General features: G+C 40.3%; 2 protein-coding genes across 2 annotated transcripts; both read left to right on the top strand.

Moving 5' to 3' along the window:
• Positions 1-49,903: 49,903 nt before the first annotated feature.
• EPB41L3 (erythrocyte membrane protein band 4.1 like 3) lies at positions 49,904-109,227 on the top strand (the record flags this gene model as incomplete). Its single annotated transcript, XM_079533012.1, has 20 exons — positions 49,904-49,990; positions 54,964-55,161; positions 71,251-71,355; positions 73,498-73,540; positions 76,892-76,967; positions 78,203-78,421; positions 78,509-78,596; positions 82,124-82,276; positions 84,319-84,416; positions 85,370-85,545; positions 88,098-88,318; positions 96,858-96,911; positions 98,815-98,850; positions 99,563-99,754; positions 102,659-102,733; positions 105,810-106,187; positions 107,035-107,166; positions 107,575-107,673; positions 108,772-108,852; positions 109,117-109,227. The coding sequence occupies exons 2-20, from the start codon at positions 55,108-55,110 to the stop codon at positions 109,225-109,227; spliced, it is 2,391 nt and encodes a 796-aa protein (XP_079389138.1). The 5' UTR covers positions 49,904-49,990; positions 54,964-55,107.
• Positions 109,228-137,035: 27,808 nt separating this feature from the next.
• Positions 137,036-141,405, top strand: ZBTB14 (zinc finger and BTB domain containing 14; the record flags this gene model as incomplete). The annotated part of the gene is made up of 3 exons (XM_079533877.1): positions 137,036-137,292; positions 137,407-137,830; positions 140,062-141,405. The coding sequence occupies 3 exons, from the start codon at positions 137,036-137,038 to the stop codon at positions 141,403-141,405; spliced, it is 2,025 nt and encodes a 674-aa protein (XP_079390003.1).
• Positions 141,406-144,179: the final 2,774 nt, after the last annotated feature.

Below are 144,179 nucleotides of genomic sequence, written 5' to 3'. Positions count from 1 at the left end.
CTTGTGAACTATATGCATTGCATCCCCAGTGATGTGTGTTCTGGAAAGGGAAGTGGGGAAGTTAAAAGAAGAAATTGTGGTGAAGTGTGAGGATGTAAGTGAGCAGCATACTTCAAAAATAGTAACATAGGTTATGGAGAGGTCCTCTTCTGTAGACTGTGTTAAGAGTCAAGTTGTTCTTGTTTGTCAGGTTTATACATATCTCAAATTAGTGATGAACTAAAACAGAAAAGTGCATTTTACTGAAAGGCTCCTATTGAGATTTAGAAAAGAGGTTATGAAGGAGCTCTGCTGCCGGCCATGGTTATCGAATGTTCTTTTCAAAGCACCTTTTATAAGCAACTTGTTTTATTAAATACTAATATTTTCGCCCCAGTTCATAACACAGTGTATGACAAATTAGATAAGACATTGCACTTCTGACTTATTCACACCTTGCTAATAGATTTTTCCTAGGCTTTGCTATTTTGTACAATATGTGTGATATCAAGCATATAAAGAGGAAAGCCGTGAGTTTCTAATTACAGTGTAAAAAGTGCTTTGACACAAATGCCACTAATGAGGGTTATTTTCCATTCTTAGCAATTGCGGAGCTTGTTGCCTGTTTGGTTTTGCATAGACAAGGAATAAATCATGCTCATGATATTAAAAGGTACTGTATTTTACAGACTGTGTGGGTTAAGAAGTACTCAGCAAAACAAAGATAGGTTTGGTGAAGTGAATAATCCTGCAGTCTCCTATTCAGAAGGCTTGGGCTTAATTTCTAGGCTACGCTACTTCCAAATAACCCTTTTCCTGCCCTCAATTAGTGCTGATTACTAGCCAGCAGTGTTTTGGCGGCACAGGAAGGCTTCCCTGCCATGAACTGGAGGAGTGATCTGTGTGCAGTAACTGCCGATAAAACACATATGATGAAGAGCGGCCATTCAGCACCTTGAAGGTGTATGGGAGAAGTATGTAACAGATAAGTTGCAGCAAGGGGAATCCCTGCTAGCTGTGTGCTCCAGATGTTCACTTTGCTTGTCCAACAGCTGCTTCTGAATGGGTCCCAAGAGTGCTGGAGCCTGTGCTGCAAATGGGTACTCAGTTTGTGGGAGGAATGTGTTTGCAGGATTATAAATGGATTGAAGATGGCAGGGCTTTCTGGGTCCCTTTGGCCCACCTCTCACTGCAGTAGGGTCACCCAGGGCAGGGTGCCCAGGCCCGCATCCAAGCAGCTTCTGGAGACCTCCAGGGAGGAGACCCCACAGCCTATGAGCAGCTTGTGCCAGTGCTCCATCACCTGCACAGCACAAAAGTGCTGCCTGCAGTTCAGAGGGAACCTCTTGGCATTTCTGTGGTTGAAATCTGAGTGACATCTCTGTGCATCAGAAGCATTAACTTGATTAAAATACACTGGATCTGGCTTGATTATATGGTTTCATCTGATGTGGGATGCAGAAGGTGCCACTTGTACATCAACATCAAAGCGTTCTTCGTTCAGATCAGATATGGGCCACGTCTTGTGTGGCTATAGCACCTGTGAGAAATTCAAATTGGTAAAAGTGGCAAAATCACTTCTCCTGTGACTACCAGTATGGGGTCAGACCACCATCTGGTTTCCTCTGCTTCCTGGCCCGTAGTGATATTTAGGCATAACGTCCTCCCAGACTCCAGCAACGGGTTGCCCCAGAACTCCCTGAAAGCAGGTGAGCTATCTGGCATTTATAGACATTTCTCAATTAAACCATTAATTTCAGTCATTGGACAGGGCCTTACTTTGTTGTGGACTGTACAAATTTCAAGAGAGAGGGGGAGTTTTTTTTCTGTACAAAGGGAGAGGCTATATTCTACTCAGAGGTGGCATACCTTCATACCTTCTTTGATTTTCCTGGGGATTTCAACTGGAGTACACTGTACAATCATAATTGACATAGATCACCATCCCAGAACAGCTCCTGTGTCCTCAGCAGCCTGCTCTGAGCACCCCTCACAGCTCTGGAGCTTCAGCACCTTTTCTGGCTTCATGGGTGTGTGACATAGGATGGGAAGAACTCTTAGTAAGACAGTCCTTAAAAATGCTGCTTTGGGCAGTTAAAGCTATTATCCCAAATAATTCTCAGAAGCTATCCAGTGACTAACACGAGTCTCTTATCTTTGGTGGTAAAAAGCAAGATTTGAATCTCCATATGATAATTGGATGTTGCCTTTTGTTCCTGAAAACAAGCTACTGCTGTGCTCAGAACGTGACGTGATCCTCTAGTCTTGAAGTTCATCAGCTAGTCTAGATGCCTGCATTGTGAATCTATCATAGGGGCTGCTGTTTGCAAGTGCAGCTCTGGAAGCAGAAAATGATCATGTATGGGAGTACGCAGAATTACTGTAGGAAATTAATAAGCAGGGTTTTTAATGTTTTCAAAGAGTTACTTTGGTCAACTTCCATGCTCTTTATGTTGCCTAAAAATATTATTTTGAAATTTTTTATGTGAGTCTGGTTTTTATTTTAGATTACTTTCATTTCTTGCTGTTTAAGATTTCTCAAGTGGTATGCTCGGCTTCTGTGGAAAAAGGTAATACAGGCTCCAGATGTGATTTCCAACTCTTTGGAAGTACATTTAAACCTAATGACTCTTTCCAGGCTTAAGTCAGCTATTCTTCACTCATTTTTTCTTACTTCCCTTCCTCCCCCTTCTCTTAGTACATAACTGAAGTATTGTCAAAGTACTTCAAACTTTGTTTTCCTGGTCTCTTCCTCATTTGCTGGCAGATAGCCATTTTTTTGTGTGTGATGCATGCCAAATTACAGCTTACCAAAGCTCCTCAAAGATAGGTGTACAAAGCTCTTGTGTTATGATGATCCTGTGGCTTTGGACAGAGTACTTGAGCTGTTTGGATATTAAATCATTAAGGGCTATGGGCTGAGAAGCTTTGGGAAGTTTCAATTTCATCTAAAACTTGAAAAATTAACCCCACACCCCAGCCTCCAACTCTGATCGCTTGCAATATCATTACTCTATTACTGCTTTTTATGCCCTTTGAACAACCTTTTAGAATCATTTGCTTTAGAAAACTGAATGATGAGACAGTCTTGAAAAAATCAAATTGAAAGATCAAATAACAAAGGGTGCAATTTTAATGTTCCTGTTGCTAATGAAACATAATTTAACAAGTCAGTTCAGTCATTTGGTTCTGAACCCCAAAGAGTAAAGATTTCATTCAGTGGCTGTCAAATTTAAGATAACCTAAGCCTTACAGATGAAGCAAAGACCATGTTTATAGCCTATTTACACAATGAGACAGACTTTCAATGTGGAGCCCTGCCAGTCTGTGCCAGATGAGAATCTGGCTCCATACGGGGAGCATGAGGTCTGTGTTTTGCAGCTTGTTTTTTGACCCTGACATCCAAGCCAGTAACCGCAGCTATAATTGAATTGCTGGCAAACAGCAATTTTTATTTTCACATAGTAGAAACATGTCAAACACAGATGAGGCTCATGTGCTGTGCTGTGGGATGCTGGGCAGCCTCCTGCACAGTGCCATAGCAGAGGGCTAGATACCACGTGTCCACAGATAGTAACTCTCAGACATGTGCAGCTATAATGCTCTGGGAGAGTGTGGAGAATAAGGAAGAAGTAAAGCTGGCTGAAACACATACCCAGGGATGTTGTTAAGGTATTTTGTTTGAGGACCTAATGTGTAATGGCTTTGATGTGTGCAGGTGGTGGCATCCCAGCTGAGATCACTAGCAGCTGTTGGTGTGTGGAGCACACAAGAACCTTTCCGAGGGAGAAGCCACCCACACCACTTAGCAGTTCAATTAAAAGCATTAGATGGCAGTTAGCTTCCTCACATCAATACTTTGCTTCAGTGGTGATAGTTGAAGTCGTTTACCTTCTGTGAACTTTTACCTGAGAAACAGTTATTTCTGTGTTGTGGGCAGTGCTGTTAAAACAAGAATATCAAGTGGATGACTCAGCTAAGTATTTTTTAAAAATAATGATCTGTTCCTTTCTCCAACATCCTGTGTTTTTTTCATCTTTCATGTCTCACATTAATTCTATTCTCTTGGATGTGGTCATTTTCATTCATTAAGTACACTCAAAATGGTGGTGGTGCATTGCCAACATCTTAACAGGATATTCCCTCAAAAAATCATCCATTATCTTCATAATCTCTTCAGAGATGGGAAGGAAAGGGGAAAAAAAAAAAAAAACCAAAAAAAAACCCTATCAACTCTATGTACTCACCTAATTCCACAAAAGATCAATCATTCCTCCTTTTTCCTTCTTTGGCTTAGTACTTCCTGCCTTGTATTGATTGTGTGCGTGTTCCTTCAGAGCCAGTTAATGCTCTCAGAAGCAGTGTGGGAAGAAAAGTGTCCTATTCCTTCTGCAGGAAGATGCAGAGTGGACCTCTGTAACCTGTGCTGGCTGTGCAGGTTTGTCAGAGAATCTGCTGCTGTTTGTTCTGCTCTGCTGGGCACAGAGGAGCAGAGGTCATGGATTTGGTTTTGGATAATGTTGAAGTAACCAGGTTTCCTATGCCAGTGGGAGAATTGTGAAGCTGAACAGAGATTGGAATGGATCCTAGTGCAATCCCAGAAATAGTTGTAGACACTGAGCACTTGTTCTGGTTGAATTGATGCTGGAGGAAGCACAGAGAATGGATTTCTTGTGTAATATAGACAACTTGGCTGTAACTTGGCTTCTGTGTATTTTGCTAGAAAGGAGTAGTGAAACTAGCATATTGAGTTCTAAGGAAGGCTTCGAGAACACTTAAAGATGCATTGCTTGGGCTGCCTCTGTGGAAAGCTGTGGAAACTAATCAGCTCCCTGCCACAGCAGCAGATGGCTTGGACCTGGGCTTGAATGGGCATCCACAGATGTGTTAGGATGCATGTCTGGGTAGTTGCAGCCACTAGGTGACTTTATGCTCCAAAGAGCCCATTTTGTTCCCTTTTGAATGTTATTCCCATTTTCTATTAGAATGTCAGGCAAATAATTTTTGAGAGATTAGCAAGGAGGAAAAACAAAAAGCTGTATTAATTAACCTTGTGAAGAAAGATTGAAAACCTTGAATGAGTCCAATAGACTATCATCAAAATAGCAAGTAGACTGACAGACAGAATGATAGACCAAGAGAGGAAGGAAACATGGGTTGTTAATATCAGAGAAGAGGAAATTGAAGGGATTTCTTGTGAATGGTGTATAGATAAGATGGATCAGGCTCATCTTGTAGGTGCAAGACAAAGGTACATAACAGATAAGTCGCAGCAAGAGAGTAAACAAATTTAATTGTAAATGAGTTCAAGTATTAGTGCTGGTTGCCCAGAAAGTATGAATATTTTTATGCTTGAAGATACTCAAAACTTGACAAAGCAACTATGTGAGCAACCTGATCTAACAGAAGGTTTGATCTAGAAGATAGGATTTGTTGATGTGCATAGGCCCTCTTCAACCAGAATTATCCAATGATTCAAATAAAATTCTGTTTTATAAAGTTTGTTGATTTTTAGCATGTGTCCGGTAGCCTACTTTTTTTTTTTTTCTTTTTTTTTTTTTCCTCATGGAAAGTGTTTCTTTAGCCATAATTTTTATATTTTTTCCAAGAAGAGTGTGTGCCTTACCTGGAGTGGAAGAGAGGGGATTTTATTTTTTCTCAGTTCCAAAACGAAGGTAATCTTGTTCTCAGAGAGGAGAATATACATTTTAATATTGATAAAACAATTTTGACAGTCTTTTCTCAAAAATGTTATTTTCTCATGGTTTCAGCCAAAGTCTGTAAACCTGGTGGGATGCCTTGCTTTATGGCAAGGCCATATTGCACAAAATATCACATGAAAACTTTGTGTTTGCACATTTACAGAGATATAATATAGTTCTTCAATGGCAACACTTTTAAGGCTGGGGCTGGCTGGAAGGGAAAGCCTCAGACTAGCAAGTATGACAAGGATCAAAATGTAGGGAAGGAAGGAAGCAGAACAGAAAAAGCCAGAGGAAAGGCCCAGAAGGGGCTATCTTTGCCTTATTCCAGGTAGGACTAATTTATTGATTGTTTGGAAGCCAGCCAGCCTCCTGCCTGCTTTCTGGGTTACTGCCTTACCCACAGATGGGCTGTAATGAATGGGGATGAGGTAATGCCAGTGATCCTACACTTTTCCCCAGGGTTCCTGTTGATGCTAGGTCATTTTATCCAAATTTTCCCTTTTCTGAAGTTTGAATGGAGATCTGAGAATCACAGTGCAAAAATGATGAGCTGAAGCGTATTAGAATTGTACTTGAAGATACCAACTGGCACAGGCACTCTTCCCTGGGTGGCACAAGCTGCACATCCCAAATTGATGAATGCTTTCGACTTTAGTGTGTGCAGTTCAATCTCTTGAGTAAAATGGTGGCTGGGAAAATGGTGATTATCAGTATTAATGGCTATTCTTGCGGTGCTCATTTATCAGTGTTAAGCATACAGGAAAGCATGTGAGGAAATTGATAGTTCTGTATTCATATAACTTTGTAAGATACCATTTGCTCTTTGCACTGGATAAGACAGCAGTTCCTTCCTGGCCTGAAAGAAAGTGGGTATGGAAATAATACATTGGTAGAAGGCAGCTGAATTCTGGCACTTTTTAAATACTAACATCTAAACCTTAAATCTCATTTAATATATTCTAGTGTGTAATTTTACCTACAAAAATGCATTTATGTTGCTAATTCAGTTTGGTTTTTTTTCTTAACTTTTTAAAATGTTGGCCCTTGTGATGTGTCTACTTATGGCTTATCAGTCTGTTTGCACGCTCAGCATTATCAGTGTAAGGAATGGGCTACAAATGTCTTTGTTCTGCTCCATTTGCTGAAAGAAAAGTAGCAGTGCTCTTTCAGGGGACTGATTGGTCTTTTTGTTGCGTAGACTTCCACCATCCCTTTCACCCCCTTGATAGTGAGTGCATACTTCTGCGTATGATACTGCCTTTATTTTTAGAGTTGCTTTCTTTCCTTCTGCTGCCATATCTGTCTGTACAGAGTATTGCTCCTGCCAAGTTACACTTGTTCTAGACACAACATAAACAAAATTACAACTAAGAAATGGGAAATTACTTGGATTTGCTGTGAAATGTGTTCTCAGTGTTGCAAATCTTAATCCTGGCTTTCTACGGCGAGGTTTATCTGTTGTTGAAGTGTACTGGGCATAGTGTGCTTTAGCTCTTACTACTGACTGAGCCCTGAGATAGTACAGGAAAGTAATTAATAACATATGCATTTCAGTAGGAAAAAAAAAATCTTATTTTCATACTGATGTGAAAATGATAACTAGAGTGATTAAAGAATGGAGAATGGAAAAAGAAAGGACAAAAATAGGCAGCCCAGATAACAGATGCTAGTAAAGACAGAGAAGATTTTACACCTTGTCCTTTGAGGTCTGTCATCATCCAAAGTCTGCAAGTTCTCTAAGTAAGACAGTTAGCAAATCAAAAAGAAAAATGAGACGTCCTGAGAATGTAGAGTAACTTGTGCTTGAGATGTTCCTTTGATGCTTAGAAAAGGAGGAAAAAAACTAGTTGGCTAATGTTCACAAAGTGTCTGTTTTCATTCTATTTGTTCTGAAGAATAAATACTTCAAGACTGAACTTCAGTAATATGTTTGTCAAATGTTGCTTAAACTATATTATTTTTTTTTTCTTGAGCAAGAGTCATAGAAGCAGTGGCAGTGATTTGGATGCCTGATATCTGATCCAGTTTTGGATATCAGATTTGGATACTGATATCTGATCCAGTGTGGGCACAGAGGGATGTAGCTACACGTTGCATCTATTGTGTTAACAGAAAATCCTAATAAAACCCAATTTTTGCTAAGTTGAGAAGAATGTGTAAATGTTACAAAAATACTTAAACAGTACTAAACGGAAAAAAACTTTCACTGAGAGACAAATACAGTTGAGCATAATAAAATTCATTTTGTTAATGCTTCTCTTTTGTGCTGTGTAGGACTGCAATGTTTCTGGTGTGATGAGCAGAGCTGTTGACTCTCCCTCACCTAGATGATCTTGTGCGGTTGGTAGATAAGTGTGGTGCCACAAGCATTGACAAAGGGAAGTAATTTGATTACTTAACTGCAAAACAAACCACAGATAGGCTCAGTCCAGTGGGCCCCGGTGCTTGGGAATGCAGGAAGCTGTGCAGCTGACAGGTGGTGACATTTTCAGATACTCTGGAATAAAACACCCTCTAGAGAAGAGGTCCCAAACTGCTTCTGATCCTATCTAATGGCATTTGCTGCGTTAACCAAGGTATTGCCAGCTGGTGGAGAGGGTGATTGTTCCCTCAGCCCTGGAGAGGCTACACCTGGAATACTTGGCCCAGCTGTGGGCTGGACCAGAGCATGGACCTGTGCACTCTGCTTTGGGTAGCCCTGCTGGAGCAAGGCACAGGCTATACAGATTCAGAGGGCTCTACCAACCCACTGCACTTCAATTCTTTGGATCCTGATTCCAGAAACAATGCTATGTTATCCTTGATAATGCTCAGGGCCATATCTTGCAGTGATTTCAGACAAGAAATGGAATATGCAGTCCTTCATGTGAAATGGTAAGTGTTGGCAGTGCTTTCACTGGCTGATCCAGTTGCAGAATCATTTCTGAAATTCCCAGCAGAGCAGCTCTGGTGCTGTACAGGCTGTGCCCTGGTTTCCCTCTTTGCTGCTGATGGCTCAACCCCTGCTCTCATCATTGGCTTCACTCTGTGCCCCCCCCTGCCCCAGCACCACAGGAAGAATGCTCCTGGGGCCATCTGGCTACAGCAGGAGAAGAAAATTAAGCTTGGGAATGAGAAGTACTCCAGACAGTGCATTTCTCAAGTTCTCCTCCACAAGATGATGTGGCAGGTTTGGTGCAAATATTGACTATTCTGTATCTGTTGGCGGTATGCTGAGAGAAGATACAGATGTGAAATGCATCAGCATATTCAAAAATATTTTTCATAGTTTTAAAATAAAAACGGGGGTATGAAGGAGGGAAAGAAAAGTGGGTTATGTTATATCCTTCTTGTGCTCCAGTAACGCCCATTTGAAATTGTCATTTTTATTTTCCTAATAGACTTCTCTCCCGTTTGCCTCAGAGCTATTTTAATTGAATTTGCTTCTTCTGTCTGCCATTTAGCTGCGAGCGGCCCTGACTAAAAACAGTTCCAATGCAATCACAAACCAAGCTGTTTCGCTGCATTTCCGGTGTTAAAAGCAGCTGACCTTCGTGTGCTGCTGGGAGGGCAGTGCAGTGCAGTGGGTCCAATGCTGACAGCTGCACACAAGATGGCCATGGGAACATGTGTGCTGAACTTGGATTTGAAATTATTGTAATTGGAATCACTGCCTGTTAAACATGGTGGCCATCTTCTGCGCTCATGCGATTTTCAAGTATTGACTGCATTTAGAATCAAATTATAAAATGCTCTGTAATGGTATGATATAGTACATCTGGGAGGAGCATGTATGATGTATCAGTTATTTCATTACTAGGCATAAAAGCACCTTTTTTGAAATTATTAGGGGAGAAAATAGAGGTTATTTAAAAAAAAAAAGAAGTCAGTGAATGTAGCATTATGAGTATTGGCTAAAACAGGAATAAAGAGATGGATGTCAACATTTAATTTCCTATAATACATATTTTTATGACTGTACAGCTACTAAAACTATCATCATCTAGTTTGCCAAACAAAGCAGTGAACTGATGCCCTGTTCCTCTTTGTCACCATTTCTGCTGGATTTATGGGTCTAATGCTTGGCCATCAGGAATATCTGAACTCGCAAAGCAGGCATACTGTTGCATCATTAACCTGACAGGTTTCCCCCTCTGTTTTGATGGTCCAGGTGTTCACTCATCGAGTTGTCAAGATTAGACCTGTTCTTTTGTAGAAGGAGAGTACTATTTGCTTATGCTGAACCAGTCAGACATTATTCATGTTACAGATTGTTTTTTTTTCTAGCTCTTCTGTGCTCTCTGGGACTCGTGATAGCCTTCCAGGCTTTCAGGCTCTTGAGTGAGTGATAAGATTTTCAAACAGAGGTTACAAAGCCCCTGTTGCTTCTCATGATTTGGTTTTAAGTGAGAAAGAATGCCTCAAGATAAGTGAGTTTAGTAGCAGCAAAAATAACCTACTTGCACAGAGGCAGTGAGGGTCCTTATTTGCATATTTGATAAGCTACTGTAATGCCTAGCTTTATAAACAACACAACTATTAAGGCAGAGAACAGATCTGCAAAATTTCATATAATCATCAGAGGCTGCTGGAAAGCAGGATGTACATTTGGAAGCCTGAAGTAGGGACACCTACAGCTAGATCAGGTTGCTCAGAGCTCCTTCTAGCTTGAGTGTCTCCAGGGATGAGGCATCCACACCTCTCTGGGCAATCTGTTCTATTACTTCACTGTTCTTATTATAAAAACAAACAAACAAACAAAAAAACTTATTTTCTTCACATGCAATCTAAATCTTCTGTTTCAGACTGAAACAATTTCCCCTTGTTCTATCACAACAGACTCTGCTGAATAATCAGTCCCTTTTCTCCTTACAGTTCCCCTTTAGATACTGAAAGGCCACTCTTAGGCCTCCCTGGAGTTTCCTCTTCTCCAGGCTGAACAGCCCTAGCTCTCTCAGGTAAGGCAGTGTTCCATCCCTTGCATCATTTTTGTGGCCCTTCTCTGGATGCTCTCCAACAGGTCCATGTCTCTCCTGTACTGAGGACTCCACATCTCCGGGTACTCCAGGTATGGTCTTACCAGTGCAGAATAGAGGGATAGAATCACCTACTGACCATGCTTCTTTGATCATTGTATTGCTTACAGCACCTCTGAAAATTATTTACTAGAACCATACTAGATGTTAAGCTAGCTTGGTGCATTCACAGTGTAATGATAAACATTGGACAAACATTTGGTTTTCTTTCATTGTCACACATACAATTAGTTCAAGTTTGTTTTATGTTAGAAAGTGAACATTACCAAAATACAATGAAAATTACAGGAAAGTAAAATATATATATATTATGGTCTATAGAGATTCAAGGAATCATAGAATCATAGAATGGCCTGGGTTGAAAAGGACCACAGTGATCATCTAGATTCAACCCCCTGCTACGTGCAGGGTCACCAACCACCAGACCAGGCTGCCCAGAGCCACATCCTGCCTGGCCTTGAATGCCTCCAGGGTTGGGGCATCCACAACCTCCTCGGCAACCTGTTCCACTGTGTCACCACCCTCTGTGTGAAAAACTTCCTGCTAATATCTAACTTAAACCTCCCTGTCTCAGTTTAAAACCTGGATAAGAGTAGGTCCAAGTAGTTTGTACTGGTTTTTCATGGGTGAGTTTGAGATAAAATGCTAGATTGCTGTTAATAACTAAAAATAAAACTTAAAGTTTTGGGTTTTGTTTTCTTTTTCTTTTTTTTTTTTTTTTTTTTTTTTTTTAAGAAATGTCATACGACTCAGCGTGATTCATCCCACCTCTTCTTTCCATGTTTAATTTTTTTATTCCAGTAGCAGACTGTTGTAACACTCTGCTTCTGCTCCACATGTTGCTGTACTGTTCTTTGGAGCCATGAAGATTGTGCAGAAACAGAAGATGTAAAGGTCTAGGAGGAAAAAGGTTAAATAGAAACACTCAAGAGGTCCTGGTCACTTTTATTTAATAAAATATATGTACTGTATGGGAACTGCTGAATCATGGCCTGAACCTCTGATTGATCACCTGAGTGAGCAATGAGTCAGCCACGGGAGCACAGGTGAAGGCAATTCAGCTGTGCTGCCAGAAGGGGTGGAGCCTGGCTCTCCTAGACCCATTTAAGAGCTGACTACCAGTAGGGAAGGGTCTCTTCTGGAGATCCCTCCTTTGGAGTTTTACAGTGAGCCCAGGACACAGGTAAGCATTCTATCTATTCTCTTTTGGTATAATAACATGCTTAGCCAAACTCTCTGGTATATTTTTAATACATATAGAATCTGTACCTTCATTTATTATACATTTATATAGAGAGACACCTATAGAAATGTAACATAAAATAGTATAGGAACTTTGGAAAACTGAGGAAAGGAGTATGCAGTGCTGTTGAAGACGGTATTGCACTGTATGGCAATGCTGAGCAAGTGATGAGAATTTAGGCTGGTTTTAGTTTTGTCTACTTATTGGTATTTACAACTTATCCGTTCCACAGAGCTTGTGTTTCTCAGGTTAGATGCATTACCAGGCTCTTAACGTATCGAGCTCACCACATGCTGGTGCTGGTGTCCTCCAGAAGTCATGTTTAACCATGGGTTTTCTTGGGTGCCTGAGATGCTGACTGTGTCCTTCATGTCTCCAGCTCTTTTGTTGTAGCTGTGGACACTGCATGTCTCTTCCAGCTTGGTGGCCCATAAGATGCCACCTGGAGATGCTCGTCAGGCTTACCTGAAGTAGATGCCCATGGCACAGTTCTTTGAAGCTGGCTTTTCCTCTCACATTCCATTTTGAATGTGTTATCTCTGTACTCACAGTGTGTGCTCATTAACTGTGTATGAAACATTTGTGATTTCACAAGTGTAGCTATATCTCAGTTTTCTGTGTGCTAAGCAGATTGTATCTGAAATATTCCTTATCCTTTTAGTAAGCTTTGTACATGGTAAGCAATTGCTACAGTGCAAATTAGTGAGATTGAGTAGGGTACCATGCATTCTTGTGCAACCACTTTGCATGGTAACTTCTCCATATAGCCAACTATTTCTGGTTTTGATTTTAACTCAGCCATCAACCCCGTCTTTTTCTATACCATCTTTAATCAATGAAAGTGTTTTACAAGTTTCAGATACAAAAAAAAAAAAAATCTAACAAGAAGTAGTTAAGAGCAATCAATGAAACACAGATTTCATAACAATGTCATAGTGAGGATGTTGAGAGAAGGTGGCTACCTGGCGCAAATATGTGAGACCTGTTCATGGTACAGAGGATGCTGAGGACCTATAAGACAAGAGAACTTTGAAGATGAAATGTATTCTTACAATAATTGCTCAGTTCAAATTTATATGTACTGTGTGATAGCTGCTCTTTTTGGCAGGTTTTCCAGGTGTGTTAATTGTCTGCTGAGCTCACTGAGTTCCCTGATGGATGAATTCTATGCAAACTTCAGACACCACACAATGTGATTCCTGTGAAGTTGCGAAGTGGAAATTTTAGTTGATTGACCTAAATAAAATTGATTATATCAGCTAAGATTTCAGTAAAGGACAACGGGGAACATAATTTTAGCTTTAGAGAGGCTTTGATGAAAGTAAGTGGATAAAATATCCACACCGGTGATGCAGCCTTTGCAAGAGACCTCGTAATCCAAATCTATTTTGAGATCCCAATCAATTGTTGAAAAAAATTGTGTTTTTTTTTTTTTTTCCTTAGCTTTATAAGTTAGTCAGCGGGGAGTTTAATGTCAGAAGTTCCTACTTTAATCAAAATAATGGATGTTTGTCAGATTATTTGATTTCATGGGAACTGTGGAATATAGAAAACTTAGTTCTCTGCAAGGGGAGAATTTTTATCACGTTATTCTAAGAAATGTTCATGGTAAGGTTAGTATTATTAATTGCAATGTTGTTCTTTTTTTTTTAACATAAAACAAACAAACAAAAAAACTGTCTGTGAGGAATTTACTGATTAAATGAAAACTCTCTAAAACTCAGTTCAGAGTAAAGTACAGAAATGGTTTGACAGTCCAAAGGGTTTTGGCATCCTTTGTAGAACTCGAAATAAGTCAGTACAGTTGTGGTGGAGACTTGAGGCTGGTTCTTCAATGATACGCCTCTTTATTTCCTGACTTTTCAGTTGTATAGAACATGAGAATGAGAGTTCAGGTTTCATTATTCATCTGTATAATCAGTTTCAGATTCCTTCAGAGATTGGCAGAATCCCCCAACGTGGAGATAAAGCAAAACTTTGTATACTTAATGCAAAGCAGAGAATAAGTGGTGCAAGGAAAGACATGGAGATTCCATACCACAAAACACTGCTACAGCACATTTTATGTTACACATTCAAATCTATCTGGTGCAGCAGAAATAACAGTAAAGAGTAGTGGTGGTGGTGGAGCTGTGGTGGTCTGGAGATGTTTAGAGGCCAGTCTTGTCTCTCTCAGGGAAATGTTCTGCTTTGAAGTGAGCTCAGCCGTTAAATGTCTTGCCTAGCTGTAGCTGGTCAATTAGCCTGTTTGACTAATCAAAGCGTATGTTACCACAGGCATATCAGCATGTGCATAGCTGCTGATCAGCATGCCTATAGCTACTGCATATGGTTGCCCTTGTCTGGCAGAAATAGTGAAAGGAATATTCGGAGCACAAATCTTGGTGGTGGTCAGGACTGAATGTAGAGGGCAAGGAGCAGTAAAACTTGAGGAACACCACCACACTGCTTAACTTTTCCTATGCTGCTCAGCATCTTTCCAGCTCTTTCCAGTTTGGCTCCCCATAACATGAAAGGAGCATGGGAGAGCAACTCATTGAAAATATCTGAACCCTTAGAAGGCTATTTTATGCTTCCATTAATCTGACTTGCTTACTCTTCATTTTAATTTTTTCTTCCACTTAAAATAACTTCTGGAGTGTGGATTAGGTGCTATATTAAAAACAGTGAAATAACCCAAACCTCCAGAAGTGCGCTCAATATGAAAGTTGAAAGTAGAGGATTTTGGTGCTTTTTATTCCAAACTTAATTCAATAATAGAGTTTTCTGGTTCTTGCAAAGGAAACTTTGTGCTGCACATTGTATAAATGCAACACTTTTTATCAATGCCACCATATTTTTCCTTTGAGAAAGCATTTGCACCTTTCATTATTTTTGCAGTTACATGTCTTCTCATGAGAAAGCCATGTCTTAAAATGAAAATAACTCTTTCACAACTGTATTTCACTTGTCTGGCACCTCAAGTATCAATGAAGTTGCACGTACAGTGAGCTCTTTTTTCTTCTGTTAAAAACAGTGATATTTTTTTGATACCTGCTAACAGGTCCGATGGCAATTGCAGACTTTTCATAAGCAGCTTCGGGGGTCAGAATACTGAAGAACAAGCAGGCGTGAACAGTGCTTAGCTTGTGGATGAAACACCTCAATCTCATCAAAGTCCTGATGACCAATGCTGTTTGTGAGCCCTGATGCTGTTACTGTGATCTTATCTTGCAGCAGAGATTCCAGTCCCACTTTTGTTGGCTTGCTTTGGAGAGGAGCTGGTGTTAAAAACTTCAAAGACATGGATGTTTGGCTGCTCTTACTGGGACCTTGGGACTTTAATAGGAGCTAGAAAATAATGTGGTTGGCATTTGAGCAAAATGAGTTTGTGTCAGAGAGAACATAGCCTGGAACTCTTTTGTTTACAGTCTTTTTGTTAGTAGGTTACTCTTGTATGTTGTTTGTAACCACTAAGAAGTGTCTGCCTGTAGCTGTCAGGAGAGGCGCTACAATGGTCTCCAGATATTTTGTATCCATGTTTGCGTGTTCATTGATTGGGTAAGGGACAGGAAAGCAGTATGACTTCCTGGAAAATTGATTTTTGAACCTGCATCATTGCTTAGATTTCCATTTCAACCTTAGGAACTCCAGCATACAAATTATTTTCTTTACCCATAGGCAGTGCTGGAATTTCTACACTTATTTTACTAATAAGAACAAATTTTACACACAGAAATTTTATGGAGAAGCCAAGCATCTCTTACAAATGGAAGGTCCTTATACAAGCTTCTGCTTTTTCTATCAGGCTCACCTCTATTAACTTTGCAGGAGTGGCGAGCCAGTGTGATGCCTAAGGAATTGGGGTTGTCGCTGGGCAACTCTGTACTGTGTGCTGGAGCAGACAGACAGATGTTTGCATACAGGCTGTTGGGGGCAACTGAGCAAACCTGCTCTCAGAGTGCTGATTTGGGGCAGCTGTGGTAAATTAAACATTTGCAGTGGGAGGTGCTTCTATGGTAGTCATTATCTGTGAAGCATAAAAGGCTTTTCAAAAGGGTGAGAGGCTGAGATGCCTTTCGTGAGTACTTTTTGGTGCCTAGGACACAAATGTATATCACTGTCATTTGAGAGAGCATAATTTGTTTAGTTTGTTGAAGATGATGGATTTTCTTCTCTTAATGTGGCAGTGATATTTTCATGCTTTTGAGGTGCTTGCTTTTCAATGAGAGATACAAAACCAGATCCCCTGTTTTCTGGAGGTTTGTGTTAATCTGGTCATCAGCTGTGTTAGAAAGAAACAAGTGGAATGTGCTATTTTTCTATCATAGTATACTATCTGCTGTGTGTACATACAATCACAGAATAATTATAATTGGAAAAGACCTGTAAGATCCCCACCATGCCCACTAACCACATCTCTCAGTGCCATATCTCCACATTTCTTGAACACCTTCAGAGACTACAATTCTCTGGGCAACCTGTGCCACCGCCTCCCCACTTTGGGAGGACACCCTTCCTTCATGGTATGCCAGTGGATCTTGTCAAGGGGAAGGTATAAAGAGCCTGGATTACAGCTCCTATTTTTCTCACCTTGAGTACTAATAGTGATGGTGAAATGCAGCGGGGAGAAATGTGTCCACGTAAAGGAAAGCGATGGGTTTCTTTATTTCTCAGTTGCGCTGTTCAAACCCACACCATTGTTCACAGTGTCTCATCAACCAAAGTGAATCTGAATGGGAGATCTCAATAGTAAACTGAATTTGAGCATAGAAAAGAGAATAAGAAGCTGCAGATGTGATGTGGAGGAGCTCACATGAATAAAGGCTGGTGCCCAGCACCATAGCCTAATGCCAACACAGGCTGGGGTGGCTGCCGAAAGAGGTAGCGTGACTCTGCTATCACCTCCACTACTCATGTTGCTCCCCATTTCTGTCAGTGCAGAAATATTGATGAGGTCTCAGAGGGAATCACAGTGATCATAGTGAGGAACTGATCGGATTTATGGTCTGTTCTCTCTTTTGTAGTTTTAGCTTGGATGGATTTGCTTGCTTTCTCACATGGACTCAGTAAATGCTGCAGTGACTGGATGAAGGGGACAGGACAGAAGTGGGAAGGAATGGTCAGAAACTAAGGGAAAGACGTGAGCTTTTCTTGGTGTCACAGACCTTTAAACTGCCTGTGAAACCATGGAAGGCTTCAGGACAGGGATGGGACATGGAGAAAGGGCTATGGACATAGGCGTGTGTTCACTCTTGATGTGAACTTCTTAAATATGCTTTTTAAACTATTCTTCTTGTAATACTGTTCATTGTACTTTAAATACAAGAACTTTTCTTAATTGTTATTAACCTTCATTAGGATGAGGTGAATTCAGGTTGCTGTACAAACACTCATTAAAGTGTTTACCCTACATGACCAATCGTGCAGCTCAATAAGATAAATGGTACAAAAACAGTGCAAGTCCATGCTGATTAACTTGACCACAGAGAGTGATTTCATTATAAGTGTCTTGAGGAAGAGGTGTCTTAAATAGAGATTCGTTATGATTCAGAATGTCATTTTTATTTCTGATGGTGCTTAATAAATACGTGCATTAAATCTCCTTTGAGTCAGTAAGACCTTATGCTCAAGGTAAATTCCTTTCTGAATTAGGTGGGGCTGCAGATAGTTTTGTCACTGAAATGCAAGACTGATTTTAGTGACATGAAAAAGGGGAAAAGTATCTGCTTTCCTGTTTAATGCGCCACAGAGAGAAACAGCATGCACTGTGAGAATGAGAACAAAAAGCTGGCATTTCGTGGGCTGAAGTAGTTGGACTCAACAGGAAAGATCTTAGTAAATGAGAATGGCTTATGTTGACCTTAACTGAGGTGGTCACCATCTAGGAAGTTCTCAGTCACATGGTAGCCAATGGAAAATAAGAGTTGCCCTAGCCTCATTCATTGTTAAAGTGTTTAGGAACCCTAATTAGATTAATTAGTGTTCACTGCATATTGCACATCTGTATTTTTCATTTCCTAGACTCAATATGGATGGATAATATATGGAATTAGAGTACAGTTAAATTATAGTAATGGTTATGCATAGCAAAAGTAAACTGAAATGGAAAGCCTAATTGAGATAGCTGAAATTAGTTACTATGAAAACTATTTCATGTCCGTTCTGAGTACAGCATCGAGTACATCCCAAAACATCTTACATTTGTTAGACTTTGGTTACCATTGGTTCACAAAGAAGGCGAAAGATGTACAATGGGAAGTAATCTCTTAATAACCCGGCTAATTCTCTCAGTCAGAAAGTAGCTATATGATATGAAAGTGGCAAAGGGCAAGGCTGAATTAATTGCAGTAAATCATTGCAGGATTTCACTTGTAGAAGCACTGGGGCAAAATTTACTGCCCCCAGAAGTCTTAAAATGGGGTGGGTTTGACACTGACTGCAGAACAAGACTTGGATTAGAGAACAAAGCACGTAAATCTTGCTTGCACGTTTTTAAAAAACAAACAAAAAAAAACAAAAAACAAAAAAAAAAAACAAACCCATGCTGTTTGATCTCGACCAAGACTTAAAGGCAAGGCTGGGTGTTTCAAAGCCAGGCTGGATGTGGCTCTGGGCAGCCTGTTCTAGTGGTTGGCAATCCTGCCCACAGCAGGGGGGTTGAAACTAGATGATCCTTGAGGTCTTTTTCATCCCAGGCATTCTCTGATGCTTTGTTTTGAATATATTTGGCCTCTGTCATTTGCTAAGGGAAGAATCATGTCGCACCTGAAGGTTTATGTCTTCTGTATTTGAAGCAAATGGTAAAAGTGGCCAATTAGAAGTATCCGAGCATAACGTTTGCAGTGAGAGAAGACAGAAATAGAAGGTTTGGTCTGATTTCCAAACCTAACCTTCAGATGCTGTATCACAGTGATCGCTCTTAATTATGAGAATTTGGTTTCATTGCCATGCAGAAAGCAAAGCTGCATGAGTCATAGACAGAACAGTTTGCTTTTAATAAAGTGGATACGGTAATAAAAAAAAATCAGTTTGACTCCAAAACCATCTACTTGTCTAGACAGATAGTGCCAAGCCCGTGTCTGCTGAGAAATATCTTCCTAATACTTCTGTAATAATGCTACTACTTTTACAGTACTTCCCATTTTTCAAAGTGCTGTACCCAGTTAATTCACTGTTGGCTGTGCTCGAGACAGCCCTTTGCGGAGTTTGATAGCATTTTTGTGTCTTGCTCTTCTGTAATGTGCTATTTTGAATGCCATGGCCAATCAATTAGGGAATCACAAGAATGTTTTGGGCAGCACTTCCCAGGATTGGTCAATAATTCTTGTCCCAGCTCTTCCAGGGTTGCCTATTCATCCTTTCCTGGCAGAGGCCCCGTGACTCCCCATTCCCCTCCTCTATAAAAAGCCCTTGTTGTGGCCAAATAGCCTACATAGGCCTGTTTTCCTTATGGCTGCTCTCTCAGACTGGTACCCAAAGGGAAAGTGGATTTGCACCTTTCTCCACCTGTAATTTGACTGCTTTGTGTCAGAAGCCCTCTTTGCCTTTATTCTTTCCTGGCTTTTCATTCCAGAATCTCTTCCTTCCCTCCTCCTGTGGGGCTTTCCCAAGAAAGTTGCCTGTGTCCACTGAAGGGGAGAAAATGAAAAAAACTGAGTAGAAAAGGGAGGAGAAGGCAGAGCTTCCCACATGTCTTAGCAATTTCCTCAGCTTAGCATCAGTCTCCTGGGTGGCTCTGTTGCTCGTATCTGAAGGAAGCCTGCAAAGTGGTTAGAGATGGACTCTTTTCAGTCATTCCTAGTGCCAGAACAAGAGGCCATGGCCACAACTTGGAACACATGACATTCCCTCTGAACACCAGGCAGCACATCAATGCTGTGCAGGTGACGGAGCACTGGCATAGGCTGTCCAGAGGATGTGGGATCTTCTCCTTGGAGATCTTTGTAAGCCACCTTGCTGTGGGTCTGGGCACCCTGCTGTGGGTTGGCCTGCTGCAGTGGGACTGGGCCAGAAGGACCCAGAGGGTCCTGCCTGCCTCAGCCACTCTGTGAGTTTGTGATATGGTACAGGGAGAGAAGTACATTGTTTTGGAGGAGATGATGATGAAATTTCTCGTTAAGGCAATGGTGCAGTGTTAATAGCAGGAGGGAGAAGAAGAGTGTTGAATGGGGCTGGAAACTGTGAACAGATTATGGAAGAAACAAGAGGATGACCTGGCAGTAGCAGGCTGGGAGGTTTCTGTAGTCACTGAACTGGAGAGAAGCTGGTCCCTGACTAAGTGGCATGTATGGAGTTCATGTCTAGAGCAGCAGGACATGAGGAGTTAAAAGTCTGTGCCCTGGGGGCAAGCAAATCAAGTTGCAAAGCATGATATCCCTTATCCCTCCCAAAATTATACTGTTTTTAAATAAGTGAAATGTAGGAGTTTAAAAACAAGCAGAGGGCAGGCCAGCCCTTCTCCATGGTGCGCAGCAGGGTTGTGTGTCTGCTGCCAGAGGAAGACTGCCTTGGGCTGAATCAAGCCTGGCACATTGGGTGTTTGCTCCTGATATCTGAGTCTGAAGCTTGACCTCCAGAAACACAGGAAAACAGCAAAAATGAAGCTATTGTCAACGTTGCAGGGCAGGAGGTCAGTCTTGTCTGGCACTGCTCAGGCTCATCATCTGAGCTCCTTTCATCTAAATAGACACTGCTAACATTCCAGTGAAGCATGGGGATTATTCACGTTTCCCACCTATGTGGACGAAGTATGCGTTACAGCTTGCTAAAAATCACTGGAAGAAGGTTTTAAAATAATACTTAAAAACTGCTGATTCATCAGACATAAACTTTCCATGGAGCTCTGTCTGACAGGAGTTGAGCCACGCTGGCCAACTAACCCACTTCAGAATTAGAAAATAACATTCAGAAAGGGAACAAACAACACTCAACAAGACTGTGAGAGCTAAGAGCACTGAAAGTCAGGCTCATATCAGCAATGCAGAGGTACCAGCTACTTAATATCCACTGCAAAGATTTCCTGCCTGAAAACAAGAGCTTATTAATATCACTCGATGTTTTGAGGTTAAATCAATGTGCTTAAAGCTTTTAGGTCCTCAGATTAAAGATGCTATTAGCAGTGTATCCATAAAAGGGAGCTCAGCATGCTATTTCTGGGGGGCATATCCCTGCTCAAAGGCAACAGATATGTCCCCAAAGCACTGTGACCCTGTGTAAGAGTAGTCCCCCAGCTCACTCTTAAGACTCTTATTTGATTCAAACTCGATCCTTTTCTCACTTTCTTTTTCCCCAAACCAAACCTTGTTAACTCTGCTGTATATCTCAGCTGTTGGGTATATTCCCTTGTAAGTCATGATGACTTCCAATGCTCCCGTTGAAGAGTATACAAGTTGTTTTATTTAAGCTGCATAACTAGAGCTACGCCCTCTCTTAGCTGATGGTATGCATTTTCCTTCTGAAGCCTTGCGCCTGGTGCAGCACTCCAGATCTGCTAAGTAGCAGCTCTGCATTAGGTACAGAGCAACGTGGTTCTGCAGATCTGAGCTACGCAACATCCGCTGCTGAATGTCAAAACCTCTTTCCTTGCTGAAATCCCATGGAGATGTTGCTAATTAAAGGATATTTCTTCCCTCAGTCCTGATTCATAGCAGAGGCCTAAATACAGTTTGGATCTTAGCATTTAGGGGTGCTCTCAAAATAAAGTTTGAAAAAGGAAAAAGCCTCCTTTAACCATGTGTTCTAGCAGCATGAGGGTGTTGGGCTGTGCTTCTCCCAGAGGCAGCCAGGACTGCAAAATTCCAAAGACATTTTCAGTTTTACATTACCCTTTTTTGGGTCAGCAGCCAATGTGTGCTTGGAGCTGCATTTATTTATTTCTGTTTTGGTGATAATGCTGAGTGAAATAGGGGCCACATTTTAAAAGCCTGTGGATCATCATTGGAAATTAAAAAGCTGATATCACCCCCCCCCCTCCCCCCCCCCAAGTAAGAATCCCGCGGGTAAATCAAAGCCAGACTTCGTCAGCACCCAGCTTGCTGGTTTCGAATTCCCAGGCACTCTCCTTATCCGCTCGGGCTGGTTGCAACCGCAGCAGCCAAACTCGCCTACGGAGCAGAATTCGCTTCGCTAAACCACGAACTGCGCAGTTGCTCGGACGGGACGCAGGTGGGGATCCCGGTGCCCGGCTGTGACCCTCCCTTGCTGCTGGAGAGCGGCACCCCGCGCTCCCACTCGCAGCCAGCAGCCAGCTTTTACCGCTTTCCGCGGCGTGGACTTTTTTTCTTTTTTTTTTTTTTTTTTTTTTTTTTTTTTTTTGGTGCCTTTCCTTTTTCCCTCCCTCTCTCCGGAGCAGCCTGCACAGACAGCCCTGATTTGCTGCGGAGCGGCGGAGACTCGCTCAGGGCAGAGCCGGGCTGAGCTGCCGCTCGCTGCTGACGCGTGGCCGCCGCCGCCGCCGGGAGCAGCCCCAGCCCGCTGCTGCTGCTGCCGCCCCCAGGTACCGTCCCGGCCCCGCTACGCGCTGTGCCCTCCGCCAAGGGGAAGCGGAGGGTATGCCCTAGAGAGGGTTTTATAGATTGCACCCTTTTTTTTTTTTTTTTTTTTTTTTTTTAATATATACCCTTTTATATAGACATATGCAGAGCTCGTTCCTAGGAGCCATTTTTTAAGTCAGCAACCGCGGAGGCCCCGGGGGTGCCCCCGCGCCGGGCGGGGAGCGGGGAGGGGCGGGAGGCTGTTCGGAGCGGGGAGCGCGGTGGTGCGAGGGGGGCTGCTAGGGGACCGTGCGTCCCGTTTTATTGATTTATTATTTTTATTTTACAGCGATTGCCATTTTTATAGCAAACTTCACCACTCACCCGCACATCTCCTTCCCCACCCGGCCTTGCGTTGGCGAGGGGGGACTGTTTCCCTCCCTGCTCCCCCCCCCCCCCCCGACGGGCCGTGGCTTCTGCAATGCGGTGGGTGTGGTTATTGCACGGAGCACGGCGCGGCTCCGGACCGCTGCAGTGCCAGCGCCGCCACCCTCAGCCCCCTCCCGGCTGGCAGCCGCGGGCCCCCCTCGGGGGTTGGCTGCGCCCAGCGGAGCCGCTTCTTGCGGGGACATCGCGCGTAGAGCTCGGGGTGGGCTCCCAGGTGTGCGGCGGGGCAGTGGCGGTGCCCGCGCAGGGCTTCGGGGGGGAGGAAAGGAAAACAGCCGAAGGTGCGCCCGTCGGGATGCTTGGTATCACTGATGTGATAATTTTCCCGTTGCGGATGGGTTTGGCTTTGAAGACCCAGACTGGGCACGGAGAGGGGTGCTCTTTCCTTAGGGTTTCTTGGTTTTCATTCAAAGAGCTGAAACTTTACCAGGTACTGAGACGCGCTGGAAAACTCCTGCCTCATCATCGTTACAAGTAGCAAAGTGTATCCAACGTAGCTTTGCAGTTTTCCGATTTTTGTTTTGGCTCTGTTGGTACAGGAGGTCACTCAGGATGATGCTCAGAGGTTTGAGCACTGCTTTGCAGTGTGTGGTTGTATTTGAGGTGGTGTAATTACTGCTTGGTCAACTGGATACCTACTGCAGCAAACCTGCTTTAGCAGGAATTTAAACTGGATGATCTCCAGGGGTCCCTTCCAGCTTCTATGATTCTGTGATTCTCTGGTTTGCTGAGCTCTGTGTGAATGTTAGTTGTAAGTTGAAGGGAAAGTGCCCACTTTGTTCATCTGAAGTCTTCGCAGTCAAGATAACTGCAAGTCACGGGGCTGCTTTCCAAACATGAGGTGTGCCCTGTGTACATCTGTGATTCTACAGTGTGGCAGTCTGAATACCACCTCATTCCTTTAGCTTTTAATAATTTCAGCATTTTCTATGTCAATAGAAAGCTAAAAGATTTGTGTATGTATATGTGTAATATATTATGTATATAAATGTGAATATAACTAAGTCTCAAAGCAACTAAACAAAATATATGCTTGACCACTAAACGTTGGTCAGATTTGATCAGGCTTACATTTAACCTCTAAAACTCTGGCAATGAGTCCTTTGTGGTGTAGGAAAGGTGAGGACCACCCTGCTGCATCAGGATGTGATGACATCCCCTGTCCTGCTGCACCTCTTTATGCACTCCTATGCACAGATGGATGAACTCTGCTCTCCGTGGGCTGGAAACTTTCAGCTCCTGTGCTGGGATGAGCTCTGAATGGCAATATGGGAGAGGAGAGCCCAAACACTGCACTGGGGTGAAAGCCATGGGACTGCTGGCACTGGATCAGAAAGGCTCCCGGAGCCTTCAGCATGCCACAGACCTGCTCGCTGCGGAGGAAAATCATCATCCCCAGTGAATTGGCTGGCGTTAAGCATCCATTGCCTTTGTGTCATCTGATGGGAGCCTGCTTCTGCGGTGGGCAGGTTCAGCCTCTGGGAGGAGGAGGAGGAGGAGGAGGAGGGCTAGGGGCTGCAGGGTGGGGCAGGGCTGTGCCTCTCTTCTGAGGAACTGCAGCAGAGCTGAAGGACTCTAATTTTAGTTTGGGTTTTCTTCTCTCTTCTAAGAAGGAGCAAGTGAAGGTGAAGCTGCAACTTACGTAATTTGTGAATTAAACTGGGTGAGGTCTTTTTCTGTCTGTAGGGGAAACCTTTGATGGCAAAAAGCTGCTGTTTGCAGGGCTTTATTTGAAGGCTGTGGGCTTCTTATATAGATAATGTGAGCTCGGGCTTTGGGTTTGAGCCACGGCAGCATGCTATCACCTATGTTTTGTTATCTCTGTTGTCTGGTGCAGTGAGTAAGAGTTCTTTGGGGCATGGTGGGTTCCTTAAACCTGTCAAATGTCACTTGGGTGTATTTCAGGTGTGATGTGAAGTTCACAGTAACTTGTTGAAATGTGTTAAACGTGTTATGCACAGCGGGCGGCATTCAGGCTTGCTTCATGGAAATCTCACATAGCAGTAAACGGCTGGGTGTTGTCTCAGAGAAGGCACCAAACCATTTAGGAGTGCTTATAAAAGATTATTTGGGGTTCATCAAATGAAGCATCCACCTTATCTCTTGAGCTCCAGCATTTTCAATGTGAAAGCCTTGATAACTGTTTCCCTCATTGAAATACCCCCGGTGTGGCTGGGGATGTTGTGCCTGAGTGTCCGACTTGCCATATAGCTAACTGGAGGCAGGATTGCAGAGTCTGAATGCTCAGAGTGTTTTGTTCTGAGTTAATCTCTCTCTGATCAAGTGAAAATAAACGTGCCTATGTAAGTGAAAAATAAGATCGCTGTCTGATAAACTGAAAATGTGTTTATTACGATGGATTGTTTTTATTTGGTGCAAAAATTAGAGAGGGATTATCTCAGTTCTGTAGCAGTTCTCTTAATTTTCAATCTCCAGTATTTGCCATTTCTTGCAGTGGGGTACTGGTCCAGGGCTACATGTGAATACATAGCCCTTACTCTTCCCTTTGCTGGTTGGAAACACCCAAAGAGAAATGCATCTTTTCTTTGTGAAGGTCTCTGGCCAGTGAACTGAACAGCACCAGCAGCAGAGAGGAGGAGCATAACCACTTGTGTTGGCTCTGGGAAGAGAAATCCCACAGGCTCTCTGCTCTTGTCCCACCCTTACCCAAAGCTGTCACTGCAAGCAGCAGTGCGGAGGGAACTCAGGAGGGTTGCTGGGAACTGGATATGTGTATAAAAGCTGAAATGGGTTAGGATTTGGGACAACTGAGTTAATGCGAGACAATGCGCCATGTAGACAGCAAGCTCAGGGTCTCCTGCACCCTTTCCTGAATAATTGGTGTAATACAGTTTGAATAATGTTCAGCTTTTTTGGCTCTGGGGGAAAATGACAGCTTTACTTTTGTGTGATTTAATTTGACAATGTTAGCAGAGCTGTTTGTTTTTCAAGTAAAATGGTTAAGTTAAAAGCTAAAAAGAAATTGTTGGTCTCCTAAATCACTTATGGATCTAGTTCTATCTTACAGGACACAGCATATGAATAGGCCATATATAAATAAAGGCTTAAAAGTTGCATACCAATTAAAAAGAGGAGGAAAACCCTTTTTTACACGGATTCCTTCCATTTTTACTCTTTTCTTTACAGACCTTGGAAGTACTTTTTTGTGTCACAGACAGAGAACCCTTTCAGCTGCTGTGCTACCTATCAGAACCCATTTGTTGGCAAGCCAAGGAACAAAGGCAGCACTGAAATGTGTGTGAGGATCCCCTTCCAGATGTGGGATCCTGCTGAGGAAAGCCTTTAGCTTAGAGGGTTAAAGAAGAATGTGGAAGACGGGAGACTGGGAGCATTTGCGGGGCAAAGAGTGAGAGAAATTGAAAGCATCTGTGGATAGAAAGAAACAAAAATTGGAGTAGGGAGAGTGTAAAGAGAAGAGTTACTGAGATGCAGTGTTGGATACATGCGGGTGCATCTGTTTGTATGCAGCGTGTGTTCTCTGATGAATGTGGTGGAAGTAGCAAATCATCACAGTGCCTTAATGGGCTAAAGGGGAGAATGCACATCCCCCCCCAGCCCCACTCCCCAGGATGGCTCCTGCCTCCCCTCCCTTGCTCTCACCATAGTGAGAGTGCCCCTTTCTTTGGGTCCCCGTGGCACTGCTGATGACAGCCGAGCTGCATCCCTGGTGGAAGTCACCTTGTTTACTCATCAGTCTGAGGGCAATTATGTCTTAACGCCTCCTGGTTTCCTAGGACATACCAGCTGCAAATAAAATCTCATTTAGTAAGCCAGTAAATGCAAACAGGCTGTGGAAAATAAAAAAATGTCTCTCCAGACCTAGGAAACATATGTTTATGCTAGCTGAGAGAGCTGTTCTTGTATCCTGACTTGCACAGGGTAATGTCTTTGTGCATCTTCCCTTGATAATTGGTAACCTTGCCTACGAAATGAGGCTTGATCCGGTGTAGACAGTGGCATTGTGACCTGACCCCACAAACTCTAGCTGGGATCAGGAAGCTGTAATCTTTTGGAGGACCCTGGAGATGATTACTTCACTGCATCTGTTGAATTCATCTCTGTTTTTTCTCCATTGAGTTACAGTTGTTGCAGAGCAGCGTTTTGGGCATGCAGTGCTCAGCCCCTGTGCTGTGTGGGTGCTATGGGCATCTGTGCAAGTAACTGAATATGTGCATCTGGGCAGACAAAACCATTGCCATATGGAAGTTCTTGCATAAAGTAACATGGTACCTCTGTTTTTTTCCTAGTAGTTGATGTTAACCTTATGGCATTAGCAAATACAAGGTTTGGCTTGAAGAACAGAAAAGTGTAATCTTAACAATAATAATAATAATTTAAAAAAATGATATATTTTCTGTTTTCCTGGATAGTTTTGGTAGCTCAGGCACTGGTTGCACAGATTAAGTGGTTTCTGTGGGGAATTTGGCAGCTGCGTTGGTCAGAGGGGCACAGGGATGAGATGACTGGGAGGAAGACAGGGTGGTGGCTTTGCCTATGGTCAGCCCAAATGAGGAGTAAAACATGGGTTTCAGCCCCACTTTAGAGATTGCCATTACTGAGTATTTGCCTCTTACTGAGTAGTTTTCTATAATAGGTAACTACATTTGCCATTTTTTTTTCAGTACGTTGCCAATTTAACCATTTATCTCAGTGGGCAAATGCCAGAGCAAAATCTTTGAAGAAACTGTAGAATGGCAAGCCCAGCTGCAGAGTTTAAAGATGGACTGAGATTATTGTTTGTTTTGTGTGTGTGTGTGTGTGTGTTGGAACCTACATTTTCCCTTTCTTCTTTCTTGGATCATTCCAGAATACCGAAAGTTTTGGTTAATTATATGTGCTTAAAGGAAAACACTGTAATGTAGTTTCCATGTACTGGAGCATTATTCTGGTACAGCTGGAGCTGGCAGCCTTTCATTCCCTTACCACCTCCTTTTCCTCCTAAAAATAGCAGCACACTACAGTGGGATTACAGGAGAGACAGAAGAACGTTTCCTGAGCAACAGTTTCTGCTGGATGGCAGCTGAAGCAGCACCAAAAGTGTGGAGGAGCCAGAGGGAGACAGGAGCAGGGAAAGACTCAAATCAGAAAGAGGCAGAACTGGGGTGGAACGGATGATGGAGGTGGGTGGGAAGCATCCTGTGCTGGCAGCGAGATGTGCTGTGCTGCCTGGGGAATTGGGGGACACCTCAGCACCTGAATCATTTAGAGGTTGCTGAGACAGAGCACTCAGCAGCACAGCGCGGGGAGCAAATACGCGGTGTGGATGGGAGGTGTGGGCAAGATGACCTAATTTCCATCTCTGATTTCTATGATTTATTAAAGAGTTTTGCAAGCATTCTCTTAGCAGGCTTAGAGATGGAATTTGAGGCATGGCAATTAGGAGTCCTTTAATTGTGTGCCAGTGTGCTGTCAGGGTTTGATCACTTATTTGCAGCAACAGTGGGAACCCTCCATGGCAGCAAAGTGTGGTGGCTGCTGGGCTCTACCAGGTGTTAGTCTGGGTGCTGGCACTGGGTTGCCTTCTGATTTGGGTCCTGTCCTCAGTGTCACTTGTACTGTGCCCATCTCCTTCTTGAGTATACTTAAATATGTCCAACTAGGCTTTCTGTCTGCATAAATTTTGTCCTTGCTTGCATTTGTACATAATTAAATTGCTAATTCTGTAACAATTAACAGTCATTCCTTTCTGTTATGCTGAAATACTATTATTACTAATTTCTTTGACAAACCATCCTTTCTCATATGTATTGGAGATGAGATGGTCATGTCTGATCAGTGCCCACTTTGCCCTTTGCAAAGCCAAACTAAAACATCCAGAATTTCACAACATTTAAAGATCAAAAGGAGCATTTTATCATTTGCTAGTGATGTTACACAGATTTCTTGACTTGTTCTTTACTGTGTGAATTCATAACTACTTTACTTAGACTGATATCAAATATAAAGCAGGAATATTGTTCTTTGCAGCTTCTCTACTAGTATGGTAGGGCAGAGAAGTAAAGTCAGTCCTTTTCTCAGCCTGAGGGGACAGTGATTGAATTAAGGATGCTGAAGTGAAGAATAAAAAAGCTCCTTTTCTTTCTTTATTATTATTATTATTATTATTATTTTTACCATCTTCCCACTGCTTCACTACTGGAATCGACATAAGATGTCTCTTTCCAGTATATGGCAAATGGCTTGATTTTGGGGGTTACCTCTAAAATCAGTACAGTTGCAGTTCCTACACTGTATGGGTCAGAGGAGTACTAACAGCTTATGAAGAAGGAGTACCACTGTTAAAGCTAGAGGCTGTATTGCTCCTCACTACAAGAAAGACATGGAGGCCCTGGAGCGTATCCAGAGAAGGGCAGTGAAACTGTGAAGGGTCTGGAGCACAAGTCTTATGAGAAGCAGCTGAGGGAACTGGGGTTGTTCAGTCTGGAGAAGAGAAGGCTCAGGGGAGACGTTATTGCTCTCTACAATTACTTGAATGGAGGATGTGGTGAGATGGGAGTCCGACTCTTGTCCCAGATTACAGCAGTAGGATGAGAGGGAATGGCCTCAAGTCGTGCCAGGGAAGGTTAGATATTAGAATAAATTTCTTCTCAGAAGGAGCAGTGCTGCAGTGGCACAGGTGTTCAAGAACCGTGTGGATGTGGCACTGAGGGACCTGGTCAGTGGGCATGGTACGGATGGGCTCACGGTTGGACTGGATGATCGTAGTGGTCTTTCCAACTTCAATAATTCTGTGGAAGCAGTCTGCCTAGTTCTGTACTTGCTCCTTCTCAAGCTCCAGTTTTGTTTTTACGTATCTCCTGCGCAGACAAAATTGTTTTCCACAGATCTCTGTTGCGAATCCCCTTTGACTGCCTGTGTTTTGTGCTCCCTGTCATCTGAAGCAACTCTTAACTTTTGCTGGCATTTTTCTATCTAATAGCAAGGTAGCTGGTATAAAAGGACGTGTCCCCAACGACCTTCTGATCTTCAGATGTTGTTTTGAAGAACACAATCATTGTACTGGCTTCCTTCTTCTGACAGGTCTGTGGAAATCGATACAAATGTATCTCTGTAATCTTGTAAGAAATCTTGTGCTTTTTTCCAAAGTAAAATATTCTAACATGCAATAGGTGATGCAGTAACAAACCAGAATGTACATTATAAAGCTATATCATTCTCTAGCTTCCAAGCAGTTATAAGGAGATAAAATGGATATGTTTGGTTCACTAAAAAATGTTTTGCTACGTTCCTTTAAGTCATCCCAGGGCTGTTGCTGTTCCTACTGGGCAGAACTGCGAGTTTGCTTCCTTAGTAGTGTCCTCTGAGCTTGTGATGATGTTCTAAGAAGAATCTCCGTGACATGGAACTTGGCACACAAACCAAGGTCTCAGCCAAGGAAATGCATTGTCTGTTAGTTTTCTAAACAAAACTAGTTCAACTGAATGTGAATGCTTTTGCCTGTTTTGTATCTGGTTTCCACTGGCCGTATTTTGATTTTTGTAATGTTGATATGATAAGCAATTATTTCTGCATGCGTGGCATTGTTTTGTGTTTTTTTTTTTTTTTTTTTTTTTTTTTTTAACTCACGGTTAAATATTTCTTATTTAAATGTTGGCTGCTGAGCCTGAAAGAATCTGTCCAGAAATTCAGAAGGGGTAGCACAAAACATTAATGAGTGTCTGAATAAGTGTTTCAATGATAAGCAGGATTATTTCCTACTTAAAAGCATTCCAGTTGGGGAAGTTGGCTGCACCAAAGCTGCTCTTTGACTAGGACACATTTAAGCTCAACATCTTGAGACTCTCAAGAGAGGAATCCTGCTTTCTACTGGTATTTGGCCTTTGTTTTAAAACGATGTACTCCAAGCTATTATTCTGAAATTATGGTCCATTTGAGAAACTCAGTGGAAATTTTTGAAACTTGTATTTCTTTCTGAACTCTAGTTGGACACTCCATAGGGAAATTATTTATCAAGAATACTACAGAGATACAAAATTAGTACTGAAGTGCAGTATTTAACATCACTTAAGATAGCAGCTCTGCAATATGTATGGTATCTTCTGGAAAGGGTGGAAAGCAGCAGGACAGGTTTTTTCTGTTACTCCTGAAGAATTTGCTAGTGCCATTGATGGTAGTGAAGGGGCCCTGCAGTCTGTTACATTGTGCCTCATTGCAAGGAGAAGGCAACTGCTTGAAAACTTAGCAGGAGCTTGGAATACATGCAGCCTTCCATGGAGAAAGGAAGGAGGGACTGATAACAGGTGAGGTTTCCACTCACGCATGGGTAAAAGACTATTGGACCTCCTTAGTCTTTCCTGCTAATGCTCCTTCTGCTCTTTTGAAGTGCAAAAGAAACCCTTGACTTTGTTCCTGTCTCCTTCCTGCTGCAGTACCTTCTTCCCCACCTCCAGGAGTCCCTGCATCAGATCTTCCTGTGGGTAAATGCTGCTTGATCCTTTGTTGTAGACACCACGAACATTAAGAATTCAGCTTGTCAGGTGAAAATTTAAATTGCAGCAGACACACCTCTTGTGGAGTTATCCTGTGATTAAAACTGTCAGTTCAAGTGAAATGTTGTTTTTGTGGGCTCCTAACCTTTCAAAGAATTAGTGTTTGAAGCCTAAACATGCTGTCTGCTTTCATCAAAATTCATCTTTAAAAATATGTTTCCTGTAAGGAGGGAGGAAAATTTCACCTGTAGTTCAGAGATAACTGAAAGTGTATTTGTTTCCACTTAAAATTTCGACCTTTGTTGCCTTGCCGCTAGGAGCAAGCCAGAGCTGTCCAAACTTTGAGTTTTCACACCTGTCTGGTGTGATCTCTTCGCTGCAGAGTAATGTTCTTAGTCTTAATGAAACCAGAATGATGTGTCTTTTGATAGTCTCCCCGAATAGTCATGAACAAGCTGATAAAGGTTGAGAGGATATTGAAATATTTTGCAACAATAAAAGTTTAAAGCACTTAGCAGAAAGTTGGGAAGAAGATCGGCAACCTTGAACAGCAGGTGACATTTAAACCAAATGCATTCCTTTCCTGTGCCCCTCCTTGGTTTAAACAAAACTTTCCGCAAGGGCACAGCCTTTCATCCCTCATGAAACCGTCCTGCAGCTTCAGAAGCATGAAAGCTGCATCTGAAGGGCTGAGCTTATCTCCGCCACATGAGGCAAAGCGCAACACCAAGGCACGTTGTGACTTCTAAACATGTTAAGAGGGGATGAGAGGCAGGCTGACCAAAGCATTTCTGTATCGGTTGCTTCAAGGTTGTGCATTATTGGGGTTGCTGATGTTATGAATGGAGCCCACTTGCTGTTTTCTCTGCAGCCACAGTGCTACCATCGCAGACGTTTCCCCACTTAGGAGCCAATAATAGCTGGAGATATGGGATCCTGCTTTTTCAGAGCAGTGAGATCTGAAGTGCCTGGCGGTCAAGCCTTCAGGCTGAGCCTTGGGCTGTGCAGGCATTTCAAACTCTATTTCCACTGGAACTGAGTGTGGATATTCAGTGGGGTTTTTCTGTTGCAGATCCACGGGTCTTGTGGGCCATCACCCTCCTGAAGCAAGCTCTGACCTGCTCTGCTTAGTTGTCCTAATGGTACGAAAATCTACAGGATTTACTTCAGACTGCCTCTCCCTTTCTTTTCCAACTGGCAAGACCGTATTTTTCTCTTAAAATATCAAATCCTCTTGAACGCTGCAACAGCAGCATCAAGCAAAAAAAATTGCAGCAAAGTCGTTTACATAGATGCAAGGAGGATATTTTCAAGAGCATGGTGCTGATCTCAGTTTAGTCTTGCAGTTCAAAGTAGGATGCTTGGTTTCTCACTCTGTTTATTCAGAAAGTCTTTCTGAATCTTAATTCTTTCATTGAAAACTCTGGATCTGGATTGAGAAGCTCTGCAAGCCCTGGTAGATACACAGTGGTTGCCAGTGGATTTGCTGCACAAAACATCAGAGTGCTTGCAGCCTTCACCCGTCAGCCTTTTTGCAATCTACCTATTGGCACTATAAAAATGTTTTAAGTTTAATTACTTGGCTGTTTAATTTCCCTCGTAAAAGATGAGACAACTTGTAAGTAAATGGAAGATTTTTGACCTAAAACCTATAAGCGTAAGAAGCTTTGGTCCTAGCCTGTGGTCTTAGAAATTGGAAAAAGAGCTTTTTAGAGACTGCTTAGAAAGAAATGATGGATATTGGTGCCATCCCTGAGCATGGCAGCTGGAAAGTTTAATTATAGGCTGGAAATTCAGTTAGGGATTAGGGAAAGTGTTAGCAGAAGAAGTGAATGTTACTGACAGCTGTTTGTGGGCCTCAGAGCGGCAGCATACGTAAAGAACATGAAGTGCAGAGCCAGAAGTGTGGGGGCTTTGAGCACTCAGGCACTCCAGGTAGCTTGTTCCTTGATACATGAGCTCAGTCTCTGTTAAATCATTGTAAAGGTTTACAAGCATAAAGATGAAGGCAAAAAAATCCTGTTTGTTCTGGAGCCCTGTGCATGGACACCGGGGTCCAGTATAAACAAAGAGCAGGAAAAGAAGTGGAGGGAAAGGGGCATATCCACACTGACTGAGGGGTCTGGTGTAAGAAGGCCTGTGCAATGAGGCATCAGATGCTAAGAACCTGATAGCCCCACCCTATGTGTTTTTGGGCATGCTCTTTGCCCTGACTTTACTCCATTCCTAACTAGTATTCAGCTAGCACCTGCTGAGACCTGCTTTGATAGGAACCAGAGTGTAAGGGACGGGACCACCTGAAAATATGCTTCAGGCTCCTACTGCAATTGAAACAGTTTGGAAAACCCATGCTGCTGAGCTCACTGTAAACATACTGAGAATGGTGTTGCAGGCATACAGGAGTAGTTGGAATGAGAAGTTTGCATCCTTTTTCCTTGAAAAGTGAGAAATATTTCTGCACCTACTAAGAGTATTCTGAGCAGGGTTTTTGAAAAAAACTTCTCAGAAGGAGTGGTAAGGCATTGGAATGGGCTGCCCATTCCATGGGGGTGGTAGTCGCTGTCCCTGGAGATGTTCAATAACCATGCAGATCTAGCACTGAAGGACATGTTGTAGTGGGAAGTAAGTGTTGGTGGTCAGTGGATGGTTGGACTAGATGATGTTAGTAGTCTTTTCCAACATTAACAATTCTGTGATTCTACTTGTAAGCCCTGTTGTGAAGGTCAGCCACTGATGCTGAGACCTGTAATGTTAAATATGGCTTGGACAGTTATAGCCAATATAAAGATGAACCAGTCTTGCCTATTTTCTTTATTTATTTGTTTTGTTTTTTTTTCCTCAGGACCTGAGTTTTTTTCATTCAAGTGTATTTGATGTGGTCTGAATATAGTGTGGTGGGTTTTTTTTGTTTGTTTGTTTTCCTTTGGTACAGGTTTTTTACTATATATGTTCTGTCTGAATGAGGAGGAGTTGGGAGGGATGTGTGCAAGACATAAGGTTGCTAGGTGCACACACGACTTAAGGGATCTGCCTTTTAACACACCACAGTTACCAGAAGGCATCCTTTGAGAGGACAAAGAATGATTACAGAGCTAAGGGAAAAACCTTTTTATACTGAAGTGTATCTAAAACTGATACGCAATAGTGACATTTCAGTGTAGTTTCTATTATTATGTGGAAGGATAATAATATATATGGAAAAGTTTGGATTTATCTCTATTGGCTGTGAATTTTAAGACTTTGTTTTATTCAGCTGCAGTAACAGATCTGCTCTACCATACAGGCTTCTGTGGCTTAATGGTGTACTGACCTGAGTGTTAAAGGAATAAAATAAGGAATTGTTTTCCCCAAAAAATCAAGCTGACTGGAACATTTGGCATTATTTATAATTCATTTAATAGATTTATGGTTGTACATGATCTTCCTTGACAATTGAAAGCTTGTAGAGGGCAAAAAATGTGTGTATGGATTAATAAGCGACGAGTGTCCTATATGAAACATACAACACTGCAGCTTCATGACAGCAGTAATTCAGCCTTCCAAAGCATAATTCCTTATGACTGGTAATAATGTATGGCTGTGATATAGAAGATAGTCCAGCTGGCTTCTTAAAAAATAGCTGCGTGATATTAATACCAAACATTTGCAGCTCTTGCATGTTTTCTGATCTCAGCTCCAGATCTTTTTCACAGTGCAGTTAAGTGGAGTAGTGCCCTCATGTGAATGGGGCGATGGGCTCCTGCTAGTGCCGCAAGCTGGAGTGGGTATGGGGTGTTCTGGGGACTGCTGGTGCTGCTTTTCACTTGATGAGGGAGGAGAAATGTATTTACACGTCTTTTTTTTTTTTTTTTTTTTTTTTTTGGAGAGCTTATGTTCCTTGGGGAGTTCTCTGGCAATGGAAAGAAAGCACTTCATGTGGTATTTAAAATGCTGGACAAGAATTCACAGCAGGCGTTTCCTGTCTTCTGGAGCATGAGCAGAGAGAAAAAGAAAGAAAGAAAGAAAAAGAGCAGCTTATAAAATATGGTTCCTGTTGGGGAAGATGGAATATACCTCAACTTGTTTAGTTACAGTTTTGTCAGCATAGGTTAAGCAACATTCTGAATTGTGGGTGAAATAATACGGGGAAAAGAACCCCACCATGTTTCTGAATAAAATGTGCTTTTGTGGGACCATAAAAGTTTGCAAATGGGATAAAACAGTGGAGAGCCTTGGGGTAGTGCTTTGGGAATTCTGCCCTTTCTTGGATGCTTGCCTGTGAGTGAGTGAAGGAATCCTTAACTTGCTCAGTTTGCAGGCTGCTGACTTTTTTCAGTTGATTTTTCTTCCCTTCAGCTTGGAAAACCCATTAATTACAGCTGTAATTCTGAGACTTAGATGCTTTTCAGGACATATAGGCCCCTGCTGTATTTCTGGTCTTATATAGCACTAGTGGATTAGACAAAAATCTCAGAACTCCACCCTGAAATCTTGCAATCTGCTTTCCATCTTAAGAATATGTACATATCCAAGTCCACACTTGTATCTACTGAAGCCAGCTGGAACTAGCCTTTCTGTAAGTTTTCAGTCATCTGAATGCCAGCCATTGTCTAGCAATGGGTTCGCCACTTCCATGAAGGGTGTTATCCTACAGCTAGCTGCCTATCAGCCACCTCCTTGGTCTGTTTGTCCCAATGGACACCAGCTGCTGATACCAGCAATGGAAAGAGCAGATGTTCTTGGTGATATGACATAGATTTGCATTTTCCTCCTTCTCAGCCCAGTGTGCTGCAGTCTCTGCAGAGGCTTGTATGGCACGGAACCACCTGTGTGGCCACAGACCTGTGGGGCATTTGAACCTCCTATGCAGCCTCTTGAATTGCTCTTCTCTTTTCCCTCCAAATGTCACATCCATTTCATTGTTCCTAAAACACCGCTTTTGCGCTGGATGCATGCAGTCAGAGTTCTGTAGTGATTCCATTTGCAGTGTCATTGGTGCTCCAGCTGCTTGAAATGCTTGGACAGCCTGAACAAAAGTTAAGCAATCAATACTGAAGCTTTCTCAAAATGCAAGTTAAAAGAATCCTACTTAGTCTTCTTTTCTGTTTTTCATGAGCATTTTAAGATGCCTTGATTAACATGAAAACACAGTTTTCACTGACCATTTAGCTTTTGGTTCATCAGCAGTTGAACTAAGCATTTGCCAGCATATCAGAAGGGAGCTGACACTTCCGTTGCAAATAAGTTCTTCCTAAAAGCACTACTTGTGTTGAAGCAGTTTGAGTTCTGGCTTGCAGCCATAGGTTCACCTAAGCATGCTATAAGAAGTGACAGGTGCACAGAAGTAATACATATTTTAATGTGCTTGACTCGGCTAGAGACTGCAAAATGGAATAGACTTTCCTTTGCTTTGCTAGCAGATGTGAGACTACTCCCAGTTTATTAATAAGTTATGGCACTGCCAGCACTGCCACTTGGGTCACCTTAATATCCCTGCAGCTCTTGAAATCAGATGAGAAACTGGAGTTCCTGAGGTTTCTTAGGGGTATTATCCAATCTTGTGAACCTACTACAGAGAAAACGTGCTGAGATGTCAGCCCGGCCAAGCAGTTGTTAATAACATCTGCTGGGTACTGAGGTGGGTATTTCTTAAGTGGTTGTTTCAGCGAAGGATGGAAGCTAGAAATGAAACTAGAAATATTTCCTGTAAGTATCCCTAGTACTTTGATAAATAAAAGAGTATCATGGCTTGACTGTATTTGAGATAGGGGAAGCCACAGTTGTTGTAACATAAATCATGGGCGCTCTGTCACTGAAACTGGATCATGTACATTAATGAATACATTACTTGTTGGAATGTCAGTCAGCACAAAAGAAAGAACTTCTAAAATATAAAATGGAAAGAAATCCAATAATAAATATCTGCCTAGTATAAGTCTTTTTTGCTTACTTTTTACTTAATATAATACAGTTAAGATAGCCTTCTTCCCCTTGGGAGATCTTCAGCCAAGAGAGAAAGCAGTGTAGGATTATAAATAAATAGCAGGTTAAAACTAAGTTGATAGTGTTATAATGTTGTGAAGATGGTGAACTCTTTAATACCAGGAAGCATGAAGAATGTTGTCTTAAGACACTCTTTACAGTCTGTTCAGCACCACTAAGTTTAGTTGATCCTGAGTTGAAAGTAGGGCTTGAATACTATTGCTCAGAATCCACCAGAGGTGGATTGATTGAAGAGTAGAGGAGGGAGAGTCTAAAAGAGGGCTAAAAATAGGACTTGCAAGAAGAGGCAGAGGAGAGAGGAGTCCAAGGGGAGAACGGCAGCCGTTTGCAAGCTGCAGAGCCATTGCACATGACTGCCGTTGTTAGAGCAAGTAGTAGTGTGCTTACATTTCAAGTAGGAAGAATTAGGTCAGACATTTGGGAAAATTTTCTTGAACAGTAAGGCAACGGAGTCAATGCACATAATAGATTTCCTAGGGATAGGGAAACTTAATCATTATAGGACTTCAATATCAAGTGGCATGAATACATAATAGGGTGAGTTTAGAGAAGGCGCTTGGAAAGGGATCATGAAGTACTGACATCAGGATGCAGGACATTTTGAAGTGAAGAGCAGTGTAATTAAGATAGAGCAAGTATCTGATTTATTTATTTTGTTGGTGTCTTTTTCTTACTTGCATGGCTGTCTCTCTAAAGTTTGGTGGCTACTGCTGGAGGAGTATTTAATGCTGTTCTGCAGCTGGGAGGATTATTTGGTTTCTTGCTTCTGTGCAGATCTTGTTAAAAATGGTTTTGTAAGTGTAAAGATAGATTTGTGTGGCCTCAGCTGTGCTGAAACACATGTATATAGTGCAGGCTGCAGAGAGCAGAGTTGGTTGGACCCCAGCTGCAGGGCACTGCTTCCCCAGGGCATTAATGACATCTAGGGAGTGGGTTGGATTACTTCATTCATTTTTTAGTTTGAATGTAATAACTGTATGAATATTGGCATGGAGATTTCTGTCCTTTTGGAAAACAGACTGCAAAACAGGGGAAGGAGAGGCGAAATTGAACTCTGCCATTTATCTCTCATCAACCATAGCTACTAGAATAAATTTTTGGCCATTCATTATGGAAAGGGGAATAATTCTTTCTATTATCTGCACGTGTAGCAACTCCTGAGAAGATTGAATTGTACATTATTATGATATCAGAATTGATTGATAAATTAATCTTCAAGATCATAAATTCTTTCTTGGGCAAATTTTTCCCATGTGGCTGTTACCTTTTCCCCATGACACCGTGTAGTGTAGAATATAAATAAGTTGAATTTTACACGCTGTGGTCTGAGAGCGCTGAAAGAAATGGATTGGCATAAAACAGTCAGTAGATATAATGCACAGCAGTCCTTTGTCACATGCTCAGAGAATGTAGCTCTGGCTACAACACAAAGTCAGCAGGAAAGATGGAAAAAGTCACTGTTTATGCATCTGTTTCACTGGTTTGGGCACTTTCCTGATTAGCACAAGAGTCAAGTTTGAAACACAACACAGAGAACAGATGTTTATTTGTTAACTGTAGAATTCTTCTTTAAATTAGGGTAGATAGGAGCTACAAGAGGCTTTTTTAAACCTTAAAAGCACAGTCAAAACCAGGGCTATGTAAAGAAAAAGGAAATGAGAAGGGAAATAATGTATGTTGTAAAGTCATGTATTACTGCGTTAAGAAATATCAGCATCCAACTTCCATTTCTGGTTTCAAATGATCAGCTTGACATTGAATCAATTTCTTTTCTAAAATGCTCAGTCTCTGTTGAGTAGCCTAAGATGATTTCTAATGACTTTTCTTTTTTTTTTTTTTTTTTTTTGTCTCTCTCAATTTCCATTGATCTTAAATGTGTAAAGAGTTTTCTTTCCTCTTTATATTGCAAGAATTGGTTCATTCGTTCTCTCTCTCACTTTTGTGACTAAGCTGCATCATTACTATCTTCTTCCTTTCCACCGCCTCTCTCTCTTCCTACACCACTTTTTTCTGATCACTGTGTTGTGAGGCACTGCAAACCACTGGCTGTTGTCATTGTCCCAGCCATTTCTGTTCTCTCTGAGATGCCATCTCTTCTACATGTATAAATCCAAGACAGGCATACATGTTTGGGAACAATGGCCAGGTCAGGTGGCCTCCATCTTCAGAGGAAGCATAATCCAATATAACACTGAGTCAGGAGATCATAATGTAATCACAGCTGGGTGTATGGCGTTCTAGGGTACGATGGGAAATGGAGTTAAATCCTCTTTAAAGATAGCTGTTTTCATTATCAGACTGTATTGGGTCCTTGTCTTCACATTTGCGTGGTTCAGACAGGCTGCACAGATGATGTGAGGTTTTGACTTTACAGGGACATTGTAAAGATACAGTATGCTTGCTTTTAATTAGCTGCAGGGTTCATTGTGCAGTGGGCTCTCTGGATATAGCTCCGGTGCATGGAAAAACATGTGCATGAGTTCTCTGTGTTTTAGAAACTCGTGACTAAAATTGTCCCAAAACGCGTAACTGACATGTAACTGAAGCTGGAAGAAAAATCCCACTTACTCAGTGGTTTTAAGTTAGATCTCTCCACACTGCAGATGCCTGGATCCACCGTAAATATTCTTGTCATTCGTGCTTTTCCATGTTGACCGACTCGTTCCTAGAAGTCTGCACTCCCACTGCACCATCTGTAAGATTTGGTTTGCATCCAACAAACTGTTCAACAGCTGGTGATTTGGGGAAGCTGAATGGGTGGAGTTGCCTTTTTGACAGTGCACAGGCAGTGGGGAGAACTGCTGGTATCTGCACTTCAGATTTTTTGAAGGCCAAGGGGAACACTTTGTAATGCATTTTAGCACAGGGTCATCTGGCAAGGGCTGGAAGAATGTTTTTGCAGAGACCGTGTAAATTGTCATGGGCTAGTTCCTCTGCCAAACAAACAGTGGTTTTGTAGACTGTAGCAGGCAGTAAGGCAACTGAGGAGTGTGAATTCTTATATAGAACTCTGATACAGAGTTCTGATATAGGAAGCTGACTGTCTGACGTCACGTCTTCAGTTGTTTAGACTCACAAGGTTTTAATTTGAGGAGCCAGTGGTTTCCTGATGTGGTGCTTCCAACTGGAAAGCTTATCACTTGATGACATAGGGTGTGTTTTACATTGAAAAATCAAAATATGAAGTGAATAATCTGTTTTGGGAAAACAAGAATTATTACAGCTAAACACAACTGTGATGCCTCATAATATAGCCTTGATGCTATGGACTTGTTTAATGTCACCAAAAGCTGAAAAACGGGATGAAAAATTAATGTGGTATTTGAGGAAAAATTGAGCCAAACGGAGGAGGAGGGAAGTAAGCCCCGAGCCACAGAGATCTGCACACACAGAGCAGTCTTTATTTAGGGAGGGCCCAGCGCAGGTTCAGGCTTTGCTCATCTGTTTTATTTTTTTGCTGCCTGTAATTTCTTCCTTCCTGTTGTGTCTACCTGAGTTTGATGGGTTTTTGGTTATTTTAATCCTGTGTTCACAGAATTGTCTGGAAAGCAGCCTGCAGCTCCCCAGTGCTAGCAGGGGATGCAGTGGGATATGTCCCTCCCACTGCCATTCTTGCACTCTTCCCACCTCCATGACTGACGGCCACCTTATAAAAAATAAAAAGGCTCAGTTCTGGGCAAGTTAGCAGGAAATACTGGGGGGAAAAAAAAACAAAACATTTTTTAATATCACACCACTCTTGCAGGTAGCATGCTGGTGAAGGCTTAGTTCAGGGGCGAGCAGTCCTTTAAGGCTCCAGAACCATTACACAGAACAGAGCAAAGCAAACTGTTTTTAAGTTGCTGAATGAAGTATTTATCAATCAGTTGTAATCACAGCCCTATGAGCAGCTTTGCTGTATTTCCTTTTTCTTTCATTTCTAACTGAAATGAGGGAAGGGTGAAGTTGGGAGTGTCTACATGGAATTCTCTGATCAGAATCTCCTCTTCCTTTCTCACATCAGCTCCCCATAGTTTTCCCATTATTTCAGCAGATTATGGGTGCGGGGAGAAGCAGAGGTCTTTACAGAGAGTTTGGTGGGTGTTCGCTTGCAGAGTACTGTTCCCTTGTTCCTCTGGCAAATTTCTATCTTCCTATGGAGAAAATCACTTGAATCAACAGGATGTTCAAAAATCAGGGTAGCCTTGGTCTGTTTTAGGTAATATGGCTCCCAGCAGATGATCTGGGTCTTCAGGGAGAAGTGTGTACTGGTCATGCTTTTTGAAAATCTTGTGTGCAGGAGAGTCAAAAGACATTACAGCCATTCCAGATTTTACTGTTGTGGAAGCAACACATCAAGAAAACAAAGCAGATCTGAGTAGTTTCACTAATTCATAGAAACAATAGGAAAATGAAATAAAAATGTTATCCTGTGCTCTGAAGCAGAAACAGATATGTGCATCTTCTGAATTTGGAGTTGTCACCTCAGGTGGGAAGAGTAGCAACATCAACAAAATATAATTGCTTATGCTTTATGAGTTTGCAAACAAAGAATGTTGATGTTGCTGTTTATCTGTGCAAAGTTTCCAGTGGTGACTGCACAGAGCTATAGACATCCTCCTTTTGACTGTTATAGCTGGTATGCCGTCTACTCTAAATCCCACTTGATGCCAATCAAGTTCTTGCTTGCTGTCAGCAAATTCTTGATTACTGTCTGCAAGAAGCTTGTATGCATTGCAAGGCTCTTATCAGTTCCCTTCTCTCTATTTGCTTTCCCAGAGTAAGCAAATTCAGCTCCTTAAACCTTTTTCCACTCATCGTGTTTTCTAAACCTCTTACCATTCTTCCTACTCTCTTCTTGACATTAATACATACATTTCAAAAAATATGAGGCTCCAGATGAAATACAGAGTGCTATATGCTTCACTCTGATGTTGAAGAAAGCAGAATACACCCGATTGTGTGTCTCAGAAAGAAACTGGTCTTGCTTGTGTGACTTCAGACCCTAATGCCTAGACAGTTAGTCCTCATAGCGTTTCACTTGTAATGTCCCTGTTCCTGTTGCAGTTATTGTTACAGAATGTAACCTATACATGGTTTTCTTTCAAGCTGCTTTTCTGATCTTGAAGTCTATTGTGTACTGCCTTAGTATTCCCCAGCCTACCATGGTGCAGTGCTGAGCACAGCTCAGGTGCTTGCCTTTCCTTCTTTAATCCTCTGGGACAGGCTGTGATACCTCAACTGATGAATTCTCTTAGGTTGTCATTGTGGTACTGGTAAGTGTTCATGGCACTTGCTTTGATTGCGTGTTTTTTTAAGTGCTTGTTCAGCCTTTTTTTTTTTTTTTTTTTTTTTTTTAATGATAATTTAAACTATTTCTGTGGTTTGTTCATGAAAAAGTCATGTGGGGACTGGTTTAAAAGCATTGCTAAAGATAGACTGTCATCTGCACCACTTTCTACACTTTCTTTTTATCAGCTGGGACAGATGCCCTGTCAGAGAGAGCAAGAGAGACATTGCATCAGCTTGACATCACATTTTGATAAATCTGTAATGACTTTGTTTTTTTTCCAATCACATTATTTTTATAGGGTTAGAAATCCTTCGGTGTGTTCCACTAACTTCTCATCTATTAAAAATATGCTGTCCTTAAGTTTTCCGTCCTTACCTTCCTCTGTAAGATCAGGTGCTGTGTTAGATCTTTTCATTTATTTGAGACCTTATCTAGCCTGTCTGGCATCTGGAAAGTGGTGGCTAATGGTTTAGAGATGCTTGCTGGTAGTTCCTGAAGCACTGTAGGGATGTTTTATACGGCTTTCTGATGACATGATAACCCATAATTTCCTGATGTCTTAATCTCTTCTTTCCTTATTTCATCCTGCACTTGCACGTCCTCTGTGTTAGGTTGAAAGATGTGCTGAGTATCTCATTGCAGGTAGCCTCTGTGAAGAGGCATTGAATAGTTTAGCCTTTACTGTGTCACATTTGTGTTAAGTAAGGTACCTGTTTTTCCCTTTTAATGTATTTATAGAATCTTTTATCATTTGCTCTGCCCTTACTGGTTGTAAGCCACTTTGCATCTTAGTCTTCATCTCTCCTTTTATGTCTGTGGTGTTCTTTTATTATCACCATATGATGTGTCCTTGGTTCTGCTTTGGAGTACAGTCCCTTTTGTTGTTGTTTTTTCCCTGTCATTTAAAAGCTCTTGATACTTCCTATCTCCACCCTGGGTAAGAAGAGCACAGTCTCTCCAGGAACTCCTGTTTCATTTTATTTCATCAGACCCTGTGGGAGGCAGCAGCAAAGGGGCCCACACATGCTTGGGATGTGGGAGGTTTGGATCTTTATGGACAAGTCTGCCATAGTCTCTTTGACAGCTCTCCTAAAAATGTGGGTTGGCCACAGGTGTCTCCTCTGTCTCCTTCTGATACCTTACTCAAGTAGTAGCTCAGTTTTTTCTTCTTTCATCTTCATCAAGAAAATCTAAAGAAATCTGTATCATGCACCTTCCAAGAAGGACAGACAAATAGTTTAAGTCATACGATATCTTCTAACACCTTCACCCACCTTAGCTGTTGTATTAATTCCTGTTGGTTCTTCCTGAAATCTCATCTGCACAAATGCTTTGAGTCTGTAACTTATGCCACCATGTCTTCTAAATCCCTGGTGCCACAATTGGAGTTCATCCTGGTATTTCCTTATGTTTAGCAGTTTTTCCTATTGATTTTCTTATTGTCTCTCTTGTTATTACCTTTTTGATTTTTGTCTTGAACGTGGTTTTTTTTGTTTTAGTTTAGTTTGGGGTTTTTTTGCATGTGCCAATTCTGATGTGTGTTTATGTTTAGGTATACACATCCATCATCTAGTTATGTTTAAGATGTAATCTTAAGTTCTTAAATAGGTCCACTGTGTTTGTGAGTATAGGGTTTGCATGTACTGAGGGCTGGAATCTCATAGCTATTACACACAGTCTTTGTTAGACTTTTTGTGGCCTAGGTCTTCTCTGCATGAGGACAAAATTCATGAAAATTAAAGACTATCAAAAAAATTTTCTTTTTCCTGATGAGAAACTAAGGAGTGAAAGAAGCTGATACTAAAAGCAGTTTCATGAAAACAGTTTATATTTGAAGAATAGAAGACGACAATCTGGCATAGAATCTTTTCTTAAATCATGTATTGACATTTCTGTTACTGTTCTCAGTGGCAGTATTCTTCTCCATATGGTCTTCTCATCAGCATCTCATCGTTATTGTATAAATATGTCTCTCATTATGTAGAACATTATTTTTAAAATATGGAATCATTATTATATTATGTAACTTCCAAAGTTGGATCTTTACAGTGATTTATTGTGCTTTTCATAATTTGTAATTAAAGAAGAACTTTCCACAAAGAGAATTAATTAGATCAAAGAAGCATTTAAGTGTAAACCATTAGTCTTTGTATTACAGGAAATAGTTAGTGGCTATGTATAGTTCATTTAATTATACTGGGTTCAATTTTGTTTAGTCACTGTATCTTGATTTGTTTTGAAGTTAATTTGCAATTTCTTCTCTAATGTGATTTCAGTTTACTTAATATCAGATATATATAAATATGTGCTACTGCAAATAAATAAAGATTGATTAATGACTTCACGGTAAATTAAACCACAGCCTCTGCTGTAAATTGGCTGTGAATTCAGTTGCTCAATATATGGATACGCAGAAGATCTACAGTCTTAGAAAGGGAGGCAAGAAGTCAAATGACTTGTTAAATGTATGGATATATGTTGTAGATTGCAACTCTCATTTAATGGAGGGAACCAGATGACAGAGAATCATAGAGTTATAGCATGGCATGGGAGATGTGCTCCAAACCCTCTGCTAATCTTCATGGTCCTTGTTTGGACTCTCTCCAACAGCTCCACAGTCTTTTTCATTCTGGTGGCCCCAGATGTGGATGCAGTACTGCAGACGGGGCATTACAAGAACAGAGTAGAGGGAAATATTCCCTCGCACTGCTAGTCACTGCTCTTTTGATGTAGCCCAGGATACAGCTGGCCTTCTGGGCTGCAAGTGCATTGATGGCTTGCATCAAACTTTTCGTTCATCAGGGCATAACCTGGGCTTGATCTGGTGAGATAATTGTTGGTAAAGGTGAATGTGCTTTTGGTTCCCATATGAAGAACCAGTTTTCAGTCCATGACTAGCAAGGTAATGGCAATGGTACTGTCTCAAATGGCAATATGTCGATAGCTCTAGATAATAGTAACTGGGTGTGCTGTAAGGTTTTCGGATGCAAGCTCTGCACAAGTGGTTTGCAGCATTAGTAGCATCTGTATTATGTTTGGACTGGACTGATCTTTTGGAATCTTGACCTGTGGGATTGTAAACCAAAACTTAGATATCCAAGAACACATCTGGGTTGCATAGTATTACCACATTTGTATAAGGTAGTGTTCTTACTTTCTTTTCATTAGTTTGTTTTCTGTTGACTGGAATGAGGAATTTGATACAGGGCTTGTGCTGGCAACAGAATAAGTTCAAGGGACTTCAGTGATATTTTTCTTCCTGTCCTGGAATTCACATTAGAAGTTGTGATTTTGGTATATAACTAGATACAGTAAATAACGAATAGAATACAACTAACAAACACTTCTCTGATTTAATTTACTTGATAAGTGTGCAGATACCACTAGCTATTCGGTCAAATGCAAATTTCATAAAAACAAAAGTAGGGTTATATCTGTATTACTGGATTTCTTAAGATTAATGTTATTTCTTCAAGTAAGTACCTGCCTCTTCCTAGGAGGATTGTTATGCCATTTATAAAGCAGTGAAATGCTTGAAAAGTTTTTTACAGATAAACAATCATTTTCTGAGGAAGGCAAAATAACCTAATGCTTTGCGCTAAAAGAGAGAAATGTTTTGCTGTCTTGCAGCTTATGTATTTTCAGCCTGCGCTAGGTGGAATGAGACACATCTTAAAAATCTGATGAATTCAAATGGTATCCTGGGTTCCATGAGGAGAGGAGTGGCCAGCAGAAACAGGGAGGTGATTGTCCCTCTCTACTCTGCTCTTGTGAGTCCCCATATGGAGTACTGTATCCAGGTCTGGGTCCCCCAATACAAGAAAGACAGGGAGCTGTTGGAGAGGGTCCAGAAGAGGGCCACAAAGATGATCAGAGGGTTGGAGCACCTCACCTACAAACACAGGCTGAGAGAATTGGGCTTGTTCAGCCTGGAAGAAAGAAGGCTGCAGGGTGACCTCATTGCAGCCTTTCAGTATTTAAAGGGAGCCTACAAACAGGAGGGGAATCAACTCTTGAAAGGGTAGATAACAGCAGGACAAGGGGAAATGGTTTTAAGTTGAAGGAGGAAAGATTCAGTTTGGATGTCAGGGGAAGTTCTTTACTATGAGAGTGATGAAGTGCTGCAACAGGCTGCCTGGAGAGGTTGTGGATGCCTCGTCCCTGGAGGTGTCCAAGGCCAGGTTGGATGGGGCCCTGAGCAGCCTGGTCTAGTATTAAATTGTGTTGTGGCACGGGGGTTGGAGATTCATGATCCTTGAGGTCCCTTCCATTCCAGGCCATTCTGTGATTCTGTGAATTCATAAGAAATTGCTTTAAAAATGTGTTTGCTTTACTTCTGTTTACATCTGTAAGATAACAATGTGAAATTAATAGTATTTGGTTCTGAGTATTTGTTGCTAAACATACTAGTGTGTGTAGGGAAATGTTTGGAAATGGGTAACCTTGGGTTAATTAAATCCATCTGGTGGCTGACTAATGACAGGAATACTGTGTCCAGGGAATCATTTAATGCTACAAGATTTGATAATGCACCAGAAGTTTTCTAACAAAGCGGTCTTAGAGTAAACTAGGACTCGCATGTAACTGGAGTGAAAACCAGTCCCGCAGAGCAGCTCATAGAATTGCAAAGGTCTGTTTCAGACAGAAATGTCCCAGAAGAACTGAGGAACAACATTTTTTGTTCCTTGAGACGTAAAATTGTGGCTGGGACGTGATGTGAAACTTTTTTTGAGTTTGTGCTTCAAGGAGTTGACTTTTATGGGACTAATTTAAATGAATGTTTCCTAGCTCGCTAAAATCCAGGAACAAATATCTTCATTAGGAAAGAAGCTATATAGGGTGAAAACAGCTTCCAGAGGCACTGTGGTAAAAAGTGAAGAAAGGCAGAAATGTAATTTGTGTCAGCTGGCAAGATATCTGATCCTATGTAGATCAATGCCTGAAGATACTGCTGTTGACGGTGTTTTAAAGCAGCAGCTGTGACTGTTCTTTTTCTGTTTCAGTGCTCTAACTACATGTAATATACAGAAGAAAAAGAAGACTTTGTACTAACGCCTTCATGCATTAATACTTTATCTTCATCATCTGTATTGTTGACTGATTTTGTATTGATTTTGTAGCTGTAAGTTAGTTTTTTTGTTACTTGCCAGTTCAAAATTTCTGGGAAAAAACAACAACAACAATAACAAATGCAGTTTGTTGTTACTGAGTTAATTATTTGATTAATTTGCATTTAATGTTTTCTTGCACTTACACAGAACATGGTCTAGAGGTGGGGGAAGGAACTTCTGAAGTTTGAGGAGACCTGAATACTTTTAAAGCAAGCCAACCACAATAACATCAGATAAAGAATAGTTTGTTACATGTTGATCTGACAGATGGGCAAAACAAAACCGAGAGATTAACATTATTCTGCAGTTTAATTTTTAAAGCATGCAAAAACAGTGGCTTAATAGAATTGAATATGGAGAATGAGTTTGTTTGCTCTACATGTGAGGAACTTGCCTAAGCTTCCTTTGTAGCGAGTACAACAAAATAGCACTAGTAAGTGATTTATCTCAGCTTAAAGCAGACATCTAAAATAGGTCAGATGAATCACGCTTTGAAATGTCTGTTTTTCTCCTCTGAGTATGGAGTGAGTTTAAAGTGACCATCTCAGATGTGTACATCCAGAGTTGGATTAGATGGATACCTTCCAGGCTGTCACATTTTACAAGGCAGTGGATAATTACTGCTTTTTGTAGAGGCTGAAGGCAACTGTTTAAGTAATACATTTCTAAAGGGTGTTTTTCTTACAGCTGTGGCAGCTTAAGTGTAGAAATTTGATGTATTCTTAATGAAGTACGTCATGTGTTAGGACTTTGAAAATGTGCCCTGAAACATAAATCTACCGTATGCATTGCATATTTCACCCTTGTGAGTGTTGGTGTGCAGCAGGTATGACCATGCACCCACATCCACATGGGCACTGCAAAAACCGATTGCGAGCTGAATGCTGTGAATTAGCTGTACGGAGAATTGTGTTCCCTGGAGACCTTAGCCTTGAGAGGACACAATACATAAATGAGTTTGAAAATACAAATTGACCTCATTTACAGTGTTTTCTGTCAAGCAATGCAGCTTATTAAACATTCTGACAACATCAAAAAGGAATCCTTTTCTTTTCCTGTAATCTTCAGCAAGTCTGTTTCTCCTAGTAAACATTGTAGTGTAAGTTGACAACCGATAGTGACTTCAGAGTGGATGAATTAGCAGATGTATATTGTGTGAAACTGCACATAGTTACACAGTAGTTATGGTTACCAGGTTAAAGAAACTGCAGTCAGTTTTGAGTTGCCTAAAAGTGAAGTGCTGGAATACTTTCATAGTTATCACGGACTTGTACGTGTAACAAAACTCCAAATATGCTCTATTTCCTGAACTGACATTCTGCTTATTCAAATTCTTGTTTTCGTGTGGGAACGCAGTATTTTGCTTTTATATCGTTTTAAGAATTGAGTGCCAAGCACATGTCTGTAATGAGGCCAGTTGGTTTCAAAGTTCAAGATTTTGAATGAATGTTGCTAATATTTTGATTTGCTTCTGGACAATGCTAGGTTCAGGCATAATTATTAAGAATTATGTAATCATATTAAGAATTACATACTCACTTTTATTTAAATCTAACTTTTAGAATGACCTAGTGGAAGTATTTTTTAATTTTTTTTTAATGGATGCTTCATCACTGAAAAGGTGCGGGTGAATTCAAGCAGGTCGGATGGAATTGGTCACAAAAGCATGATACGTTTGCATTGCTCTTGGGCCCATTTCAATGTTTCCAGCATCTGCATTGCTGAGAAACATAAGAATGACTTGAGTCTGTTTCCAAAAGCAGTGCAGGTGTTGAGAGGTGCTGAGGAGTTCAAGCCCAGTTGACTCAAATGTAAAGAATGAAAGACTGAATGTTTCTAAAAGTTTCCACAAGCTTAGAAACTCAAGCTACTGTGAGTTGTGTTGGAATTCAGGCACTATCACCACCTTTTTTCAGCGTGGTTTACTCTCTTTTAATGAACTAGGTAGAGTGGCACTTCTGCATTAACTTTAACATAATTCCTGTAATATTGTCTGTATATTATAAGGAATAGAATAAGAATGAATAGGGTAAGATTTTACAGAACTATGCTCTTTTTTAGCTTACAAATGAATTGGCTGCATGATCTCGCTCAGTCGATCTGCTCACCTTGTTTTCTAGAATAACCAACCATGACGACAGAGTCGGGATCAGATTCTGAGTCCAAGGACAAAGAGCAGGACCAGCAAGAAGCCCCTGCACAGCCAGGGGCAGCAGCAGAGGGCCCGCCGCAGCAGCAGCAGGAGCAGCAACAGCTGAGTGAAGAGCACCAAAACGCACTTGAGCAGTTCTCAGCTGTGGCAGCACACAGCACGCCAGTGAGGAAAGAGCAGGTAGGAAAGCTGTGCACGATTGCTCCTGGGAAACAGTGAGCCTGTTTGGTGTGATGTTATAGATCTTCTTGGTTGGTCTTCTGTGTTTAAACATAATAACCCTCATGCAGGATGTCTGGAAGTTCATGTCTTTCTGCCTTCATTGTGCTGCTTTGGGCTGATCTTACTAAGTGAGAAATGCTTTCCATCTCACGTTTGTGTTATGTAGCAAACAGTGCCAACTTTTAAGAAGCTAAAAATGTTTTCAGAGTTCATTTTTTATTTGACACCTGCTGAAAACTGATTTCATGCTTGCTTGTCTGATGTGTGGGCCATGAAGAGTCTGTGGTCTGTTAAGCTTCTTGTAGTTCTGAAATGACTGCATTATAATTGCTCTAACTTCTCACGTAATAGGTTTTAGAAGAGCTATCACATGATTTTTCCATTTGGTTCATTGTCACACTTATTAAATTTGTGGCGGCTGCTTTCTTCTCCTGTTAACAATTTCCAGTCAATAGGATTAACAGGCATTGTTATTCATTGGTAAATGACACAAAAATTAATGAGGTACCTGCAAATCACATCCCTTAGATCCGTAAGGTTATGACTTCCCCTCCCTCCCCCTTTGATGGCATTCACCTTTGAAGAATGGAATAAGCTACTCATGCTCCTCCTCTGTTCTTTACAAAAAAAAAAAAAAAAAAAAAAATCGGGTACTTTGTGAGGTCTTGTTATTTTTCCTTGTTAGAAGGCAGTGCTGGTAGACCAAGCAGAAGTAAGACATTACTTACCAACACTGTGCATGTTCCACTGAAGCTGCTTGAGGCTGGCTGTGCTCTTGGCATTTAATTCTTTTTTCTGCAGAACTACAGCTCAAACTTAATGTTGGTGAAGGAAAAAAAATGAGCATAAGCTGTCCCATATACAAGCAAAGCCTTTAATATCTCCCACATTTAGTTCTTGGGAGAACGAGTGCTCCTGGGACCAAATTAAAAGAGATGTCTGACTTCCTTTATTCCAAGATGTAGACATGGCAGGACAGATTTCTGATACTTACTGCTATTGAAGATCAACCTTTTTTTTTTTCTTTTTTTTCTTGGTTGCTAATCATTTGTATCAGAGCCAGAAGTTACCTGTAGTTAGTCTGGGGAAAAGAGAGAGGGCTGCTTTCTAGGAGAGAAGAGCACTACACAAGCAAATCACTAATGTAAAATTCAGTTCTTTCAGGCTTAGGCTTAAGCATTATCTTTTTTTTTTTTTCTTCCAGACCACTTAAAAGCAGTACTGGCCAACAGAACTATTGCCAGTGGGTTCATTAAAAAGCGAGAAATTGTGGGATTAATGGATATAATTTTCTGTCTTGCTGTCATTTGTTCTTCCATGGTGGGATCAGTAGGGAGTAAGCTTGTGGTTTTTATTATCGCTTGTATAAGAGAATCTTAGGAAGAAAGATTGAAATTACTGATCCGTAACAGTGACTTTTTGTTTTCATACCATACACATGAGAAAAAATATTTTAATAAAAACAAAAAGGCTTCTTCACAGTGGGATTGCAGTTACTACAGAAATTAATTATTTCATGAAACATGATAATGTAATCTTACTGTCTTCCTCCCTTTTTGTCTACTTGAAGAGCAAGAATATATCACGTGTTGAATGCTAATGTTTCTAGAAACTATCATAAATAGACGGGATTCATGCACTGTGCAAGTTTGGTAATCATAGAAACATAAAATGGGCAGGGTTGAAAAGGACCACAATGATCACCTAGTTTCAACCCCCCTGCTATGTGCAGGGTCGCCAACCACCAGACCAGGCTGCTCAGAGCCACATCCAGCCTGGCCTTGAATGCCTCCAGGGATGGGGCATCTACAACCCCCTTGGCAACATGTTCCAGTGTGTCCCTTGCCCTCTGTGTGAAAAACTTCCTCCTAATATGTAACCTAACCTCCCTGTCTTGGTTTAAAACCATTCCCCCTTGTCCTATCACTATCCACTATCATAAACAGTCATACTCCCTACACCGTCCCTTCAAGTACTGGAAGGCCACAATGAGTCTCCCTGAAACCTTCTCTTCTCCAAACTAAACAAGACCACTTCCCTCAACCTTTCATTTTGTACCCAAGTTGTGAAACATCCAAGATCATTACTGCTAAATTCTGTAACTCCAAGGGCTTGATGTGAGGGAGAATTCCATCTTCAAAAGGGGATGATCATACTGTTTCATAGTGAGATATATCAATGTAAATAAAGATGAAAAGCTTATGCTCAAAAAATACAAACCCTGAAGCAATTTGTGCTTCACTATAATTTAGTCTGTAACACTGAAAATGCTGTAGAAATGTCTGTTGCAGGGGTGAACAGGATTCCGGGAAGAATATAGTTATGCTTGCAGAGTTCAGAATAATCCACTGAGTATGTGGGATTTTCACTGGCCACTTTTTTTTTTTCTTTTTTTTTTTTTTTCCCCTAAATAACACAGCGTCAGTTTTCTTTAGGAAGAAGAGGCTTAATTCACTCTGAAGGTACCTCAGTGCCTGAACATGTCAGCGTAGTTCATGAGATCTTCTCTAATAGTTCTTGGCATATTTTGTTCTCCAGACAAAAGAGAGAAAATCCATTGTATGATTTTAACCTAGACAGATTCTCCTGATCTTAATGTCAGTAGGAGTCTAGCAAACAAAATAATGTCAATAATAGTTTGTTTTTTTAAAATATATTTATAAATAAGCAAATGCCTGCTTTGCTCTTTAGTTACAAAGTATCTTCACGAAGGAAAATAATCAACAATCCGTAGTGGTTCAAAGAAGTTGTTTGCATGCTGAAAAGGCTTCTAAAATATAACAGGCTGCTGGGTGCCTTTGCTGTTGTGGATTTATCTTTCAAGCAGTTTTCCTATCTTCTTTAAAAAGATTAATTCCATGGATCTGTTGTTTTGTTTGTTGTTGTTTTTAATTTAAGGGGTTTTTTTTTGTGCTAGGAAGAAGTTTACTCTCACATGAGAAATCTAATGAGCCACCTGCAATGATGGCATAGTTCTTCCAGCCCTGGGATGACTTTTGCACCTGTAGATGTGCAAATGCATCTTCTGTGGTAAATTTCCTTAAGAAAACACGTAGAAGTCATCAGAATGCCTCTTCCCATCAGTGCTAGGTCCCTAAGAGGAGACATCTTGAGCCTTGTTTTTCTCATGGTGCTTAAGCCCAACTGCTTGCCAGCTGGCCTCTGTGATTGTAGAGCGGTGGCTTGGCCTCAAGTCTCTTTGGAAGCTGGAGGCACTCTCCCTCATTCTCATGGCCACGGTGAGCATTTAAACCCCAGAAAACAACTAATCTTGTGATGTATGTTGTGCCTTCATCTATTGCCAGCTTTCAAGGCATGCAAGGACCTTGGTGTCTGGACATTCAAGTGCTGGGAGGAGAAAGGAGGAGAAAGTCCTCCAGGTCTGCAGATAGACAGGGGAATAGCCAGCTGATGGATTTTTAAAGCGGCTTCTTTGCTCTGCTCCGTATCATCCTTGTCCTGCTTTCTTTTTATCCCCATACTCAGGAATGCCCAGCAGACCTTTGCTCTGCCCTCCCTTGTGTAGGGAAAGGAGGAGCATGGGGCCACAGTTGCATCTTTGCCTTGGTGGGAGTTAGTGCTCTCACTGATTCTAAACGCTCCTTTTCCCTATTCACCTAAATAAAAAGGGAAAGCTTACAGCTTGTTTGGATGAAATCTCTTGAGGAAAGTTCTCTGTGGTTTAGTGACATGCTGTTGTTGCTGGTTATATCATGCAAGGTTGTTTTGGTCTCAAAGCAGATTAAAGCCTTTCAGTGGATTTGCTCTTCTTTCGTGAAGGCTTATTACATGCAGTGAATGGAAACAGATGAAGGATTAATTTATATTATTTCCAGTGCTGCTTGTTTCTTCTTACACAGAAATCATTCAGAGCCAGGCCTGTTATTTTCTTCTACTGTAGTGAGATAACTGAAACATTTTTTAAATGTATGTTTTAAAAGCTCTAGCTTAGGTATTAGTGCACTCCTGTTGTGATTTTGCTTGGAGGCTATCAGGGGCATAACTGATTTGAAAGATAATGACTGCTGCATAGTGCTGTTGCTAGGAAGGGTGAAATGCAGTAGAGCTGTACTGGCTTTCATCTGTTGCAGTGAAAAGGACCACGAGCTGTGCTGCATCGCAGTGACTCTTCAAATGGTCTGACCCACAGATAAGCCCAAGCAAAAGGAACAGTAGTTGTTTCTTCTCTACCCTTTCCACTGCAGAATGTTTGTGTTTCAAATGATCTATTTCTTGCCAGCTTAAAGGAGTTATTGAGCATCTGCAGAGAGCACAACTCAGCCTCTCATCTTGTAGTTATCATCCATTAGCCAGCCAGCTACACATAAAAGATGTTTGGCCTCTTATTTCCATCCTGTTTGCTTAACCCTTCGCTCAGGTGTTTGGGGAGCCCTTCTCTCTCCAAGGCACATCAGAACCCTTCTGCAAGTTCTCGCTGTCATTGACTGGTCAGGCCTCTCATTCAGGACAGCTTTTCTCATAGACAAAATCAGTGCAAATCTGATGGTCTTTTCCTATTCCATATGACGCCATGAAAACGCTATGTGATTTAGTAGATACAGCACTTTAAGGTTATAATCTCTGGGAATATTGACTCGCTACAATGTTTACTCATTGTTCAGCATTTTCAGTAGACCAAAAAAAAACAAAAGGTCCAAGAAGTTTCAGAGGGATTTTCTAAGTATAAAAGAAGTAGAAACCTAAATTATTTTCATGCATGTCCTTCCTCCATGATTATTCTGTACCCTTTGGAGTGGGGAGGAAGGGTTGGAACTAATACAGGGAGTCTTTTCAATGGCAAAAAGTCTACTGTGCATCATGGACCCTCTCATCCAGTCACCATTCTAAAGCTACATCTGCCAGAAGTGGAGTGTGTAATGCATTGCACTGCACGATTGGTTTGTCTCAGTTATCTTTCTTTCTTTTTCTAGCCCACAGACAAAGAACAGGAGTTTGCAGCTGCAAGTGCAAAACAGCTTGAATATCAACAGTTAGAGGACGACAAGCTCTCTCAAAAATCATCATCAAGCAAACTTTCCAAGTCTCCTCTAAAGATTGTCAAGAAACCTAAAAATATGCAGTGCAAAGTGACACTTCTGGATGGATCTGAATATGCATGTGAAGTAGAGGTAAATTGCTTTTCTCTGTTTTTTTCATTCTATCTAGAGGAAAATATTTGAAATTAGACTTGCAGGTTAATATTAAAAAAAGAAAAAAGAGTTTAAAACTGAGTTCCCATTTTAAGCAAAAATATGGACGGCCAGATATTTCATCAATGCCATGCACATAGATGTTTCCATTATTTTTCCTGGAGATAGAATACATTGCAGAGATTTTATCTTCAGTGGGGAATAGCGAACAGTCCTTGGAGCAGCCAGGGACTATGGATTAATATTGTGTTAGCATGTGCCTCTACAAAATGCAGAAAATGAATTATTGAGGATGCAACTGCGGGTACCTCTACAACACAGCTTACTCTTTGGCACATGGCTAAATCCCTACGAAAAGCTACTTTACATGTCTGTAAGGTTCAGCTACAGTGAAAGGAGTCCTTGCCCAGCCAAGAGATAGGATGTGGCGTTCACTTGCTTTATCCACTGGAGAGAAAAAGTACATACAAAGGGTTTTAGTAGGCTGAGGAGGCTGAGCATCTGTTTCTGAACACATTTCAGAAAATCATTTAGGAAAACGAAGGTGAAGTTCTCATCTTGGGTAATACTAAAGTTCTGTTGCTTTTTCAACAAAAATCTGGTGCTGCACTATGAGAAACAATGTCACATTTCAGAAAAATGATATCATATTTTTGAAGTACTCCGTAAGTGAGCTTGCTATATTCTCTAACACTGGAAAAAGTATATGTTGGTATATTCAAAGATCTAGCAAACTACAGAAATCAGTAAATTCCGCAAAGTGAATTCCTTAAAAGAAGGGAAAGCGGGAACATGCCAACTGAACATTTATTGTTTCCATTCCTTGTGTTTTATGCGCATAAGTGCATCTTTCAATGTGGACGGTGTTAGAGATTTGACAGTTGGTAGAGGGAAGTTAGAAAGTTCATCCCTTGTTGTCAGATTCCATTTTGCAGTTCTACATGTCCTGCTTCTGCCTACTGAAGTCTATAAAGCAGGGTAATTTAGAAGGACTGGAAATTTAGAAATGTCAATGTTTTGAGCTAGAATACCAGCTCTATCAGTGAATTTTGTTTTGGAAGTGAGCCAGATATTTATCTCTCCAGAAGCATATTCCCTAGTCAGGGAGTTGGGGATCATTATAGAATCCATCAGTTACTCTATAGAGTGGTTGCAAATCACAAATGCTTTTATATATATTAAATATTCATATCACTTAAAGGAGATTATTGCTCTCAAGTAGAACACAACCTACAGCTTATCAATTATGTGTTCATCCAGTTAATGACCTGACAGCTGAAATAGCACATACTCAGAGATTTAGATGCTTCTGACATGGGTTTGGTTAATTCATTATCCCTTTGCACTCCGTTGTTTTACAGCTCCCTCTTTCCTATTCCGTATTCAATGCTGAGAGTCTTCAACAGCTTCCAATGTTTCTTTCAGTCTCTCTCATGCCCAGAACATTGCATATGTGACACCAGGGTTTTTTATGTTGTATGAGATATATCTGCAAAGCACGGGATAGTGGAGGTAACTTCAAAGAGGAGGTTAACAGCAGTTCATCTAATGTGTTATTCTTTCAGTGAAAGGATCTGAAGTAAATGCCAGATAAAAGATCTCTCCTGTGGCCCTACAATATTACTGCCAGTGTGTTGTATCTATCCTGACCCAGAAAGTCTTTCATGCAGTAAGTCATTGCAAGCCAAAACCAGGTTAAATAGCTAACCCAACCTGTTAATTTATCCTTTTCCAAAAACATAAAACAGAAGCATTACCATCTGTACTGCCACCACACTTCTCAGCTGGGAGCCTATGGGTAGGATCAGCCAGCTTATTTAAGAGCGGTGGTTCCCTTCCAAGGTGCAATGGATACCTAATGGCATTTTATGTGTCTGGGAACAGCTGTGTGCTTTTGGAACAGAAGTGTTTGTTGTACACTGAAGTTCTTACTAACAGTGTCAAAGTAGAGCAGCAGCCTAATATGGTTCCCTCATGCCCTAAAGCAGCTGGAGATTTCTAATGGATACTCAGAGGAGCTGGCATAGTCTGCATGGGTGGTGCTGGCTGTTTTCCAGTGAGATGTCCACCCCTCCTGTAAGTTGTTCTCCTTGCACTGTTCATGGCGCTCTCCCACCTGGCACCAGGACCAGAAATATTTTGTCAAAAGTGGCCAGGTCCATAGCTGGTGCAAAAGCTGCTCAGGCAAAGAGAACGCTAGGGACTTCTTTGTTAAGCAAGCGAGGTCTACATACTGCATTTATCTTTACTTCTTCAAACCAAAAATGTAAGATCATAGAATCATTGAATAATTAAGGTTGGAAAAGACCTATGAGATCATCTAGTCCAATTGTCAACCAACCACCAATATTGCCCACTAAACCATGTCCCTAAGAACTGCCCTTTCCTGAAACATCTCCAGGGAAGAAGATTTAAGACTGCAAACTGAATTCAGATAACCTTAACAAAGGCATTAGTTGAGGTTTTTCTGAAGGTATGTGAAAATAAGCAGAAATAACTTCTCTGAATTTCTCCCACTTTAAGTAGGCGTTTTCAAGTGCTCTACTACATTTACACTATTTCTAGGATTTATTTTTCTCATCTTCCTTCTCTGCCTCATCTCATTTTTCTGTTGTCTAGACTGCTGCATTTTAATTAAAAGACTGAACTGGAACAAGCTGTCATCCTCTCCCTTAGATGTTGCCTAACTTGAAGTGTCTTTTTAAAACAGGTTGGAATTTGCCTTCATGATTTCTACTCTAAACATACAGATGTTATTAATCACTGTGTAAGATCAGAAAGCAATAACAACCTTAACCAAATGAAAGGCAAAATGGTTAGATTTCATTTTCAAGGGCACCACTGCCTGAACTCATTGGTAATTTATACTCTTCCTTCATTCTTCTTCCACTTGGATTTTATGATCACACAGGAAACTAGTAAATGAAAAAAATGTTTCCATAGCAACCTTGCTGTAACAGTGCTGTAGCACTGTGCCAAACAGGTTGAGTTCCTGTATAATTTGGATGCAGTGGAGAATGCTGAAATCTGATGTCTCAAGGAGCATTACTATACTCACTGTTCTTGGTCAATGGAAGTCAGCTGAGGTAGGGGGGATTGTTACAAATACACCTGTTGTGTTTTTTTTCTATCCAGTTTTTGCAGTCCACTACCCAATTCTGCCCACAGCAGTAGCCATTTCTACACGTCTCTGAAAAACAACTGAGAATACCCTACGTTTTTAGCAATAGGTTTCCCCACATCTTCAGGGGACTTCAGGGTACCATACTTGAATGGGAAAGGTGAGGTATTCTATTTCCATACATTGGAAACCAGGGTTTATAACCTGAACAGAGGCAAACTGGGATGATCTGGTCACTCTCTGCCTTGCACAAGTGTATGGTAAAACTCCCTGTTGAAGGCAAAATGTGCATGAAGCGAATGGCTTCTCATGTAGCACAGAGTGTTGTGTTTCACATAAATTTTTCTTTTTCCTGAAAAACGTGAGTGTATGTGGATGCTTCTTTAAAAATTTAATCATTAAGGATGGTTGTTGGACAAGTTGGAAGAACAGGGAATAAGCTCTGCTATCATTGGCAGAACTTAAAAAGTAAAAAAAAAAAAATTCCAGTCCTTGTTAGATTCTGTACTTCAACACTGCATGTGTTTCTTCTGGTATTCCACATCTCACTTGTAATACCACATCTCAAGGATAACTCCTTCTGTGCCTCTGTGTTGTGGTGGCAGAAGGAGCAGCCCCGCTGTTCCTTTGCCCCAGGAGGTGTCTCAGCATGGACATATGCTCTGCTTTGCCATGGACAGTTTAATAATGTTGCCTTTTTACCCATTTTGAGGTAGACGTGAAGGTCAGGAAGGAAATTGCTGTAATAAGATGCACTCTGCTCGCTGAAGGATACAGTTTCAGTTACCCCCTGTGTGGTTTAATTGTTTAATGAATTCCACACAGTCTCTTGCAAACGGCCTTACATGTGAAACTTATTACTGCTTGCAAAAGGGAATTTTTTTTAATAAGACTTTTCCTTTTGACCTAGTCGCTGCTTATATTTCAGTTAATTTAATATGAAGAGATTTAGGTTAGGTTCGTGTTAGGTTTTTTTTCCTTACCTGGGATGTGTTTCACTAAATGTGACTAGGGTGGGATGCATTGTTGGCATTATACAGGATGTTTTCTGGCCCCAGACCCACTAATTAGGACTGACTTAGATTAGCCAGGGGATTCAGCTAAGATCTATGTTACCTGACACGTGTCAGTAGGAGTCTGAGTATTGCCTGAATATGTTCCAACTGAATAGAGCTAATATACAACTCCTCTGGCTTACGTTCTCAAAATGCTGTGTACTGCTTTTTATAAGTTAAAGTACTTGTCAATTCAGGAAGCACAGGGTTTTGGAAATCGATACCCATATTGTCCAGCTCGTAATAATGAACTATGAGTCTGAGCCAAACATAAAAGTGTTTATGCTTGCTTTTAGTGCACTTTAAATTTTTTTAAGGTTTTTCACTGAGGTTAAAGAAATCTTTTTAAATTATTTTTATTTTTTAAGACATTTAATGCTGAACCCAGCATTTTTGAAGTGCCACAAGTTGGAGGATGTTCGTGTGGCTCTTCTGAGGCTGGAGCATTTCCTTTTTGCCCAGAGGAGCTCAGCTTCAGTGCCCCAACTGGAAACATCTGGGTTGCACGATACTGAGAGACAAGTTCTGTAAAACCTTGGTAGGAAAGCACATCTAGATGGTTAGACAGCTGGATCTCTTGTATTTCCTCCATTTAATATGCAGGTATGTTATAGAGACAGAAGGAAAACCAAATATTAAAAGAAGGTCACCCTTTCAGATGTTGTACCAAGTAAACAGCAAGTTGGGATTTAAATTTAACCTTTCAACTAAGCAGGGGACATGGCTACAGTGAGAACAAACACCAAAACTTCTAAGAAAAAAATATATAGTACATTTGCTCTCCGCATCCATTTCCTGCATCTAGTTCTCTCATCTCTTGACTTTCATTAATAGATTCTGAAAATGATTTGAGGAGTTAAATGATGTCTTTAGGAGACAAACATGTCCTTTTGATCATTTGGAGGCACTAGCCATTTTTCATAATGGTGTAAACTATCAAAAGGGATTGACCTACATTGACATATAATTGCCCTGAAATTGCGTTTTTTAGAGAATAGATGATTAACTGAAAATCTACGGGTGACATGTTGCCTCCAGTTCCCTCCCCTTGATGAACCAGTTGGAAAGGAGCCAGTCAGAGGCTTGTTTTCCATCTGGCAGACTTATATTTATGTAGTCAGTTGGGTTTGGTCATGTACACTCAAACCCAGATACTGCAGGCCAGCTGCTGGTTAACTTGGGGTGATCTTTTACCCCAGAGTAGAGATCTCTGTGCACCAGGGCCTGTTATCCTCAGCATTATTCCTGCTCTTTGTTCTCCTCAGCAGGCAGGGAGAGGAGTTCTTGTCCTCCTCACTGTGCTTGCTGATGGCCTCACTGGGGTGAGGCTGCATCAAGGCCTCTGTGTTTGTCTTCTCCAGATGCATTGCCCTTGGGTGAAGCTCACCCTCTCAACCCCGCAGCTTCTTACAGGGATGCAGCCAGCACCCGGACACTGCAAGTGTTTTTAAGCACTAGTGGAATATGAGTCAAACATCGCAAGTGGAAGGCTCCTTCTGCCCCTTTTCCCTTCTTCAAAATGACTGTCAGATGTTAACACCTCCCGCTATTTCTGCACTCTGTGTCTATTCTCCATTTACCCCATCTATTCCCATTCTCCCAGTGAAGTGATCATTTTCTTGTCCCTGCCCCCATCTCACTTCTGCCAAGCCTCACTGCTCTTTGTGGTGTTTACTGCCCCTTTCTGTCTTTCTTAGGTGCCTCGTACTGCTGCAGTTCCCTACCATGCTGTCTAAATAAATCTCCAATTCTGTTGCTAGTTGATCCGATTTTATACCTACTGTACCCATGTTAATGCTTCATTGCTATTTCCAGAACAAAAGTAAGTCAGTGCTCACTTTATCATCTCCTAAATATTAGGTGCCTTGTAAAATCCTAGCACCTTGTACAGGTGATTTTTTTCCAGGTGAGCCCCACGCAGCAGTCTCTGGGCTGATTTATGGTTTGTTATCCCTGTCTGCTGACAGAATAAAATACCAGAGATGGGACTAGATAGCCTGCAAATCAAAGATGTGATAGAAAGGAAGGTTTGTCTCTTGTGTCTTTTGGTCAGTTTTGGTCTGGCAGAAATGGGCTTGATCCAAAGTGGATAAAGCTTGAGTGTAGCTTGCAACCACTGAGAATAGGGTAAGCTGTAACTAGATTATCTTTGAGGTCCCTTCCAACCCAACCTCTTTTATGATTCTAAGTTATCTCTCTTGACAGCTGAAGCACTGATGATGTGATGCTCTCTAAGGCACCCCAGATTTAAAAGCCTAATCCTCATGCCACTTCTTCTGTCCCTGTCCCAAGAGTGTCTTTCTGTGCTATGGTTTCTGTGTGATTTTTTCTTTTTTCCCCTCTAGCCTGGTAATGTAGGTCAGGGAGAGCTCTGTGGCTTTTAAATTCATATGGCAAGATTACTCCGTAAATCGGACTATGTTGACAGTAGAGCTTTTTTCAGTTGAAAATAAACCAAATGTTTATGGTTGATTTTTGCTGATAGTTGCCAGTAACTGCATACAGTGAGGATAGTGGAGGGTTCTTCTTCATGATACGCTTGTGCACATTTCGAAGTCACTCAGGAGGGGCACATTTGCTGAGTCCCTCTAAGACCAGGTAGAACAAGGGAACAAGGGAAATATTTATATTGATGCCCCTCACTGGGAAGCCTCATATACTGTGTGAATCCAGGCAGACCTTCCTGAGTTACTGCAGACCTTCTTGCAGGACGACATGGTGCAGTTGGGAGACAAATGGATCAGCTGGACTTCTGGTTAAACACCAGATCCAAAATATCTCTGTCCTCCAGTATAATGAGCAGCGGTGGTACTTTCACTCTTGAAAAACCTACAAAATCATGGAATATGGTTTATTATTGTATGAAAAGATTTAGCAAACATCTGATACAATTCAATTCTTGTCACACTTATTTCTGTTTGAGAAAAAATATCCACTGTTTTTTCCTGGAGGGTAGTGCTGGTAAGCTGTTACTAGATCTCAATTTTTGCCTTGTGAATTCTGTTGATGCATTTGGAGTGCCTAAGCATTTGACAGTCATCTCATTTGACACGTATTTCTGTGGCTGTTTTGCATGTACAACTGTGGCTGTTACCCTTTGACATACAAAGAAGTGCTCTGAAGCCTTTATTATTTCTTAGGTGTTGCCTTTTTCTCCTTTGCATTGCCATTTATAAAATGCAGGCTTTATTCATAAACATGTATTCTGTGTAGCGTATCTGTCAGTGCACTTAGAGCTCATGTGGTAGCAGTGTTAGAGTGATCTCTGCTGATGCAGAAGGCAAAGACCCTAATTTGGTTTGATTCCAGCGTCAGGACTAGGTCACCAATCTTCTTACTGGGATTTAGCAATCGCCTGCTTTTTTTTTTTTTTTTTTTTTTGCTTTTTTTTTTTCTTTTCTTTTCTTTTTTGGATTAGTGCTGGCTTTTTAGGATTGCAAGCTCAAACTGTATTAAAGAAGATTGCCCTGATAAAAACTATGCCATGTTATACAATGTCACCAACGCTAGGTGCAAGTATGTAGTTATAGCATAGACATATTTACCTAAATACTTCTATTAAATACTTAGTGGTAGGCATTAAAAGTGACTGGTTTCAGGACTAGTAATGTACTGTACACAAAAAATATGAAGAAGCAGGTAAATTATAGTATCACTGTGAAGGGGAGGAAAAAAAATCATTTTTCCCTACGTATTGAAATATGTTCTAGGTGAATGTAAGTTTCTCTTGTGTGGCATTCATTCTCAATCAGAGGTGGAATAGTACTTCAGGTTTTTATTTCAAACTTCTTGAATATGTTAGTTGTCTACAGGGATGTACAGGCAGGTCCATGCATAAAAATGTTAATAAAGATCTAGAGCATTTGGAGAGTTTGAATTGGCATGCAGCTTTCAGGAAGAGCACTCTGTATGGAAAAGAAAGCCTCTTATTAACTAAAGCTTTCTGAAATTGTCAAGTTCTAATTCTTTCCACATTTGACTAAATTGTTTTGGGTTTTTTTTCCCCATGTATTGTGTTTGGATGTGTGACCTGGGATGTTTCCAAATACAGCTTACCCATGAAATTTAGTTAGTAGCTGTAGTTAAGTACATGGAAGATTAAACAGCATTTCCTTGTGGGAGTCAAGAAGTGAACGTTTTTTGCTTAAAACTTACTATTTTCTTTGCCACCCAAAAAGGTATTGGGAAATTCCTGTTCAGTATCTCCTTGCTATGAAGCATAAACTGAGTGGAGAGTGTTACACTAATAAGTACATCCAAGAGACAAACATCCTCATGCATGTTCAATTTCAATATTCTGTGTATACCAAAGCAGATTTTTCTCCAAGAAATATAAAAATAGTTGAAGTAAGGATTCATTTCTTAGATGCATTCATTTTTTTTCTTTTCTTACAGTTTATTTCAATTTGTCTATATTGATCTGCCCATACAGGAGATGTAGCAGGACGTTTGTTATTTGCTCTGCCCGTCTGCTTGCTTTGTCAGTTTATTGTACAACTTTCTACAAGTAACTTCTGTGAAAGCTTTGCTCTGTAACAGAAGTGACTTTCTTTACTATATATTATGTTATGTATAGAACATCTTTCTCAACGTTTTTTACTTTCAGAGGAAACAAAATGTTGATTTTCTGGAATTTTCAGCAGAGACAGCAAGGGACTAAGAGGGCTAAACTCCAGTGATTATGTTTTGTTTCTAAACAACCTCATCTTGCTACTTATATACCGTTGTCTGTGGGATGCACTTCATTAAACTGGGGGAAAACTTGCTGATTTTCTGCCAATTAACACTACAGGAGAGATTCTCCATCCTGTTTTTCTTCCTGAATGTTACCCACTTATGTTCCTGCTGAGGGTTACAGTTGGGAAATCATAGATCCCCAGAGAAATTTGAAGTTTTTTTCCTCCTCTGTCACCTTTCTCCTTCATTGCCTTTTCCAAGTGGAGAGAAACCAGAGGAGATTAAGAAATACAAGAACAAATGCAAAATTACAAATGAGTGGAAGGGCAATGAAGTCAAACTTCTTTGGAATGGCTTCATGCATTTCTCTTCCTTGGGAAAAATTAACCCTCTGCTATTTTTATTTTTATTTGTTTTCTGTTTTCAAATGAAAAATACTGATTAAGTACTGATTAGCTTAAAAAAAAAAAAAAAGAAAGACTCAGCATTTTCTGTTGGAAATGTTATGGCCTAAAATGCAATGATTAGGCCTTCATATTATGGCCAGTTCAAACTCTTCCTCCATGGAATATGAGAAATGTCACAGTAAGTAGATTGTTATTTCACATAAAGATAAAAATAGGTTCTTTACCAGAATTATTGAGATTGACTCTCCATAGATGGTGACTGGAGGTCATGGTAAACTGCTCCTCCACATTTGGAATGACACCAACGTTTTCATACTCATAAGGTTGTATATATTTGCAAGTGCAGATATTATGTGCATTAAATTATGCAAGTATTGGCATATGCACATAAAATTCTGACATATTTACAAAGTTTAGATCCCTTCTATAGAAATAGGGTTCTCATTACAAAAGTGAACTAGGAAGCTTGCATGCACTGGCCTCCTTTACTCACAAATGAATCATACTTTTTCCAGGGATTGGCTCAGTTTTTATGGACGATGCATAACTGGTGAATAAAGGCTGTGAAAGCTGTCAGACAGCTGGAATTCAGTGACTCCGAGGCTTTACTCTATATATCTCAGCTGGGGGAGTTTGTGGGAAGAGTGCTTGCTGCGGCAAGTACAAAGTATTCCTGACAAATAGCTAATCATTTACATTTGTGTGTGTTGCAGGAATAATTGCAGAAGCTGAAAGGTGGAGAGTATGAAAGTTCCCCCTTGTGTATGATAGTTAGGTGATGCCACATGCATCTCAAATTTTCAGGGCGTTTTCTTGTGTTTGCACCATCATGTTGATCTGTGCAGCGTAGAAATTGGGCTGTCAATAGAAAGGCAATTTTAATTGAAACAGTAACATGAAATAAAATCAGAGGTCTGAACATGGAATCTTCTTCATCGTGCATTGTAGATTAGAAAAATTAGCTAATACTTTGCCACCAAAAAGAATGAGGGAAGAGGAAGACATGAGTACAGTCACATGCCAAAATGCATTACTCCATGCAAGACTGGAGCCAGCCCACACATTTATACAGTGTATTGTTGAGATCCATTGGAAAGTGCAAATGATAATTAGGAATGTGAACCAGATAACCTCAACGTCATTTAAAGTTCAATTATTTCTAAAAGGATTTCATGATACTAATCTGTTCATTCTTCTTCCAGCAAGAGTGCCCACTGGAGTTATTACAGTAATTGTACAGAAGTTAAGGCCAGAATAGTGCTAGTGTTGCTTGTTCACTGGCAGTGTGACAGCTTGTCTGAGGAAAACGGTGATGTTTGTGCAGAAGGAAATGTGCACTTTCCATGTGAAACCCAAGTCCACAGCTGTGATAATGGTTTGTCTCTGCTCTTTGGCTGAACAGCAAGGAGGCGAAGCTCCCACTCAGTGGGGTGCATGACCTTGTAGCTACTATGCAGTGCAGATGCTGGGTATGAGATGGCACAAACAAATCCCATTATAGCTCATTTGGCTGGGGGACCATGTTCCTGGATTTCCCTTACCTATAAACTCACTCAGTGTGATTGCTTGTAATTGCTTTCAAACAGCACACGCATACCTTCGTGCTGCAGACAGCTTCCTCCCTCAGCCTTTGCTCAGCATTTTGCATACACGTGAGACTGCAGCATTGTCTGCAAAAATAGTGCTGCTCTGAAAATATGACACTTTGGGGGCTGCAAGAGCTTTAATTTCTAGGAAGCGGAGGGGGTTGTTTTCTACTCTTCAGCTGTTCATACTATTTCCCTGTCAGTGAGAGGAGGGTAATCTGCTAGTGAATAAAAATAGAGCATGAGAGTAGACTAACTCTGTGCTTTCATCAGGTATAGAACAATTAACCCCTTAGCAACTGTGGAGGTGCAAGGGAGTGCCATCATCCCAGTAGTGTGGGATGGAGGGAGCAGAGAGAATAATTGACTTTCTAATAATGTTGTTATCCTTGTAGAGCTAAAATGAAAAACTGAGTTTTTGAGCTCACCACTCAAAATTATATGCTGTATTTTACCTTGGTCTGACCATCTCATATGGGACAGGGGTAGGATGGAAGGATGTTTGCTGAAGAAGCTCCCTGAACTTGTAGATGATGCAGAGGACATACATTATTCTTCCATCTGCGAAGTCCTTGTGTTTTTTTCTAAAATACTTAATTTGAATAGAATCATAGGATCTCCCAAGTTCAAAGGGACCTGTTGGGATCACTGAGTCCAACTGCTTGCTCCATACAGGCCCACTCAAGTATCGGGCCATATGTCTGAATGCATTGTCCATACACTTCTTGAAGTCTGGCAGCTTGGGGCTGTGACTGCACCCCTCAGGAGCCTCTTCCAGGGCCTGAGCACCCTCTTATGTAGACCCTTTTCCTGATAATCCAACCTAAAAAATGGCATTAATCATTTCTTTCTCTCTTTTTCATTGCTTCAGAAAAAGGCTATCATTAGCAAAGATACAGAAAAGGAGAGCAGAGTGGATTAGGGCATTGTATGGGGATGGAGGCATGTTGAGAAGGGGCTTACTGTGGAAGAGTGGCAGAAACCAGCCAGTGAGAGTAGGAGTGGAGGAAAGGGGAGGTGTCAGATAGGGTCAGTAGTGCAGGGTAATCCAGACCACTGCAAAGCCAGGTGGGGGGTTACTGGGGAGTGGAGCAGCAGCAGCACAAATAGCTGATGTGGAGATGATTGAGCCTGAGCTGTTTCTGGGGAAAGCCAATAGGTACTTGGAGAGCCTTTTGTGAACTGCTGCCTCCTGAGGAGGAAGAGGCTTGGGTCCAAAAGCAGAGGAGAAACTGGCAAGGAAAGATGGATGCTGTTTCTCACTGCCTTGCGTGTGGGAATTGCTGGTGGGTGAAGACCTGCCAAGTTTACTGCTGTTGGCTCTTCTCACTGGGAGCTTGACTAGAAGGCTGTTTTTTCTAATTTCAGTTCTGGATGAGAGCTATGGGGTTTATACAGTTGCAGGAAAGAGTCTCTGAAAAGTTTAATCTTTGCACTCTGACTTCTATACTCATTTATACTGTTCAATATATGTTTTGCATTCTTTCTATGATCTTGCCTTCCCAAAACATGAACAAAGTATCTCTTTTTTCACATCTCTACATTTCCTTTCATCTCATTCATGCATGAAATGTAACTGAGAGTATTTCTGTAGGAGTCTCATTCCATATTGACCTTTCACAAGAACTATTCATTTGCATGGCCAATATTTTATAGCATGGAGTTTGGTTGCTTTTCTACTGTGATTTATTTATTTATTCACTAAAAACATTACAAAGGCACAAAGCACATTCTTTTGGCCTGCTGAGAATTGCTTGACATTTTTGATATTAAGCTGTGATTCACAGTAACCAGGAGACTTTCATTGCCTTGGTCTTGTCACACCAAAACTATGGAATGGGAAGGTTTAGGGTGGGTAACTTAACCTTTCTCTATTCCTCCTCCCGTTCTCTCCCTGCTGAAGCAATGATGCCCACACCTTATCTGCTGTGCTAATTTGAGTACTTGGTAAACTAAAAGTAATTAACAGGAGTGTGGGAGGTCTGCTCATTTCCTTTAATTATGTATTCCCAGCTAAACTTCTTAATTTCCTCTGTATTTATGCAGATGCTGCCCCTCACTGTTTTTGTGCTTTACATGGGCAGCAGTGGTGACTCCATTTCCAGGCAGTGTGCGTCCCTAAGTGATACAAGCCCCCTAAATCCTGCTCCAGCAATGGCTCTGACTTGGGAAGAGGCACTTGGTCAGCAGCTCATCTGTCTTAATACTGATGGGCTTTTCTGTGAACAATAAGAAAAGTTGTCTTTGTAAGGTTAACTCTCAGCCATCACCCAGGGAAGAGAACATCCTGCCCAGGGAAGGCTGCCAGGTACATACACATGGTGTTTCTGAAGCCCTCTTGCAGCATCAACATTTTCTTGTATTCAGATGCAGTAAGATTTTTGTGAAAAGTGGCTCAGTGTAACTTGGGTACTATCCTAGGGAAGGAGGAGGATGGATTTTGTCACAGACAAAAAAATAAGCCATGCAAGTTATTCCAGGCTTCTCATATTTAGTCCCACTTGCTCACAATGTGTAGAAATCCTGAGCGTTTTTATTACAGCACAGCCACATGCATCTTGTGCAGTTCCCTGTTAAAACATCGTACCTTGCAGCTGCTAGCTCCTATTTCTCAAAGCTGACATCTGTGTAGCTGCACAGATTGGCCATGTAAAACAGCTCTCATGTTGACCTTGTGTGACTCCTAAATTAGGACACTGAAGTGTGATGAATCAAATGTAGATGGTGCTGTGATGCAAGCAGTAGTATGTTCAGGTAGTCTGCTTATTTATCTCCATTTGGTGTAATTACTTAGTCTGTCACCAAGTAGAAATGCTTGGCAGAATATGGTATTGCTTATTTGCAGCAGAGATGTGACCATTTGGCTTGAGGGCTCTGGCTTTGTTCCTCTGTATGCACCAGTAGAGGAATTGTCTCCATGAAGCAGCAGTATAAAACCATCAAGCTCTGTTAACTACTTCCAAGTCTGGGGGAGAAGAATTAACATTTGTTTGAAATTATGAAGGAGTTGGGGTGCTTTTTTTTTTTTTCCTGATCCAGGGCTGGATGTGTGTGACAAAGATGTAAGTAAGTCTAGAGCTGCTTGCCCAAATAATGCTAGAAGACTCAGTAAATTCAGTTAGATTAGTACTCTACAACTTCCTGAAGGGAGGTTGTGGTGCAAAAGGGGCTGGCCTCTTCTCCCAGACAAATAGTAGGACCCGAGGAAATGGCCAGAAGTTATACCAGAGGAGGTTTAGGTTGGACATTAGGAGAAACGTTTTCTCTCAAAGGGTGGTCAGGCACTGGAATGGCTGCCCAGGGAGGTGGTGGAGTCGCTGTCCCTGGTGGTGTTCAAGAGGCGCCTGGATGAGGAGCTACGAGATATGGTTTAGTAGCTTGTGGTACTGATAGGAATGGGAGGGTGGTTGGACTAGATGATCTTGCAGGTCGTTTCCAACCTTGTGATTCTGTGAATGTCTGTGAATGTCTTATGAGTACTTACCAGTCACTTCTGTGGCTGGTTTTTCTGTCATCTGAAGAATGCATGTTAGACTGCAGCAGCCACTCCTACAATCTCCCTATCAATAAAACCATAGATGTTTCCCTCAATCCTATCTAATGTACCACTGGAGCCTCAACAGAAATACTTATTTTAACAAAAATTGGGTTATGCTCTGCTATTTACTCCAGCATTGTTCCTAATGTTTTTGCTGAGTGTTAGCAAACCTCTTTTTGTTTTTATTTATTTAATTTTCTGTTGGCTTGTTATCACTTCTAAAATAGTTGGAGGCCAGCTTTGTTGGCATAGCCCCATCAGTTTGGATTGTGAAATATTCACACATCCCGGCCAACACTGCTGGATGGGCAGCATGGTGTGGGTACAGCTGTACTGACTGAGCTGCGTTTTCCTCTGCTCCATTCGTATAACTCAGAGAGCTGGTGCAATTCTGAAAATGCATGTGCCCACTGAGGGACTCTGGTGACACTGCCATCATGGTGGGGTGATAAGGGGACGCAGCTCCAAGTGGGTGACCTTTGAGGAATGACAGGCTGTAATGAATATATTTGGCGTCACTTGACCACAAATGGCCACTGTGTAATGCAGACAGAAGACAATGTCTGCAATGCTCTGGATTTGCCCTCATTATTTTAATGAAGATAAATTTGGAAGAAGCATTCTGTCTTCTGTTTCGGCATTCTGCTGGCTTTTGAAGTAATTAATGTATTTCCATTCTGCTTAAAGTCGTGTGTATGTTATAGATAAAGAAACTGCCTGGCTGACATCAACTAAAATATTTATGTATGTGTGTGTGCATGTTTGAAATGAAGTCGGGAGATTTTTTCCTTTAGCTGAGGCGCACATAGGGAAGCAGACAATGTCTGATAGCCCAAATAATTTTGAATTCCTTGTCATAGCTAATGCACATTGAAGTTGGCACAGGTACTTATGAATAGGACATTTCTGACTGAGGCTGTGGGATTTTTTTTTGGAAAATTCTTTCTCAATGTCATATATTACACTGAGAACTAGGATGACCTGAATTTTTTACTGTCCAATAAAAGAGACGATGGTGCTCCTGCTAAAAGCTCTTGGTGTAGACAATGAGTTATCTTTTCATATAACATTCTAGCAATAAAAAAGGTCAGTGGAATGCTGAGAAAATGCTTTTTTATCCATTTTTATTCCATGTGAGATACTAGGCTCTCACACTGATCTCAGCAAATGGTTTGTTTGTATTTCCCTGTATGTTAGACAGAAAAGGATCTTGGAATTAATCCACAATATTACCAAAGTAAGAAATGGCTACACATTTGGCTTTTCCTCCAATGGATTGCCGAAATCTCAGCTCTGATAATCCATTGCAGGGAATATTTTTACCATTGTTTGTTACCACCGTTGCAAACAGAGTACACTCTGTTTTACTGAGATATATCCTCACAATAAATCTGAGGTTGTGATTTGTGAAAGACAGAATAGATCTCTTAATTGATGTTTGCAATATGACATGTGCTGACTTATTTTAAACTCCACAGCAAGACCTGAGTTCTTATGAAAAGTGAATTTGCCCCATTCAGTTGATTCTTATGAAGCTCCAGATTAATAGATCTGAAAAAATTAATGAGTTGAAGTAAATCATTTCTGGATTGAGTTTGAGATTTAAACAGTAAAGATGCTATTTTAGTAGTTATGTTTATTTTTCAAACATGATTTTTTTTTTTCCCCTCTTCATTTCCCACAGAAACGTTCCAGAGGTCAAGTGCTATTCGACAAAGTGTGTGAGCATCTGAACCTTTTGGAAAAAGACTACTTTGGGCTAACATACAGAGACGCAGAAAACCAAAAGGTATCATACAAAATGGTGATTTTCCTTTGGCATGTGGATATCAGAGCTCTCCTGAGGCACCCCCAGACAGTTGCAAACAGTACAGAAGCTGTTTTGTCTTCTCATCTAGTTGTATATGTGTACCTTGAGTTATTACTTTTATAACTCCTTGAGCATCCCCTGGGTTTCCTTGGCTTCTGTCTGTGTGAGCATGAAAGAATTTAATCATACACTTCATTCTCCTTCTAGTTTGATTTGTTACATCACTGTCATCAATGAGAGTCGGTTCTGTGTTCCTATATACTGCTAAGAATATAATATTAATATGTGGCTTATTTAATAATACTAGCTTGTGGTACAGATAGGCAGGAGTACTTTCATTTCCAAGAAATCTTGACTTCCAGTCTTGACCTAGCTTAACATAGCATTGTTCATTTGCCTAAATGCATAAGCAATTGACAGCAATAGTGAATCCCATTCTGTATTTCTACAGCTCATGTTTAGCATTAAATGAGCTGTGTATTAACAGTATCAACAGAGTGCAGGGTGATCTAAGGCTCACGTAATATGTGGATTATTGTGGGCACGTTGTAATGAAAGGGAGAGTATCAAAGAATACTTCAAGTGCTGCATGGTGGGGTTTTTGTTTTTTTTTTGTTTGTTTGTTTGTTTTTGGTTTTTTGGACATTTTATGATAAATATTTTTAAAGAATTCAGTAACAAAACTTCTTAACAAAGATCATCAGGTTAAGTTACTTTGTGCTTTGTATGGTCTTAAAGGTCTTGCCTGATAAGGCTGGAGTTATTACTGCCTCTTTAGTTCCTTATGTCAGGTGAGAACAACAGCTTTGTTTTCTAGGCTTCCCTTTGTTTCAACTATATATGATGCATAAGAAACGAGTGGGTTCTTTTTCTTCCCCTTTCTTACTGATTTCTAAATATGAGGATTCTGTTCCTGTTTTGGAAAGTCACTTAAGCAGACGCTTAAGCAATCCGTGCTAGTCCAAGATAATACTTAACCATATGCTTAGTTTTGCATTGTAGTAAAAGTTAAGCAAATGTCTAAGTACATTTCCAGAGAGGAATGCTTTCCTGTACTGGAAAGAAAAAAAAAAAATCATTCATTTTAAACAGGTAGCTTAGAAATGTAGATCATCACTTACTTTAGAGAGCTAAACAGCTGAAAATGGAGTGAATCCCACATTTATAGATCAGTAACATGCACATTTCTAGTGTCAAAGTACTTAGCAATCTCATCTCCATCCTTTGCCAGACACCTTCCAGCCAGAAAATATGTGCACACATCATGTGTCACATTTGAATATGGAAATCTTAATACACATTTAATTTCTTGGTGCATAGTGTGCTTTTACAGAAAGCTTAGAAATAGATGGAACTCCTCAGGCTCATGTCTTGTACCACTAAATGCATTTGGACAGCTGCAACCTGGTTGTTTTTCTTGGGTGTAAGGGTTGTTGTGTTCTGCCTGTTTGATATTTCTGTAATATTTTTTCTATGATACATCTGTTTTTCTTTCTTTGGACAAAGTGGAACTTTCCTCAGGGAGGTGGAATTTTTGTTCTGGGTTTTGCAAGGCATATTAAATATTAATTCGATTCCATTAGAAGATGAGACAGAGCTGTGGGGTCCTTACCTTCCCATATCACAGAGGCAGGGCAGGGGGCTCTATGAGTTGCCAGCTATGGCCATGGTGGCTGCAATAAAGGACCTCAAATTCCTGCTTGCCTCTGGAGGAATTTGGTTTTAGTCAGCAGTGCTCCTTGGCAACCAGGGAATAGTAGCAAATTGCAGAGGTAATCCCTCAGTTCCTCAGTAAGGCTTTGTGTGATCTCCTTACAAAGCCACCAGGTTTGGGGCAACATGGATGAGGGCAGCCCTGGCAGCAACTCTGCTCCTGGAGTTGCCCTCATGTTTACAGGGAGTTACAAATGGGGCAGTGTCTTATGGCACACTTGCACATCTTCTATGAAGATTGGTAGCAATCCGCATTCTGAAAGTTACCATTACCCCTGTCCACTGTTGCTCCAGAGAGAAGAAGGTAAGCATGCAGGTTTTCTAGCTTTGTCTTATAGCACTGTTTTAAAAATGATGTTGATTGTGTTTTCTAACTCAAACTGAAGAAAGGAAACATTTTCTTTTCAGAATTGGTTGGATCCTGCCAAGGAAATCAAAAAGCAGATTCGAAGTAAGTTTGTTATCATTGTATTTTTCTTTCAGTGGTTCTGGAAAACTTTTCCTTTTGGTATACCCAGACCCCCAAAACTGAGAAAACATAAGCTTCTTTGTCTCCAAACTGTTTTTATCTTTTCCACTGCTAGCACTAGACACAGCCTTAGTTTCCCAGCCAGTGTGGCCTCTGTACATATGGAAAGCTGCCTCACAGATACCTGAGGGTTGGAGAGCCTGTTCCCTTGTTGGCCTTCATCATGCAAAGGGTCTGGCTGGTGTCCCTGGTGTGGTGTCCCATGGCTTGGTGTCTCAAGCTGGAAGATCTTGGTGGCAGGTGGGCTGCAGAGCTGTAGTATCATACATTCCATTATGGTTGCAACCCCCCCAAAAAACATCCATAGGAGAGGTGTCCTGACACTGCGAGGCACAGGGGCCTGCCTCACTGCACCTTCCTGTGGGAAGAAAGCTTCTCACCTCAACCCTCTGCCCACAAGAACTGAGGGGCAGGTGTGCCACAGGGACCATCTAAGGCCATCAATTTCAGATCGCCTGCAGTAAGCAGGAAGATACCTACAGCTAGATCAGGTTGCTTAGAGCCTCATCAGCCTGACCTTGAGTGTCTCTAAGGACGAGACATCCACCACCTCTCTAGGCAACCTGTTCCAGTGCCTCGCTACCCTTACTGTGAAAAACTTCTTCCTTATTCAGTTCAGTCTGAATCTCCCCTCTTTTAGTCTGAAAGCATTTCACCTTGTCCTTTCACAACCAACCCTACTTAATGAGTCTGTTCTTTCTTTCTTATAACCCCCCTTTAGATACTGAAAGGACGCTATCGGGTCTCCCTGCAGCCTTCTCTTCTCCAGTCTGAAAAGCTCCAGCTCTTTCAGCCTGTCATATATACATATATATATATACACACACTACGTATACTATAGTTATATATATGTATATATGTTACTTATTTGTGCTACTGATGTTTATATCAAATCCAGGCACACTGTTAGTACGTGGGTACTGAAATACTATTCTGATGCAAAATACTAAAAATCACTCTAAAATACCTTCCCTTCCTGCATTTCAAAAGCTTGAACTTTGCTTCTGAAATGAATGTTCGATTCACAGAGAACCAGTCAATTTTCTGCTTCACGTGAATATTTTTAAAAGTCCTGTTGTTAAATTTAGCTGTCTGCTACATTAGAAATTCAAAAAAGTATTGAAGGAAAACTGTGTCAGGGCTGCCAGGCTCGAAACTTGACCTGCCTTTTTTTCACCCTCACTTTTTCAAATTGATGAAATGTTTTTATGTGTGTTACTTTTTTTCATTGGAAAACCTGAGTGTTTTTTGTCATTGCCCATTTTGTAAATAACCTAGTACCTGTGCTTTTATAAGCAAACCCATCTGATGGTTCACATTTCTTGGATCGGGCCTGGCAAATGAGTCAGTCCCCTCTCTGGGATTCAAAGGGTTGAATCCTCTGCTGCTGTAAGCAGCTGCACCTTTCCACTAGTGTTATTTTCATTATAAGTAAATGATCAGCAAAGAAGAGCCATGAAAATCTGTGCTCCCTTATATGCTTTTTCTTAGTCTTCCTCTTAGTGAGGAAGATGCTGGAGACCTTGTTGAGTCAAGTTATGCTGATTGTCAGTGCAAGGAAAGCAGCTTGGCTTCAAACTGCTGATGTGAAATGCATTAAATATGTGCCCAAGCTGTGAGTTGGACAGTGAAAGGTTGTGACAGTGAGAGATTAACCAGGGCAGAATAATGTAGAGCTGGATGTGGAATGGGGACAGTTGTATTTGCAGGAGAAGACAGTGATAATTTACTTGCTCTGAGAATTCACCATAGAAGTTGGGAACAGGAGAAGTGTGGAAAAGTAGGATTCTTGTGCACGGCACATCATAAAGGGCACAAAACTACATGTGTGCTGTATAGCACTCAGGTATTCATGATTCTACTGTAAACAGTGCCAATTTCTTTCCAGCATCTGAGAAACAAGGCTGTCACTATATCTATGGCCTCTGGTTGTGCCCCATTGGTTTTAACCTACTGCATTTTATTTAAGCCCCTGTAACTGAGGGGAGAAGGCTTCTCACTCAGTTATCTTAACTAGTCATGTTTTGCATGGGGTGAGATTTCCTTGAGATCTCTACGTAAAATATCTCCAAACACTCAGGAAGATCTTGCAGTATTTCCAGTCAGGCATTCACTCTGTCCAGAATATAACTTTTCTACACCAGATATACTTTGAAAACCCATGTTCATTAGCAGGTGCCTAGAGGCAAGGTTCCTCTGGATTAAAGGTTGTAAGTTCATCAGGAGTCCTGTTTTTCACAGCATGCACAAGCATTTTCTTATTACACAGCCAGTACAGAACTTTCTGAGATAGACATTTACTTAGTTCTAGTTAATCTGTAATTAGATTATTTTCTGCGATAATTTCTGAAATATTCAATCCATCTCAGAAAAATTAAGTGTCATTACTTCATCTTTGGTTTCTTGAGTGCAGAAATACTTATGTACGTAACTCATGTACGTATACAATGCGTATTCCACAATGAAGGCCTCAGTGAAAAGTCCTATTAATGAGATACCACCATGGTGCTTGTTAGCATTTTTCTGGTTTGGGATTTAGTTGCTGCTTTTCATTTGCTTTAGAGACAAGCATTATTATAACCTCTCTCTTGTTAAAAAATAGTGTTGATATTTACATTGCAGTATTCAACACTTTTTTTTTCCCCAATCTTTATGTTCTTATGAACAATATCTAAAGCTAAATCTCCAAAACACTTTTTGCTAAATAGTTGCACTGATGCAAGCCGCTATCCCACAGGTCACCTAAACTGACTTGAAATTACTAAGTGGGAATTCCCTCACTCTGTGCTTAAGGCCACTTTCCAGCTACAGTCTCTGCATTTGTTCTCGCAGCATTCTATCACTCAACAGTGGCTGCCATTCTGCTGCTCATTTGAAACCTACTTTGCCATGTTTCCAGGGCCTATGTGGGAATTATTGCTTTTAGAGTTAGCATAAGCTGTGTTTTCAGATGGTTAATTCCAGTAAATATTTTTGGTTTTTTTTTTCAGACCAAATTTTTGTAAGTATTAGCGGTGAATTGCTACTCCCTTAGGGTCCTCACCTCAGTGAAAATCTCACTAAATAAGAAAAGAGCTGTAAGATCTGATCTAATACCATAATTGTGAAAGGGAAAATTAGTATCTCCAGAATGGTACGCAAGAAAAAGATACTATATCCTATTCTTATTAATTTTTTGATTGGATTATTTTTAAGTTTGCTGGTAATCAAATAGCATGAACATCTCCATTTGCACTCCCAGTGCGCTTTCCGTAAACTTGTGTTCTTTTCCAGGTGGTGCTTGGCAGTTTGCATTTAATGTGAAATTCTACCCTCCAGATCCTGCCCAGCTATCTGAAGATATTACCAGGTGTTTAAAATATTAAATACATTTCTAGAAGGGCCTTAAAAAGCTGTTCTTGAGAGAACTTATTCTCTAATTATCCAAGAAAGGGGATGTTTTATATTCCCACTGACTTGCTTTCTCTTATGAGCTTATGGAAAATATGTGATGCTTTGACAGAAAGGACACTGTGAATACTGTTTGGTTCTCTGAGCTCAGACAACATTTTTCATTTATTTATTTACAATCTAACACCAGAATCAAGCTTTTCCCATATATGTGTTCTGGAGAATTTATTTTGATTTTCACAGAGATTCCCAGTGTTTAGTTTGCCAATGGTAACAAGATTTTATTGTTAGCAAAATCATAACTATGAAAGAGGAGAACAAGCATGATTGTAAATTTTGTGTACTGTTTGGCTAGGTGTGTGGTTGGTGTGCATGGTATGATGAATGCGGTGATAATGAGCTCTGTTGAAGGGAAGGAATGCTTTTATCCTTCTTTACCCTTATCCTGCTTTTATTGCTCTTAATTAGGTTCAAGGTACACAGACTGTATCTTTGGTAAAAATATTTGAAACGTTTTCTTATTCCTCCCATTTGGTACAAATCCGTTTTCTGTACCAGCTCCATGTTGGGGTAAGCTGTGTTGGCTAAGACATCAAAAATCATACCTCACCTCCAAGCAAGGGTCAGTTGGCATTAGGCTGGCAGCAATGCTCTTGGAGGGGTCAGGATTTCTTTCTTGCCCTTAAACCTCTCAAGGTAACTACGTGTCTTAACCGCAAAGCCAACGCTCTTCAGTTTTTCCTGGTTTCTTCTAATCAGTGCTTACCTCTGTGCTTTTAACATCATTTAGTGTTTAAATGTATTTTTGAGAAAGCTTCTCAGTTTACTAAAGAAACATCTTTTCTTGAATGCCTTAGAGTTTGGCTGCCCCTTAGGAAATGTTATTTTATGTTTCTCCTTAAAGAAAAGAGTTATCAGTTAGCTGTATCTTAGTGACATGTTATATAAACCTACGGATAATTCTCCTGAGCCACCAAACAAAATGACAACATATTTTATCAAGAAATCTCCATGCAGCTTTATAATGATTAATTAAGCTTTGCTACCCACAAGTTAGGCAAAGGATATTTTTAATTCTTAATTCTTGCTAATGCAAGAAGCTTTGGGCTTGGGCATTTCCGCCTCTCAGAAGTGGCTCCTTTGCTGGTGGGGCTGGAGGAGCTGTGTGTGAGCAGAGGCGGTGCTCCTTTGCAGGTACTACCTCTGCTTGCAGCTGAGAGATGACATCGTGTCTGGCCGGCTGCCCTGCTCCTTTGTCACCCTCGCCCTGCTGGGCTCCTACACTGTGCAGTCTGAGCTTGGCGACTATGACCCCGATGAGTACGGCAGTGACTACGTCAGTGAGTTTCGCTTTGCACCGAATCACACTAAAGAGCTGGAAGATAAGGTGATTGAGCTGCACAAGAGCCACAGGTAGGTGGGTGGAGGCTGTAGGTGTTGCATTTCAATTCATATTCTGTTTCCTTAATATCACTGCTCAAATTGGTTGTTTTTCTTCAGGGGAATGACACCTGCTGAGGCTGAGATGCATTTTCTGGAGAATGCCAAAAAGTTATCAATGTATGGAGTAGATCTCCATCATGCCAAGGTATGGACTGCAGTTCTTCTTGCTGGGAACCCACAATGGTCATCTTTCTCATGTACCTGAATTTGCATGGACTCTGATTTATTCTTTCTTGCTGTTCTGAGACAGGCAGATTGGGGGATAAATCACTAGTCAATGTGAGGAAAGGTGTCTCCTGGGATATAAGCATCTTGTAACTGGAACATGATTCAGCCTATAGACTATATGATGTTTCACATCAACACTCTATGTGGAATAAACAGCCAAACCCTTTGGGAAAAAAATGGACACAGTAATCAGAAAGGATATTAGAAGCTATTTGGAGAGTGATCAATTGTCATTTCCTTCAGCTACATTTTGCAATTTAATAAGGCCAAGTATGGCATCTTAGCTAAATAAACAGATCATTTCCAACATGCAAAGAACTCTGAAGCAGTCATTCAGCTGTGCTGAAGACCTAATCAGATTGATAGTCACAGGGAAGCAGCAGCTGATCTCTCTTCTGAATTGCAGTCGTTTCAGTTGACTAGAAGGGCAGTAATTTTGCTGGAAACATTCTCCCACAATGAGGAGATTTCCCTAATGATCAGCAGGTTAAGTTAAAAATCAAAAATGGTCATTTCTCTTGTGGCTTGGGAGAGTCACCTGCTAGCTTTGTATCTGGGGCTTTTCTTTTTTTGCCCAAATAAGCAATTACTTCACCCTCCATTCTTCAACTCTTCTTCACTTATCAAAGTAAGGTTAATGGATGTTAACATCTCTGAGGTTAGCAAGCATCCTTGGCAAATGAGTACCAAACAAAGACTCCTGAACTGTGCAGAGCATTTTCTGTAAAGGTCAAATTGCTGTGAGCCTGTTTTTATGCTGCAACAGATCCTTTCAAGAACTGAGATAAGTTTGCAGTTTGGATCTTGAAAGGGCCTGCAGCCATTTCCCTGGGGCGTTTCATAGGAATTGTGCATGTGTGTTACAAAATTCAAAGCAATATTTTGTGTTCTGTTAATTACCACTACTGAAAATGAAAAATCTGGGTATGGCTCAGTGGGCAGCACTTGACCAGGAGGCATGCTACTGCTCTTCCTGTGTCTTGCAGACAGGCACAGAATCTTGAGGCACTTTTGGAGCAGAGATAGAAATGGATTGGTGAATGTCACTCAGTAGCATTTTTTCAACATCCTTTGTCCAACACAAAGAGATCTGCAGAACAGCAACAAAGTGAGTTCCTGTTCTCAATATGCTACGAACTTCATTACTAAAATTTGACATACCATGGCATTAAGGGATGAGTGTTTTTCTTTTTAAATACTGGATAAAGGCCATGAAATTTAAGTTAGGATGTCCTGAGATAACCTTTCTTTTCTCCTCCTTACAAAGTATCAGTGTCCATTTTTACTTTTCTGTTCTTTATCTTGAAAGACTCAGAGAAAAGTAAGTTGGTAGGCAAGCCAACGTCTCTCTGAAGTAATTTTCTTAATATTAAAAGCTGCATTGCTCACTGAATTGGGTATGTCTGTGGATTAAGAAACCCAGTAGCAATCTCAAAAATGGAGCTAAAAATGGGAAAATTAGAATCGGCATGAGAAGTAGCATTTAGTTTTAATTAGGCTTGCCGATGTGATGGGATGGTATCAGGCTGCTGGACAAGTGTCTCTGTGGGTGCCCTTTTGAAGTCATGCAGTGGCAGATGTCTCAGTGTCAGTGTCAATTCATTAAGGCTGTGCAGGTATCTGAGGTATTCAACAGATGCTGGGCTTGCCAACTGCTGTTAAAGCTAGCTCTCAATTAGCCAGCACAGGGCTACAATTAACATTGTGTTCAGATAGACAGATTTGTCCTCTGGGCTGTCAGCATTCTGACAAAACCTCCCATTCGTATGTAGAGCTGCAGGTATGTGCAGCTCGGTGTCTCCTGATGTTACAGCAAAGAGTATTGTGTCCTATGGCTCACGAAAAAAAACCAAAACCAATTCCACCAGGTTTTGATTTGCACCAATAATATCACACTGAGAAGCAGCTTTTGATACCTACAAACAAAAAAAGCTTTAAATGCATTGAGATCTGCTGTAAAGGTGGAAAGGAAGAAAGAAAGCATTTCTCAATAAGGTTTTGGGCAAGTATAGCAGAAATAGCAGCCCTTCTATCTGCAGTTATATATCTTATGTAGGCATGTGAGCATATAAGGATCATTCCAGGCAATGTGATTACAAGCAATAAGACTTCATTTTTTTTTCATATGTATTTGCTGTACTTAGAGCTTCCTCTTAGCCTAGGAAATTGGCAAACTGAACTCCAGCAAAAAGATTACTTTTTTTTTTTTTCTCTAGTGGCCCACCATGACCACATATACTGAAAAGATACCTTTGTGGTGTGACACCATCTTTTTTTTGAAGCACAACATTCTTAACTGATGTGTTTTTTAACACTGAAGTGACCTTGTGGTCCTAATTCTGTGTTACATATCTGATTTTAAAACATCTTTTTTTTTTTTTTTTTTTTTTTACTTCAAGCCATGCTGTTGCTTTCTTTTATCTGATCATGTATGCCTTTGTGCTCTTCTTAAACATAATTAGACTTCTATTGGGTGGGAAAACTAGTAGCAAATTATTAATTCATTTCTTGATTATCACAGAGTGACATCTTCATTGCTGCTGTTGTTAAACTTGTAACTTTAAGTTATTTTAAAGTAATTACCAAAGGACTCTATTCTTTAAGGCAAACATTTGTTTTCTCCAACACTGTTAATGCTTAGCTAAATAAAAAATAGAATTATACAGTCTAGTAGTGGTGATAGTAAACACTGAAGATTGGCTTCGACTATTTGAAAGCTTCTAAAGGAAAGCGAAGAATATAGTTCTTACTTAAAATACACATCTATTTAGGTATATTCTAATAGGATTTTGGCCAAAGCTTTTATGATGCTAACATGCCTGACCTACGCTTGCTTCCCTGTCAAAATGAGTTGTAAAACTCCCAGATTTAAAATAATCTTTCAGATCTAAATGGCCAACTTTATGCCAACTGGTAATTTTACATACAACAGCAGAGAAGTAAGGAAGTGAAAATACTGAACATAGGCAGAACAGCATTAAAGAAGCTAGCAAATCAGCCAAAACCAAGATAGGGTAACTACAGGAGAAAAATTGGTCTGATCAGAGCGTTTACTCATGGAGTGTGGGAGATGCTGGGACTGGTAAATGTGTATGCAGTCCTACTTATTTTCAATCTTGCATTTACCCTAATGACACTTAAGTAATTAAAGTGTGCAATATGGTTAATATCATTATTTTAATACCATATACAATGTTACTCCCTTCTTTTGTAGTTTTTCTAAAAGATAACTTCCGAAACACGGATGTTGTCTCATTCTGCCCAGCCTTACTATTCCTTGCCTGAATGCAAGAAATTGTTGATGAGTAGGGTAGCACTCAGAAATAACATTGCTTAGCTGGTGCATTAAGAACAGATAGCTCAGGTAGAAACGCGGTATATGAGTGTCTGTATTGGGATTTAAATAGAGAGTTGTTCAACAGTATACGTTGCCTGTTGTTCCAGGATTCTGAAGGAGTGGAAATCATGTTAGGAGTTTGCGCAAGTGGCCTCTTAATATACCGAGACCGACTCAGAATAAATAGATTTGCCTGGCCAAAGGTTCTGAAAATTTCATACAAAAGGAACAACTTCTACATCAAAATCCGACCAGGGGAGGTAAGGAGATCCTGACACTCCTCAGTGAACAAATCTTTTCAAAAAAAATTGTGTTCTCATTGATTTGTTGATTTGTCATGTCTTTAACATTCCCCTTCATTTATATTTTTTAATTTGTGGTGATTTTCTTAGGAAAGATTAGGTAAATACTTTATTTAAAATACAGGCAAAATCTTCTGTATTTTTCTGTTTACAACCCTGAACTCACATAAACAGCAAATATATATATACTTATATATATAAAAAAAATGCTGTTTGCTTGCAAAGAGCTCATTCATACTATGAATACGTTGGGAATTTAAGTAACATTTTGCTTATTCATGGAGTACTCATCATCCATCATCGTGTTGTGTATTGAGTTAGTGTCTGTTCATATTACTCACTAAGACATAGATAGGTCCTACCAAATTTTATAACCATATCATATTGTGCATTTGGAGCTCGAGTCGAAATCCAGAGACTGATAAAAACGAGGCCAACATCCATCATTCAGCATTTTGCTGGCTACATGCTTTTGCCCTTCCAGCCCCCTAGAAGCTCACGTTCTGACCCGGGATGCAGTGTGAAATCTCGTATCGTGAGTGCCCTCTCGTGGCTCAGCCTGATGCATAGCAAATACACCGACAGTAACGCGTTGGTTTACCTCCTGTTAAGCAGGCGCTAACACAGACATAGGATGATAGATTATAGCAAAAATCCCAGGAAGAGTTCAAGATCATCATTAACAAAACAGTGTCTCAATTTCAACTGCTGGTACAGCAATCAATTTGCAACAGATTAAGAAAAAAAAAAATCCATTTTAGAGGTTGGAGCTATACAGCAGGACAGAAGTCATTTGGTTGAAGACTGGCATTTCTCCCTTAATGAAATATTGCAGTGGGAATCCTGAGCCAACTACTGGCTTCATAAGTGACCTGGGAAATCTGCTGTGGCCATCACCGTAACTGGGACTTGAGCAGTTGTAGAGTTGTTATCCAAAATCCACAGTCCTACATCTTCTGTCTCACAACAGACACAGTTTTAACAACCAACCTCACATCCTGAGTTTAATTTAAAAGAAAAAAAGAGCCACTGATGTTCTCAGTTCTGCACTCAGGCTCTCCTTTTGAGCTCTGGTGTTGGTATGGTGTTTTCTGTGACCAGGTCATAGTTAGTTCCACAAAATGATCAGTGCAGTCCATTTCAGATTACATTTGATGATAATGTGAGTCACCATCCCATGTGTTGTTTCAATCATCTTCATCGTTTCTGCTGTTTCCTGACGTGTTTCTCTCTTGTCAGTTCCCCATAGGGATCCAGGCTTCCTTACAAGTGCCCTTCTACTTTCTTTCCCTGATCACAGCAACACTGTTTCACCTACTCAGCTATCTGCATGTAGTCATCAACATCATACAGCAGTTGCAGCTGTCACAGCTTTTGCACCTGTAATATAAATCTGCAGCACAATCTAGAGAGGTCACTTGGTGTCCCCAGCTAACTCTTTCAATTACCTGCTTTTCTTCTCACCTGTCCCAGGATACAAATTAGCTAAAAACACTGTGATTTACTAACTCTAGTTCTTTCACTCTAATTCTCTTTAATACAAGGCTGCGTGAGACCAAATCAGTCCCAGGAGACTATTGCTCCCCTTCAGGCTGTTATCAGGCTTCCCACTGTTCTCTAGACTGTTGAAGTTAAAACAACAGGGTTAAGATATTCACATGTTGTTTGTTTCTCTCAGAAATTTCCCAAGTTTTTACTGATGATTTTGTTAGTATAGTGCATAAAGCATCAGTGTCACCATCAAAAATGTTTTGCTCGTTATCTCGCTTTTCCCCATAGAGCAATCTCCAAAGGCTGCCTTTGGTTACCATTCCCAGTTTCCTTCTGAGACTGTAGTCTGTTGGATGCATGTATATATATGATGATATACATCAGCATATACTTTATCTTTTCACTTAGATTGTATAGATAGGAAATTAAGATGAACTTATGTACCTGTGCACACTGCCTAACTATAGTTGCACTGCATCAAAAATGTACTTTTTCTTTTTCCTACCCAGTTTGAGCAGTTTGAAAGCACTATTGGGTTTAAGTTGCCAAATCATCGTGCTGCAAAGCGCTTATGGAAAGTGTGTGTTGAGCACCATACATTTTTCAGGTATGTGGATGTCATTTCCTAAAGGTGTGCCATAAGATCCAGTGGAAAATTGTCAGCAGAGACTAAAGCCTCCAAATCAAATTGTCTTTTTGATCAAGAAGTGGCTCTGAGCACTCCATAAAAGTACTAAATGTTTAAAATCAACATATGGTTCTTACCTTGCTTTATCTCTGCATGATAACATCAGTCACTATAATAAAAAAGCCTAAAAAAGACTATTCTGCACATATATTTCTCTGTCTAGGTAGAATAATGCATACGTAAAGTTACTGAAAAATATGAATAAGAGTGAAAACAAGGCAAATAAAAAATAAAAAATAAAAAAGTTAATTACAAATGAAAACACAGACAGTAACTTGTATTCTATTTTTTGGTCACCTGTAGTACCCAGCCCATAGATGTGAGTTTTACATTACTGAGGAATTTTGCAACTATGCATATATAGCTACTTTTTTGATATCTAAGAAGACCTGAAAATAAGTATTCAGTACTTAAAATTCCCTCTCAAGTCAAGTGAAGAATTTCTCTGCTTTTCCAAAATTATTGGTTCAAGCTGTCTGCATGTTTTTATAAAACTTCATCTTAGTATCACAGGATCTAAAAAGAAATTGTACATTTTTTGAATGTTTTCTGCTTTTTAATAGGAAGTTGATTTTTAAAGCATAAACTCCATAGCAGGAGGATGGATTCTTCAGCAAACTCCATAGCCAAAACACAGAGGGCGGGAAGGCCCTAACCTGAAAAATTTTACATCCCTGTTAACAAATCTGGCCCAAAATTCTTAACACTTTAGTTAAGAGATCTTACAATGTTATATGTGAGGCATTGTTTGATCCCTTTTTCTGGCATAGACCTGTGAGATGCAGGTCCCAGTGGTGTTCTTCCTTCTGCAAAAGTAGCAGGCTGCTCTGTGGAGTATGTGGAGTAATCCCTATGTACTTGGTGTGTTTTAGGCTCCTTCTACCTGAAGCACCTCCAAAGAAGTTCCTCACACTGGGCTCCAAGTTTCGTTACAGTGGTAGGACACAGGCTCAGACGAGAAGAGCCAGTGCGCTCATAGACCGGCCCGCACCTTACTTTGAGCGGTCTTCTAGTAAACGTTACACGATGTCCCGCAGCTTGGATGGGGGTAAGGTCCTCTTCATTGACTCGGTCAAAAGTTACACTCGTGATGGTCACTGCTTTAAATTTGATGTAAACCTCTTGTAATTTCATACCTCCTGAGCTTCTGCTGAGAGGAGAATGTAAGTACCTGTACATTCGCTACATACCGGTGATGGAGGTTGTATCACTAATAGCCTGCAGCGCACAGCTTGTGTGGGAGGAGACATGACTTATAGTCGTCTGCATAACTGGACTTGGAAATTAGGTCCATAAGATTTTGCAGTGGGAATGTTCACCTGGGCAGTAGAGGGTAAATCTCTCACATGACGGTCCTACAAAGCTTGGTGACTTTCAGTAGGGTATCTTCTCTGTTGTCCTGGAGCCTTTTATGAAATGACTGCCTAAGGTGGTTTCTCAGGAGCCACCTCCCACTTGGGAAGTTAGTGAGCCCCAAAGAGATGAGCAGGAAACCAAGTCCTTGCTTCATGACTTCTGCCCCCTTTCAGAAGAGAGAAAAGAGATCTGACACCAGGACCTGACAGTATTATAGGGAATGCGGCCTGTGGGTTGCCACAAACAAGCTGTAGATAAATAATGTCCTAAATTTACTGCTGCTGCAGCTACAAGGTGTTTGCCTGCAGGATGTTTTGGGACTCCGCTCTTCATGGGCCCCACTCCTTGGCCTCATCCCTGCATCCTTTCTTGCTTGGGAAAAGAACGAAGTACCAGATCTGCCATACAGGGCTTTCCCACTTGAGCAAGTCTGACTTCAAGCTTTGTCAGGATTTACAAGAGTAATTGCTTGGGTTTTGATAAATTTGGCCTTTTTTTTTTTTTTCATATGCAGTTTTTCAATTAAGTATATAGTTAAATTCACAGATTGTTTTCCTTCATACAGTAATAACAAGCATCTTAGTTTGATGAGCCCTTTTTACATACATCACTTTTGAGCATGTAAGATGGAGAATAACATAGGCAGGTTAATAGCAGGTCCCTCTTCTCCTCACTTTCTCTGTGGCTTGTGGAATCAAGGTCTGCTGCTCTTCTAAGTTAGGCCAGCGCGTGATGCAGACTCTCAGCTACTTCATCAGCTGTTATTGTCAGCTACTGAGTAAAAATAAGCTGCAATTTATTTTTGTAGAAAAAAAAATATTGAGACTGAATTTAGAATCACTATGGTTTAAAAAAAAAAAAAAAGGAAGAAAGAAAAGAAAAAAAAAAAAGGGAATTCTCCAGCCGAATATTACCAATGAGTTTCAATGAATATAGTTGATGGTGGAGGGGGGGAGGGGAAGGAAAGAAGCATTGATTTAAAAGTACTAGTGACAAGCCTACTTTTCTCCCCCCTAAAGGTTCTGCTTGTCATTAATAATTTTGGAACCTTCTAATTCTGATGTGCTTCTTGCTTGTTACCAAGCAACTGGTGACCTGATTGCTGTGCATGTGTCTCAAAGCAGAAATTACCCTTCTGCACTATTTCGTTTGTAACATCTAAACAAGATGTCTCCCTTTACTTGTTTTGCTTTCTCCCACCTCCTAAGCTCTTTCCCAAGAGACAAAATATCTGAAAGCTTTTCCTGAGCATTTGTTCGACTCTGCAAGATTTTTATTATGGTAATTTGCCTAAGTGCAAATGGGGAAAAGATTTTTTTTTTTTTTTTAAATTAATGCTTATGGTTTGTTCGCTGATCTTTTTACTGTAACAAAAACATGCCAATAATGTTCTGCATCATGATTAATTACACTGTGATCCTGGCCCTGTGGTTTGCTACACATGCAAGTAACTTTACACGTTTGATTAGTCCTGGTGAATCAGTAATTAATTGCAGAGCAGAGAGCAGGATCTGGTGTTTGTGTTACATTAGTGTTTGTATTACATTCTATCTGTATATTTACTCTCTATTTTGAAATCCTTAATATATGATTAAGTACAATGAATTATCAAAGCATTTACATCCTAGAAAATTCTGGTTTTATCCATTGAATCGAATGCCATGACTTTCCAGAATTTTTTAGGATAACGAGTTCACTTAACCGACAGAATTTAATACTTGATAATTGAAAGATCAGATTTCGTGTCTCTCAGATACTTCATGTGTGTTACATCAATATGTCATCTCCTGCAGTGCAGTGCATTATTTACCCTGCATTTGATCTGTACTGCTCTATTCTGACAGATTAAAAAAAAAAAAAAAAAATCTCTTCCATCCCCATGGCTGATGTTTTCCCATATGTTTTCAGCCTGATATACATAGCAATGCATTATTTTTTTCTGGTTGCTACTCTGACTAGAGTAGCAATGGCTTGCTAACATTTAACAACTATGTAATGCACACATTAGCTGCAGTAATGCGTATATATGCATCCATAATATATGTTTATGCATATAAAAGCTAAGGGCTTTATTTCAAGTAAGCAGTTTATTTAAATGTATGCACAGGCTTCTGATTTTCTGACACGAGATGTAGCTTTGTTCTCAGCAGTATCTGGATGTTTTACTAACCCAGCTTTTTAATTTTATGCAGCTTCTCAGCAAAAGCTATTTCAGACTTTCCCTCTTTAAATATTTGCTTTTAGCATCAGTGAATGAAAACCATGAAATGTACATGAAGGATTCTGTGTCTGCTGCAGAGGTTGGTACTGGCCAGTACGCCACAACAAAGGGCATCTCTCAGACCAATTTGATAACCACTGTGACTCCGGAGAAAAAGGCAGAAGAAGAGAAAGATGATGAAGAGGGCAAAAAGAAAAGAGCAGAGGAAGTCACCCCCATCTCGGCAGTACGCCATGACACAAAGGTAGAGTTCTTAGGGGTTTTTTTTGTTAAACTGATCTGCTTGAAGAGTGCTCAGACCAGCACAGAATTGTTAGGAAGGGAGAAGATGCTTTCTGCATTTAGAGGAACATAGAATATACACAATACACGTATACGTATCTAAATGTTTTGAATCAATATTTGTATAGTCCTTTTGCATTTCATATGATTTAAAAGCCAATTCTTGCATCGGAGTGTATATTTTGTGAAGCAAATCCATTTAACAGTGGATCAAAAAATAGCCTAGAAGTGCATATTTTGCTCTTTTGGTCTTCAGTTGTATTTTGACTTTAGTGTGGTTATCACATTCTTTTACTTTTTGTCAGGGCAACAAAGTAATTCTGTGTCCTTATACATAGCTCTGTTCTTTAACCCATTGTACTTTTCTCATTCCTTTCCCATAGCAATGTATTTGCCTGTATATATTTCAGTGAGATTTTTTCCTATTATCTTTTGGCTATTAGCATACTATTACAAGCTGATTATCTGGCTTACAAAAGCATTTACTTTATTCTAAAGTTTTCACCAAAGAAAATTGGTTTTTTTTTGATGATTCTCTCTCTACTCAATTGCTAAATTTGGCTTGTCTGTCACCAAGCTCAATCCCACTACCACTGCATATAAGTAACACGCACAGCTGCATTTACTGAGATACTAAGAAGGGGTAAATCAGAGAGACGGAGAAGATGCTGAATTTCTAAAACTGATAGTGAGGATAAATGAGGTAGGATAATAAAAGACAGTGTAGAATGTCTTTTTTCTCATACTTTGAGGAGAAAAAAACCAATACAGAGTATTGAATATAGGATATCATTCAAAAAATTTGCTAAGGGACACATTTACTAAGCAACATTTGCGCTCTGCATTTGCGAGGAAGAAACTTCATACCTTTATACCTACAAAACTGATCAGGAATGCCAGTCTGAGAGCCTGAACTTCGAGCCTTATCACATAATGAGGTACATAGCAAAAGGAACAGGTCCTCAAGTAAAGAGCTGCACTTAAGATACAAAAATCAGAAATGAACTGAATTACCGAAACTGCAGATGAGAAAAGATTTTCTTCAATTGTAGAGCTAAAAAGAGAATCTCTGTAGAATTTAACTAGAGTCTCTTTGCAACTCCATTAGTTTCTGCATGGAGAAACATGGATGAAAATCATATATGCAGAGAATATCCAGTTGAAACTAATTCTGCTCTGAGTGTTAATTTAGGTCAGTGGAGAGGTTCAGCTGTATTTCAAAGATCATGTGTTCCTTGGAGATGGCTAGAAATAGTCAGAGCTATTTTTAGGAAAACATCTTGATAATTCTTAAACACACACAAATGAATGACTTCTAATCCCCAGGAGGTGGGTTCTGTTTAAACCACCTATTAACAGTTTCAGACCTGTAATTATATAGTGATCTTAGTCCTGCTTCACACTGGACCTGCCAACAGTTTGTCATTCATTATGAAGAGAACAGTCTCAAGAAACATGGGACATGATTGAAATCATATTCCTGTTCAAGGACACATACATTGATGCACCCTTTTCCTACTAGGATGTTTTTTCTTTGCTTTATCCATACTTTTTACTCATTATTGTAAATATTAATGCTGCAGAGATGTCCATAAGTGAATAGTCTGCATTAGCAAAGAAGAAATTTACTTTGGCTTTTTTGTCTTTACAGCATGGGAAGAAATTCTGTGTATTTTGCTCATATAAAGTCCTATGAGTCCATTAGCATTCGATTTTGGCTTGCGTTTACTGCATTAAGCTCACAAAGAAGATATTTGTTTAAGTTAGGCTTGTTTTTAGTTGCTGATTTCTGGAATCTAAGTTGCCGGAACTGGTAGATTTATCTAAAAAATAAAAATTTAACCTGTTCTCCCACGAGGGAAGAGAGAGAAGCAAAATATTAGGAGGAAGGGAATTGACGCCTCTATGTAAACATTGGGCTGAAAATCCCATTCCTGCTGTTAGGCAGGTTAGGCTTAGTAACTAGCTTGATGCCACCTGTATCTAAAATCATGATCCAGCTTATTGGCTCAGATTTTGCACCAGCTTGTGCAGATAAAGACTATTTTGTCTTTGAATCGTTTTGCTCCTGGGAGTTTGCAGTGTGAGTGCAGTTGTGATGTCTTTGCTAAGTTCAGCAAGAAGACAAGCAGTGGAACGGCTCAGGTAATTGGCTTTGTCAGTGAGCCAGTTTGTCACTTCACCTAAGTGCACCCAGTTGACTTTAGCCAAAATGCCAAAATTCCATCAGCAGCAAGACTGGTTGTTGGCACCAGGGTGTTTTGGTGTGACTGTGATTGAAGATTAGTTGTGGCTGTCCGCTAGGAAGTGTGTTGTATGTCAGCTAGAAGCAAGTACCCTCCTGAATTGCATTCCTCTTTTTGCCCTTGAGTTATCTTAAAGAATGGTTGAATGCCATGCAAGTGTTGCATTAAAGCAAATTCTGCTTGTTGGTGACATTATTGATTGCAGTAAAATTTGTAACAAAAGCAGTGGGTATATTATTGCTTCTTCATAAGGAACAAAAACTCACTTTTTGACTGCAGAGAAAATGTCTTTGCATGGGGCCAGTGTGATGGGTGCATGGCTGTGGGACTTGGGCCGAGGAAATGCTGCTCGGGCAGATATCAAACTAATACTGACCTATAGATTTATCTGCCACCAAAAGCAGAATATGTTTGGATATAGCATTTTTTTTACATGTTGTAATGCACTAATTTAGACACACAGAATTTAAAATCTTAGGGATTTTAATAATTATCAGTGGTGCTGTGCCTGGCATAGGTGGGAATCACATGGCTCCAACTCTGTCTCCCCACGACTCAAGTAAGGGCAGCACCACAAGCACTGTTGATACTAGGAATATGTGCCCCTGTTTGTTTGTTGTACTTCATGTTTGAAAGCTCCCTATGATTTGAAGAAAGTTGTGCAGTGGGCGAAAATTGGCAGCACCATCACCTCCACACATAGCTGTGAAGATTTTGATTTAAATTGTGCGCTGCAGATGACTAGACAAATGCTGAATCGAGATGTTGCCTTTTGTAAGCTGTAACCATTATTCACTCATACATGTAGTGTGCAGCATGGAAACGTGCAAAATTTAACTCAGTTAAAAGCTGTAGTGTTAAGATGCTGTTTATGATTTTATATATATATATATATCTTATTTATCATCACGGAAGAAAATTAACTAATGACAGTTTTCTTTTTGTCCTTTTGCTTTTGCGCCTTGTTTGCTGCTCTTTCTCTGTCCCCAGCCACCTTTTCTTGGCACTGACTCACTCCACTCCTCGCCATCCCCACAGCCTGGTCCCCATGCATCTTCAGCCAAGCTTCGCAGGAGATGCAAGGAGAGCGCTCGAAAAAAGCCCTTAGGCTGTGAGTCACCCAACGAGGGTGCTTCAAAGCACGGGGAGGCAGAGCCGGACTCCGACAGAAAAGGGAGAGTTTGCTCCGCAGAGCAAGACGTGGCTTTCGGCTATAAGCAAAAAGCCGGCAAAGGCGGGACACTCTTTTCCTTCTCCTTGCAACTTCCTGACTCATTCCCTTCCCTCCTGGATGATGACGGCTACCTGTCGCTCCCTAACCTCTCAGAAACAAACCTCCTGCCTGCCAGCGTGCAGCATTACCTTCCCATCCGCTCTCCCTCCCTCGTGCCTTGCTTCCTCTTCATTTTTTTCTTTCTGCTCTCTGCCTCTTTCTCAGTGCCATGTGCCCTCACTCTCTCCTTTCCTCTGGCTATGTGCCTCTGCTACCTGGAGCCCAAGGCGGCCTCCTTGAGTGCCTCACTTGCCAATGACCTGAGTGACAGTTCAGAGGAAGAGGTGTGTACCTCGGCATCGAACACTCTTTTTTGTGTTCAGTGCTTCAGTCCTAACCAGTGTTAGATTGCTGCAATAGTGGTCCTACTTTCAGAGCCTCATTTCTGTCTGTGCTGATATGTTAGAAGGGATGGGGTGTTTTTGGTTTGGGGTTGTTCCTTTTCTTTTCTTTTTTTTTTTTTTTTTCATTTATTTTATTTTTTTTCTTGTGTTGGGAGTGCAGCTTGGAGCCCAGGGTTAGGCACAACACTGTGTGTAAGTGGCTTGGTTCAAACTGTGATGGCTGATGCAAAGTGACCTTTGCTAAATAAATTGTCACCAGTCAGCATTGAAGCCTCTGACCCACCAAGATCTGTTTGGCTTTTTTTCCCCGTGTCTTTATGCTAGGGTGTGTTAGAGTAGCATTCTAAACAGAGGGAAGGAAGTACAATTTGATGCATAAGTATGTAAGTCTCTCCAAAAGTAATGCTTCCTATTTATTTCCATGGAAATGACTACAGATACAAAGAGTACAATGACACTATTTGATAGAACAAATTCTCCACTACAAAACACTGTTTTTCAACATAACCACCACCATTAGCTGTGCATTTTATCCAGAAATGAACAAGAGCTTGCATGCCACTGCTTGTAAATATATGCACCAGCAGAGGTGACCCACCGTCTGTCACCACTGCTGAAACGCACCACCCACCACCTCACTATGCTTATGTCCACTGTTTGGTCTCCATTAATGTTCAGCAAGCATCTATGACTGTCCATGAGTGCCAATTTGCCTGTGGAGGAATTAAAATCCTCTGCTTCATACGCACTTCCATGTCAGGCACCATTCTTTCAGACTGCCCCTCTGTTGTCGTTGTCACACAACATCAAAATGTAATAAAGTACTGGCAGAAAAATTCAACCTCTGCTGCCGTACCACCAACATCCGCCTCTGACTTCATGGGCCAACACTTTGAAATAAGAGACACTACTTTTGGAGCAGCCCTCATATATATGCATGCACATGTATGTATGTTTATATAAACAGTTAGTCAATGAGTGTCCACGCCAAGTTCAGGGTGTTTGAAATTGAAGAAGGCTCAGCTTTTTGCAATAAGCCATTAGCCATAGCACAAGCCTAGAAAGGGTTTTCTGGTCCAGTGAAACCTGGATCTGGATTTTAGGCCTCAGCCCACTCTGCTTCAGGTAAAACTGTTTTCCCATACTTAAATCCAGTGTATTAATGAGAGTTCACATTGGAACAGCTGTTGTGCAGCTGCTACCAGAGCATGCCACGTGGGTCATGTTAACTTTGCAGTGTTAAATTATCACCTCCACAATCACTGCCTCAAGTCACCACGGTTATCATCACAGATAATAAACCAACTGCAGAAGAACATACAGTGCTTCTGAGAGCACTGGACATGGTAATATATCCAAAAGAAGAAAAGGAATCTGTTTGTTTAAGTAACAGAGTTATTTTTGCTGGTGCCTAGATACTCTTTGTGGGCAGAATACAATAATGAAGTAATTTTTTCTCTTTTCTCCCCCCTTTCCCTTTCTCCTCAAATGCACAAGTATGGTTTTTGCTTTGTGTGTGACAACACCAGATCAGATACTTGCTGACCAGCTAGCTATTTGTAAAAAGTTGTATTGACCACTGGTCTATGCCATTGCACTGGTTGTCTCCAGTAAACACCTTGTGCATCTAAATGTTTGTGAAATCTTCCACAATGTTTTTTTTTTTTTCGTTTGTTTGTTTGTTTTTCTATTACTTGGTACAGGATTTCATTTCCTTTTGGTGGAAAGCCAAAAGTTGTATCAGTTTATCTTGCAAAAATATTGTCGTTAAATGCTTTTGGCTCTGTAATGCCTAACTAAGAAGTAATGAGGTGCAATTTCTGATAAGAAGTGTCCCAAATTTTGCTGTCTCATTTCGTGTCTTCACTTTGAAACGGTGTTTATTTCTCAATTTGCATTAGTTCCGTACTAGGATTAATCTAATAGCAAGAGCAGTGTTAATACAGTGCCAGCTCCAGAATGAGGCAGCATTTATATAATGCATTTGTCTGCTCTTCTTTCAGAAATGAGCACTTCTTACTGAGTGAAGTTTGGAAGTGTTACAAAGTAGAGTTTTTAATGTAGCTCTTTTGTAAAGGTGATTACTGTGGCAGTGCTTTCTGGCAGACAACACAGACTTGTGCCTAATCCGGGGGGCATTTCTTGTTCAAAACATTGCATGACAGTGAGTATGTTTTAAACTTGGGCATGTCTGCATTACATTGGCAAAACAAATCACAGCAATTATGATCGCAAACTAGAGGATGTGCAGCCACAGCATTTCAGGAGGTAGCTGCTCTCTTCCCTTCCAGTCCCTTACATGCCCACAAGCACAAGCAGCAGCTGCCTGTTGTTGGTGCACTGCAGCCCTTACGATTTGAGCCCAACCTTTCTTGCTCCTGAGGAGACCTGCCTTGCTGAGCCTATTAATTCACCATTCCCTGCTCTGCAGTCGTCTTCACTTCAAGTGACCCAATAATGCCAATTTCTGCTCCGTGGCTGTTGATTGGCTTTTTAGCAGACATGTACATTACAGTAATCTGAGTTTTGTGCCTTATTTAGGCTTTTATTGCTATTATGGGGAAAGAAATAAAATCTTCTTCCCAAAAAATGTGCTTCCAGTTCACAAAATATTGGACACAGTGATGCAGAAGGCACTTAGAAGAGCTACACTCAGTGTTTCATACCTTGCTGAGCTCAGTCCTCCCTTAAACGATGCAGGGAGTCTGGAGGAACTCTGTGCAGTCACACAGGATCTGTCCTCTTAGGTTTCTTTACATTCTCCATTGGTACCTAGCTAACATTGCTATTAATATTTAACAAATGCTCCCAGCTTCAAGTTCTTAAATATGCAATATGTGTTAGACGAAAAGTGTCTTGACAGAAATCTTTTATTTCCTTTTAGATGCCTAGGTTCATCAATTCCTCTTTTTTTTTTTTTAATTATTTTTTATGAAATAGGAGTAAAAATGCATTGGTTTTGTGTTTGTTTTTTTTTTTTTTCATACTGCCATACTTTTACAACTCCCCATGTTATAAAGAAATGAAGTTCTTTGCTAATAAAGAAACAATTTTCAAACTTTTTGTGACACTTTAGTGAAAGTAGCTTGCCTGGCTAAGTAGGCTATTTTGGCAGTATAGTTTTATTTAAAAACAAAAGTGGTCTGCTTAGTGAGTGGTTATTGCTTGAAAAATTGCATCTATCTTGCATTTGTGCACTTACCCAGTAGTTCAGAATATCTGCTTATTCTTCTGCCTGTCACACAATTACAAATTATTTGAAGAAAGGAATAGTAAAGAAAAAGGCAATGAAAACATTCAAAAAAGTGTCTTTATGAACCACTGCAGTTGTCATAAAATGACAGGAGATAAAAAATTCAAAGTTAAAAGTGATACTGCATCCGTGTCTCTCAGTAGGTTGCCTATTTCTCCCATTTCATGTTGATGTGATCTGAGGATGAGATGTGTAGATCATCTAGAGACCACAGAAAGTCAGTAATCAAAATAAGAGCATCCACTGATGCTAAAGCAACTTGTATGTGCCAGTCTGGGGCATTAGGGAGTATTTTCTTTCCTTAATAGTTTTCTGCAAGCTTACATAACATCAAAAGCAATCACTCAAGCTATCTTCCCAGCCTGTAATAATCTACACTTGACTTGATTTATGCCTTGACACGAGCTCTCCTCTAAAACTTTCTTCATGGTGTCAGTGTTCTACTGGAGCAAAGCAGGGACAGACCAGTGTGAGCAATGCTGTGCTTTGTTTCCTTTTTATCACTTGTACCTAGTGAGTGTTGTTGGGGGGAGGAGGGAGGGAGTTACTTTTTATTTTTCTCCTGCTTTTATTCATATTCTGAAATGGAATGAGAAGTGTGTTTTTTTGTTTTTTGTTTGTTTTTTTTTTTTTTTTAATGATAGTTTTGTTTCTTTTTGCTGTTGGTAACAATATCAGCTGCTGTTTACTGGAACCAAGTGGGATCTGAGCCCTACCATTACTCGTTAGACAGGAGGGGGTATGGTTATTTCTACTCCTTGGTAATGCAGACAGCCTCATAGTGTGTAAATGTGGAGACAAGACAACTTTTCTGTACAAATGAGGGGCTGAAAGTCAGGTGACTGTTCAAGTAGTTTTTTTCTTTTTAATAATCTTTTCCCCCTCCAGATAAAAGGTCAAACACCACATTAATCTCTATTGGCTAGAACAAAAATTTGATAAACAACATTTTTTAAAAATCATTTTGGGAGGAAAAGTTTCTTTAGAAAATAGAATTTTAATTTAATTTTTATTTTTATTTTTATTTTTTTTTAGATTTAGATTTTTAAAAGCCACCTGGCTTTCTTATGAAAAAAAAAAAAAAAATCTGCTATCCAAATAAGACTTATCCAGTAATGTTTTGTTTGGCTTAAAAATTTGTTACAGTAACGCCATATACTGTGTACAGTACGCCTTGAGTCTTCCTCTGAGTCTGTTCTGTTTACTAATATAGCACCTTTATTTTGCTTCTTTGACTTGTGCGTGGTTTGAAAAGCAATGCTAATGCAGTTCACAGGGATGTTGAATTTAATGGCTCCCTGTGTGGCCAGCGTGTACTGATGAGATGGGTTTATTCTTTATTCCTGCCTTCCTCTCGGAACCTGGTTACTTGTCTAACAAAATAGACTGACAGTGAGCAGACGGATACTGCAGCTGATGGTGAGACCACTGCCACCGAGGTTTGTACAGCCAATGGCCCCCAGTTACTGAAGGGGAGAGCCTTTGGTTTCATTTCTCCCTGACCCCAGGCATGAATGCTGAACTGCATGTCTCCTCCTGCAGTGTAGGGCCCCCACTCTGTGCATGTGCGAGAGCTTCCCTTGGCCAGCGGAGTTCTTGGGGCACACCCTTAATATTCGCTCTTACTACTGTATTTTATCTGGAGGCTGCTGAGACGACGCTGCCTTGTGCAGATAGAGGGATGATAGCAGCATCACCCATGCAAACACTGGCTACCTGGTTGGTCGTGTCATGGTGTTTGGTGCTTGTTTCTTTGCTCTTAAAATCTGTTGCCTGTTGGAGAGAGGGAGCAGGGGGAAGGAGCTACAGCACAGTTTTTAAGTTTTCTGAGAAAAGGTATTTCCAGGTTATAAATACCATCAGTGCAATTAATTTCATGTCATCTTCAACAATGCATAGATTGCAATCCACGTATTGTCTTCAGATGTGGAACATTAAAAAGTGGGTTTTTCTTGATGCTGATAAGCTTCTTATCCACAGCGTGGTATGTAGGGTTTGCAGGCAAATTCAGCCCTATGTGACTTTAGTGAAGTGGATATAATGCTTTCATAATTAATATGGTTGCAGCTGCAAACATGAGCTGAATTTGGTCTGACATCTGGTAGAAGACAGAGCCTTGCTGCAAAAACTACTGTAGCTTTTCAGTAAGATCTCATTAATATTTCAGACCATTAAAATTATCGTCAAGGAAGAGTTCTGTGTATGACGCGTCAGGACAATTTGGCTTTGGCTGTAAATAGAATAGATTTGAACTGAATTATAAAGTAGTCAACAGATAAAGATTTTCCAGTGGGTTATTTCACTAATTAGAACTGTATGAAAAATTAAGTCAAAATAGAGGCGCAAGCATTAACAATCCAAATGGAGCAACAACACAGCGTCTGTTGAGTACAGTCAGGAGCACAAAATGCTTTGAAGAATCACTTGCACTCCGTAGCTTCAGGCTTTGAGTCATACAGAAAGCATAACATAATCCCAAAGCCATTATGTTTAAAATGTTCAGTTTATTTAGCAAAAAATCATAATAATCTTCCTATGTGCCATTTTTATTTTAGAGGTGAGGATTTTATGAACCTCTGTTTTTCTTATAGATGCCCAATTTTCAGGAAGTTTGTATACTTACCATCTGAAAATGAAATCCTTCAAAAATAGACTCTGTTCGTGATCCATTTTGCATTGCTTTTGAAAAAAATGAGATGCAGTGAATATTGTGTATTTGCAATCTAAAATCTCCACTGCAGATAGGTGCTGAAAGAATATATGCAGACTAAAATGAAGTAAATTTATAATTAATGTGGCATGGGACTGAGGTTCAGGAAACAGCACTTTTTGAAAATAAGATGTGTTTCATTCCTTAGAAGTTGTTGCGCATGTTTCCCTTGGTCTTATTTATACAGAACATCTTCTGTGACCCAGGAGATGTCATCATATGTTTAAGCTTTGGGATTACAGATTTCTGAAGAATTTGTTATTGCCATTTGGTCTTAAACCAGCAATGATCTCATTGATAAAGTCCATCTTCTGCTCCATACGTAGCTAGAGGACCTATAAAAGTAGAGTGCACCAATGATAATAGAGAATTAAATAATGGAAGTTAGACAATAGTCATGGAAATTTTAAAGGGAAATATTAAATACTCATTTGTACAAAATTAACAACTTTGGAAGGAGGAGGCCTGCTCTGAATTAGAAAAACTGCAGTCAGCTACTGTGTCTGTGCATTCTCCTTAAGTCCTTAACAAAGAGAAAATGTGCTCTGAACCTAGTTCACTGACCAACATTTGTAAAGCTTTCTGTAATTGGATGGGTAAGGTGTTTTTTCAAATCTTTCTCATGCTGGCAGTCGGATCAAGAGGAGGACGGAGATCTAAAGGCACAGGTACAGAAGCGGAAGGTCCAGATGTTACTAAAGTACTGTTGTTGGAGGTGTTCATATCTCCCAGCATGTTACTGTTGGTTCTCTGTGAAGAAATGTGTAGAAACAGCATTTTGTATCCTTTCAATACTGTGTCCCTTACCTTTCCCTTTCTTTTTCACTTCTTTCAGAATAGTCTGATTAAGCGAATACAGGGTGAAAATGTGTATGTCAAACATAGTAATCTTATGTTAGAGGTTGGTATTGGTATATACCAGTGCATGTGCGTACATGTGTGTTAGTTTTAGTGGTAAACTGTGGATCTGCACTATGATGCATGAGCTGTGTATTCCCACCTGCTAGTAAATTAAGTAGATATTTTTTCTCAGATTACAACGACTCCTCTAACTTGTACTATAAATATGTAAATGCGTGCGCGTATGTGTGTGTGCCTCCACGCGCATATGTATGTTTGTTTGAAGCCTCCTTATCAGGTGTAAATTGTAGTGATACGGATAAACTCCTTAAGAGTATATTTATACTCACTTGTATGAGATATGCTATGCTGTTACCTCTCAAAATGCCACATTTTCACAGAGTGTTGTGTTAGTGATGTGCTCCCTGGCTCCCCAAGATTTTACTTTCCTCTTTACTAACCGAGTTATGTGTTTTGGCTCTGAAATTTCGTCGGCTTAGGATGTATTACAAACTGCTCTATTCTTTTAAAACTATCTAGGACCTAGACAAAACCCAGGAAGATCTGATGAAACATCAGACCAATATAAGCGAGCTGAAACGAACCTTCTTGGAAACCTCCACAGAAACGGCTGTGTCTAATGAGTGGGAGAAGAGGCTTTCCACATCTCCCGTTCGGCTTGCAGCAAGGCAGGAGGAGGCTCCTATGATTGAACCACTAGTGCCTGAAGAGGTCAGCAAGATCTGAAAGGCTTCATAATATATTTATGTATTCATTTTTACTTAGAGTAGCTCTCAGAAGATATTTGAGGCCCCTCCATACTTGCAGGTGCTCTATTTTCTCAGGACTCTACCAGCAAAGGTACAAGGAAAAGCAGATAGCTGATGTTTATATGCATAATGATAGTCTGCAGAATTCACTGCTAGCCACCTAGCAGAACTGGGTCTCTGTAAGGGTGCAAAATGCAGGCTTCCTTACAGGTTCCGTAAGCTTGAGGAAGTTTGCCCATGCATGAAACAAAACATGACAGTGATTGAGGGAAAATTTAAATAACGGTGACTGCTTGGGAGCAGTGGCATTGCAACATGGGCAGAGGTACAGTACCAGGCCTGACAAGAAAATACAGACCAAAGGGCAGAACTCTTGTCAGTCTGTAAGGATGAAGAAGAAATAATGATAATTGGACCTGCTTGCCCACTTTCCGTAAGGATTCTGATAGTTGCTGCCGTCTGCTGGTTACCCATTGAAGAGTCAGTGTAGATTGCTAAGCATGCACATTTTCATGCAGGAACAAAATCTTGCTCACTGTGCAGTCTAAAATGATTGTGAGGATTTAACACCATCTAAAAAGTAGTCTTCTATTTAGGTTATGGGTAGATAATGAGATGTAGAGGCAACAATATAGTATTAGTGTTGCCTTAAAATACAGAAGTGTTTATAACAAGCAGAGAACGTCTTGATTAAATCCAATAGTGCAAACAGAAACTTGCTTGAGTAGTTTGCATGAAGGTAATTTTTTTATTCCATTGTGCTAATCTGGCTTCTGTCTGACAGGAATCATCTTTATGTTTACTGCTTGCTTTTTAGGACCAATAGATCATAGAATCATAGAATGCTTTGAGTTGGAAGGGACCTCAAAGCCCTCCCAGTCTCACCCCGTGCCGTGGGCAGGGCTGCCACCCAGCAGCTCAGCTGCCCAGGGCCCCATCCAACCTGGCCTTGAGCGCCTCCAGGGATGGGGCACCACAGCTTACATGGGCAGCTGTGCCAGCGCCTCACTGTCCTCTCAGTAAATATTTCCTTCCTTATATTTAAACTATATCTGTCCTCTTTTAGTTTAAAGCCATTATAACTTGGCCCATCACTACATGATCTTGTAAAAAGTCTCTCTCCAGTTTTCCTGTAGGCCCCTTTCAAGTAGTGGAAGGCCACGGTGAAGTTTCCTTGGAGCCTTCTCTTCTCAAGGCTGAATGACTCCACTTCTCTCAGCCTTTCATCACAGGGGAGGTGCTCCATCCTGCTGATCAGCCTCATGGCCTTCCTGTGAATTCTCTCTGATAGGTTCATGTTGTTCTTGTGCTGTGGGCCTGTAAGATATTATTCTGTTAACATCAGTGTCTCAAAACTTGCCTATAAATTGGAGCGAGACAGGGTCCCGGAGTTGAAGGCAGTGGTCCAGGTGTAGTACTGCTCCTCATGAGTACAGGGCAGAGGGGAGCAGTCACCTCCTCCTACTGTCTTGTTCAGGAATCATAATAGATCTTACAAACATGTTTGTAGATGAAAATGCAGGTTTTCTGTCTTAAAAGTAAAATCGTAAGTCTAATAAACAGAATGCATCTAACGTATTAAAGAGGTAAAGACCTGGTGAAGAGTGAGTGGCTGGAAAGCTGAATCCAAATCAGAGGAGTGTGAGTGAAGCAAATAACCCCCTGAGTTTGTTTCATGTCTTAATTATTTTGCAAATTTAATAACAAAATGTTGATTAAACCGCACAAGCAGTAGCAAAGCATTACAGTTTTGTAGGTTTTACCCTGAGGAAAGACATACTAGCTTAAGCATTCGTTTGGAAATAAAAAGGGCAAGAAATATCCTGATCTGGTAGCATTCTTACTGGAGGAAAGTAACTTGCTCAAAAGCAATGTCCAGTTACTATACCTTACATGCATCTAAATGAATTGCTGTGAAAAATATGAGTGGATTTGAGTTCTCAGAACCTAATTCTGAGGTGAATTCTAGTAACATATGACATCCTTTTTGTCTGTGCTAGGCAGGATTGTTTCAGACTGCACATCCTGCTGATAGAATAATTTGTCAGGAAAATCTTCAGCCATGCATAGTCAAAATCAGCAGAGGCAGTCAGGATCCAAAGCACTTACACCTTCCTTGTGTCGTAGCTCAACATCCGCAAAGATGCTACACACTTCACTCACTCAAAATAGCCACTTTAAAGGTGTATTCAGTTCTGTTACAACTAGCTCTTCAAGATTACTACAATAAAAGAAGAACAGAGAGGAAAGTAAAACACACACTTGGAGTGTTTGGTATGTTTGTGTTTGGTCGGATTGAGCCTGTCAGGTCACCAGTTGGTTCTCACAATAATGGGAAGAAATTATTTCATTTTATTTAGTTATGAGAAATAATTTTAAATGGCTACTATAACGTTGGCCAGATAGCTGCAGAACATGAAAGCTGTCATATTAACAAAATAAAAACCAAGGGTAAAGTCAAAGAGGATGTCGATGTCATTCTGTAAGAGGAAACTGGAAATTTAGGGAAGAAATAAAGCCAGAGTGAGGTGCAGGTCCCTGTTCTTAGCCTGTAGATGGAAGCCACATCAGATGGCACCAGACAAACTTAAGTGAATGACATAGGATAAAATAAATGCCACACATCCACAACCAAGTATTGCTCAATTTGTTATTTTTTCCAGTTATGCAGGCTTTATACTTATGTCTACTTTGCATCCATATGATGTCGTGAACAGAGAGAGGCCTCAGTTGTAAAATTATTTTAGTTCTGTTGTCTAACTTATCATGCAGTAAATACTTTATAAAGAAATATGATAAGCTATTGTATAGTATAGTGGACTGTATGCCCTCCATTTACTGAAACCATTTGTTCCCCTGACATTAGACCAAAGAAGAAAGAGAAAAATCAGAAAAACTCATAGTATTGCAGAAAGGAGGTACTACATTCCTTGAAATGCAGGTAAAAACTAATCATACTTTCTTGAAATGCAATCAGATAGGCTGACAGTTGTTTATTGTCTTTTTTTCCTTTCCAGACCACTTTTTTTAATTATTATTTTCATACTTATTTCCTAATTTTAGAGACAGATGTTTTGTGGGCCAGGTTCAGAGGAATGTGGTCTCTCCAGTGCTTCTGGCTATCTAATACAGATTGATTTCTCTGCTAGTTACAGCTCTACTTGCATAGTGCTATTTGTGGATGTTGTTTGCAGTTGTGCATGCATTTCCAGCATAAGTTACACGAGAACTTTGTGATGAATGGGGCACTTGTGTCATTAGAATGAATTTCCTATATACTGTCAAGTGAATTCAGATTACTGAGTGATGGTGAACTCTGTGTTCTTATTGGTTTTTCTATTAGCCGAGTGTGATAGAGAAGAAGCTACAGGAAGGAGAATCTGCTGACACTTTGGTTACTTCTCATCAAATCATTATCCAGAAAAGTATCCCATCATCCCTAGAGGTTATTTTTAATTCATTCGATTTTAAATAACCACATTTGCTTAGTTAAATGCAGAAGTTACAGTCTTATGGTCAAATTAGTGGATGCTGATTGTGTAGACAGAGAAAATCATGTAGTATACTTGCATAAGGAGAAAAAAAGACGTTGTCTTCAGTTCAATATCCTTAGTAGTATGGCATTTCCTGTGTTGTACTATTATATTTAAATAATGCTGAAGGGGGTTGATGTTTTCTAACAAAAGCAGACTGCAGTGTAGACTGCAGCTACATATGAATGCATACTGTTTTAAAACCTCATCAAAAGTGTGGTTGTTGCAAATGGGATCCAGTTGAATGGGCTTATTTGCCCTATTTTTGTAACTTGTTTTCAAGTAGCATAGCGAACCATGGCGATGTATGATTTTTAACCTCAAGATGATCCCAATGATCATTTTATTCCTCTTCAAATTACTGTAGAAAAGTGTGGCAAATGTAATTTTTTGTGTCCACATTATACGGGCCTCTAACAGGAAGAAACCTACAAGAAATCTAACTTCGCCTAAGGTGATGCTGTTTATTTGTTTAATAACTGCTCTAAGAAGTTCAGTGGTAAAATTATTTTATGCTTTCCGAAGAGGCAGCATTGATTTCTTAAAAGACTTCATACTTTAGTGCTCCTGAAACACAGATAAACCTTCAGATATTCTAATATAGCTTTTATATCTCAAATATAGGGCACTGAGGATTGGGTTATTATAGACAAAGTACCTTCTGAGGTAGCTGATGGTGAATCGAAAAAAAGTGTGACGTACAAAGTGGTGACTGTGAGCAGTAAAGCTGGCATTCCGCCTGAGGTACTAAAATCCAGTACTGTTCTGAGCTTTGAGGACTTGGAAAGTGAAATACAATCCAAAGATGAGAATAAGCAGAAAATGTTCACCTTAGGAAAGTCCTATGATGCTGTGTCTGGGAAAATTGTTACCATGACAAGTAAAACTAAAGAGGGAGAGAAAACAGTACAGCCTTCTGTAGAAGTTTTGCAAAAAAAGGAGAAGGAAGGACAAGAATCTGTGAAAATCATTCCAGTAGTGGCCAAGTATGGGATTGTAGAGCCTGTCGCTGAGGAGAAGGCCGATGTGCAGAGCACAAAAAGAAAGCTGTCTGACTCACTGACACCTATAAAGGAAGCCGAATCTCAGTTGCAAAGTCCTGAAGAGGAGAGCTTGAAAAAGACACTAAGGATGGACCAAGATGTGCAGTTACTGAGAAGCTTGCAGCTTGGCAAAGCAGAAAAGCACCTTGATGGTGAAGCTGCAAAAGCAGGGGCATTTGCCTGGAAAGATAAAAGCGTGTCTGAGTGGAGATACTCCAGAGAACAACCATTTACCATTGCTACTGCTCACTATGTTACTGAGTCATCTGCGTCAAAAGTAGTGGTAACAAGGGGCTTTGACTTCATGCCACAGTTTAAAGATTAAAGCATGACTTCTTTTAGGCAATGCCCTCACACTACCCTGCCTTTCAGTTCTCCTGCTGCCTGGCTTTATGTTGACAGCAGCCAACCCAGCTTATTTTTTTTCTCATGATTTGAAGCTGTACCACAGTGTAAAGCAGGCATTATATAAGGCTTCCAACGTTTCCGATTTATTTAAAGATCCATGTTACTGACATGTGGTGTTGCCGCTGTTGCTTGTTAACCAAAGGGTAATAAGGTTTGCTTGAACGAGCAAAACGCCAGTGCTAACAACTATGCTTTGTAATTATTGCTTACTACAGCCAGTATGAATTTGCTCTAATTTATTTTCCCATCCTTATCTGTTCCCAACCTCTCTGTGCCCCGCAACCTTCTCTTCCTTTCCTCCGTCTCTGCCTCCAGTCAATTAGTATTTCTGTGCATGTGGGTCGACCTTTCATCTGTGTATGACTCTCCATTTCTTTGTCTATTTAGACTAAACAGTCCACTGGTGAAAAAACCCTGGATGGCTCAGATATCTTCAGTTTAATAGAGTCCGCCAGAAAGCCAACTGAGTTCATAGGAGGGGTTACTACTACTTCCCATAGCTGGGCACAGGTGGCTGTTTGATTCCATCCCTTGGTGTTATAACTGCACAATGATTACTTTTGATTTGCTTCTGTATCCTGTTTTTATGCATAACTCAGAGCCTGTATGACTAACGCATGGCATTGCTGTGCCTTGTCCTTTGTTACAACAGATCACAACAGAAACTTCACCAAAAGGGAAAAAACAACAAAAAAAAAAAGCGTTGTGTTTTTTTTTTAATCTCATTTCACTTTATTTTGGTCATTTTACAGGGTGCTGTATTTTGCCTTTATAAAACTCGCACAAAACTACCAAGGATAAAAACACTGACATTTCTCTTCACTTCTAAAATCATAATTCTTGTTTTATTTTTCATTTCTACTTTTCTGATTATGTCCTTAGAGTGAAAATCCATCAACGCGAGAGAAATAAATTGGCAAAATGTAATACCCCACTTTTATTTATGTTCACAGTACATTGAGCTGAGGAGCTGCTCTGTGTAGCGTTTTCTGCTTTCAACATGAGAATATTTTTTTTCCCTCTTTCCCTACAGAGAATAGACACGACGACATCTCAGGAGATAACTTCCAGCGAATTGAAGCAAGAGGCTCAGCCACACCAGGACGCAGTGACGAAGGTTGTACAGGAGACTGTGGTTATCGAGGAGAGACGTGGGATGAATGTGCATGCGAGTGGGGATCCCGCTACAGTGGCTGGACTTGCAGATGCCCAGGCTCAGGCAGCATCTGCTAGTGCAAAAGGGAAGGAGGGCTCTGCTGTGACTAAGGGGGCTAAAGAGGAAAAAAAAGAGGCTCACAAAGCTGTAATGAAACAGGAAGGCATTGCTGCTTCTACTTCTCATGAGCAAGCGGAGGAGCACAGTACAACAGTCCACGTTTCAGACTCTTTGGAAAGAAAACCTCATTTTGAGGTAACTCATTATTAAATCAGTTCTTGTGCTGAGTTGTAAATGTATGCGGTAGTGGACTAAGTCAATTCCTCTCATGGAAAGTAAAGAGTACAAGACTTGTATGATTGCGTCTTTACAGCAGGCAGTTTGTTTCTCCTCTTATTTCCTCCTTGCATGGCACCTGCAAGGCTTGTTGCTGGTTTCCATCCTTGGCTAAATGCCATGCATATTTTACTTAAAAGCGCTTTTCATGCTGTGGAGAAATGCCTCATTTGCTGGCTTTTTATGCAGTGGGCAACAAGGATTCAGCTGGCATTCTCTTTGGGAAAATCCATCAGGATTGGCAAAGTTTGCATGTCCTCAAAGACAGAAAATAATTTTTTTTCCATGCTTGATACAATTGTAGATTATTGTACTATGTCTTAAGCAATCTGTGCTTATTATGTTAGCCCCATTAGCAGAATTTCAAGAAGCATTTTGTAGAAGGGTAGGGAGACCTTGTTTTGCTCCTTTTTTTCTGAAAGCTGAATGGAAAAGTAAGCCTGAATAGGATTTATTCTCTTGTCATTCTCAGAATATGTGTAATATTTACATCTTTCCTGAAGCTCATTCTCTTGTAATCCAGAATAGTGTCAAACTGCCAGCACTATATAACTATATAGGTGTGTGTACCATTACAACAAAGGGATTTTTTTCTCTTTTTTTTTTTTTCTTAAAACGTAGACCACTTTCTATTGCTACCCCTTCTTTTCCTATGCAAAAAGAAGCAACACCCTCCCCATACCCCGCCCCAAAAAAACACTCTTTCTGAGAAATCCAGAATCTTTACTAAATTTTCCAATCTCTTTTTTTGTTGTTGTTCACACAGTCACCAGTTGTGAAGACTGAAACAATCAGTTTCAGTAGTGTTTCTACTGGGGGGGAAAACCTTGAAATTTCAACAAAGGAAGTGCCAGTAGTCCATACAGAAACAAAAACCATTACATATGAGTCTTCACAGGTAAGAAATCCTACAGAAGCCAACATCTAATTAACGTGGCCTTGAGGAGCCATCTTTCTTCATCCATATCTTAGTGTATTCCTTAGTGTGAACTGTTATTCAAGAATTCAGTACTAGTATGGGGAGTAAGTACATAAGTATAGTGTACCTGTAGGTGGCTGGTGTGTCTTGATGTAGGGCCTTTTAAGAACACTGATAAAACTACATTTCAAAGCCCCAGTTTCTCATCTGTCCTTCCAGAAGTAGAGTCTTAATGCAGAGAGAATTACCGACACATAATCACCTTAACAGCAGTTGTTACCCTGTTGTTAAATAAATTTCTATGAAGAAAAATAAAAATAGGGAATTTAGTTCTTGTCTTCCTGTGCCTAAGAGTATGCTTTTGATGATTGTTTTTTGGTTCTCTAGGTGGATAGTGGTGCTGACTCAGAGCCTGGTGTGCTGATGAGTGCACAAACTATCACATCTGAAACCACCAGCACTACAACCACTACACACATCACCAAAGTGAGTCCTCTGGAAATGGGAAGCTTTTTTTTTCTGAAGGATCTGTGTTTACTTAGCTTCTGTTATTTTAAAACATAGACACATGCTTATAATCTCTGGACAAAATCCTATCTATTTTGGGTTTCTGTCTTCGTTCACCTGTCTTTGGGTATACTACCTTAATTAACCGATCATCCAAGGACTTAATAGTAGTGATCTGAAAAGTATAAACCCCTCAGGTATGTCTCCACTGCTGTGCAGAGCTATTACAACCATTAATAAATACTCTCTGAATACTCTCTGAAACAAATACTCTCTGAAACAGGGAGCAATGTAGCCAAGTTGGCATCAAATGGTTCAAAAGGAAGGAATAATTTTCCTCAGCATGAGTGCGTATTGACAGGACTATACTGCTCTCAAGTCCTGCGCTATTTGGTCTGCACAGTGTTGAAATGGTGTTGTAAATCTGCATCATACAGTCATAATGGGACATTCAGTCAGCTCAGATACTGTGGTTGCTGTTTTGTTGTGTTGTACTGTAAGGAGCTTGCCTGCAGTCAGACAGAAAGCTTATGGCTGAACAGACAAATTATGCTGGGTCTTCCACTTTCAAGGCAGCAAGTCAGTAACAGGACCTCCCTCAGCAGAAACACTGTACAGTGACAACTCTCTTACTAGTATGTGATGAAGGTAGCGTTTTATCTTTCTGCATTGCAATTCACCCTTCAGTAGACGAGCTGTGCAAGGGCTTTACAGCCTCTCTGTTCTTCTGAAGCCTGCAGTAAGACTTATGTAGGTTTTAATATGAGCTGTTTGTATGTCCATTCTTCTTTTCATGGGATGAGTTTACCACTAATAGCATTTTTGATCCACCACTTGCAAATATCTTTCTTGATGTGTACATGTTGGTTAAAATCACAATGTCGTCTTTGTTGGAAGGAACTCTGGAGAGGTCCAACCCCCCATTCAGAGCAAGCTCCAATTGCAGTACAGGGTTATCCCCTCTGTGTGTCTAGAGTTTGTTCAATTCAGCCACATCTGGATTTGTGATCATCCTCCAAATGGGTTGCATCACTCTTTAAAGCCAGTTACTGATATATATTTATCAATCTCATTTAGACTGTGAAAGGAGGCATCTCAGAGACAAGAATTGAAAAACGAATAGTCATCACAGGAGATGCAGATATTGATCATGATCAGGTAAAATCTCTAAGCTGTTCAAGGCTACCTTGAAGACTGCCAAACAGAACATTATTAAACATTGGTTTAAAAGACACTGTTCAAACTGACATGCCTTAAATTAAACTGAACTAGTAGTTAAATCAGTGATAGTATATTTCATATTTTAATCATTTTCCTCATTTGTAAATTGTGTAATATCTCATGAATCTCTCCACCTTGCTACTGATCATGCATGTTCCACCTCCTTTTTGTTTTTGCCCTTCTGTGGTTTCCTTGGGATAGGCGCTGGCTCAGGCAATTAAAGAAGCCAAAGAGCAGCACCCTGACATGTCAGTGACCAAAGTAGTGGTACATAAAGAGACAGAAATCACACCAGAAGATGGGGAGGATTGACCACAGGTAAGAAGACTAGATGATTTTCATAGGCATTTACTGGGCTGGCATGTTGCAAAGGTTGTTTTCCTACCATAATTCACCTCTAACTTCACTTTCTCTCTCTGGCATTTGCAATTTGCATTTGTGTTGTTTATTAGTTTTGATATTTGAATGCAAAGCCCATTCAGCTCTGACTGTCTTCATTTAAATAGTGCCAGCTGGAGAAACAGAAACTACTCATTTGCTTTTGTTGGCTCTCTGCAAATTTCTCACTGTCCATGCTAATCCTGAAGTCAAAAAAACCTGTTGTCTGCTTCTGTGTCATTTAAGAACAAACTGTTGTTCTTAAAGGTATGCATTTTGTTTAAAAAATGCCAAGGTTAAAACCTATAGCTGCTTTTTCAGTGTTCTGTGCAGATATGTTACAAGTTAAGCTTTATTCCAAACTTGCAAAGATATGGCCTAACCTGCTTTCGATTTTTGTTTCAAACCCAGTGAGCTCAGTGTGTCAGCATTTGGATGTCTTGGCTTTCTTGTATTTCAGAGGACACATTATGTTTTAAAGCAGCATTGTTTATCAGGATGAGAAGATGATGCAGCTTTCTTGTGTCAAGCTTTTTTTTCTTTTTTTTTTTTTCTTTTTTTTTTTTCCCATAAAGGCATGCTCTCCAGTTGTGGTTGGCTAAACAGACATCTTAATATTCCTGTATTTACTCTATGTGCAGAAATATGTCATGCATACTAACCTGCTACATAAAAGCTGCTAATGCCGGCACCATTGCGCAAATTGCTTTGAATGCTGTATGCAGAAGAAAGAAAAAAAAAAGCTGCTTGTCTACTTTATTTAAATCTGTAGCAGCATTTTATTCTTAAAACGGTATATGTTTCCTAGCATTTGGTGGAATTAACAGAATATGATGCACAGCACCTTTTGTTATTTATTTTGGAAGATGGAACCAATCACTGAGGAGTGAGTAGCTGTGATTCTTGCTAATTGATGAAGAGAAAACGTAAAGTGGCTCAGTTAAAGTCTATTGATGTCACTAATTCTTTCCACTGGCATCGCTGGACTTTGGATTTGGGCCAAGTTGCTTACACTGAGATGATACTGTTTTTGTGCAAACAGTTGGACTCTTTTGTAAGATAGCAGTTGTTGCAAATAATTAACGCAATTCTCTCTCCTGCAGGAATAATCTAGATTGCATATGAATCCAGACATGCTCACCCATAGGAATACAAGAGCCTCTATGGAGTCTCAGTTCCAACCTGACTGACTTGTATCTGTGTATGGAAAATTTCAGTACAGAAGAATTGATCTTGACCGTTAATAAAGAAACTGGCAGAGATTTCTTCCCCTAGAAAGCAATCTGAATCAGCAGCAGTTATATTGCATGAAGCAACGATAAAATTACAGAAAAGCAGCATTTTTAATTTTCTTAAAATATCTAAGTTTTCAGCTATACCTGCACGTTCATAAACAATATAAACAGTGATCTCATGTAACACATAAACAGTTCATGCCTTTCACAGTTTATGAAAGTCTAAACAGATTAAAATTTGTTAGGTGGCAAGCCTTTTGTTTACGGATATTGTAAATGAAGATTACCCCCAAAATGCTAGAAGCTCTATAGGTACTGTGTATAATGTTTTACCACACATTAGATGTGCCAATAACACAGTTTATTCAGTAAACAACTTGAATCTTATATTTGTTTCATCTTGTTTTATTACTGCCCGATAAACAATGACAAATCTTTACTCTTATCAAAATATTTAAATGCTTACAAAGTGTGCTTTGTATACCTGACTGAATACCTTATGAGGTAGTAATTATTTTAGCTTATTAACTTTAACGATTTTTGTCAGCGTTGTTCAGAGTCAGCTTCTGGTCACCCTTCACAGATCCTAACCTTGTAAATTATATGTAGTTATTTTGGGAAAAAAAATCTGTATTTTACTTAGTTTGCAGCATTAGAAAGTTATTAATCTAAAGTAACCACGATGGTTTTCTATTGATTTCCCTTTTTGTTCTCAGAGGAAAAGAAAAAATCTGTTTGAGAATCTGGTCAGCATTTACTATCTAGTTCAGAGTCAAGCCTTAACCTGTACAGAACGTCCACTGAAAACTCGTTAGTGTTCAGCTATAATACCCACTGAAGGGATAGAGTCCATTACACTGTCAGCTGCATCACAACACATGGTGAATGTATGTTTCTGCATAGTGAAATAAAAGTGGTAAATGCATCCAAAATTGTATTGTTCTGTGTCTAAAAGAACCTAGTGTTTCTTATATTCAAAATTTGAGTTGCATTTGTAAGGCACCACAGGTTTTACGCATCTGCACAGTAGACACATTTTGTCTTCAGAGGCTGAGACTGCACTGTGCCGACAGTTGGAGTTGTAGGGGACCCAAAGGGATGACCTTGTTTACCTTTGGGTAAATGATGTTTCAAAGGAAAAGAAGCATTTGGTTTCTCCTGTTTTCTGTAGTTGTGTACTGTTCCACTGAGGCTTAATGAAGGGTTTTTTGGTTGCTTAGAAAGTAAAGGCCTGTAGCCCTTCTCTTCTGGCATTTTTACTCCGAAACATGGATTAAATTCTCTCTTCAAAGCATTATTAATTTTCTATTCCTTTTCCTTGCTCTTTTGCCACATCTCATTGACACTCCCCTGATAATTCAAGAGAAATTCTTGACAAATAATTCACCCTTCAATCTGTATCTCCTTGCAGGATTGAAAGAAATAGATACAAGCAGACTTTTCAGGACATAAAGGGCCACATTTGCCCTTCATTGTTTACATGGGGCTCCCTCTCACTGAAGTCAATGGATTTGGCTTCAGTCAAGGGCAAGGCTTGACCCAGTGACTTGTTAATAAATGTTTATTTTCTTAATTTAAAAAGAAAAAATAGTATATATAGAGAGAATAATCTGTAGATAATAATTAAAAATTATATCCCAAGGCTTCAGAAGCTTTGCCCTCAGTCTCTAAAACGTCTTCCTTCCACCAGCCATTCTTCATGCCTTTAATCCAGAGTGCGAACTGTGTAACTTCCCATACTGCATTTCTTACCTCTTGCCTGATGAGTAACACAAAGGTTACGGTATGTTATGATCTTCGGCTGACCTCTCTGCCCACTTGTCTTTTATATTTAGAGATGAGTATGTCCTTGCCCTCTTTGGTGAAGGTAGGCTCAGCTTTCTGGTGCTGCTAGCGTCCTGCGGCAGCCATAGGTGGAAGAGGTGCTCACGCAGCTTCCTGGCAGACTTCCTTCCAGGTTCTCACTACTGCATCAGGAGTTTAAAAGTAGACTCTGAAGCCATATTGATCTTCCCTCAGGTGTCCCTTATGTTGTCAGCTGAGAAACAGCATTGTATTACCTCAGAGAGAGGTGAGGTGGTTGCAAAACCTTCTCTCCAGAGATAGCATTATATTTTAGCATGGCTTGAGGAGATTGTACTTTGGTGATACTGCACAGTATGTATGCTGTCTAAAGATATTGTATCTTTAAAAGGTAGTGTCCTTAGAAAGGATGCTCACAGCTAAGATACGGCCTAAGCATGTGCAAAATATGAGGAGATTAGAGTGGACAGGCAAGGGCATCTCAGTGCCGCTGCTGGCAGTAGACCCTTGTTTGGGGGATGGTTCCTGGGAGCAATAGTCTTGGTTTTTGTTAGAAACTGTTTCTTGGGTTGTCTGCCTAATGCTGTGCCACACGAAATAAAAAACACTTGCCTGTTTCTACCAACCAACTTTTGTCTATGGCTCTTCTCTTTTATTGTTGGTCTTTGTATTGTGTCTTGACGTAAAACAGCTTGTAAAACAAACCAGCAAATTATGTTACTTGAAAGCACTGTTACTAACACAGACGTCAGTACAAGACAGCCTCACATTACAACTGAAGCCACAGCTCCAGCACCATGAGAAGTGACTGCTCTGCATCACTGGGGTAAAGGATCATGATGGGAGAGCTTTGCACACCAGGCAAGAATCAACATAACGAGCTGCAGTGGAAACGCCAGGACACAGCCTGAAGCAATGGTTGAGCACCAGGTGTGGCTAACACAGGGAGCTCAGGTGCAAGTAATGCACCTGAGTGACTGGAAGGGGTGGAAGCTAGAGCCATTCTTCCTCTCTCATTTATGGGTTAGAAGCCAAAGGAGTTACACCTCACTGAGACTGTACTTGTTTTGAGTTGTTGTCAGTCATCTTTATTTAATCATCTTGTTCTAGAGTGCTTGCATCCTAGGAAAAGGCTCTGTCATTGCCTTTGCTTGTCCTACACAAGCGATCACTGCAACTGTAACCATTATAGGCACAGAAATAAACACCACATTTGGCGTTTTTAAGATCAAACAAGATAACGTTACGGTTCTCTCACTGACTTTTTTTTTTTTTTTTTTTTTTTTTTTTTGAGGCATTGTCCTCCAAAACTGCTAATAATGACATTCTGTGTACAAGCATTTCAAAAACTGTTAATGGGCCTCAAAATCCAGATACTAGATTAAAGCAAGAATTTAACAGCCTAGTCCTATTCAGCATCTTAGTCCTGTGCCTCATTTTGACTTTAGATATCATAAACCATTAGGAACAGTGATATTTCCCACGGTACTTAAGTCCCAATCAACAGCTCACTGCTTTGACAATATGATTTCACCTCATCTATATACTTTAAGTAAAATCTTTAATTAGATGATATCCCATTCTCATGCCTTTTACATTAGAGAGTAACATCTGGCTAATGACAATGTATTAAAAATAGATGTTAGTATCTCTTCTTTTATCTCTTTGATAATAGAGATGAATTGAACCATTTGAAGTATATGTATATGTCTATATGTATAGATCCCAAACTGTAATGGTGGTTTTGGGGTATCTAAAGGGGGGATTATGAGAAATGTTAACCTCACTGCATGTTTTTTTTCAAAGAAAGAGAAAATACTTTGCTCTCTTTAAATCTACAGATTCCAATGATGATATCAATCTTACATTGTAAATGATGTTCAGCTGTATCTTTTATCATTGTAATTATGCCGCTTCAGGAAAAAGGTTGTCAGTGTTTGACCAGAGTCCTCTCAGGACAATGCAAAATGCCAGCCTTCCTCATAAAAACTTGGTCATTCACTTGAAAGGGGCATTATTAGTTATGCATCTTTCAGTTCTGACTCATAAGGATTTAGACTGAAATGAACAGTAAGGCATATTGCTACTAGTTGTTATATAAAAATGTTTTCCACAAATTCCTGTATTTGTTAACTAAAATCAGATTGTTATATTATCTTGGAACTAACGTTATGTTAGCACCTGTTCACAATCTAAATTGTTCTGTATGCTGACATCTGATTCCCTTCTCCACCCTTTTTCCTATCTTCTCCTTCACCATTCAGCTGCTTTTCAGCTGGAACTAATGGCCTCCACAAATAGTGTTAGCACCAGAATTTAAAAAATCCTGTTCTGAAGGAAGACCAGTATGTTCATGTTATGCAAAAATCTTAGCTTTCTTCCTTCAGATCCTGCTCCCAAATGCAGCTATTACCTCCATAAATCAATGACCTCACTCTTACAGCTGAAACAACCATCACTCACTGTAAGTAGGATTAATGGCCTTGCCTTTAAGAGGCATTACAATGACACAGCCAAAGAATACTGACACTAGAAATTGTTTTCATTTTTTAAATGCATGTGAGTTATCTGTCCTCTCTGGTACAGAACATAAATAGAAGCCATCTATTTCTTTTTGTTCAGAGCTTACTAGGAATTTCTTTCTCATTTTCTCGATGTAACTGTGCTGTCTGCTTCTGCGGCAAAGTGTGCCATGGATGTTTACTTCTGTACACAACCAAAGCTCTTGCAGTGATGTTGTCTAAACTACATTGCAAAATCCAGAGCCTGGAATGTGTGGAGCTTTGGAACTGACTGAATTAGACAGCACAGTTGTGTGTTTCTGAACAAGTCCTGCCTTATACTGGATTCTTCTGCTGCACGTGTTGCTGTCATGTTCTGGACATGCGATTTTTGGTGGATAAAACTGTATTATCTTGGAATATTTGAAGTAATTATAGAGTATAAGATAAAAGATGATTAGGAGGAAAAAAAAATCACCAAACATTGAAAGTCTCAGGGAGGAACATATAGATAATACAACAGAGCAAAAGAAAAATGAAAGCAATATATCTGAAGTTACAAAAGCAAACGATTAAGAAACATTCAAAGCCTCTTCCAGCAGGAAGAGACCAGCTAATATGATGCTCTCACTTTCCTTACAGAGTGTTTGCACAGGCACCTTTTCTCTATGGAGTTATGAAGTTGTTTCTCAGACACTGGTTTTCTGACCAAACTCAGTTGATAGATATGTTATATGAAGGTTTCTAAAAGAATTTATGTTCCTTTGATCTAATTTCAAATACACATACAACTCAGAGAAATAAGAATCTTGTTATATAGCCACAGAAGTGTTGACATTTTCTCCACTCAGCATCAGAGCTGCTAAATCCCGTGCTACTAAACAAATACGCGCACATGCATATATGTAACACGTTTGCACAAAACATTATTTCTTACATTATTTCTATGACATCATCCTTGAATAACAATGTGTTTTTGTCTTCTTCCATACAAAATACCACCTAGTGAATGACGTGTCACATGATTTTTCTTCTCCTGCAATCAGATGCAGTATGTCAGTACAACTACTTTCTTTCATATCAGCTTATGAAACTGAATATCTAACATGAAACCATTCCAACATGTGGCCTGCTTTCATAGAAATAAGGGGCTTTGGTGTCCTCGTGACCTGACAAGGAACCTTCTGCAAACCTTAGGAAGACCATCTGTAACAGCAGCTTATCCCATCACTTCATGTTTATTTAAAGCTGTTTGTCCATTTTTCCTTTGCTTCCTGTTCTTAGCCCTAACCCAACTGTTTGATCTATCAAGCTCTTCTCTTCTACATCTTCTCTCTGAGTTTCTGAGCAAACTGCATCTGCTTCTTCTCTTTCCATTCTTTCTATTACTGCATCCTCTCCTCCAAAGTCTCAATATTCTCCATCCTACCATCTTTGCCACTCATCCTTCACAAAATCAACTCCTACAGTCACGATACATCCAATCCTTTAAGAGCATATTTCTTTGCTTTCATATCTGTGTTCAAATTTCAGGCTTATAGCTGGTGTGTTCCCTAAGTGTTTTTATCAAACAGTACTTTCTTTGATTTTGATGTTTGTTTTTTTTTCATAGCCCCTCTCCTCCCTCTTCAGCCATCATCTGATCCCTTTCAGAATGAGTCTATTCTCTCACACTGACACCTGGTCCTTTTATATTTTCCGGTCCATTAGCTTTGATGGCTTGTCATCTGCTTTCAGACCTTTCAAACCACATCTCTAGTTTTTCTTTCTAACCTGTCACTGAAAAGCAAGCAGTGGAAATCATGTAGATTATTTTCTTTCATTGCAATAGGTATTCTATGGAATAGAATAGAACAGAATGAAAGAAAATGCCCATCCTGACTGTCATCTTACCCCCAAATGTGGATTTAACTACTCCATTTTTTTAGTCTCACTTACTGAAATTAAGGTTAGTATTGCTTTTCCTTAACCAAACTGTGAGCATTTATATAAAGCCAAAGCACTATTCAGTATAAACAGTTCTGTCACTCATATTACCACTCCTGTGTGGAAAGTAAAATGGAAATTCCCACAGGAAATGTGTTATTAGTTTATTCAGATAAAGAAGTTACATTGTCACTATGCTGACACCTACACAGGTCAAGCTGGACAAGGCTCTGAGCAACTGGATCTATCTGTAGATGTTCCTGTTCATTGCAAGGGGGTTAGACTTTACAGGATCTTTAAAGGTCCCTTCCAACTCAAATCATTTTATGACTCTATTCTATGATTCTGTGATTCTGAACAATCTAAAGATAAATGGTTGTGATTTAGTGATAGAGAATTTACATAAACAAAAAGTTATCTCCAGTAAGGCCCAGTGCTACGGAGCACCCAAACTGGAGCTGGCTTCCACTCAATCTGCTCAGAGTGAGGGCTGAACCAGTTGAGTATCAACTCGTTGATTACATGCATCGATGCATTTGTACTGAAATGGTGCAGCAGCATTATTTATCCCATCACGCCACTGAGCTCTTCTTCCATGTATTCAACGCTGAACTTATGTATAAGTCTGAGTGTTTTGAGGTCAAAGAAAAGTCAGGAAGAGATAGATAGGCAGAGTGAAAGTTCTGCTATAACCTTGTGGGTTACAAAAATTTTGGCTGATACTCTATGTAGTCCATTTGTTTTGTCAAGTGCATCAATCAGTTTGGCAATTACAGCTAATGGATATTGGGACAACAGTAGCAAAAGTTGGCTCTCTACACAAATTGCTATAATCCTATATCCTTGTCTGGCCGGGAATAAAGTTATAGAGATCTGATTCCAATTTCTACAACAAAGTACGCAGGTTGCTCCAAAAGTAATGCCCCCTATTTATTACCATGGAAATTACAACAAATACAATGAGCATGATAATACTATTCGATAAAGTAAATTCTCCGCTACAAAGCACTATTTGTCAACACAGTCACCACTTTTAGCTATGTGTTTTCACCAGTGAAAAATATAAGATGAAAAGAAAAAAAAATAACAGCAGCCTGCATGCCATGGTTGTAGAAATCTGCACCAGCGAAGGTGACACATTGCCACTGTTGCCATTGCTGAAACACATTACTTGCTGCCTCACTGTGCTCACATCCATTGTTTGGTTTCCATAACATTCAGCAACATCAATGAATTCCTCATGGAGGAATTCAGCGATACGCCTTTGCTTCATGCGCATTTCCGTGACAAAACGTGTTGTTTTGTCAGACTGCCCATCTGCTGTTGTCTGTCCCACAGCAACAAATAAAATGAAATATTGGTGGGAAGGTACAATCTATACTGTCATACCACCAGCATCCACATCTGCTGCTGTGGGCCAGCAGAATAAAATAGGAAGCATTACTTTCAGAGCACCCATTGTAGATTCAGAACCAGTTTTTTTATTACAGGAAATACAGCATGCCAAAAAAAAATCCTAGTGATGGGAGAAAAAAGAATGCTACCAGCTGCATTAAGAAAAAATTGCTCTAACAGGAGCAGTGTTATTTAAATGTCATGGTGCTGAGAAAATCAATTTCTATAACTGCTTGAGGGCTGATACTTTCTCCCACCTAATGTAGTTAACAAAAGGTTAATTTCACCTGAGTCTAATGGTTTAATCTTTTCCTAAAACCCGTGAGAATAAGAAAGATCTAGATTAAATCAATTAAGAATTATAGAATCATAGAGTGGCCTAGGTTGGAAAGGACCTCAAAGATCACCTCATTCCAACCTCATGCCGTGGGCAGGGTTGCCCCCACACCAGCTGCCCAAGGCCCCATCCAACCTGGCCTTGTGTGCCTCCAGGGCACCACAGCTTCTCTGGGCAGCTGTACCAGCACCTCACCACTCCAAGCAAAGAATTTCCAATGGAACTTGTTCATGGGCATGGGGAAGATGAAGTAGGTGGTAATATCTGAGGACCAGGAAAGCTATTTCTTGTAAGTCTTGAAAAATAAACTTTTATCTAATGTCAAACTTTGTGCCATAACTATGGAATAATTATATTTTGTACTTCTTTAAGCAATGGAGAAGGTGAGGGTTTACAAAAAAATCCTTGTGGTTATTCTTAAGGGAGTCATCATTTGGAAGTGACTCCCTTAGAAGAAGCTTTCGGATATGTGCAAGTAAAATAAGGGGGTAGTGCCGTAGTACTGGGTAGTTCTAGGCAGTAAAGAACTATCAAACAGGTGGGTTTTATACAACTTTTTTTTAGAACTGTTATGTAGGGGGACAAAACCTAACTCAGGATTTTTAGAGAAAGAATACAACTTGTTAGCCAAGGTGACACTTGGTAAAATACTAAACCAAAATACTGTACCACTGAAGTAACACATACTCGTAAATGCAGTAGAGCATATCTTTCCTCTTAGCATGTATCCTAGAAAAATAGCTTGATGGGCTCTTAGTGTTCGTTACACTCATGGAATACTAGTGTTACTATCTCTAAAAAGGGTAAAACTTGTGATGGACTAACATTCATCCACCACCTGAAATAGCCATTTTTCATTTCTACAGGCTGTTATTTCTAAATTGTGACAACTGATAAGTGCAGAAAAGGCCATCCCTATAATACTGCTAACTTGAAAACCATCTTTCCAGTGTATTAGTACTGAAATATTCTTCTAATCTTATATTTTGATACTGACAACAGTCTCATTATTTTATTATATTTTTAACATATATTTGGGAGATACTTGGAGAAAGAATGGCTACAAACAATGCCAGTTGGTGTCTTAATGAGCTAATCTTGAACTCAAATGTCAAGTGGTGCCTAGATTAATTACACAGGGTATGCTCATTTGCATTTGTCCTTACATAAACAGTCATTAAACAATGCAAATATGTGTAAGCAAACTCAAAATATTTCTGTACAACACCAGTAATTTTTCATCCATGTATTGGCTTATGTAAAGTGTCTATTGCTGGGAATCCAAACTGATCCAATTCCAGCTGTACATTCTTGGATAATATCAGTCATGAAAACTGTGCTTGGTCAAAGCAGGTCTCTGTGTCCTCAGCAGCAATGGCAAGTTACATATCAATCAGCAGAGCAAGCATGATTGTTGGCACCAACAATTAAATCTCTCATATTCCTGGCTTAAGTAATGCTTTGCTGCTGGAGAGAAAAATAATAATCTCTTGTGACAACAATTATGTCAAAGACTTTCTAAGATGGAAGTCTCATCCTCTGCATCTCTTTCTCCTTCAGAAGAGGAAAAATTAGAAAGAAAGAAAAAAGAAAAAAAAAAAAATGAAAAGACCAGCAGAATTTCATTATTGATTCTTTTGAGAAAACAGTGATTGTCGTATTAGATGTCATAATGTACAAAAACCAATATCTCTACCATCTCAATGACTGAGATTTCATAGACATCCATATCCATGCAAGGTGACAGGGAAATTTTTCTCATGCATACGTGTCAGCTAATATATGTGGCCTGTTCAGAGCTTGTCATGATGACAAGTGGGTCTAGGATCTTTCTACATTATAAATATCCATCTATTGGGCCTCAGTCCCCATGGATCTCACTGAGCACTAATCTTTGAGTGAGTTGAGCAGAAGCTGCCAAAAGAGAAGCACAAAATACTGAAATAATGCAAACTTCTCCTCCACTGTTCCTTCCCTTCCCTTCCCTTCCCTTCCCTTCCCTTCCCTTCCCTTCCCTTCCCTTCCCTTCCCTTCCCTTCCCTTCCCTTCCCTTCCCTTCCCTTCCCTTCCCTTCCCTTCCCTTCCCTTCCCTTCCCTTCCCTTCCCTTCCCTTCCCTTCCCTTCCCTTCCCTTTTTCCAATATGACTTTTATATGGTCTATAACCTTTTATCAACAGCTATTTCCTACAAATTCCTATAGCATTTATAATTGGTCATATTCTACTGCTATGCTACTGGTAAGCAGAAGTTCATAAATGAAGAGTGTGTTACTATTATTGTCACTAGAGTTAATCATAGAACAGATGTCAGTCTGAAGTCAGCATATCCCATTACAAACATAAAGGTATAAATGATTAATTTCATAGCCAATGGAGAACAAGTTTAATTATTACTTAAATACATTTAATAGGAAATTCTTTCAGACTAAGCTCAGTCGTTTGGTGTAGACACAGACAGCACAGTTTCTCAGATTCATATATTCACATTCTCAGATTTATATATTCATATGTAAATCTATGGGTGTTGAACTAGATGATCTTTGAGGTCCCTTCCAACCCAAACCATTCCATGATTCTATATAGGTGGCTGCAACAGTGAAAATAATATCCCTAGCTCAAACACAATAAAGGTTAGCACCTTTCCCCAGAAAGATGTAGCAGTCTTGACAGGACTAAAAGCTATCAGGACTGATGAGAAAGGGCACTCTTCAGCAGTAAGAGAGACATCAGTGTCATAAGTGGGTACAAACACAGTGGGTGCATCTAAGTCTATTTTTGCTTCACTTGCGAAGAGATGTCTGTTCTGTTCACAGTCTCTATTCCTGTCAATCAAGGGTAAACTTCTACATGCCCGTGTTCTATGCTATACTATTGAAGAATATGGTTTGTCAGCTACGTTGTTTTTGTAGATCCAAGATTACCACAACAGTAAAGGCAATGTCTTTACTACTCCTTTATCTTTACTGTTTTGAATCTTGTCTGAAATACAGTTCTCTGATACCCAGTAGACCAGATTTAGCAGAACCTTTCTCTAGCCCTAAAGTTCCTTTCAGAGGCAACTGTCTGCTCTCAGTCATTCTCAGAAGACTGCTTCTGAAGTAATTTTTCTTTGCTAGATTTTGTACTTGGTGGCTTTCTCTGTCTTCATTGCTTTGCATCACTGTTAAAAGCTCAACACTGAAAGAGAGATGGGAATTCTCCTGGTTAACTACAATCTTCACCAGACATTAAAGGGGAAAAAAAAAAAAAAAAGAACAAGAACTTAATAAAATTTATGCTTTGAATGATAACACATCCTGCACAAACTCAGTGGGTTCAACTGCTATGGTGGATGTGGCATTTGTAACAGAAGTGGTAGAGTTTGTGAATACATCTCTAAAAAGCCATGCTGGGCCGAGAAAGTTACTTGTGTTTGTAAACAGTAAACACAGGGTATCATAGTATGGATATATTTGCCTTACAAACCATACAATATGTTTTCACTGGCCTCATTTAAGGCAGGCAGAAGTGTCCTGTGATAAATACTAGCTGGGTATAAAAAATGTCATTTGGATTTTATGTTATTTTCTGTCTTACTGTCCCCCAGCAAGTACTAACAAGTGAGAGTTGAGAATCACAGCTTCAAAGATGCAGGGGGAAGCTATCTAAAGACACGGAAATTTGTGATGCGCTATTAAAGAATGTGTATTCCTTCCCACAGTAGCAAATGTGAAAAGTGATAGGTGTAGGAGAAAACATAACATCAGTCTAAATTACAAGGAAAAACAGGAGTAATTGTGTCTTATAGGGATAATGTAGTTTGGAAAATACAGTCTGTAGACTCTGAGGTCACACTAGCTCAAAGAGATCTGAAAGATATAACCCAAATAAGGGCTATAAAATATAGCAGATGCATAGCAGATAAATTGGGTTGTGCTGAAAGCAGGAAAAGTCATTTGGAACTGAAGATTTATTAAGTGATTTCACTACAAGAACCAAATTTGTGAACAAAACTTGTAGGGGAGGTTATTTGTGTTGTTAATGAAAAACAGTTGGAGTATGATTTAAAGCAAAGGAAGGAAGGAAAAAGGAATTCTACTGTGGAAAATCTTGTTTAGACAGCAAACAAATCTAGAAGGTCCTCCCATTTCCAGATGAAATCCTTTGGTTTTCTGTTAAACTTTATACAAAATGTATACATTCCACTGATATTAGAAGCTACAATCTTGCCTCAGAATTTTGCTTCAGAAGACTTGTATTTTTTTAAAAGGGATTTTTCTATCCAATACTTGGCAGTAACTCAAAGCAAATGTCAGAAGAGCCTCATAATTACAGCACAGATTTCAAACAAAAACAAAGCCAAGCACGGTTTGAAGGCCATAGTTATTTGAAGGTCTAAACTGTTGAAGCTGATTTAACTGTGTGAAGGTAACTCACAAAGCAAGTATTCTTGTATTTTGATTCGAGCTAAGTTTTTCTTCCATAGGAACTAGCACAAATACACCATCCTGGAATCTCCTAACCCTGCCACTAGTTTTAAGTTTATTGACGTGATGTTTACTGATCTATTTCACAGGGCGTTGGAGTCCAGTAAAAACAGAGGAAGTAATAAAAATTTAGGCTCATCAATATTATAGTATATGATTTATTTTACCACACTGTTTTGATACTCTATATGTGGGCCTCAACTATTTTTGCAAGATACAATACAAATACAGAACAGAAATGTGGATTTTTCTGCCAAAGAGGAATAAAAGAGATTACTAGATAAAAGCACACAGATGGATACAAAGGAATATGTTGGTGAAGGATCCCAGCATACATGGCTTATTTACTGCCAAGAATTTTGAAAGGAGAATTTTTAAGAAGAGCTTGAGGAATATTTTTATGTATGTTTATAGAGAATTCCCAGAACAGATGCAAAACTGTACCTCAGTGGGCTGCCTTGGAGAACACTGAGAGAAAATATATGGTTTGAGAATATGGGAATCTCTTAGCCAGAAAGACGGCAGAGCAAAAGACAGAAGTAAGAGTGGGAGGACAAGACACCAAAGACCTGCATTGCAAAGACTGCAGTGGGAGAGGATACAAAGACAATGCAAAGACCTTAAAATGAAGGCAAAACCAGTCTTCTCTGCAAAGCAAAGAAGGATTAAAATACAAAGAAACCAATGATAACATAAATTTAAAAGCCAGGCCAGCTAAGAGGGATTAAGACACATATTTTGGCAGGCAGAACTAGTGATGGACCATGATGACAGAAGCCAAAAGCAACGATGCAATAGACTGAAGCTTAATGAGGTGGAATGGAGCCAGCACTTAGATTTGTTTAAATACGCATAGGAATTGGCCTGCTGTCATTTTATCAGCTATGACAAGACATAAGGCTGAATACCCCCAAAAACTTCTTCTACATCCACTACTACCCACATACCTTACTAATAATGGGAGCAAATATGGAAACTGCTGAAGTTAGTCTGAAGAAAAATATAACTAAAGATACGCTTAAATAATCCCAATATCATTTCAGTTAATGTCACCATTACACACAGCACTCTCCCAACAGAATGTGGAATATCTTATTTTGCCTTTGACAAGCTCAGAGAATGAAAGTCAAAATTCAGAAACAATCTACCACACATCTGCTTTATTTGCACTTATCTCCATGAAATGGATATGAACATCAGCAATGGCTAACAGTATTTGATTTAAGGAGAGATGATACTTAGGACAGAAAAGCCTATAGTAGTTGATAATACTACAGTTCTCCTTTATTCTCCTTATCACTTCCTCCCTCATGTTGCATACAAATACTGAAACTGAGAAAGTACTGTCATAATGTGTAGCATTATTATCTCTGCATTCATGTCAGTGGAAATGCTAAGTCATGGCCTGAACCAGTGATTGAGAATCTGGTGAGAAGACAGGGCCAACCAAGGGGAGCTCAGGTGCGAGCAATGCCCCTGAGTGACTGGAAAGGGTGGAGCCAGGATCCACCCCTTCCCAGACCTCATTTAATGGTTGGCAGTGGAGGTGAGGGTATCTCTTTCTGGAGATCCTTGCCTACCTGTGGTCTCCCAAGGGTAAGCAGCTCTTTCTTTGTTTCTGCATGTGTGGCTGCTACACTTGGGCTCATTCTCATTCGCTGCAGCTAAATACTTTGCCACCCTGCTATTATTGCACTACTTTTCATCCTATTATAGCATTGCATTGTCATTCCTGGCCTGTCTATGTATTTGTCAATGTTGTAGTAAGGTGGTTGATATCTTCATTGTGTAAATCCTCTGTGGTTTTCCAGAAAGAAGGTCTTATTTTCAGAATTTATTTCTTTTCCAACACCATCTCTCTGCATTCATATCAAAACAAGACAGGAAGAGAAATGAATCTGCAGAAGCCAAAAAGCAGAGAATGACTCTTAGCCATCCATTTCAAATTCATTGAGTAATAAATCCTGATTGGTCAATAAATACAGATTAGTTTAGTTGCTAGTAGATAAAATAATCAGACAGTAAGTTTACAAATTATGCTGCAGACATACAACAAACTATTAATGTAACCCTACCTTATTTTGTAATCACAGCACATATCAAGCAAAAAGGCTTGCTATATTGCCAACACAGTCTGTAGTTATACCACTATTGGCTTTGGCAGAGAAGTCAGTGGGTATTTAAATCCAAAATACGTATTAGGCAAAGCAGAATGAGTAATGCTTGGGCTGACCATAAGGCATGACTGTTATTAAGTCTCTTTGAACTCACAGAGACTGAGCAATGTTCATTTGCTCTACATAATTTGGCAGCCACAGCTGCTGGAAGTATTTGTATGGTTTCTGTGTCTCTGATGGATGGTACCCATAAAACATAAACAGCTCAAACCAAGCATATGTAGCACTTACTTATTTTCATGGGACTAATAATTCACATAAATTACAATAAGGTAGAGTTACTTACAATAATATAGTTATGTTTCCCATAATACGTGCAACTTGCATAGCATTGAAGCACACAACCTGATTTTGACTGCAAAGTCAACATTGATATGACTTGCAGTTTACAAAATGTACACACTTGTACTGTGGGCACAAACAGTTGGAAGAACCTTAATCAAGCAAGATGGTAAGAAAAACATGTTTGGGCATAAAGTCTGATAATCCTATAAGTGCAGAAGGAATGTTGTCCTTAGACAAAGTCTGTCTAGGAGATGTGGTACACCACAGCAAGTCATCTTTCTAGTGCTTGGCAGATATATCCTATGGATATCTTCCAATTTCCCTCTTTTACACAAGCACTTCAGAATTGGAAAATTCAAATGTTTCCTCGGACTACTATAACTTCCTACTGTGGCAGAATGATTATGTTTTGTTTTGTTTTGTTTTTTTCATATCTATTGTGTCATGCCTCTTTTATGCTGTAGCAATTGCATCTCTATTTTTGGCACTTTTGTTCACCTGGTGCTACCAAAATTATCTTATCTTAACAGCATTTTCTGCTTGTCATCTCTTTGTATTCATCTTTGCAGTCCTCAAAAATTTAGAAAACTGGAACAGGGGAATTTGTTGAAGACTGTGTGCACACACACGTGCGCGCGCACACACACACAAAAATAGCTCAAATCTATTAACCCTTCCTGGAACTTTTTCTTCCAGATATGTTTTTGAATTAAAAGCCAGAATTATTAATTTGGATGCATTCAGGAGATTATTCAAAATATTTATACAGGGGAATGACTTCTGCAGACAAAATCAGACTCATAGAATGGTTTGGGTTGGACGGGACCTTTAAGATCATCTAGTTCCAAGCCCCTGCTATAGGTGGGGGCACCACCTGCTAGACCAAGTAGCTCAAAACCCTGTTCCAGCCTGGCCTTGAATACTTCCAGGGAGGGAGCATCCACAACCTCACTGGGCAACTTGTTCCAGTGTCTCATCACCCTCACAGTAAAGAATTTCTTCTTAATATCTAGTCTAAATCTACCCTGTTCCAGTTTTAAGACATTTCATCTCATCCTGTTGCTACCCACACTTCTAAAAAGTCCCTACCCAGCTTTCTTGCAGGCTCCCTTCAGGTACTGGAAGGCTGCTATAAGGTCCCTCTAGAGCCTTCTCTTCTCCAGGCTGAAGAGCCTCAGCTCTCTCAGCCTGTCCTCACAGGGGTATGCTCCAGCCTTCCGATAATCTTCATGGCCCTCCTCTGGACCTGTTCCAACAGCTCCATGTTCTTGTGTTGATCTGGGGCTCCAGATCTGGATGCAGTACTTCAGTTGGGGTCTCATGTGAGCAGAGTAGAGTTCCTTAACTTAATGGTCATGCTTCTCTTGATGCAACCCAGGATATGGTCGGCCTTCTGTGATGCAAGCAAAACACGGCTGATGAGCTGATAAATGATTGCTAATTATTCTTCTTTGACAATACTAACTGTAACTTTCCTTAACTATGATGCTGAATTCTGATGTTTTGTAAGGGTTTCTCAGGTATCTCTGATGTGATGGAAATCATTTTTGCCTACAGTATATATGCTTATGCCTCAGTAAACTTCTCTGTAGTCACTAAATCCTACAACTGTTTATCTCTTTTTCATACTGAAATATGACAAAGAGATATGATCCCACTTTATATATGTGTGTATGTATGTGTATGCATAAATTTCTCTGTGAAAGGCAATGTAACTGGAGATGTGCCTCTTTTGGTACAACGTTACCATCAGCATGGGTTATCATCAGTATGGGCAAGTCCCATGAGAAGAAGGAAGTAGAGGCGAAGTGGCCAAGGTAATGTCCTTTTAGAAAATAACCAAGAATAGAATGAAGTTTCCTGGTTCCCTGTCAAGTTCCCAATCCACTGCCACATGGGAATAGTTTTCCCAACTGTTGTTTAATGCCTTTGCAATGTATTTTTTAATTTAGGTCTGACTTTTTTTATTTCTCTCTAAAAAAAAAAAAAAATAATAATAATAATAATTAAGCATATGTTAACTACTTGATCCTACACTTTTAAAAGCAAGCTATCTTAATCTGCCACAGTTGTAATTTTGAAATACAAGTATTTGGGAAAGATACGAGAAGCTTCAATACACTTGGAGGAAATAATCACTTAATTAAATACATTTTTTCCAAAACCCAGTCCTGGGAAAGCAAACAAAGACAGCAATAATGCTGTGTCCAATCTATTAGGGGATTTTTTTTTTTTTTCCTATACTACCTTCAAATTAAATGGAGAGGTAGTTTTGTTTGCATCTTCTAAGTAATTAGACTGTTAATTTCCAGTAAGAGTTTTGGATTTATCAGAATAAAACATTTCTACACCTGAAGAGAATTAGGATACACTCAACTCTAACACAGCATGAAACTGTCTCCAGTAGAAATCAGTGAAAGCCCTGTGTATACTTAGTGGCTTTGGGGTGAGATTGTAGTGAAGACTATCTTATTTCTGCCATTTTAAACTTGGAGTGATCAATTTCAAAACGTAATTTTTCTTTTAATGTAGGGTTTTGGCACTTGAAGTATTTCATAGACTGGCAAGCTACACAGAACAATTACAATCATCTAATTTGACTTGCCATAGAAAACAAGACACAATGTTACTTGCTAATTTTGCTCTGAGCCAATTAACTATTGTGACCAAGTGTATCTTTCAAAGACATTCATGTTTCACCTGAGGATTTCAAGAGATGAAGAATCCATTAGTTGTCTTGCTAGTTTTCTCTAACAGTTAATCACTCCCTCTGTTTAAAATATGCATACATCATTGCCCATCTGAACGGATTCGTGGTTTGAACTTCCAGTTATAGGCAATTCGGGTTTTTCATCTTTGGACTAATTACCCCTTCATTCAACTGGTATTTTCTCCCCATCAAGTTAAGTAAATGTCTTTGCCTCTGTAATCAAGTCATCCTAATGTGTTCACATTGAGGAAGGGAAATAGCTTGTGCTTTTGAAGTGTCTCACTGCAAGACACTTCCTGCAGCCCCTAAAATAATCCTGAAGCTGTATTTTTCTCCCTTTTTCCTTGCATACTTTTCCCAACAAAGGAATGTGTGCTGTACTCCAACAGCAAAAGAGAAACCAAACCATTTGAATCACAAGCCCTAATTGCACCAGTAGAAGAGGATGCAGATGGTAAGGTGTGTGCTCCACCACGGGGCCTTCCACTGCTGCAAAACCAGGATCCTTAATGGAAGCACTGGGTCTTTCTCCACAGGCGCTGACTCTGGAAACAGCTCTGATCAGTCTAAGCTGGGAGGGGAGCCAGCTAATCCCACTGTCTTTACCAGATCCACGCAGACCAGCATCAGATTTGTGCTCCCCCTTTGACTTCCTCATATCCTTAGCTGTTTCCCCCCTTTTTTTTTTTTTTTTTCCTATTTCTCCTCCTCTGCTTGAAAAACATCTGGGGCTGCCATCTTCTGCAGCACTCCTGTAACTCTGAAACAAAAAATGTCAGCCAAAAGCAGTATCATAATTTGCTGATGCAAGTTAGTTACATTTCAGAGTAGGGAGGCAATGTGTGAGTCTTGTTCTTCTCCGATGGAAAGGCTGTAAGCAAGAATAAGCTCTAGAAGTTCAGTGTCCATTTCTGTGTATGCTGTTACTTTATGTCTTTGTTTCAAAGTTAAGTAGATGGAAACTAGTTTGGATGCCTGACAACGTAAAACAATGCCATACTTCATAAAATCAAAGTGACTGCCAGCATGGGGAAGAGAAGTGGATACAAGAGATATTCCTTCTTCTGTATTAGTCGTGACATATCATGAAGGTTTTGTGTTTGTCATGGATCTGAGAAAATTGTTTTTTGTTTTTTTTTTTCCAAACTATTAACTACTCAAGATAACTTTTTTAGTTTTCTAGGCTAGTTTATTCCCTCCAAGTAAATCAAACACTTCTCCCTTTCTTCCCCTTATCTTTCTTATTCTGAAGCAGGTTACGCTCACTGATATTTAACAGTTCTGACAGAGCACTGAGGCTTTCTGCCTCTAACCCAAATCCAGCTCAGTCCAAATAATGTGGTGATGTTTTCTTGGGGTGATATTTTTTTCCAGTGATCTTTTATGACTTTGCTACTGGATAAGAGCAGTTCTGAATTCTGCTTTCATTATCATAACATTGTTTCTGTTGTTTCAACAAGTGTTCCTATTCAATTCAAGATCAAAACTGAATGCGTTAACAGGCTAAAAACATTCTAATTTCCATAGAGAAAAGGATTGAAATGTGCAAAATAGATTATTCAGCAAGTGTCCTTCACTATACAATTTTTTGTTATTTAAATACATACATAAATTAATAATTTATATTAAATATAGATATATAAAATAATTACATTAAATATAAATATATAAAATAAATTTAATACAGTTATTTAAAAAGTGAAAGCTAGTAGCTACCAACAAGTGTGTAGAAAACCCCATTAACACTGAACAGAATCTCGTGCTCAGAATTGTACAACTTGTTCACTCTACAAAGCTCTCCACCTCTATGTCCTTCAGCATGCAATTCTCAATATACATTCAATTGTTTAAAAATCACTCATAAATTAACTGCTACCTAAATAAAAATAAAAATCTTACAAATGCAGAATTTAAGTCCTTCTCTGCATGGTGTTGATTTTATATTGCTTGTATTACTGAAGAGACGTGAGGAGGAAAGCATACGAAATCATTTATGTTATGGAGCAGTGTAGATAGGGTGATAGCTGCTATTAGGAAGTTTGCCTTTGTGTTTTGTTAAATGTCACAGTAATTCGGTGACCCCATTCTCACGCTAGATCATTTATTTAAAGAAAAAAATAAAATTGTCTACCCTTCTTAAGCAAACAAAATAGACACCAAGGAAACAGTTCACAAAATGACAGTTTCTTCTGTTAACTGCATCAGACATAAAATATGACTTAAATGGAAGGCATTGTACTGGTGTTATGAGACCAGCTGGTACATGTGCTCTGTAAATCAAATAGATACCTCATCTGTGAGTGAGAAATCTGTTCTTTCTGATTGGTCAGTCACTCACAAGCTTTTATACACTTGTGGATCAGTTGTTTCTTAGGAATGTGTCTGTAAAAACATTAGCAGAATCTGCAATATAAATGGGAGCTGCTCCTATGTTTGTTTCCTACCTAATACGTATTAACCACTTCACCTAAATGTTTTCTATTGCTTTTGTAAATCATTATTAGACACCCAAAGGTCAAGAAATATCCAAGATAAAGATGAAAGTGTAAGTGTAGGTGATTCTTCATTTGATACTATATTTGACAGGGATGAAGAATCCACATGCTTGCAGCGCACTTTCTTTCTTCTTTGGGACATCTCACTTGTTTTCAGTTTCCTCTTTCCATTGGTTTCTGTGAATGACAGTAAATACTGCTGCTCCCCTGAGTCACTACCTAGCACCAGTACCACACTACAGGGGTCAAAAATGCATAAGGAAGGAATATGATGATACAAGATGCAAGACATTGAAGTTTTTGTTATATACCTCTGGCACTTGGCATTGGAAAGTGGTTCATCTTTCTTCATCTTTCATCTTTCATCTTTCATCTCTCACTCCCTGCATGGTTTGCATCAGACAAGGATGTCATACAGACTCAGGAGTTTTAGAAAACTGATAGGAAGGAAAAGGGAAAACAAGAGAGTACTAGTGATATGGGGAAGAAATAGTGAAAAAAAAATGAGTGAAGAAATGGCATGCAAAACCCATCAACATCAAGAAGTATATATTAAAAAAGGACACAGGGGAGACAGAAACAGAGAGTCAGGCAGTGTCAGTAATAAGGTGTGCAGTATTATTATCATTCTGTCACTAGACGGGACTTGTATGCCTTCTAGCACAGGTGCAAACACTGGCATAGCTCAGTTGGTGGGGTGGCAAGATGGCCTCAACTTCTCTTCTGGTGATGCAGTGGTACCTAAGGTTATGCCACCAATCTCCATCACCTGTGTTCTGTTCCTCCTCATTAGTCTCTACTGTTCTGTAGATGCTTGAAAATACAGAGTTGAGTAAATGATGCAAGAACATGACTGAGTCACATGTAAATTTGTGCTGGGAAATTTGCCAGGTTGCTATGGGTAACACACTCCACAAGGAGCATCTGCTCAGTGACTGTCCTCCTCAGTTCCAGGACATCCACTTGTACTCTACAGAGACACGGGCAGTCCTTGCTGACGTGTGGGCTCAGTGATTCCCTTTCCAAATACTGGACATTTTGTATCTTCATTTTCTCCTGCCAGATCTGCACAATGAAATATCCAACCCCATGTGATATCCAAATATCACATGGAAATCTACGTCCTTGTATGACGACAATTTCTGCAAGACTAAGGTGAAATTTGAATAATGGCAATTATTCATAATAGGCTATAATATTATGATGTTCATATCATTGTAACTCATACAGACTTTATAAACACCACAAATGCACAAGAACACCGACTCTTAAATACATAAGTTATAACTAGTCACCACTTTAAATACTTAGAAGCAGATCTTCAGCATTTCTTACCTGCTATCTGCCAGTGGCTGCAGAATGTGGCATTTGTCGTTCTACACTCCTGCTATGCAGGATGGACTTGTTCTAAACCAACAAGCTCATTCTACAAAGGTCTCTTTTTCCATACAGATATCACCACAATGAAAACAGTCTGGAAACAGCCTGCTAGTTCAACAGTTCCACAGTACCCAAAGCCTGCTACATCAGATAAAAAACAGCGAATCTACTTCAAAGCCTGACTATTAATCTCAGTTAGCTGGGTACAGGGTAATTTCATAGGAAGAGCGTTTCATTCAGACATAGAATCAGGACATCTTTGCTTCCTGGTCGCACTTTTCCTGCAGAAGGGTATTTTCCAGTAGACTGAAAAAATGCTTCCATTATGCAAAGTGACATGGTATATACCAGCCCACCAGACATGCTGTTAGAGATGTGTTTTCCTGTTCTTGCATTTTCTCATTCTTACGTTTTACCTTCTATAATGCGTGTGGTTCAATCCCAGTTCTTTTTACTGGATCTGTGATCTTGAACTTTTGTTTTCTATTTCAGAAGCCCAGCACAACATGCTCAGGTTATGCCATTTTAAAAGTTGTATTTCCCCACAAATCATTTCACTGAACTCTGTGCCATCAGGTTGGCAACTCACAAATGGTTTATGAAAGTGCAGAGGTGGGAGATGGGTGTTGCGATGATTGCTTGTATTTCTTTCTAGTAGGTCATGGGTGTCCAACATTTTGGCCTGCCCTGGCTGCCTGGAGCAAAGAGGAATTGTCTTGGGCCACATAGAAAGTAATTCCTCTTATTTATTTCCATGGAAACTATATCAGACATAAAGAGCACAGTAACACTACTGGTCAGAGCAAATTCTCATTCTGTGCAAAAATATATTCTATGGTAGGCAACAGCATTTGCTTTTGTGCTTTTGAGGAATTAGCTTGTGGCACATCAAAATGTCTCGTGCTGCACAATTTTAACACTCAAAAACTAAATGAATGTACTAATGGACTGTTTATGTATTGCATTGTGATTTTCAAGTCACTACTTAAAAGTAGGCCACAAAATCTTCATTTTACTTAAGTAGTAGAGTATATGATGTAGGAAAAACTGCAGATTCAGTGATTACACACACACAAAAAAAACCTTTAGTTCTTTAACAATCGCAATATTGTTCTGTCCTTTTCCCAGCTCTGTAAATTCTACAATCTTCCACAGTGTTTTCCACTTGTGAAATGAAGCAAAGCAAAGCTAGTTTTTTTTATCTGATGATAAAATGAAGAGTTAATCTTCTAAAATGAATAAGTATTGGAAATGTCACCATTTTAACCATATAGTAGTTATAGATGTTGTTTTGATATGCATATTTTTATATGATTTTTTAAATCCTTGAGAAATAAAAAAGATCTGAATCTTTATTTTTAATTCTTATGTAAATGATAAGATTAAACACAACTGTAAACTTTGTATGTATGTACATAAGTATCTTTGTTTTAATATTACTGATGATTTTTGCATTGAAATAATCTACACATTGTTCAGCATTATTACTACAGCCCCTAGGACCGCTTGAGATTATGCAGGGAATGAAAGTATTTGTCACGGGCATCTCCGCAACTTGTGAACATTCATACTAAGTTCCAAGTTTCTACATACACTTGTACTGTATATTCTGCTTATGAAAACTGTTGGTTTTTTTTTTTTAACTTTATTCGGTGCTGTAACCATCCACCTGTATAGTATTTTCTGACTAAATGACTGATCATACCAAGGAAGATCAAAACGATCTTATTTATGAGTTTGCAGTAGTCCAATAAGCAGAAAAGAAACCAATAAAGATTTATGATAATATTTTTTTAATATAGAATTTGAGAAATATGATAAAAATCCTTTACTTATTCAAAGTGATACAAGTGTCACAAATGTTTTTGATTCTTCAGAGAAAACCGACAAAGAATGTGTACAGGAACAAAGATTTTTTTATTTAATAAGATAGATCTTAGATGTTGTTTAAAAAGAAAAAGGTGATTCACATGGTTGTAGGAATTATTAAGAAGGTCCACATTCTGTACATTTCACAGACACTTACAAATGTAATAAATTAAAAATGAACTTCTATTTTGCTATATGAGAAATAGCCTGAAGATAACTGAAATAAACCAATGTTGATGCACCTGGGTGCAGATGATGGTTTATCTATAGGAAGTGATCCAGGAGAAGATGACTGTGCAATCTTTAAAAAAAGAAAAAGAGAAAGCAAGAATACAAAAATATATTCTCTCAAAAATATTGTTAAAACACATACTAGGAAAATACAATAATGGATGACACTTAGTGGAATGGAGAATGTAATCGAGGTGCATACAGAGAAAAATGCTCAACACACTATTAATGCAAGAGAAAACCCATATAGTGTGGCTTTCACAGCCCTTGTTCGCACAGATGTGAAACAGGACCAAGTGAAATGTAATTACATAGAAGCAAATTGAGTAAATATATGATTTCCTACTCCATTTATTACGTTCAAAGAGAAATTGGTAATTGTCTTAGTAAGACATAAATTTCATTGTTTTGATTTTTTTCTTTTTTCAGTAGCACTAAAGTATTTTTTCTTGACTGTGACAATTAATAAACACAACAAATGCTTGATTTCTACTCCAGTTACGAATGGGGAAAAAAAACCAAAATTCCAGTAACTGCCTAAAAAATGAAACAGCAGACAAGATCTGAGAAGAATGGCTGGAAACACAGAGCAATTAATAAAATTGGAAGAAAAACAAAAAGGAGAACAGATACCTTTCATTAAACAGCTACAAAGTCATGCAATCTTGAGTTGACCAAAAAAAACAACCCTGAAAGCCAACTCATCTACAGCCATATGGAAAACACTAAAAAATAATAACAGAACACAAAAGACCTGAGGACCACCAGAACAGAGATTCCAAACTCTAGCTTTATTTCTAACCAAACAAGCCATAAAACAAACAAATCAAGACAGTACAATGGTTTAGATGCACTTCTGACTAGCAAGCAGATGCAGGTATGTGCTCTCCTAAATTTTTTATTTGTGATCAGAGAACACCTCATGTGTGAAGTAGTGTTTGGTAACTGTCTTTACCATATTGATCATGGAGTGGTTTAATTCACATTTCTCAGTGATAAGATGAAAACTGCTACCAAATACTCAACCCAGGATATCAGTTTAGGCTGTTCAGGGAACTAGCTAGTGAGGTGCCTGGAAAACTGGTTTTGAATTCTCTGGGATCCATCACCACAGGTCATTTTTTGAGTACCAGCTCCTGAGAGCACTTGAACAGGAAATTTGACAATGTCCAAGTTTAGCAAGCAGGGTAGGAGGCCCCATCCCTGGAGGTATTCAAGGGCAGGCAGGAGGGTGCTCTGAGCACCTGACTGAGCTGTGGATGTCCCTGTTCATTGCAGAGGAGTTTCACTAGATGGCCTTCAAAGGTCCCTTCCGATTCTAAGGATTCTATGATTCTATTTTCAAATTCCTTTATCGAAATGGAAAGCACGACTGGACTTCCTAACATTCACTGTTCAGAGCCCTGTGTTTAGCCAATGCAACAAAATGCATACCATTACTTGCTATCACTCAAGACAGCATTGCTCTCCCCATGTCCCAGTTTCAGTCTACATTGTTAATAATGCACCATTTGACTGCTGCTGAGGGATAGACGCGTGCTCGGGACCACTCCATGGAAAAGAGCAATAGCCTTTGAAATGTGTAGAGGGGATGGGACAAGTTGCCAGCTGTGTTGGACTGCATGAAGCTCATGGGTTGGACATGCCTGTAGTAGGTGAATTGTTTCTCTGAAACTCTAAGCCCCAGATATTTGTACAACTATAGTGTCACTAAGAGCAGTTTCTGCAGTGGCTTCGTAGACATTTAGATACACAGGACACACAGGAAGGAATACCATCCAGAGGGATCTGGACAGGCTTTAGAAGTGGGCCAGAAAGAACTAAGTAAGATTCAACAAGGTCAAGCGCAAGCTGTTGCGTTTGGATCAGGGCAATCCCAGATACAAATACAGACCAAGAGAAGTACTCATTTGAAAGCAGCCCTGGGGAGAAGGACCTGGGGGTTCTGATGGACATGAGCCAGCAGTGTATACTTGCAGCCTGGACATCCAACTGTATCCTGGGCTGCATCAGAAGAGGGGTGACCAGCAGAGAGAGAGAGGGCATCGTCCCCTCTGCTCTGCCCTCCTCAGCCCCTATCTGGAGTACTATGTTCAGGCTTGGAGCCTGAAATTGGTGGGGAAAGAGGTGGGGAAATTCAGGTTAGCCTAGGAAGATTTTATTCACGGAGCAGTGAGGGGCTGGCACAGCTGCCCATGTAAGCTGTGGTGCCTCATCCCTGGAGGCCCTCAAGGCCAGGTTGGACGGGGCCCCGGGCAGCTGAGCTGCGGGGTGGCAGCTCTGCCCACGGCACGGGGTGGGACTGGATGGGCGTTAAAGTCCCTTCCGACCCAAGCCGTTCTGTGTTTCTGTGCTCCAAACACCGAGGCGTGCTCTCTGCACCACTCCTTTCAACATCCCGCCTCAGCTAACCGCGCGACCGCGGAGTGCTGAGAAGCCGCGGCCCCGCCGCTACGGGCACGGCTCCACCCTCCCCCTCTCCGCAGCTTCACGCTCCCGCGCCGCCGGGCGCGAGCGCCCCTTCCCGCCCGCCGCATTGTCTGGCGCGCGGCCCCGCCCCGCCAGCGCCGCCCAACGGCGACCTCCCTCGCCCCCCCCTCTGCCTCCCGCACCCCGCTGCGGGCCGAGTCCGCGCCCCGCTCGCCGCTGGGTTCGCTCGCACACGCACACACGCAGGCGCGGCAGGGCGGGTGCCCGCGGCGCAAGCGGTTCCCTCGGCTCCCGCTGAGGCAAGGGCTGTTTCCGAACGCCTTTGCGCACTCCTCTCCTCCTTCCTTCCTCCTTTCAGAGGAGCGCGGAGCTTCCGAGAGGGCCGATGGAGCGGAACGGAGTTCGGACGGGGGGAAGGGAGAGGAAGCGCGGGGAGCGCGCCCGCTGCTCTCGCCCCCGCCTGCGCCACGCTCCCGGCCCGGCGCGCCCTGCTCGCACCGCGCATGCACGCTCCCCCTTCCCCCCCCCCCCCGCCCTCGGCGCGCGCGCGCGCACTGAGTGCTCGTGCAGGAGGCGGCGGTGGCGGCCGGAGAGACGCGCGCAGACCCCCCCCCCGGCCCCCTCCCCACACTCCCCCTCCTCCCTTCCTCCCTCTCCCTCCCCCCCCCCGCCCCGGTCCCCTCTCCCCGTCCCGCGCGGCGGCAGCGGCGGACGGCGGCGGCCCCCGCGCTCCCCGGTTCCGCGCGCGCGCGGGCGGCAGGTAAGCGCCAGCCCTCCTCCCCCCCCCTTCCTCCGTTGTGCTGCGCGCGCGCGCCCCCTTCCCTCCCTCCTCCTTCTCCTTTCCTCCCTCCGCTCAGCGCTGCGCCGCCTCCAGCACCGCGGCGGAGGCCGGAGCAGCTCTGCCCCGCAACAAAGGGGCGCGCGGCCGCGGCCCGGAGGCGGGAAGCACGAGGAGAGCGCTGGGGCGGCCGGGGGGGAGCGCGCAGCCCCGCGAGGCGCGGGAGTGCGGCCGCCGCTGCTCGCGGGCGCCCCCGGCGGCGGGACGGCAGCGCGGGTTCCCGTGGAGCGGCGGCGAGCGGGCCGCGGAGGCCCGGCTGAGCTGGGTTGGGCCCCGGCGGGAGCCCGCCCGCGCCGCGTCCTCGCCGGCGGGTGCGTGGAGCGGGCGTGCGCCCGGCTGCGGGCGGGCACGGGCACGGTGCGCAGCTGTCCTGCGGAGAGAAGGGAGCCGGCGCCGGCAGGAGCCGCGGCGACAGTCACGAGCTCAGATGGAAGTCCCGGCAGCAGCCGTGGTCACAGCGGTGAAAAAGCTGTGTGAGGGGACGAACAATAAGTAGTGCGGTGGCAACGGGGTGCTCCTTCAGTTTGCTGCAGTGCTCCACTCGGGTGCCTGCTGCATACCGCTACAGAGTTTGGTTTCTTTCCCCGATCCCAAACTCCTGTGTGCTCACCAACACGACTTTCAGCTAGTTAATCATTCGGTAATTTATTCCCGTTTAGCAGATCTTAACAGATTCGTAGCAAAATTGTGTATTGTTTAATGAAAATAGAAGGTATCACTGCTAGATCGTCAGCAGTGGCACTTTGCTGTGTGCTCAAAAGGGAAGCAGGGCTTTCCTCAGCTTGCAAAGAGCTCTGAAACCTATTGGAATTGTTAGTCGTGCCATTTGGTGGATTGGATATAAGGACCAAAACTTTATTATAAGGGTGGTGAGGTGCTGGAACAGGTTGCCCAGAAAGATGATGGATGCCTAATCCCTGGAGACACTCAAGGTCAGGCTGAATGGGGCTGTGAGCAACCTGATCTGCTATAGGTGTCCCTGTTCATTGCAGGAGGGTTGTACTGAATGTCCTTTAAGGGTACCTACCAATTCAGTTTCTTGATTCTTTGATGCCTCATTCTAGATCAGCAGAGCCAGGCAGCCCAGGAAAACACACACAATATTTCTTAGTTTTCTTTTACCTGTTTCACATACTTATACACTTCCTTTCTGAGTTTGACTTCATTTCTGATCAATCTTAACATCTGACTGCATAGCCCAAATAATTTTAACATTTGTTTCTTCTTTTTTTTCTCTTTTTCTCTCTTTTCTTTTTTTTTTTTTTCTTCAAGTCGATAGTTCCATATGCTGCAATGCCAGGCTTGCAAAAGCTGTCTGATGCTGAATGTTTCTACATCATATTAAACAGCCATTGCCAAGGGGTGGAAGTTGCATACCTACCAGCTGCTTCCATTTTCATATCTGGTCAAGGGTAAATAGGCACTGAGGAGTGGCATTCCCAGTAGCTGCATGACAGGTGATGGAGGGAGATGTCTGAACCAAATATTGGCTTACCTGATCAAGTAGTTGGCAACCCTGCCTATGGCAGGGAGGTTGGAGTTCTAGGATTTTTAAAGTCCTTTCCAATCTAAGCCATTCAGTGACTGCCTCCCTCCCCCATGTGTTTCCTGCCCCTATCACAAGGGCTGCCTGTTGGAGATTGGAACTGAATAATATCACTTCTGTATTTTTCAGTGTTTCTGTGCCAAAACGTCTCCACCGTTTGTTTGGAAATCTGATATCCTGGGTGTTTCTTGACATGCATCCATCTGTGGCCCAATGTGCCATCCTTGGGGCTGCTTTGCCTGCTTGCCATGCTCTTCTCTGGTCTTACTCACCTCACTCAGCAGAAAACTGTCCCCTCTTCTGGATGAACTAATAGATTGACTTTGTGGAGTCCTGTAGAGTTTTTCCTGGCTTTTGGATCTAGGGAAGAGTGAGTAGCAGGAAAACAGTCAGAGAAGTAAAGAAACCAGCAGAAAGTAAACATGATTTATGGCAACAACAGAACTATTATCAGATGAGTTTGTGCAGTCATTTGTAGAATCTGTCTAAATAATAACGGAGTGTTTTAGCACAGTGCGTGGTGTCATTTTAAATAATTGAAAATGCCATGCTTTAATGCACTAATATAAAACAGATTTTATCATTTCTTAATATGTTAATGTTTTCCTGTCTTTCAGGCTGAAGGTGGCCCTTTGTAAGGGTTAATCATCCGTCAAATATTTAATAATTGTTTGTTCAGAAAATTTCCTGCATTGTTCATGGTAAGGCTTGTATTTCATATTTCACTTTTAGTTTGTTATGCTGCCACATTTTCTATGCTGTTTTCACTACTAATATTTACTTCAGTTGTAAGAACTATCATACTGTTGGGTCATGCATTTAGAGAAAATTGCAACTTCTCAGAAGAAGTTTTCAATTTTGGATGACTGAATCAATATATAGCTTTAAATAAATTAATTTCTTAATACAAAGAAAACACAACATAAGTAGTTGTGTCTATAAAGCTTATAATCCAGGGGAATATTTTTATGTCTTTATTTCTAATTTCCAAAGAGGTTTCAAAGTAATGCTTTGATAATCTGAAAGGCTTCTCTGACCCTGTTAAGCCAAATATTTCATTTGTTTTAGAGCGTAAATGTCATCAGCTGGTGGAATTTTATGACTTAGCCTATTTTATCCCAAAACTTTCCCTTGTTATTTTACAGGAGTTTTTCATCAGTATGTCTGAAACCATTAAATATAATGATGACGATCACAAAACTGTGTTCTTGAAAACATTAAATGAACAACGTTTGGAAGGAGAATTTTGTGACATAGCTATCGTGGTTGAAGATGTTAAATTCCGAGCACATAGGTGTGTGCTTGCTGCCTGCAGTACCTACTTCAAAAAGCTTTTCAAAAAACTAGAGGTCGATAGTTCCTCAGTAATTGAAATAGATTTTCTTCGTTCTGATATTTTTGAGGAAGTTCTTAATTACATGTACACCGCAAAGATTTCTGTTAAGAAGGAAGATGTAAATTTGATGATGTCTTCAGGCCAGATTCTTGGTATTCGTTTTCTGGATAAACTCTGCTCTCAAAAACGTGATGTATCGAGTCCTGAAGAGAACACACAGTCCAAGAGCAAGTACTGTCTGAAAATAAACCGTCCTATTGGGGAACCTAATGATACCCAGGATGATGAGGTAGAAGAGATTGGAGATCACGATGACAGTCCATCAGATGTGACAGTGGAAGGAACTCCCCCCAGTCAGGAAGATGGGAAATCACCAACCACTACCCTGAGAGTTCAGGAGGCGATTCTGAAGGAGTTGGGAAGTGAAGAGGTTCGAAAGGTAAACTGCTATGGCCAAGAAGTGGAGCCTATGGAAACAACGGAGTCAAAAGACTTAGGATCTCAAACCCCCCAGGCTTTGACATTTAACGATGGCATAAGTGAAGTGAAAGATGAACAGACGCCAGGCTGGACGACAGCAGCTGGGGATATGAAGTTTGAATATCTGCTTTATGGTCATAGGGAACACATTGTATGTCAGGCTTGTGGTAAGACCTTTTCTGATGAGGCACGACTGAGAAAACATGAAAAGCTACACACTGCTGATAGACCATTTGTTTGTGAAATGTGTACAAAGGGCTTTACCACACAAGCTCATTTGAAAGAGCATCTGAAAATACACACAGGTTACAAGCCTTACAGTTGCGAGGTATGTGGAAAGTCTTTTATTCGTGCACCGGACTTAAAAAAGCATGAAAGAGTTCACAGTAATGAGAGGCCATTTGCATGCCACATGTGCGATAAAGCTTTCAAGCACAAGTCCCACCTCAAAGACCATGAAAGAAGACACCGGGGAGAGAAACCTTTTGTCTGCAGTTCCTGCACTAAAGCATTTGCTAAAGCATCAGATCTAAAGAGGCATGAGAACAATATGCACAGTGAAAGAAAACAAGTTACTACAGCCAATTCCATCCAGAGTGAAACAGAACAGTTACAGGCAGCAGCTATGGCTGCTGAAGCAGAGCAGCAATTAGAAACTATAGCTTGTAGTTAAAAAAAAAAAAAAAAAAAAAAAAAAAAAAGAAAGAAAGAAAAACACCCAGAAACTTTATCAAAAATAATATAAGATATTAAAATGAACAAAATCTATTGTTGATATACATTTAGACCAATAATTATCTTTTGAAAAAAAAAAAAACCACAACTATTTTTATTGGATTTGAATGCTACATAGGAACAGAAGGCATTGTTCAGTTAGGTATTTTAAAAAATTCAGAGATGGGTATTGTTAGAATATAAAATAGTTTTGTTGTCATTAGCAGTATAATGCACTAATAGCTGATTTATTTTAAGGTTATGATCAATTTCTCTATAAAACAGGGATCATCACTGGAGGATATTTTGCTTTATCAAGCATGGAATACTGCATACAATATAGACATCAAAATCAGTGAATGATGTCTAAAATGCGGATAGCTCATAAAATTAGAAGCAGAAAGGAAATAGTTTTTCATAATTTTGAAGGTGTTAGGCTTACAATTCTTGAGAAAGAAGCAAGAAATTATTCCCTATGCTTTTTAATTCCTCTTTTTTTTTTTTTTTTTTTTTTTTTTTTCCACTCCCTCAAATATCCTTTCATTTTAACTGAGGTGGCAAGTTTTATTAACTAGGAAGTACTCGCTTTCCTAAAAAAAAACTACATTATTCACCATGGTCCAGGCTGGCAAAGAAGGGTCTTGCACTTGCCAGTTCCTTCTATGAGGAAAAAGTGTCTGACTTATTTGTTTCTGTGTTAGTTCAGGAGGCCCCAGGATATGGAACAGAACTACAAGGAAAAAAGGTGCAACATGGAGAAAGAGCTATTTTCCTTAATGGGACCTGGTAGAAATGAGTTAAAGCTCATTTGCAGCCTGACATGATAGCTTCTGTTATACAGCTTTCACTCCTCCTAACCTAGCACAGTCAAGGCAAAGAGCAGCACAGGAGGATTAAGTGCACTGGCAAGTGACCGAAATTCACTGCTGGAGCACAGGGCACAGCCATGGCCTATTGCATTACCTGCCAGCAGTGTTCAGACTGGGATTTTCTATTTTAGCTGGTTGTACCAACTTGTAAGTCCTGCTCACCTTTAAAGAATTCCACTGTCTGGCACACTGCCACTCAGCAAGAGGGAGACTTCATTGGGTGATTTCAGTCTTAAATTGATTCAGAATCAGTGTTCACTTGTAGTCTGTTACCTGGAGTTTCCTGTCATGTTTTTTTTTTTTGTTGTTTTTTCAGACAAGCTGCTGCTAGTTTAACTGTTAACTCACAGAGTCAACAAAATAAGTCATCTTTGGATTGCAGTCTGCTATGTGTAGTTAACAAGAGAAGACACAAAAATAGTGATAATATGATCCAAAGGGATATCGAGCCTTTATTTAAAATTTGTAAATACTCAACTATTGTCAACACTTCATTTGAAGTAGGAATGGGCAAAAAATGCATTATTTTTGGCACATGGTTGGACAACATTGATCATTTGCGATACCTATAGCATATGAAAGTGTTAGACCAGTTTCTGGTAAGTTACTGTGTAGTAGATCACATTTTGCATTTCTAAATAGAAATTGAAAATAGCATTTTTGGAACTGTTCTATGAAACTTTGCTTATTGTTTTGTTTGTTTGCTTTTATACAGCTTCGTTATTTTCATGTACCCGTCAGGTTAAGCAATTATCTTAAAATGCCAATAATCGTTTGAAGGCTGGTTTGTAAATAAAACGTGAATTTAATATTTTAGAAAATGTAAACTTTGGACCTTTACCAATATATTTTTTTAAAATGTTGCTTCATTTTACATTCAGTAATATTGGTTTGTAAACAAACTATACATTTTGTATCTGTGCAACATCAGAGGATGTGTATTCATTGCATTTTATTGGTTCTCTTGAGGAACATGATAAATGACCATTGTTAAAATGTTTTATTGTATATGATCACAGATAAAGATAGTAGGTCCAGAATGGGATCTACTTTTTTCTTTCTAAGAATATTGGTCTTGTTATGTTTTCTTGTCTAAAACTTTGTTCACTTACTTTTTCTTAGGTGTTAAAACTGGGGTCGCTAAGCCTGCATAAAATAAATCTGTTGTGAAAAGACTTCAAAAGCATAAAAAATGAAAAACCTAGATTTTCTCTAGGTCTCTTACGAAGAGTGCAAGAGGTAATTAGCTGAAATTGCAGCAGTGAACATTTACATTAGACATTATGAAAGACTTTTAAGGGGTAAAGAACTATTAGAAGAGAATGCCTCGAGAGGTGGTGCAATCTCTGATGGTGGTGATATTCAAGAACAGGTTAGACAAACATCTGTTAGGAATGGTTAAAGTATAGTTCATTCTGCCTCGAAGCAAAGGGATAAGCTGAATAACCTCTGAAGAGTCTCTTTAACTTTGGTGTTGGGGTTTTTTTTTTTAGGATGCTGGGGAAGTAATGAATGCGTGCTTGAATGAAAGGAAAGCTTACGGCCTACAGTTAAAAAAATACATATATTGCCCCCTGGCATTTGTGCACAAGCAATTGAGATGTCAATTTCAGTCATATGGAAAAGCAGGTTTGCATTAAAAGACTGGCAACTGGACCTGTAATAACACTGGATTTTGCATCAGAGTAAATTTTGCCGTTGTTTAAGTTTACAGCTGTGAGAAATATATAAGATTACAGCTCTAAGGGTTGTGTGATGTCTGTGGCATTTTAAAATTGAGGCAGATTGATATTCAGGGGCAGAATTCAGAGACAGAAACAGGTGCTTTTGTCACACATGCCCTGAACATGGCATAAACACTTTA

Source organism: Tetrao urogallus, assembly GCF_951394365.1.
Source record: "Tetrao urogallus genome assembly, chromosome: 3".
Taxonomy (NCBI): domain Eukaryota; kingdom Metazoa; phylum Chordata; class Aves; order Galliformes; family Phasianidae; genus Tetrao; species Tetrao urogallus.
This window is presented reverse-complemented; position numbering and strand designations above follow the sequence as displayed.